Source organism: Aquarana catesbeiana, linkage group LG09 (assembly GCF_042186555.1).
Source record: "Aquarana catesbeiana isolate 2022-GZ linkage group LG09, ASM4218655v1, whole genome shotgun sequence".
NCBI classification, from domain to species: domain Eukaryota; kingdom Metazoa; phylum Chordata; class Amphibia; order Anura; family Ranidae; genus Aquarana; species Aquarana catesbeiana.
In genome coordinates this window covers 97,977,764-98,094,667 of record NC_133332.1, presented here as the reverse complement: position 1 = coordinate 98,094,667, position 116,904 = coordinate 97,977,764, and the positions used below count along the sequence as shown (strand labels likewise).

At 44.1% G+C, this 116,904-nt stretch overlaps 2 protein-coding genes and 2 long non-coding RNA genes across 5 annotated transcripts; 3 read left to right on the top strand and 1 right to left on the bottom strand.

Annotated features, from left to right (window-relative positions):
• Positions 1 to 66,487: 66,487 nt before the first annotated feature.
• LOC141107224 (uncharacterized) lies at positions 66,488 to 71,913 on the bottom strand. The gene is made up of 2 exons (XR_012235825.1): positions 71,811 to 71,913; positions 66,488 to 66,573 (listed from the first exon to the last, which is right to left on the bottom strand). It is a non-coding gene; the product is annotated as an uncharacterized lncRNA (long non-coding RNA).
• On the top strand, positions 66,660 to 67,124 carry NANOS2 (nanos C2HC-type zinc finger 2). Its single transcript, XM_073598027.1, has one exon. The coding sequence runs from the start codon at positions 66,660 to 66,662 to the stop codon at positions 67,122 to 67,124; it is 465 nt and encodes a 154-aa protein (XP_073454128.1).
• An 11,392-nt stretch (positions 71,914 to 83,305) lies between the features above and the next one.
• CCDC61 (coiled-coil domain containing 61) lies at positions 83,306 to 116,688 on the top strand. Of its 2 annotated transcripts, XM_073599038.1 has the most exons (14): positions 83,310 to 83,449; positions 85,361 to 85,516; positions 85,650 to 85,732; positions 91,604 to 91,764; positions 91,843 to 91,995; positions 92,088 to 92,298; positions 99,713 to 99,795; positions 102,571 to 102,758; positions 110,562 to 110,640; positions 111,075 to 111,133; positions 112,872 to 112,947; positions 114,990 to 115,059; positions 115,243 to 115,315; positions 115,569 to 116,688. In XM_073599038.1, exons 2-14 carry the CDS (start codon positions 85,369 to 85,371, stop codon positions 115,661 to 115,663), a joined length of 1,479 nt encoding a protein of 492 aa, XP_073455139.1. In that variant the 5' UTR covers positions 83,310 to 83,449; positions 85,361 to 85,368; the 3' UTR covers positions 115,664 to 116,688. The 2 variants fall into 2 exon arrangements, with proteins under 2 accessions (XP_073455140.1, XP_073455139.1); XM_073599039.1 differs by lacking the exons at positions 85,361 to 85,516; positions 85,650 to 85,732 and having other exon boundaries at positions 83,306 to 83,449.
• Positions 103,803 to 106,387, top strand: LOC141107223 (uncharacterized). The gene is made up of 3 exons (XR_012235824.1): positions 103,803 to 105,274; positions 105,378 to 105,522; positions 105,657 to 106,387. It is a non-coding gene; the product is annotated as an uncharacterized lncRNA (long non-coding RNA).
• Positions 116,689 to 116,904: the final 216 nt, after the last annotated feature.

Sequence of the window (116,904 nt, the reverse complement as noted above, 5' to 3'; positions counted from 1 at the left end):
TCAGGGCATTGGCTCTCCAAGGCCTTCAATGCCAAGCTACAGGGAGGGTCCTCCAACTGGTCCCTTCGCAGGTCTTTGACAGCTTGGGCAGAACTTCATCCCCGACTTGGGTGACATTGCAATAACATCTGGGGACACCAACGGCTGACACTCCAACCTCTTCGGTCCTGGATCCTACTCCAGGTTGATGTTCTGCTCCTTGACATAAGGCTCGTACCCTTCAGGTGTCAGTTGGGCCTATTCTTCTGGAGGGTCTCTGGAACAATGGGGCCTTCTTGACAAAGCATCAGCGTCTTGTTTCCTGACCCCAGTCGATACTTCAGGCTGAAAATAAACCCTGATAGAGCAGCCAACCATCTGTGACCCGTGGTGTCCAACTTGGTGGAAGTGAGGATGTAGGTGAGAGCATTGTTGTCGGTTTTGATCACGAACTCCGCTCCATACAGTTAATCCCTCAGCTTATCCACCCACTTCAAGGCCAGGAACTCAAGTTTGTGCATGGGATAGTTCTTCTCGGCAGGGGCCAAGTTCCGACTCACAACAGGCCGTAGATGGCAGTCATGCTCTTGATATAACACCCCACCTAACCCATCTCGACTGGCGTCAAAGTGTAGCTCGTATGGCTTGGTTGGATTTTCATAGGCCACGACTGGAGCGGTTGTTAGGCTTCACTTCAGCTGCCTAAAACTTCTTCACACTTCAGAGTCAATTGTTCCTGAATTAACTCTCTGGGTTTTCTGGGCCCTCCAGCTGGTCTGACAGGCTTCGCCAGATCAGGGTCAGCGTCTTAGCGAATCCCTTGACAAATCTTCTGTAATAAGAGCAGAATCCCAGAAATGACCTAAGCTCAGTCACGTTGGTAGACCTCGGCCAGGAGGTCAGTGGCCACTTCATCAGCAAACACAGGGGTGACCGAGGGTTGATAAAACTGGCACTTTTCCAGAGACAGCTTCAACCCCCTCACCATGGAGTCTCTTAAGGACCTTCTGCAGAAACTCTTCATGCTCTTCCAGGGTCTTGCTGAAAACGATGATGTCGTCTAAGTACACCATCACCTCGATCAGTTTCATGTCACCTACAGTCTTCTCCATTAGCCTTTGGAAGCTGGCTGGGGCACGAGACAGGCCTTGATGCATACGGTCAAATCCAAGTATCTCCTGCGGGGTAATGAAAATGATCTTCTCCCGATCCTCAGGGTTCATGGGGATTTGGTAATACCCACTCACTTCAAATCCAGCATGCTGAACCACTTCGCTCCTGACAGGCTCTGCAAGGCATCTTATATCCTTGGGGTGGTATACTGGTCGGGAATGGTCCTTCAGTTCAGCGTCCGATAGTCAATACCCAGCCTCAGTGACCCATTCTTCTTCCGTACCACCACTATTGGGGAAGCGTATAGACTCTGGGACTCTTGGATGATACCTGCCCTCTTCAACTCTGCCAGTTGTTCATGCAGATCCTCCAAGTCCCCTAAAGGAATCCATCAAACTCTTTCCCTGAACGGCTTATGCACTCGAAGAGATGGATCTGGTATTGGGCACTTTTTGTACACCCCACATCAAATTCACTCTTGGAGAATGCAGCCTGCCATCTCAGGAGCTGAGTCTTGGCCCTTTCCTTCCATTCAGGCAAAAGGGGAGTATTTATCAGATAGAGCTCCTCCACAGAGATCCCATCCTTTGCTCCCCCCACCAAATCAGACGGCGGGACTGGGGTGGCCAGATTCACTTGTCCCAGCAACATTTGAGCCGGCATCTTCACTGGCGAGGCTGTTATGTTGCGGACACTAACCAAGATCTTCCGTGACTTCTTTGCAAAACCTTTGGTTGAAACCACCTCGGGAATTATCTCCACTCCCATGTCTTCTCTCTGTCCGTCTGATTAAAGGACAATGAAAGGGCCTGCTTGCTTCCAATTTAGCTTGACAGATGCTCATAAATAGGCCACTTTACCAGGCTGTAACACCTTCTCACACTTGCCCAAGCATCAGATTTTTCCCTTCTGTTTTTGTACCAGGTGCTGGTAGGCTTGTCTCAGCATGGGGTGCAAACTTGTAGTTGAAGTGCCCGGCTCCAGAACAAGAGGTGTCAACAGCCTTCTGACAAGATCAGTATTGGTCCCTATGATGAGAGAACTCTTATTGGCCCCTGGTGGGGAGGACAGACCACTGCCTGAGTTTCAAAAGTCTCGGCTTTCCCAGCCATGGAGGGATCGAAGGTCAGCTTGACTGGTAGATAGCCATCATAGGGGAAGTTCTGAGTCACAATGCCCCATATCTGCAACTCTTCCAAATTCTGCAAAGGCAGGTGCTTGAGGTGCCTGTCATAGAAGTCTCTGTAGAGAAGGGTCACTTAAGCTCCAGTATCCCGAAGGGCCTTGGTGTAGACTCCCTTTACTTGGATGGGAACAACAGGAGAAGGTCCCACCAGCTTGTCAGGGAGCATGGAGGAAGTGGTGGCCCTGGCCTGTTCGGTGGTTTGTTTCCGCGCTCCTCTCTGCGAGGTTCTGATTGGGCTTAAGTCTGCGCTAAGTTCTGGGAGTCTGGTGTGCATTGACTCTCCGACACCAGGAAGCATTTGTCAAAAGAAACAGGACACTGGGTTGCTTGGAGGCAACAACGGGGGACCCTCTGCAAGGTTTTGGACTTTCACTGCTGTCTCTTCGTGTCATTGGTTTTGAGCCAGCTACCGCAGATGGGCACCCGGTTGGCTCCTTCACCAGAGCCCTCCGAAGTTTCCCTCTGGCTTCTGGCACTGTGCTTCAGGCTTCACTGGGCTTGGACACACCTGTTGATTAGTGTCCCACATAATTTCAGCATACCTCGGTATGCTCAATGGCACTCCTCACTGGTACACATGAAAATGCTCATCACCGCCTCCAATATAGACACTAGTATGGATATACGTGCATCGCTACCAAATATCCATAATATCCCTGTAATTATGGATAATTAAACATTAAAATCACTTGATCTTATAGCATCTAATGAATATCAATTAGCTGGGGTGATTTTTTGGCCAGAAAATTTGATAAGAGGGGGCCAGCCCCCCTCATTAATCACTTAATAAGTCTCTAATTATGTGAGATCTAATCTCATCCTTATGTACTACCACCTAATATCTCTAACGTTAAAACCACTTGATCTTACCGGATCTAACTAATATCTATTAGCCTAGATGATTTTTGGCCAGAAAATTGCATGTGGGGGGGCTAACCGTCCACATGTACCACCTAATATCTCTATTTTGATGTGGAATATCTCTGAAATGATGTGAGATCTAACGTTAAAACTACTTGATCTTATCGGATCTAATGAATATCTATTAGCCTGAATGATTTTTGGCCAGAAAATTTGATAAGGGGGGGGGGCAGCCCCCCTCATTAATCACTTATTAAGTCTCTAATTATGTGAGATCTAACAGTAAAACCACTTCATCTTACCGGATCTAACGAATATCTATTAGCCTGACTGATTTTTGGCCAGAAAATTTGATAAGGGGGGGCTAACCCATCCATACGTACCACCTAATATCTCTATTTTGATGTGTAATGTCTCTGAAATGATGTGAGATCTAACGTTAAAAACACTTGATCTTACCGGATCTAACGAATATTCATTAGCCTGAATGAGTTTTGGCCAGAAAATTTGATAAGGGGGGGCCAGTCCCCCCCTCATTAATCACTTAATAAGTCTCTAATTATGTGAGATCTAACGTTAAAACCACTAGATCTTACCGGATCTAACCAATATCTAATAGCCTGAATCATTTTTGACCAGAAAATTTGATAATGGGGCTAACTTGTCCATATGTACCACCTAATATCTCTATTTTGATGTGGAATATCTCTGAAATTATGTGAGATCTAACATTAAAACCACTTGATCTTACCAGATCTAACGAATATCTATTAGCCTGAATGATTTTTGGCCAGAAAATTTGATAGGGGGGGGGGGGGCAGCCACCCGTCATTAATTACTTAATAAGTCTCTAAATATGTGAGATCTAACATTAAAACCACTTGATATTACCGAATCTAACGAATATCTATTAGCCTGAATGATTTTTGAACAGAAAATTTGATATGGGGGGGCTAACCCGTCCATATGTACCACCTAATATCTCTATTTTGATGTGGAATATCTCTAAAATGATGTGAGATCTAACGTTAAAACCATTTGATCTTACCGGATCTAACGAAAATCTATTAGCCTGAATGATTTTTGGCCAGAAAATTTTTTAAGGGGGGCCAGCCCCCCCTCATTAATCACTTAATAAGTCTCTAATTATGTGAGATCTAACGTTAAAACCACTTGATCTTACCGGATCTAACAAACTGCTTCCAAAATAGCTAACTGTTTGGTCAATTTTTTGATAAGGGGGGCTGATGACAGGTTAGCCCCCCCAGCAAATAACTGTTAATATTGCTTCTTCTGTGTGAGATCTAACGCAAACAACGGTTGATCTAACCTGATCTAACAAAGATCTAACAAACTGCATAAGATTTTTTCAAAAATTTTGATATGGGGGGCTAACCCGGCAGAGGTTACATATCTTTCCTCTAGGATAATTTAAACAGGGTTAGAATGTGGGTGGGAGCAGGTTTAAGCTTAGTTTGGTTTTGACCAGAATTCTACTTTAAGTGGTCATTTTGGTGGAAGTGTGTGGAGGATTGGGCATCTTTTTTGTGTTTGGAGCACTGATCTAAGGATGAGCATTTGATAAACTCATTTCAAGCTGTGAATCATTGCTGCACTAATCTGCACCTGTGAAATTGTGGAAATGATTGAACGCAATATACAGACTGGACTTTGAACCACTGCTGCACTGGTCTACAATTTACAACTTTGGAAACAATTGAATGCACTATACAAACTGATTTTTTTTAAATTCTTCTGGATAATATCTCACATGCATTTTATATTGGGGAAGTTTCATCTTGATGGTCAAATATTTACATTATTCAAACAGTAATGATAATTTATTCATCATCTACTTTTTAAAAATGATTTGGTGTTACCGCTATTGGTACAGAGGATTTAACACTGAAGTGAGTGTTCGCACATTTTTTATTTATACAGTATATAGTAATATCCACATTTATATTAATTGTAGTAAGGTTGTGATACAGCCGGTAGATACCTACATTATAATGTTTTTAAATAAGACAGTCTAGTCTTTGTTCCTTTGGCCAGGACATAGAAGCAGGCTCTGGCACACTTCTGCAAAAAATTTTATTCAGGCCTTTTCAGTGTTGCATGTATCAGTCACTAATAACATAGCATCGTTTAGCATTGTGGAAATCTTTTAGATACTGATAACATAAATAGTTAAGCCATGCTCAGCTCTAACCAAAATATCCTCAATCATTTGTCCAATCTCTTTTATGTGTCCCACAACCAGTTTTGTCATATAGCAAACCTTTCCTAAGAGACGCATAGTGGCTGCCACTGCCAATCACCTAAAATGCTAGTTTCCTGACTAGTGTACTGACCAACTGGTTTCAATAAGTATTCAGTCTTTGACTTGGAACAAGTACAGTGGGGACGGAAAGTATTCAGACCCCCTTACATTTTTCACTCTTTGTTATATTACAGCCATTTGCTAAAATCATTTAAGTTGATTTTTTTTTTCCTCATTAATGTATACACAGCACCCCATATTGACATAAAAACACAGAATTGTTGACATTTTTGCAGATTTATTAAAAAAGAAAAACTGAAATATTACATGGTCCTAAATATTCAGACCCTTTGCTCAGTATTTAGTAGAAGCACCCTTTTGATCTAATACAGCCACGAGTCTTTTTGGGAAAGATGCAATAAGTTTTTCACACCTGGATTTGGGGATCTTCTACCATTCCTCCTTGCACATCCTCTCCAGTTCTGTCAGGTTGGATGGTAAACGTTGGTGGACAGACATTTTTAGGTCTCTCCAGAGATGCTCAATTGGGTTTAAGTCAGGGCTCTGCTGGGCCATTCAAGAACAGTCACGGAGTTGTTGTGAAGCCACTCCGTCGTTATTTTAGCTGTGTGCTTAGGGTCATTGTCTTGTTGGAAGGTAAACCTTCAGCCCAGTCTGAGGTCCTGAGCATTCTGGAGGTGGTTTTCGTCCAGGATATCCCTGTACTTGGCCGCATTCATCTTTCCCTCGATTGCAACCAGTCGTCCTGTTCCTGCAGCTGAAAAACACCCCCACAACATGATGCTGCCACCACCATGCCTCACTGTTGGGACTGTATTGGACAGGTGATGAGCAGTGCCTGGTTTTCTCCACACATACCGCTTAGAATAAAGGCCAAAAAGTTCTATCTTGGTCTCATAAGACCAGAGAATCTTATTTCTCACCATCTTGGAGTCCTTCAGGTGTTTTTTAGCAAACTCCATGCGGGCTTTCATGTGTCTTGCACTGAGGAGAGGCTTCCGTCGGGCCACTCTGCCATAAAGTCCCAACTGGTGGAGGGCTGCAGTGATGGTTGACTTTCTACAACTTTCTCCCATCTCCCGACTGCATCACCTGAGTTAAATATGAGTGTAACAGCAAAGGGTCTGAATACTTAGGACCATGTGACATTTCAGTTTTTCTTTTTTAATAAATCAGCAAAAATGTCAACAATTCTGTGTTTTTCTGTCAATATGGAGTTCTGTGTGTACATTGAGGAAAAAAAAATGAACTTAAATGATTTTAGCAAATGGCTGCAATATAACAAAGAGTGAAAAATTTAAGGGGGTCTGAATACTTTCCGTCCCCACTATATGTACAGTATATCCATAAAGTCATAGTAGACATCCTTGCTTGTTAAGAGTAAGGGAGTCCACACTTTATTTTTTTAATCGTTTGGGCAATACTGGTGGAAGCAATGCAGCAACTTGATTTTCAAGGAAAAAAGGGAGTCCATACTATTAAAGTAAACTTATCATTACCCAAAATAATTATAAAACAGCATTGTATAGCAGGCACCCAAAGTTTCCTGGAAACCCCCAAGCATTCTAATATGCAAAGATTGAACACCACAAAACTCTGGACTGTTGTTCTGCCCCCAGAGTGCCTTAAACTAATAGGCAGATTCACTGTCCAATAGTGGGGCAGTTAGGAGGGGTGTAACAGAGACTGATTTCTCTGAAGTAAAATTTGTGTAGCCACCATCAGAGGTGTCTAGTAAATGTTACATTCCTGGGTAGTAGTTAGCTCAGGACAATTTGTAGTTTTTCTCATTAGGTTTCTTCCCTAGGTTTAGGATAGCTGCAGTTCCCTATTGCCACTAGGTGTCATTGGCACTCAGGGTAAAAGTTATGGGGGCGGTGACAATCTTTTGATTTTGGGCATTTATGTCCTCTCTGGTGACCACTAGGAGGTTCAGGACAGTGGTGCATGCTGGGAGAGGTTTTAGCTTTGGGAGTGGCCTGGCAAGCTCTCTTCCCCCCAGGCTGTGACTTGGGGAGGTGCTTGCAGAAATGCTTGCGCTATGTAGGCCTGCGACCTATATGGTGCCTAGCACAGAAATCCTTAAGCTTCCCCGTGTGGCTGGAAAGGGCAAAGTGGCAGAGCCCGATGGAAGTCCTGCTGGAGGGGGATTAGTGTTTGCCATCAGATGAACCTGGCACTCCCTTGGATAGAAGAAAATATCTGGCAGCCTGTTGCTACCTCCACCCTAACCCTTTCCCTGCGATTTTGAGCAATAAAATACAGAAAAAGGGCTAAAGTGACTGGCACCCTTTTTTATCAAGATGATCTCCACAATGGCCATGCATGCACCTTGTGGTAATGTCATACTTCTCTCTGCGCTTGAGGTAAGTCAACCCTCTACCATGGCCAGGTGGGGGCACTACATTTGCATCAGCGTATTTTGCATTTTAGGCCTCCGTGGACTCTACAGTGTTTGTAGATGCACAATGCTTGTAAACTAGCCTCTTGGTGTTGCCAATACTACTTGTTAAAGCGGAACTTCAGTCATTTTTTTCATCTTTCCATCTATTAAATCCTCTCCCTTGTTGTTTTAACTTTGGATAGTAAAACATTTTTTTTCTGCCAGTTAATACATTATACAGCCCACTTCCTGTTTCTTTTATGGGAAAAAAGCCTAGGTTTATGACATCATGCATAACTCTCTCACTCTTGTAGGTTTGCCAGAAAGGGAGGGGGGTGAGTCATAAGAGGGCCAAAGAGAGCTGCAGAGCTGGAGGAGTGCCTCTGCGTGTCTGTGTAAATCCAGGAAGTGAACAGACAGCAGCTTCAGCTGCCCACAGTTAAAGTGATTGCAGCCAGACATAGTGGAGGGAGATTTCTGCAGCATATTTGGTAAGTACAGAATCACGGTATGTATAAAATAATATGCAAAGTGGTTGGAGGGAAGCTTCAGGGTGCAGCAATTAAGATCGATCCACAAAGGGGTAAGCAAGGACAGGAAGGCAACAGTGTGGAGAGTGTACACTAGGGGATCACCAACAAAATAGTAAGGTCCAAGCAGTGGTCGTGGCAGGTGTCCGGCAGGTAGTGGTCAGTTCCAGGCAGTGATTGTGGGGAGCAGTATGAAGAGAATGGTAAGGTCCAGACATAGGTGGTGAACTAGCAAAGAAAACAGCAGAATAGTCAGGGCAATCTGAGTCAGCAACAGACAAGTATGAACTGATGCTTAAATACCCTTTGGGTCAGAGGATACGTCCAGTGTTGTTCCAGTGGAAGCACTGGAAGAGATTGTAGAACTCTTGGTGGTCCTGGAGGTACTATAATAGCTGGATTGCTAACAGCAACATATAAAAATACAACAGGGAATTAAATTGCAGTAACACAGCAAGTGTAAATCAGCCTTTTAGGGCTTGTTAACACTTGCAGTTGGGGGGCAGGAAAACAGCAGTTGAACTGTGTTTTTATCTCCCCTTAGCTGCTCCCACTTTAGCTGCAGAGGCAGCATCTGGAGATGTACACATTCCATGGTGTTTTGCTTCGTGACTGCAGCAGAAATTATACCTCCTGTCACACTCAGCAGGCACTACCACCCACTGAGCGGAACCCATTCAAGTGAACAGGGCCGCACTGCAACCAGCCTGCCAACGCACACAGCGCACCTGACAGTCCAGCATTTAAGGGGGTAAAAACCAGCAAAAAGGAGGCAATGCAATGATCCTCTCTGAATGAGGCTCACTCTTCACAGAGAAAGCAGGTGTAAACGAGCCCTTAGGCCCTTTTCACATAGGTTTCACCTTGTATAAAAAAAGAAAAAAAAAATGATGTGTGTACCAGAAGCTTTTACAAAGCAAATATTGTTGAAGCCTTTAACCTTTTCACTACCACCACTGTCACTCTTATGTCGGTGGCAGTAGGAGCTCGTAAAAAAACAATGTTGCTACAGCAGCCAAGCGTTTAATTACATTTTTTACTGTACTGCCAGATTTCTTGTAAAAGTAATTTTTGTACCTAACTTGGTGACGAGTGCCCCACCTGAACCGGGATGTGATGGGGGCTGCTCAGCATGCGCACCAGGCCTTTGAAAAAACTGACGACATTGAGAACCGCCTGAAACGCAACAACGTCCGTATAGTGGGGCTCCCAGAGAAGGTAGAGGGCAGGGACCCCACTGCATTAGTTGAAGGCTGGTTGCAAGAAATATTTGGCAAGGAGGCCTTCTCTCCCCTGTACGCAGTCGAGCGGGCACATCGGGTGCCGCCGAGGCCTCTCCCATCAGGAAACCCCCCTGAAAGCGATGCTGGCCGGGCTCCTGAACTACCGGGATCGTGAAGTTATGCTGCGACTTGCCAGAGAAAAGGAGGCTGTGCAATACAGAATATCCTTCTACCCCCGACTTCTCAGCAGAAGTGCAACACAGAAGATCCAAGTTTGCAGACGTCAAAAAGCGGCTACAACGACTACGGCTGGATCAGAATGAACAAGACCTCTGTCGACGAAGATGTGAAAATGGAGAAGGTTGACGTTGCCTAAATCCTCTATACCAGGCATAAAGGGCGCCCACTTACTACTGCAGCTACCGTATGATCGAAAGAGGACCTTCACTTAATACCTACTATCAGCGAGTGAATTTCCATCTACTATTTGCTTTCTTCAGTTTTTGTTTCTACATTCAGGCGGAATGCAATTATGCACATCACCTGAACCTTGCCTATTGCCATGGTTGATATGGCTCGAGTTTCTGTGCTCTGTTGGCACGATTAGGGCCTATAGAGCCCAAACCCCACACCCTTTGGAAATACCTTGCTCTGCCCTGTTGGTAGGGATCAGGATACAGGCTGAATGCCACCCCCAGACATGCCACCCAGTTCGCTTTGCTGCGCAGGATGTCCTTCCACAGTTTTTTGATGCATCTCCAATGTAAAAGTTGCTTCATCGCTACCTCTCATGTGCTACACTACCTGTTGACCCTCCCGGACTGTACACTGGCCACCTGTTGATGGTATATAGGAACAATACCTAGTCCTGCAGGACTCCCACATAATTACAGGAGATTATATCAATATGTGCTATGTCTTCTACACCCATAGTGTCCTGGAATGTCCGGGATGTGAATGACCCATTGAAAAGTTCTATATCACCTGGTATGCGGAAGTTCCACCTGGCCATAATCGGCCTGCAGGAGACTCAACTGCAGGGTGATACAGTCAGCTTCTTGCAATATGCCTGGGTCGGTAAGGCCTATCACTCCACCTACTACACCTTTTCTCGTGGAGCAAGTGCATTGATACATAAAGCACTAGCATACCAAGAGTTGGACTCCCTGATTGATATATCTGGTAGATTTTTGTTTTTGTATTGTAAACTGTATACAATTACCTTGATTTTAGCCTTTGTGTACATACCCCCGTTCTCCAGAGAGGTGCTGCAATTATTACAGTCCTATCTGGCTAACAAACCGGATACCCCGGTCATAGTAATGGGTGACTTTAATTGTTACTTAGACCCTAAACTAGACAGACACCCACCTATATCGTCCCCTAGGGGCGGTCGAGGCACTGCTCTTAGCCGCCTAATGGCGGAGATGGGATGGATCGACATAAGGCGTATCCGCAATCCAGATAGTAAACAATTTTCATGCTTCTCCAAGACCCACGGCTCACTGTCCCATATTGACCTATGTGTGGGCACCCCAAACATGGTCGGTAACACTTTAAAGTAGAGTACTTCCCACGGGGAGTGTTGGACCACTCCCCACTAGCTCTATGGCTAATCACTCAACCCCCCAGTTCTCTACCCAGGGCCCTATGGAAGCTGAACGCCTTCTGGCTTAAGTTGTTCACTTCACAAGAAAGGATAGCCTCTCAGATTCAGGTCTTTTTCCGGTCTCACCAGCAGCACAGAAATGGGAAACCTTTAAAGCATATCTAAGGGGCATTCATACAAGAAATACAAATGGTTAAGCAGAACTCCTCTGCTCTGTTAGAACAGGCGGGGGACCTGGTTTGACAATTGGAACTAACATATGTAACTAATCCCACTGACTCTGCAGGGGAGGCATGGATGTCAGCCCAGGATTCCTTGGACAGTCTGAGATCCTCCACTGCAGAGCATAAGAGGTTCTTCACAAAGCTGGCGTTTTATGGAGGAGAGGGAAAAGACGGGCCACCTACTTGCTAAAATCGCAAGATCCCAACAACAGTCACCAACTATCGGTGCTATTCACGCTGCAAATGGCGAAGTGGTTAACTCTCCAGAGGACATAATATCCGACCTTCTATGTAGACCTATATAGGTCGAGGGAAGCCAAACTCGGATACAGACCTGACCACATATGTTTCCAATATTGATTTGGCTTTACTGTCCGCTGAGGCTAAACAACAATTAGATGCCCCGATAACTCTCGAGGAGCTTCATATAGCGGCCTGTTCTTTACCTACATGTAAGGCACCTGGAGAGGATTGCTTCTCTATGGAGGTATTTACTCAATATGGGGAACTGATACTTCCAGAATTGTTAAAGGTTTTTAATGCTTGCCTGGAAGAAGGTAAACTCCCTGACTCTATGGCCAGAGCAAATGTAATCTTACTACTTAAGCCAGGGAAGAATCCGGTTGATCCAGGCTCCTACAGGCCTATGTCATTACTTCAAAGTGATGTAAAGATCCTTGCCAAGGTCCTGGCACTTCGGGTCAACGAGATAATATCCTCCATTATTCACCAAGATCAGGCTGGCTTTATGCCACAAAAATCCACGGCTACAAACCTGAGGAGACTGTTCCTAAACATGCAAATACAAGCGGATAATAGGGGTCAAAGGGCTCTTTTGTACCTCGATGCCAACAAGGCATTTGATAACATCAGCTGGAGATACTTATGGGTGGTGCTAGATAAATTTGGTTTCGGGGACCGGTTTGTTGCATGGGTAAAACTGCTATATGCATCCCCTCAGGCTAACATTAGAGTGGTGGATAGAATGTCGCAAGCTTTTGCCCTGGGCAGGGGAACAAGGCAGGGTTGCCCACTGTCCCCCGTTCTTCACAACTGCAATAGAACCACTGGCAGACATGATATGGGACACTACACAGATCAGGGGATTCCAATATGGAGTCCTGCACGAAAAATCTATGTTATATGCAGATGACATGTTACTCTTTCTGGGAGACCCAAGTCACTTACTGCCAGGGGTAATGTCCATAATAAAACAGTTTGGTCACTACTCTGGGTTGACCATAAACTGGTCCAAGTCAGCTCTGATGATGCTTGACGAGGACCGGGAGGTTGAACTTCCCAACTCTTGTCCCATCCCTGTGGTTACCAGTTTCAAGTACCTGGGCATACAAATCACACCCAGACTTGGAGACTATTGCTCCCTAAATATATATCCCTTACTGTCCTGCTTTCGGGATAAGATAAACACATGGAACAACCTTAAGGTGTCAATGGCAGGTAAGGCCAACCTAATCAAAATGATTTTAATGCCCCAGTTGCTATACTTCTTACATAAGTCACAGGTAGTAATACACCTAAAAATTTTCAGAATAGTAAACACCCTCTTTCGGCGACTGTTATGGAATACTAAGCCTCTTAGAATTAGGCTAGAGCAGCTGCAGCACTTTAAGTATAGCGGAGGGCTGGGGGTTCCCAGCCCTTGGCTTTACTATATAGCGGCCCAACTGCAGCACCTGGTCGGTTCTATGTCCCAAGACCTGACGGACTCACCAGCGCAGTTGATGCTGGCTGCCTCTGGAGCTGAGACCATCCCTATGGGCCTAGAGGTACAACTGTTCATGAAATCTAACAAACAGACCCCAACACTTTCACTAGTACAAAAAATTTGGAATAAGGGCAGACAACTCCCAGGGGGTGCAAGGATTCACGGATTTCAGCCCAATATGGGGTAATCGTACATATGTTGAGTTGGGTAAGCTACAACAGGGGCCTAGATGGCACACTTATGGAGTGACTTTGCTATCCCACATATTCCGGGACGGTAAATTACTAACCTTCACAGAACTACAAGCTAAATTCAACCTACCTGACACCATGCTTTACACATATCTTCAGTTACGGCATGCAGTTGCTGCACAGGGGGATGCTGGAGAGTGGACATTGTCACCCACTCTGGTGTTCCATGTGCTACAAACCAGCAATGTAACTAAGGGGATTATATCCCAATGCTATCAAAAGCTACTTGCAAGACACTTGCGGGCTTATCTCCCTGTAAGGCGGTGTTGGTCTAGGAAAGGGACCTTGGTCAAATTACAGGGCATCAAATGGGAAGAGGCTCTACTATCCATAGCCACGTGCTCCCTGAATGTTGCACAAAAAGTCTCCCAATTGTGTATAATATTAAGAGTGCACTACACCACAACAAAACTACATAGGATGGGTAGGGTGTCGGACCCTTTGTGTTGTCGGTGCTGGCAGCACAACGGGGACCTTATTCATCTCCTCTGGCGCTGTCCAAAGCTCCATCGGTACTGGAGCAAGGTAGTTGGTACACTCAATGGGGTGTTTCAGACAAAAGTGCCTACAAACCCTATATGTTGCATATTGGGGGTTCTGGAGGATGTGATCCCGGAGGAATTGACCAGGGTCACGTTCTCCAGGGCACTATTTCAGGCCAGGAAACTTATTCTAGTGGGCTGGATAGCACACATGGGAAAAACCCTTATTATGGAAAGGAACATATACCAACATGGGGGATGCCCGGGCAGGTTTGAACGCATATGGTCACCAGGTTTAAGTCCTAGAGAACTTGTGATGTGTCGACTTCTACAGTTTCCTTAGAAAGGGGAAAATATACTGTATATATAGTATGCAAGAAGCAGGTTGCGATACTGGAGAATGGGAGTGGTGAAATACAACTGTTTGGAGTAATGATCAGTAGTAATGCCAAAAGTAACAAACCTGTATATATGCTAATGAAGAAAAACTTATACATGTACCTGTGCATTGATTGTTGTTGATGGTCATATACATGTTCAATAAAAACCTTTTTGATTAAAAAAAAAAAAAAACTTGGTGACGAGTGCGCACATGTACGAAAAGGTATTGCCACCTACACCAGAGTGAGTGCAATAATTTAAGGACTGTCATTCCTGGTTAACTCCAAACTGCTGACCAGTGAATGCTGTTAAAGCATCACCTAGAGCAGTGTTTCTCAGTGCATAATCTCAAGACACCCCAGTCTAAACTGTAACATTTTACTTATCAGTGGGAAAACTGATTTTGGAACAATGCAAACAACTACCTTGATAAAATTACCTTCATATCAGAAGTCCCCCTTCACCTCAGGATCTCCCTTTATGTCAGAAGCCCCCATCACCACAGAGTCCTATCATCACATCAGAGACCCCACATTCACACAATCCCTCCATTAAAGAGCCCCCAGAGAAATACCCATCACAGATCCTGATCCAGGGCCCCCTGGGGGAATCCAAATGGCACCCTGGTTGAGAAAAATTAACCTAGACACAATTTTGGGTGCTGTGTTTTTTTTTTTTTTTTTGCCACTTCATAGGTGCACCCAATTCAAGGCTTGACATATTTGGTATCCATTTACTTGACCCAACCCTATCTTTCTTTTTTTTTTACCAAAAAAATTAGGACTGTCACTTTATGCAAGCTGCTAGTCGGCTTCAGGCAGCTTGAGCGCTACCTGAAGCCTGTTGAAAGCCTGCAAAACCCTGCTATCATCTTATTTAAATTGACAGTCAACGCACCCATTAATCATACTGAATCTAAAAGTTGTTCCGACATTTTTAAAAGCTTGCTGTACACACTGCTCTCATACAAGCTGAAGTCCGCAATAACAAGGCCTTGGGGCTGAATTCGCCTGTTAAAGTGGAAGTAAACCCATCTATTTAACAGCTTAAAAAAAATAGTTACATTTCCAGCATGTGCCGGGAATGTAACTGTCACACTGGTTGTCCTCTCAACCAACTGTCAAACCATTCAATGGCTGAGGTCATAACTGATCACATGTGCAACATCATGGCAGTTGAAGATTAAACAGAGGCCAAGATGGCAGCTTCCTTGGCTGAAAACAATAGGAGGGATTACTTCCACTTTAAGCAGGGAGGTTGGTAAGCATTTTCTTTTCACTTTCCCCCAAAAAGACCAAAACACATACAATTATAGTACTTTGCACTTTGGCCAAAATATGTAAACTTCCCATCCAAGTCAAGGGTCTTCATGTTCTACATCCAGATCTCATTCACATGGGCATAAATTATAATGTATACAGGAGTTCCAATCAAACATGGCCAATCAGCCTGTACAACTGAATGACCGTCTGACAGAAGCCACTGCACTCCAATAGAACCTGTGGTTGTGAACAGATGTCTGGCCCAGATGCAATCTATCAACCACACTGATCAAAACACATCTGATCCCAGCTGCAAGTATCGACAGTATAGTTGCCACAGAAATCCACAAGAGGGCATTTTTTGCTCATGTAAATGAGGCCATATGCCCTTTCACACTGGTGGAGTCCACCAGCAGATCTGCCCACTCAGCAGGGAATCTCTCTGCTGATCCCCACTAAGCAGGCAGATGCAGGTCAGTGCCCGCTCCGCTAATGCAGAGGGGACACGGACACAAACCGCTGTCCTCTATGGGCTGTTGGGTGGAAACGGACCACCTTTGCATTTCTAACTGTCATCTGATCTGCCAGGTGGATGGGGAACGGATCCCCATTCGTTTTAGTGGATAGGATCGGATGTCGGCAGGTGTCAATGGACACATGTCATGACACATCCACATCTCCATAAAGAGCAATGGTTGGTTTGATCGGGTCTGCCTGAAAAACTGACAGGCGGACCTGATCGGTCGATCTGTATGAAAGGGGCCTAACACTTTATAAAGTACAAAGGAAACTGACAGTTTTTATGGCACAAATTCACTGTGTAGCAAATTAAAATGAAGTTTAGTATGGATAAGGTGGCTTTTATAAGCACATCAGCAAGCACTTCTAGCAACTATTTAGGGCTCTTTTCACACAGGCTTTACGTTCAAGTCTGCCTGTCAGTTTTTCGGAAGCTGACGGGAAGCTTGTCACAAAATCCACCCTTAAAATCCACCCTGTTCTGCTCCGATGTAGCAGGGGATCTGCCCATGGATTCCCTGCTGTATAGAGCAGATTGTCCTTGCATAAATGGTTCCTAACACAGAGTAACTAGTATTTTATGTGTACTGGTCCTTTAAAAATCCAGACAGTTGGTAATTATCCTTTTCATATGTAAAGAAAAGAATACTTCTTTCCTCATCTATGATTTGACTTTGTTGCATTTCAGGATGTAACCTCTTCCTGTTGATTAAGGCTATAAAAACTATCTATTTGCAACAAGCATTGAAATCTGATCAAGACTATAGGGCCCCAGCAGAGGACACCTGCAGGGTCATTAAAAGGTTGAATGATTAATCTTCATTAAAAGCCCTTAAAAATTCTTGCCCTCCATCTAAAACTTACAGCACAATGACTTCTGTAATGGATTAACTTATATTATTAAGGGTTCACTTTGGTCAAACTTAAAATGGAAAAATTCAGGGAGTGTAACGTGTCTGCTCAGGGTGCCTTGTCTGTTTTTTTAAAAATCTAGGCTTAGCTATAGTGCTCAGACTCACCTCCATCGTTTGACCTGATGCACATGAACATTTACACACTTCTTAGACATGAAACTTAAAATGTCCAGTGCTTTCCTGCACCCAGGGAGCCACGGCACCATATACAACCTCCAATACAAGTGAATGGCTGTACGTGGATAGTTGCTTGTAAACGCCTATGGCTTCTGCATTGCCATTTACCCGCACGTGCGCATACGGTGTGTCAGAAGCATGGGGGTTGATTTACTAAAACTGGAGAGTGAAAAATATGGTGCAGCTCTGCACAGAAATCAATCAGCTTCCAGTTTTTAGTTTTTGTCAAAGCCTAAAGTGTTACTAAACCCAGGACCCTGCATTCACTATATCTGGTCTCCCACAGTACACAGAATATGAAAATGCTATTATTTTAGTAAATATAAACTGCTAAATACCTTTTCCTATCAGCAGTATATAGCAGTCTTGTGTCTGGCCAAGCACTGGTTAAAGCTTGTAGGAGGAGTTTTCATTCTCCTATGATTGTCCCATGAGGCTGCAGAACCCCTGACCCTCTGTCTGGACTGTGCCGATCACATGCACCCTCAAAAAAAAAAAAAAACTCTCTAGCAATACACACCAAACTGAGCATGTGTAGAGTGCCCCCAAGGCTCTGTACTATCAGGAAACGGATTAGGGACAGTGGAAGAAGGGGAGGATCAGAGAAGACAGGATCAAACAACCTTTTTACACAATGCGCAGGATTAAACCCTTAGGCCCCATTCACACCTGAGTGTAGCGGTTTTTAGCGTTTTGCCGCACGTTTTTTCGGGCATTTATGCGCGTTTCCATGCAGCATTGTCCAGCGTTTTTGAGCTTTGACGTTTTTTTTATTAGCCAATAGGAAAAATGATCATCTGTTTCCTCATTTGTTGCTATGTTTTTAGATTTTGTCATCTGTTTCCTGTCCCAAAAACGCCCAAATCTGCCCGATTTGCGCAACAAAAAAGGGTCCAGAACTTATTTGAGCTTCAGGCAACTTGGAGTGGAGATGTGAACCATCTCCATAGAGAATAATGGATTTTTTCCCCTCAAGCATTTTGTAGTTTGAGGCTTCAAGCTACAAAACTCTCAGGGGTGAATGGGCTCTTAGGTTCCACAGTGCGTATAACAAGCATGCTTTACTGCATATACAGACTGATTTTATTGTTGTGGGTTTAGTGACACTTTAATTGAACAAGTTGAAGTTATAAGCTGATTGGTTACCATGCACAGCCACTGCTGGCCCATTTAAACATGAACTCCGCACTAGTTCTTTGCTGTATGGATCTTCAGCCTTGTACCTGTGATCCAGTCTCATCCATGATCCTGTTACGGATCCAGCTTCCTTTCTGAACTTGCTCTCGGTTTACCCTTACCTGCTGATGTTTGCTGAATATGCTTCTGCTACCAACCCTGGCCTGGACTACTGACCACAATTCTGCTTAGTGACTCTGTGGGGTTGATTTACTAAAACTGTATAGTGCAAAATCTGGTGCAGCTCTGCATAATAACCAATTAGCTTCCAGGTTTTATTGTCAAAGCCTTAGGCCCCTTTCACACTGGGGCGGTAGGGGGCGTCGGCGATAAAACAGCGCTATATTTAGCGCTGTTTTACCGCGGTATTCGGCCGCTAGCGGTGCGGTTTTAACCCCCCACTGGCAGCCGAAAAAGGGTTAAAACCCCTCGTATAGCGCGGCTATAGCCGCGGTATTACCGCAGTATAGCCGCGCTGTCCCATTGATGTCAATGGGCAGGAGCGGTGAAGGAGCAGTGAATACACTGCTCCTTCACCGCTCCAAAGAAGCAGCTGACAGGAGATTTTTTCTTCTCCTGCCAGCGCACCGCTTCAGTGTGAAAGCCTGAGGGCTTTCACACTGAACAAACAGCGGAGGCTGTTTAGGGGCGGTTTGCAGGCGCTATTTTTAGCGCAATAACGCCTGCAAACCGCCCCAGTGTGAAAGGGGTCTAACTGAACAAGCTAAAGTTAGAAGCTGATAGGCTACCATGTGCAGCTGCAACAGATTCTGAGTTTTAGTAAATCAACCTCTGTATCTCGCTGCCCAATTGTTTCTGATTTCTGCCTGTTCCCAACTCTGATTCTGCTTACATACTGGTGTCCTTCCATCCGGCTCTCACTTAACCAGGTGTGGGACCTGACTCCACCATCAACTGGACTTGGGGTTTCCACAGTGCATGATCAGCTGTACCTATGCTTGCTAGATGCCAGAGCTCCAAGTTCTTAAACTTGTGCCTTTTTTTTCGCCCCTGCAGTCCGTGTCTCAACACCAAGGGATGCTCAGACAGTAAGATGATGACCTCATTATCTCAGGTTCTGTATACAGGTACAGTACATGATACGATATTTTTCTCTAAATACAGATGAAAAATGTCATTAACGTTTACAAGCAACTGGCTGCATACAGCCATTCAATTGTGTTGGTGGCTGTACATGTTATGCTTCAAAACTCAGCAGTGTGTAAATGTCTGTGTGCATGAGACCTTTGTGTCTTGAATCTGGACCCTAGGTTGGAATGCTGCAGCAGGGAGGAGGTAAGGGAGACTGGCAGGGTTATGTATGCCTGGGGTGTCATGGTTATGCAGTAATGTGTGTCTGTCAGCTCACCTTTCCTCCTGTGTTCACCTTTAGAGGCAGCCACCCTCACCTGACTGTTTAAATAATCTTCCCTCAGCATAGCTCCACCCCGGCCTCTAATTAGGAACACTATATTTACCTGTGCATTGCAAGCCAACCTTGCTGATCAACCATTGTGTGTTAGCTTTCGTGTGTACTTGCTGTGTTTCCTACGTCTGATTCCAGTTATCGACCTTGGCCTGTTCTCAACTATCCCTATCTGCTTGTGACCCTGACCTTTGGCCTGTTATGTTTTATCCTTGTCTGCTTGTCACCCCAACATTTGGCTTATCCCTTTACTATCCTTGTTGTTCCAGACTGCTGCCTCCTTCCTCTTCTCCTGTAGTCAACCGTGAGCATAAACTGTGAGACCCTGGGGGCCACAACCTGGAGCCAGACTGCAGAGCAGTCCATCCTCACCACTAGAGGCTCTGGTGAACACCTGCTGGCTCTTAGACTCCGTGCCCTGGGGAATCTTTGCTCTAGCTCTCAGTGGGATCTGTGTCAGTGATCCAGTAGACCTGCTTCCTGAACCTCCCAGGGTTCAATCCGCAGCAGTCAGTCCTAGGGTCCACTACCTTAGCGGTGCACTCCTGGCTCCCACGGAGTGCATCTGTCACCTGGTCTCAGGTAACCTGACATGGGGGTGAAGGCTATGCCCTAAATGGGCTAAGCGACAGTGCCTCTTTGAGGTGCAATGTATTCCCTACAATTCAAATATTTTCTACAATTATTTCCTGACTATGTATTAGGGATACAGAGATCTTGGCACTGTTCAATTCACATGCAAAAGACATTTGATTTCATACTCTCTTGCAGCATTTAATACCCTTTCAAAATCCAAATCATAAAAAAAGTGTCCAAATATTGGTCTGTGGCAGTTTAACACACACACAAGAACTTCAATGTTCTGGGAGTGATAGAAGTATTTTATCAAATTAATTTATAGAATGCTGCCGTTTCATCTATTCATTTAACAAAAATATAAATAGATGAACTGGTGTATTGTGGAAAAGTAAGTATACCCTTAGCGTCAGAAGTTTGTATGGCCTTATTTGGCAGAAATAGCTCCTTTATGTGTTTTGTATGACTGCCCACCAGTCTCAGACCTCGACTCATTGACATTTTTGACGCTTCTTCCAAGCAAATTTACTTCAGTTGCAAGATGTTCCATTGCATAAACTGCCTATTTCAAATCCCCTTTGGCTTGGCCAGCCTATAACTCTCCAAATTTCATTTTTAAGCCACTGTTTGGTGGATTTACTACTTTGTTTCAGATCATTATAATACTGAAAGATCCATTTCTGGTTTAACTTCAGCTTCCCACTACCTCACATCCTCAGCCAGCAGACGTATAGGATGCAGAATTCATAGTTGAATCGATTACTTCTTAGGTCTTGAAGCAACAAAGAAACCCCAAACCATAAAATTTCCACTAACATGTTTTGCAGTTGGTATGACGTTCCCTTCCTGAAATGCTGTCTTTACTTTCTGCCAAACATGTCTACTGTTATTATTGCCAAAGCACTCTTTCATTTATCAGTCCACGGCACATTGTTCCAGAAAGCCTGGTCTTTGCCAATATGTTCAATGGCAAACTGTAGTCTAATGTTCTGTTTGACAAACAAGATATTTGGGGGGCACACCCTAAAAGATGCATTAAAGATGGTGCAGCCATAAGACCATACAACAGAACAAAATATTACAGCGCACACATGCAAAAAAGACATTTACCTCCAGCAAGGCTTATTTAAAACACCTAGGCATTTTCAAAAAACATTATCAAAAAATATGAGGATTTGCTCACACTATATTGCTATATGGTGCTTAAGCCCACTTACTGTGACAAAGTACCCCATGATTAGTGGGTCCTACACTATCCAAAGATTGTGAGATCCTGCTTCTCTGAACCATGGGAGCAATACACTCCTCTATATGGGAGAACTTGAGGTCTACACTAGAACTCCTTAGAGGACCATGCAGTTACTCCAGAGGTATATCAAACTGCACTTTGGAACACATCCTGCTCTGAAAGTTCTTGTAAAAGATAATCAAATATGTTGAAAAGGAGCCTTTACTGCAGAACAAATAATTAATGTCATCCCAAAAGAAGCAGTTATTTTCCAAACTCCCTGCAAAAATATGAGCATGGGTATGAGAAAAGAAATAGTTCACTCCTGAACAAGCGGCTGCTTTAGCAAATAAGACACTTATCATCCAATCTCATTGAACTGGCTGGTAGTAGAGACACTTAAGAATGATAGTATTAGCATGCAGTCTCCTAACATGACTACTCCACCATACCAACAGCTTGCTCCTACAACTTTTTGTTGCCTCACTCATTAACCATCCTTGCACCCATCAGACTCAATATTCTCACAATGACAAATTTTAAAAGCAGAAGCCAAACTCAGGAGTGTTGTTGCTACAGCTCTGGACAGTGTAACCATTTGCAGGCTAAATATCCAGCTACTAGTTGTGACATAGGTCAGTTATATTAGATTTTATAGCCCAACTCTCGGCACAGCAAAAAAATCTTGTAGTGAGCTCTGCGAGCGCTGCAAGGATTAAATGCTCATTAAGTCAAGGGCTAGAATGATGGGCTGTATTACTTTCCTGTCTTCCCACTGGAGTAGGCTCCAGCTCTGTTCTCCCCAAAGCTCCGGGCAGTCCCTCAGCCAAGGGTGGCATAGAAAGGAGGCTGCGGGGGGGTACCAATCAAAAAGATTGAGAGAGCCTTGTGCGAGGAGAAACAAGTAATACAATCCCCTAGACTTAATGAAGTAGTGCGGGAATCTAAAATAGTAAACATACATACTTACTTACCTGCTGCAGCATCAGTCCGATGCTGCAAGCTGTCCCCCACTGGGTCTAAGCCTGAGAACCAAGCAATTGCATGATTTCTGACCGCTCAGTTCTCAGGTCCACTCTTAGCAGAGAGTGATGACCATCAGTCACTGCTCTCTGCTTTGCAGCGCCAACGCTCACTGGAGCGCCAGGCTGTGGAGGAGGTGGGGGTATCTGGCTCAGGTTTGTGTGAGCCAGTTGCCTGTAAGGCATATGGGTGGATCCTGACATTGTTTAGATCTCTACAGAGTCTTGGTGATGTCAGCCGACAGCTTTACCTTTGTGACCTCAGCCAACCTGCTGTCTTCTGGGTCACATGAGAGCAGAACTAAGTGCACTCCTGTGACCCACATAAAAAGTATGACTTAAAGAGCTTTGGCCACACTTCGCTTTTAAGGCGTGTTTAACCTCTGCAGTCTGCAGGGGCCCACTACAAGGTTTTTTTTTTTTTTTTGTGCTTGGAGTTGGGCTTTAAAGTAAAATCAGCAGTCTCTATAAAAACACAGATTATATGCAGGGGCATTGCCAGGATTATAAGAAGATCTGGGGCACACTAAGGATAAACAAACTCTGCGGCTGTGGCACACCTGGGTGTAGCCAGATCAAGCCTGCCAGTGAGAATGGCTTAAAAGAAATAGGTTAAAGAGTCTGAGTGTCAATCTGGTTACTATGCTGATGTGGTCCCTCTAGCTATAGTTCACTATAAAGCATACCCAAGAGATATGGTAGGCATTCTCAAGAAGTGTAGGCCGACAGCAGGTTCACTGTATGTAGAGCAGGACACCAAGGTGCAGATCAAATTTTTTTTTTTAACAGAAAATTTTTATTAAACAAATCAGCATTACTTTACAGAGTGATTTAAGACATTCAAGTATAGAAGGAAATGGCATTAAAATCAACCTTCAACCTGTAATCATCAGATATTCCAATTGTGCAAATATCAGAAGTATCACTTAACAGTACACCTTAATACATTATAATATTATAGCATCGTAGATAAACTTACATAAGTAACCATTTTCAATCCAACCCGATAGGGAGGAGGAAGGGGGGGGGAGGGGAAGGAGGGGGAAAGGGGAGGGGAGGGGGGGAGGGGGGGGGGAGAGGGAGGGGAATAAGAACGAAGGAAAGGCAAGGGGGGGGAAGAGGGAACAGGCAGCGGAAGAGCAGTCAAAGAGACACTAGATTTCCTCCAACCAGTTTCATAGCATAATAATTATGCGAGAGGGGGTTCCGGGGCCCCAGAGGCATCTACCCAAGAGGACCAGATCTTATCAAACTTTCCTGGACATTGCCTACTTTCATATGTCAATCTGTACAGGGGAAGTACCATGTTCACTGACCTTTTCCATGATGCCAAAGTAGGAGGCTCTGCCTTTTTCCATACCATTAATATTTCACGCCTAGCATAATATAATGCGAAGGTAAGACACAGTTTACTATATCTGTCTCCCTCAATATCCTCCAAATGGCTAAGCAATAGTATCTGAGGGTCAACCGGTACATTCAAACCTGTGACATCGCTCAGTGTGGTGGCCACTGCTAACCAAAAGGGTTTGAGTTTGGGACAGGACCAGACCATGTGCCAAAAGGTGCCCACTTCCTGCCTACATCTCTGACAATTGGGGTCCCTTTGATCATAAATGCGTGCCAGTCTCTGTGGGGTGAAATACGCTCTGTGTAGGAACTTAAATTGTATGAACCTATCTTTCGCCGCTATCATGGAAGGAATGTAGGAAATTAAACACTCCTTCCATTCCTCTTCATCCAAGGAAGGGATATCGACCCTCCATTTTTCCCATGTCTTGGTTAGTTTGGTGTCATACTCTACTGTGAGGTATAGATATAACGTTGAAAGTGGCTTCCCCATCACGCTAGAAATCAGGAGCCGTTCAATGGAGTCTGGTTCCAAAATAAGGGGGGCAGGGAACTGAGCCTCAAAAGCGTGCTTTAGCTGCCAGTATCTAAATTGGAAGGAGGAAGGGATAGAAAATGATTGCCTCAGGGCCTGAAAAGTCTTAAGCCTACCATCCTGAACTATATGTTTTAGTGTGAGGATACCCTTTTTTGCCCAGATAGAAGGGTCTGGTATACTATAAAGGTGAGGGAGCATGGGATTGCCCCATAAGGGCATATGAGGTGAGATATGATTGGGTTTCCCATATATCCTCCTGGCCTCCTGCCAGACCCTTACAGTGGTTCGCATCAGAGTTGTCATGGACTGACTAGCCCGAAGTCCACGAAACGGAAGGTTGCTCAGGGCTGCAAAAGAACCCAAAATGGCTGCTTCAAGAATAACAGCAGGATTCTGTGCGGGCTGGGAGAACCACCACCGAACCGTAACAAGAACAGCTGCCCAGTAATAAATTTGAAAGTTCGGTAGTGCCAGTCCCCCCCCGGATAATGGGAGATATAGGATCTGCTTGGCCACTCTGGGTGGCCTCCCAGCCCACACAAAGTGTATCAGCAGACCCTCCAATCTCTGGAAAAAGGCCCTAGGGATATGGATGGGTGTGTTGCGAAAAAAGTATAAGTATTTGGGAAGGTAAATCATTTTTAGCAGATTTACTCTGCCAACCGGGGTCAGTGGGAGGGAACGCCAAGAAGCACACCTAGCCGTTAGTTGTGTCATAAGTGGTCGCAGATTATCGTCTATATAATCCTGGACTTTACCACTAATCTTAATCCCTAGGTACTTGAAGTCCTCTACCCATTTAAGCTGCACGTGTGGGATCCTAGGGGTCGACTGATGGAGCGGGAACAGTATCGACTTATCCCAATTAATACGGATCCCCGAGTACCCGCCGAATCGGTTAATTAGACCTAGTGCAGTCTGCAGGGAGGACGACGCATCCGCCAAATAGAGCAGAGCGTCATCCGCATACAGCGAAATCTTCTCCTCGATTGGGCCCACCTGAAGCCCCCTCACCCCGGGGTCAGCCCGCAGCAGTATAGCCAGGGGCTCCATCGCCAGGGCAAATAAGCCCGGGGAGAGGGGACACCCCTGTCTCGTACCCCGAAACAATTTAAACTTCTCCGATAGACAACCATTGGTGCGTATTCTGGCTGAAGGACTATGATATAGCATGCGGAGCCATTTTGTGAAGCCCGGGCCAAACCCAAAACGCGAGAGCACCTCCCATAAGTAGCCCCACTCGACGGAATCAAAAGCCTTCTCTGCGTCGAGTGAGGCCACCACTCCTCCGGACTCCCCATCCGCCCTGTCTATATGAGTATAAAGACGCCTAATGTTGATGTCAGTACCTCTCCCGGGCATGAAGCCTGTTTGATCTCTGTGGATCAGGGCAGTGATGACAAGGTTAAGCCTATTGGCCAGTACTTTTGCCAGGACCTTTGCGTCCACATTCAGGAGAGATATGGGGCGATACGAGGAGCATAAAGTAGGGTCCTTCCCGGGCTTGGGGATCACCACTATAATCGCTTCACTCATTGTATCCGGGAGTCTCTCGAGGCGCATCGACGCAGAGAAGAGGTCCTGAAGCTTGTCTACTAGTTCTGCAGCGTATTGTTTGTAAAATTCTATAGGGATTCCATCGGGTCCCGGTGTTTTCCCTGTCTGCATTGATTTGAGTGCCCGGAGTATTTCCAAGGATGTAATTGGGGCATCAAGCTTATCACGATATGTTACCGTAAGGGTTGGGACATCAATACTGTCTAAGTATGCCACCAGGTCCTCCTCCCTATAGTCTGCCCTGGACATGTAGAGAGATCTATAGAATTCCGCGAAACAGCTATTGATCTCTTCCGGTGTGTGGACTATCTGTCCCGAAGGGTCTCTGATGTGGGAGATGCTCATCCCCCCCGCCTGCTCCCTGGAGAGCCAGGCCAACAAGCAACCCGCTCGGTGCAGATCAAATTTGGAAGTTGGAACCACGCTGGAAGAAAGGATGGCCCCTCATGAGAGCAGGTGGCATGGGATTCCCCAGGGCATGGAATCTAAATGGAAGTCATTATTCAGCAGAGCTCCTGATGGGATAAATGGGCTTTGCTGCATGCGGAGGCCAGGGCACAACCCCCAGGTTCACCCTACTCCATACCAGAGACTTGGAGACAAGACGTTACCAGCAAGTAGGTCTGAAGCAAGAAGGTACACCCTGATGACAGTCCAGAAGATGAAGCTTGTTGCAAACACAGCAGGGACGGTACAGGTCAGGGGTCAGGTCTGGCAGCAGACTTGGATAACCAGTAGCTAAGCCAAGGGTCAGAGCAGGTTACAGACTTGGCTTCATACCTGGTTATCTAAGGGTCAGGACAGGTAGCAGATTCGGATAACCAGGAAACCAAGAAAGAGAGCGGTACATGGAGATCAGTTAAGAAAAAAATAAAGTTCTTTGATTAAATATACTTTTCACAGAATGTACACAGAGTGCTGATAGTTTGTCTGATCCTACCTAAAAACGTCATAAAAATAATAGAGAACAACCTTGCAACTAGCAACTGTTAAATCGGGTCTTTACCCATAACAACTTAGTAAAAAATAGTTATTTAGCAAGAAACATACATTTCACATTAATAATGATGCTACCAAAATTAGTGTTTGCTATAAATTGCCTCCAGCATTGTTCCTGTTCCTTATTACCAGAGGCTGCCATTGTGCTCAAGCGGAGAGCTCCTGAACAGCAGTAAATCTTTAGACTGTCTTTAGACTGTCAGCACAGTGCCAAAATATAGAGGGCAAATGAGACTATGCAGAGCATTGTGAGACATTGTATTACTGGAGTTTAAACAAAAACCTGAAAAATGGGCCAGCCTGAAGGGATCTAGCAAGACATAATTTGCTGACTAAAGTTTCACTTTAATGCAATCAATAAACAACAATGCATACGTTTAATACAGTGCAGTCATCAGGACTATATGATGCACAAAAAAGGTAGAGTAGAGGAATAGGTAGAGTAGTGTAGAGTGCAGGATTCAGGCCTATGTAATGTACAACACAAAATACAAATTGCACCTGTCAGGACTGTATAATCTACCACATAGTGTGTGTTATACAGTGGTCAAGATTGTATACAGTATATCAGTCAGGACTATGTAATGTAAAACATAGAATAATAAGTACAGAAGTCAGGACTAAGTAATGTACAAAATAGCATATAAAGTACAGGGGTCACAGCTATGCAGTATGAAAAATGCAGCGATCTGGACTATGTAGGGCATACAGAGCAGCAGTCAGGATTATGCAATGTACAAATTGTCAGGGTGCAGGGGTTAGGACTATGTGACTGCACAGCTTGTATATTACAATAGTCAGGAGTGTCTGCTGGTGGTCCGTGTGCACCCTTACATTGGTTGTCAGTGCTCAGTCTGTTCTCTTACATTAGAGGTCAGTGCGCTCTCCTACACTGGTGGCCAGGGCTCAGTATGCCCCCTTATGTTGGTGATCAACAGTGTGTTCCCTTATATTGGTGGTCAGTGTGTAATCTTACATTGGTGGTCAGTGCCCAGGTTCAGAAGCAATCAACAGCAGGAGATTCCTTGTGTAGGTGAGCAAATGGGGAGCAAGTGGGCAGGCAGGTTGACGGTAACAGACTGGCAGTGGGTCCCCGGCTCCAATTTCAGTGGAAGTGCCTATTGTTCCTGGTGACACATACACAAGGCAGCATTGAGAGGAACACTGCCCTCCCCAACAACCCAAGTCTGCCTGGGGAATTGCCTGCAAACAATATGACAGACAAAGGGTGGCAGTTCAGACTGCACTATGTGTGCAGTAAAAAGTAATTCAATTACAGTAAATGATGGGCAGTTCATGCCCTCAGGACCAGGGGCACCAAACATCAAATGTGGGACACATGTGCTGGATGCCCGTTGCTAGCACTGGCAATGGTTACATGAACAACTAGGCATTGTTTAAATCAGCCAGTTGCTTTTCAAGATTGATAAATGGATTCTTGTGGCTGGAGACTTAAAGCAGTTGTATACCCACAAAAAAACCCCCCAAAAAACCCTGTATGGCAAAAACATATTGAGCTAGTATGCATCACAATGAATGAAATACTCACCTTAAAACTTAGCGCCGGCATTACCTCCCAGTCACCGCTGAGGGAGCCGACATGTTCCCTCTGCGTTTCTTCTGGGTTTGCGGCTCTACCGCTGTGAGTGGCTGGAGCCGCGATTACATCACTCCCGCACATGCAAGCGGGAGTCCTCTTTCTGGCAAGGAGCTCTGATTTTTCGGCAGCATCCACCGGACCTTCAGATCGCATGCGCCGCTGACATCAGCAGCTGCATGCAAGGTGAATATCTCCTAAACCTTACAGATTAAGGAGATATTCATTTTACCTTATTATAGGCTTACCTTTAGGTAAAAATGTGAAAGCGGGGTATACAACCGCTTTAACAGGAAGCACAGGATTCACATTTCCAGACACTCTGCTTCAGTAATTTGGGTCCAGGTCTTTTGCTGAATGCGAGAAAAAAAAAAGAACAGTCTTGCACCCAGAGTAAAGAGTCATGCCCCATACACACGATAGGATTTTCAGATAGGAAATGTTGGATGTGAGCTTATTGGCGGTAAGTCTGACCGTGTGTATGCTCCATCGGACTTTTGTTGTCGGATTTCCGCCAGCAAATGTTGGCTAGCAGGTTCTCAAATTTTCCTCCAACAAATGTGTGTTGTCGGACTTTCCTTTTCTGTACACAAGCCCATCGGACAAAAGTCCACAGTACAAACACGCATGCTCGGAAGCAGAAGCGGTCGGTTGTAATGGAGAATTAACATTCGTGACGTGGCAAACTATGAAATCTCCAAATGCAGCGCACAATTCTCTTCTTCTTTAATGGGATAATAATGAAGCTGCTTTGCTGATGATAATGATGGAGTTATTGCAAACACATTTTCAAAGGCTTTTTTTTCTAGTGATATCAAGAATAGTATTATGTTTTTTTGTTTTTTTATTTGTGCAAGTTACCACAACACCATTATCCTGTAGTTTTTAAGATTAAAGATACTACTATGTTGGTGTCCCTTGTCAATTTTACATTGTATTTTTTAAAATGTAACTGCCTACTCCCAAACTGTCATGTGAAGAAAAACACATAGCCAAGTATTATTCTACACAATTTTTTTATTGTGCATTAAAAAAATAAAATTAGACATGCTATCTGCCAATAGAACTTAACCAAAAAGTGCATTCTATGCATCAAAAAATATAGAAAATATACCAAATCAAATCATTATTCAACCAAAAAAATAATGTCAAAGCAATAACTCCAAGGCCAATAATAAATAACACGTTATCTCCTTTGATTCCGTAACATGGCTGGTTGACGAACGCCCGTTCAGAAACTAACTGAAAAGCACGAATCGTCACTTACCAAACTTCTACTAACATGAAATTAGCAGCAGGAGCCCAAAGTGTGGCGATAAAAAGCTGAAAAACCACGTCATACGTCACTATGTTCATAATTGTTGGCCAACATTTGTGTGACCGTGTGTATGCAAGACAAGTTTGAGCCAACACCCCTCGGACAAAATTCCACGGTTTTGTTGGCGGAAAGTCCAATCATGTGTACGAGTCATCAGAGTAAACAGAGCTTAAGCTGGCCATACACTAGTAGATTTATAAACATTCTTCACACAAACATTTGTACGAAAATTATTATCAGTACATTCAATGGCATGACGGATGTCATTTGAAAATAAATCAAAAACCATTTGCTTTTAACATTCGATTTTGGAGTTAATAGATTTTCCTGAATGAAAACCACATTCCCTGTTAAAAATGTGTTCAAGAAAGATGTTCCATCCTACTTCTTTGAATTTTCTCATCACTGCGATTGAAAACAATTGTCAGGTTTACCCCCCCACTAACGATTAGAAAATCAAACAAACGTTCTTAAAAAGAAAGCTTTCAAATGAAATTCTACAAATGTATGGCCAGCTATATTCTTGTAATAAGCATTGCGAAATTTACAGCTGTACAACACAGAGGAACCTCTGAAACAACTTTCCAATCTCAGGGAACCCCTGCTAAAAATGAATATATCTAACTCATGATACATGAATTAGTGTGATGTCAGTGTGAAGAATGCTCCTTATACTTGAGGTCGTTGAAAAGAATAAGGCCCCTTTCACACGATCGGACCGTTCAGGTCCGCCTGTCAGTTTTGACGGCGGACCTGAACGGGCGCTCCATGTTAGCCTATGGAGCGTCGGATGTCAGCGGAGACATGTCCGCTGACATCCGACCCCGTCCGATCCGCTAAAAGCAGACGTATGGCTCTACGTCCAGATCCGTCGCTGGTGGATCGGATCGGGTGAGATCTGACGAAAACGGACACGCTGTCCGTTTTCGTCCGATCCCTCCATAGGCGGCAGCGGCGCCTGACAAGCCCCTCCCCGCTCAGTGAGCAGAGAGGGACCTGTCATCCGCCGGCTCAGCGGAGATCAACGGACAGATCTCCCGCTGAGCCGGGCGGACCGAGGCGGGCTCCGTAGAAACGGAGCCCGCCTCGTGTGAAAGGGGCCTTACCCCCTTCCAGATAGCTAAAAAGATCAAGGGTGTCATTGGAAACTTATCTAAGAGGGATACATTTCTCATTGCTCAAGGAACCCCTAGCAATCTCTGGAGGAACCCTGCTGTAGAGTATCACTTGGAATAATCCAGAAGGAGATTTGAAGAAGCAGCTTAGAACTGCTGGGGCATGTAGTGTTGTTTTGACTGCATACTGCTATCTGGACACAGGAAACCTGACACAAGTGTGATTGTGCTGGCACTGGATCACCAGGTAACACCCCTGGATTCGTATTTTGTGAATTGTTGGAATCCTGACACACACTTGTAATATTTGTCCCCTCCATCCTAGCCCTCTTGCTCTATTGTTTGCCAAAATCCCCTGAAACGTCCTGCATGTTGGGTCCTGTGTGCTTAGCCTCAGTGGGGTTGATTTATTAAAACTGGAGAGTGCAAAATCTGGTGCAGCTGTGCATGGTAGCCAATCAGCTTCTAATGCTGGCCATACACTATACGAAAAATCGGCCGAACCCATTTTCGAAAAAAGAACATTCGGCCGTGAGAGCAAACGATAGTGCCATCATGTAATGACCGATAAATCGTTCAGTGGACATAAATTAATGCATTTTTTGTTTGTTTTTTTTTACATATACCTAGTGCAGACAGTTGAGACAGGAAACACATTAACCTCCTTACCGGTATTCCCGAGTGTGGCTTGGGGTAAATTTTCAGTACCAAAAGCGGTAACCTCCAGCCACATTCCTGATCGCATCGCAGGATCCAGGCAAAGTTACTTACCTTGTCCTCAGGATCCTGCGATGTCTCCCTGCTGTGTGTACGAGCCGTGTCCTCCACCGGATCTATCACAGTGCCGAGCTCCGTTCCCTGCGAGCGTTGCGACGCACGCGAAGGAGCACGACGCCAAATATAAAAAGTTAGAAACACACACAATACATACAGTACACTGTAATCTTACAGATTACATTACTGTATCAAATTATTTCACGCCCCTTTTGTACCTAGTGCTTTGTCCAGTGCCCTGCATGCAATTTTATATTATAAATACTGTTCTTTCTGCCTGGAAACTGGAGATTGTCCATAGCAACCAAAAAAAGTCTTTTTACATCAAAAGCAGTTTTTGACCAGCGATAATAAATTAGAATCACTCGCAGAATTGAGCGATAGTGATTTGTGGGGAAATTCGTCATCAAACACTGAAAGTAATGACAGCGACAATTCTGCAACTGAGCAAATTTCAGTGTTTTTGATTTGATTACATTATTGAATAATTTTTATTATGATATTATTTGTTAGAATTATTTATAGTTGTTTATTATAAGTTATAATTTCATGTTTCAAACTTTGTCATACCCGGGATGTCTACTAGACTCTTGTTTGGACAGATTTAAGTGTATTATTCCTAATGCCCTGTACACACGGTCGGATTTTCCGACAGAAAAAGTGCGATCGGATTGTGTTGTCGGAAATTCCAATCGTGTGTGGGCTCCATCTGACTTTTTCCGTCGGAATTTCCGACACACAAAGTGTGAGAGCAGGCTATAAAATTTTCTGACAACAAAATCTGATCGGTTAAATTCCGACCGTGTGTACACAAATCCGACGCACAAAGTGCCACGCATGCTCAGAATAAATGAAAAGACGAAAGCTATTGGCTACTGCCCCGCTTATAGTCCCGTCATACGTGTTTTACGTCACCGCTTTCAGAACGATCGGATTTTCCTACAACTTTGTGCGACCGTGTGTGTGCAAGACAAGTTTGAGCCAACATCCGTCGGAAAAAATCCATGGATTTTGTTGTCGGAATGTCCGATCAATATCCTATCGTGTGTACAGGGCATTAGAGTTACAGGCCTACGATATAAAAACACCAAACTTCCATGCAAAACATTGTACAGCTTTGAGCATCAAAAATCTGAAATAATCATACCGCCAGGGAGGTTAACCTTTCAATTTATCGTTCGTTAAAGAATGTCCAAACTTGTCCTTCGTTTTTTCGGCTCAAAAACATCCCAACGATTATCGATTTTGTGCCCATTAACTGGCCGAAAAACGAACAAACTGTCTAAATGACCAAATTTCGGCCAATTTTTCGTATAGTGTATGGCCAGCATAACTTGTTCAATTAAGCTTTGACAGAAAAAACCTGGAGGCCAATTGGTTTATATGCAGAGCTGCACCAGATTTTGCACTCTCCGGTTTTAGTAAATCAACCTGTGTTCTTTCTCTGCCTGCTAGTCCATCACAATCATAGTTAAAAAAATAAACATCATTACTTATCTCTTGGAGCTTCTATGAGCTGTCATGTGCATCACCTAAAGTGACAAAATTCAGGCAATAAAAGTGGTTGCCTGTAAAGATCAGAATGTGCCTGCGCATAGCTTTATTCTTCTCCTAATCCCATACCTGAAATATTCAATAAATAGAGCCATTTCCAGCTTCAGTTATAACTCTGGTAGGCCTCCTTGTAGTGCTCACCTTTCAGGGAAGCATGGAGCATTGCTAATACTTGTACATCTAGTGCTCAGGGTGATTTGTGGCCCCTCTGGGTGCCCAGTAAAAAGAAAAGTTTGTGTGCAGGCCAGGCACCTCTCAGTGGTTCTGCTGCCATCATTGGGCTTGCTTTGTATAAGTTCACTTTAACAACCAGAGAAATAATTCTCATAAAATATATCTCAATCAAAATAATGTGGCAAAATCTCATTCAGCTGCGCAAAGAAACAGTTTTTTTTTTTTCCAGATGCCCTTTAAAAGAAAACAACTTTATGCATGTAAAGCAAAAACATTTTCTTTTTTGGATACAATTGGGAAGGTTTAGGACAGTAGCAGTCAATTTACTAAAACTAAGAGCCTCAGAGGATGACAAAATAGCTTGGTTTGTGTAAATCTGCTGTAAGGCTCGGTTCACACCTATGAAGTTTGCTACAGTGCTTTTTTTGCAGTGCATTTTGAGTTTTTGCACACACATTTTTTTGCGCTTTTTTTAAATGCGTTTTTGCATTTTTTTTGGCCAATTTTTTGTTGGGTGGATTAAAAACGCAAATCACCGCAAAAACGCACTACATGCTTTTGTGCAGCTTTTGCATTGAAGTCTATTGAACCCAAAATACACCGTTTTGCTTTTAAAAAAAGTCCCTGAGCGATAGTGTCATTTCCTGTCATCGCGTTTGGAGACTCTACCTCTGAAGCCACTGTGTCCAGCACATGCTGTTTTAATCGTCTTTTCATGTTAGTGCATTACCTTCATTAAAGAGGAAGTAAACCCTCCTGCAAAAAAAACTAAAAAACACACCCTGCAAGATAAAGGCATAATGAGCTAGTATGCATAGCATTATGAATTACTTACCCGAGAACAAAGCCATCCTCGTCTCCCCCTCAGGCGGCGGACATGTCGCCCGGGGCTTGCTTCCGGGTATCACGGCTCCGGCGCTGTGATTGGCCAGAGCCGCAATGCCGTCACTCCCGTGCATGCGCGCTGGAGCCGGCGCGAACGGCACAGTACAACTGAAGCAACGGCACGTACTTGCCATTGCTTCAGTTGGCTTAAGTGCGCATGTGCCGCATGACGTTGGCACATGCAAATACAAGGATATCTCCTAAACCGTGTAGGTTTAGGAGATATCCAGTGCAGCTACAGCAAGCCTAATTATAGGCTTGCCTGTGGTTGTAAAGGGTTTACAACCACTTCAAATCCTGGTAGAAAAGGTTTTATACTATTGTGGCGTTTGTCTCTTATTTGGGGTATATGACCTGATGTCACGGTTGGAATAAAAGAAACCTGATGTTTTCCCCGGTGCTAGCTTGAAGTTTCTGTTGAGCGGACCTCTTTACAGACATGGAGTTTTTCCAGACATACAAGCCTATGTTGACCCCCCCCCCGTAATAGGTGGTCAACGCTCTTTGGTAAAGGCACATTCTATTTTTTTTTTTTTTTGGTGGTGGTCGCACAAGGTGGAGGAAGTTGGTGACACAAAATTCAAACTCTCACTATTGTGTCATGTTTGTGACTCTTCGACTCACTTGTTTATATTATTTATTTACTGTTTATTTCATTTAAGCGCAACATACTTGTTCACCTATTTCATTTTTGTGATAATATCTCTCACTTGATTGTTGCAACTGAAATTTTTGTTTTTGTTTATTTTCAATTTTTTAGTCTGATCTAACTGCCAGCTCTATGGAGCTATTGAGACGAACCCCTTCCTCTGTCCACACGGATGTCAAAGATTTGTGTAATTACCTCTGACTCCACTGATTCTACAGGTTCTACATATAACTATGAAGAGCAGCAGGGAACCCCTAAATTAAATCAGTTTTAGGAATCGTACTGAAATCAATTCAACTGTGGGCCATGGGAATAATGCTCCACACACTGGAAGATAGTAGGAACCAAAAACCCCTACAGCAGTGATCAGAATGCAACCCTCAACAGTGGCCACAAAAAAATAATCGTCACTGGCCAAGTGTCACTGGCTCTGAACCACCCAGGCACCATCCAATGAGCAGCCGATCAGGCACTGTAAGCATGGAGATGCTGCTTTATATCCCTGGTTGAGTATGAAAATAGCTAAGAGATCACCCATACCTGGAGTTGGAATGAACTACTGTAAGGACTATAGAGACTGGAGGATAAAACCGTATAGAATTCCATGATACCTAGACCATAATTTCCCCTGCAACTCCTGATGTGTCCAAATAGCTACTTAAAGCATGGACCAACAAAGAACGTCCTTAACCATCAGTTTAGAAAGGGGTGACCAAGTAGGTGCTCTGATCACAAAAGAAAGAAATACACAGGAATTGCTAGATTGCCAATCAGTTACTACACATATGAGCAATACGTAAGGACAATCATATAGTACATTCTTGTATACACAATATATCTGTCCCTTCATCTGAATGCAAAAGTCAGGTGTTCTTCCTGTGTATTAAGTCTGAGTCTCCCCCCAAGGACTCTGGCGCTAGTTTTGATACCGGCAGTGGTATGAGTAGAGGTGGGTAGATCCCTGCTTAACCGATTCCGAACCAGCCGCTGCAGTTTTACTGCAGCAGGTTAGCTCCCCTACACGAAACCACGTTACTGTACGTGATCTCGCGGGGTCCGGATAGCAGGCGCACGCCAGCTGCACAGCGGTGGTGCTGATGCTCGTGGCCGCCGGTTGCAATGACCGCCGGCCACGAGCGATCGTGACCAGGAGACAAAGAACAGGGACGACTGTGTGTAAACACACACTTCCCTGTTCTGACAGGAGTGACAGATCGCGTGTTCCTATTAGCTAGTAAGGATGAGCTCCGGCGTGTTCGCATGGCGCACGTGCCGAGCCCGCCAGGAAGTCGGCACGGCGCAGCGCTAATCACAGGCAGGGAGACATTTCCCGATCTCTGCAGCCGCACATCGGGAAATGTCTCACTGCTTGTGATTAGCGCTGCCCCGTGCCGACTTCCTGGCGGGCTCGGCACGTGCGCCATGCGAACACGCCGGAGCTCATCCCTATTAGCTAGGAACCACGATCCATCACTTCCTGTAGTTAGTCCCTCCCCCTTCAGTTAGAATCACCTCCCAGGGAACACAGTTAACCCCTTCACCGCCCCCTAGTGTTAACCCCATTCACTGCCAGTGACATTTTTATAGTAATCAATGGATTTTTAATCGCACTGATCGCTGTATTAATGTCAATGGTTCCAAAAATGTGTCAAAATTGTCCGATGTGTCCGCCATAATGTCGCAGTCACAATAAAAATCACAGATCGCCACCATTACTAGTAAAAAAAAATAATAAAAATGCTATAAATCTATCCCCTATTTTGTAGACGCTATAACTTTTGCACAAACCAATCAATATACGCTTATTGCGATTTTTTTTTTTTTACCAAAAATATGTAGAAGAATACATATTGGCCTAAACTGAGGAAAAAATTAGTTTTTTTTATATATTTTTGGGGGATATTTATTATAGCAAAAAGTAAAAAATGATGCGTTTTTTTCAAAACTGTCACTCTTTTTTTGTGTATAGCGCAAAAAATAAAAACCGCAGAGGCAATCAAATAGCACCAAAAGAAAGCTCTATTTGCGGGAAAAAAAAGGACGTCAATTTTGTTTGGGTACAACGTCGCACGACTGCACAATTGTCAGTTAAATCGACGCAGTGCTGAATCGCAAAAAGTGCTCTGGTCAGGAAGGGGGTAAATTCTTCAGGGCTGAAGCCATTAAAGATACTGAGTCTGTAGCAGTAACAGGATAAACCATTCATGTTAACTGTTACACCACTTCTGTTAAAGTGAAACTTTAGTCAGAAAACAAAGTCTTGCTAGATCACTTCAGGCTGGCCCCTTTTGCAGGTATAGCTATGTAAAATGTTTAAAAGTAAGGGTCTATACCATGTAAAATCCAGTAATCCACTGTGTCATCCAGCTCTGCACATGCTCAGTTGCTCTTCATTTTAGGCATTTTTAGGCACTGCCGAATTTGTAAACTGATCTGTTCACAGCTCTAAAGCAGAATTAAACCCTATTATCCTTTACAGCCAAGGAAGCTGCTTCTGTCTGATCTGCAACTGCCATGGTGCTGCACATGCAATCAGTCATGGCACCAGCCAATTGATGGTTTAACATTTTGGTTGAAGCAGCAAGCAAATGCGACAGCAATTCAGGAATGTAACTTTTTAGAAACTTAAAGCGATAGGATTCGTTCCACTTTATGATTCACTTCTGCTCAGGGGCAGTATAAAAAGATACACATTGGCTATATTTGAACATAGTGCCATAACAACCCATGCCTGGTATAAGGTCTGAGTGATAGCAAATAATGATAGGCTGAAACACTGCCTACAAACTTTGCACATAAAATGTGCTGCAGAGTATTATGTGAATGACCTGGCTGCCTCTGCAGCCCTGGTTCGGGATATACCATTGAATAGGACATAGACACTACAATATAATATAGTGGCCCCACGTCCTTTATGTGGGTATGCCCTCTAGTATATTGTGCCAGAACATGAAGACCATCATATGCTTTTGAGAAGATATACCATATTCCCCATATGCTAGAGAACTGGAATCATGTCCTATAAAGCTACCAGTGACCAGATGTCCAGGACCTATTAGCATGGGAATTTTTTAACATGGGTTCCTATGGAACATGTTCACATCAATGCCTTTTTTGTACCTCTGCATTTTTGGAAAGGGTCAGGGACTTTTTTTCATGCAAAATGCAGCATTTTGCATGTAATAGAATTCAATGGACCAGCATCAAAAATGCAAAAACGCTCAAAAGCAACATGCATAGATGTGAATCGAGCATTAGTCTACTTCATGTGCATGTTCATGTCCAAACAATATCATAAATATAGACAAAATAACATATTGAGACATAGCATATTGCAGAACCATCAGAGATGCCTCAGCCACCAAGCCTCCTTGGCCCTCAATGTGCAATTACTATCTGATTATATTTAAAGGGATGCAGTAGAAAGAACTGAACCACCATGTTATTATATAAAACACATAAGTATAAAGTGTTCTGTATAGTGCACTACCACACAGAAACTTCTGGAACTGAGCCCGTATCTAAAAGAAGGCTATTAGAAACATCACATAGATATAGCAATAGTTTATGAAATGCACAGTATCACAGATAGTGATTTTACATGTACAGTGGGGACGGAAAGTATTCAGACCCCCTTAAATTCTTCACTCTTTGTTATATTGCAGCCATTTGCTAAAATCATTTAAGTTCATTTTTTTCCTCATTAATGTACACACAGCACCCCATATTGACAGAAAAACACAGAATTGTTGACATTTTCGCAGATTTATCAAAAAAGAAAAACTGAAATATCACATGGTCCTAAGTATACAGACCCTTTGTTGTGACACTCATATATTTAACTCAGGTCAAGTCTATTTCTTCTGATCATCCTTGAAATGGTTCTACACCTTCATTTGAGTCCAGCTGTGTTTGATTATACTGATTGGACTTGGTTAGGAAAGCCACACACCTGTCTATATAAGACCTTACAGCTCACAGTGCATGTCAGAGCAAATGAGAATCATGAGGTCAAAGGAACTACCTGAAGAGCTCAGAGACAGAATTGTGGCAAGGAAAAGATCTGGCCAAGGTTACAAAAAAATTTCTGCTGCACTCAAGGTTCCTAAGAGCACAGTGGCCTCCATAATCCTTAAATGGAAGATGTTTGGGACGACCAGAACCCTTCCTAGAGCTGGCCGTCTGGCCAAACTGAGCTATCGGGGGGGGGGGAGAAGAGCCTTGGTGAGAGAGGTAAAGAAGAACCCAAAGATCACTGTGGCTGAGCTCCAGAAATGCAGTCAGGAGATGGGAGAAAGTTGTAGAAAGTCAACCATCACTGCAGCCCTCCACCAGTCAGGGCTTTATGGCAGAGTGGCCCGACGGAAGCCTCTTCTCAGTGCAAGGCATATGAAAGCCCGCATGGAGTTTGCTAAAAAACACCTGAAGGACTCCAAGATGGTGAGAAATACGATTCTCTGGTCTGATGAGACCAAGATAGAACTTTTTGGCTTTAATTCTAAGTTGTATGTGTGGAGAAAACCAGGCACTGCTCATCACCTCTCCAATACAGTCCCAACAGTGAAGCATGGTGGTGGCAGCATCATGCTGTGGGGCTGTTTTTCAGGTGCAGGGACAGGACGACTGGTTGCAATCGAGGGAAAGATGAATGCGGCCAAGTACAGGGATATTCTGGACAAAAACCTTCTCCAGAGTGCTCAAGACCTCAGACTGGGCCGAAGGTTTACCTTCCAAAAAGACAATGACCCTAAGCACACAGCTAAAATAACGAAGGAGTGGCTTAACAACAACTCTGTGACTGTTCTTGAATGGCCCAGCCAGAGCCCTGACTTAAACCCAATTGAGCATCTCTGGAGAGACCTAAAAATGGCTGTCCACCAACGTTTACCATCCAACTTGACAGAACTGGAGAGGATCTGCAAGGAGAAATGGCAGAGGATCCCCAAATCCAGGTGTGAAAAACTTGTTGCATCTTTCCCAAAAAGACTCATGGCTGTATTAGATCAAAAGGGTGCTTCTACTGAGCAAAGGGTCTGAATACTTAGGACCATGTGATATTTCAATTTTTCTTTTTTAATAAATCTGCAAAAATGTCAACAATTCTGTGTTTTTCTGTCAATATGGGGTGCTGTGTGTACATTAATGAGGAAAAAAATGAACTTAAATGATTTTAGCAAATGGCTGCAATATAACAAAGAGTGAAAAATGTAAGGGGGTCTGAATACTTTCCGTCCCCACTGTAAATGTTAATTTGCAAACAAAGGAAATCTAGTTGAACTACAGCCACCAGAGATCCTGCCCCCAATGTATCCATTTCATGTGTATCTTTATGACAGACATAAAATACTAGCATACTGCAGAACCCTGGGGTCAGTCAGGGAGTATTCATCTAAGAGATACCCCCTGATCTGTAATGCATACACAATTGATGGTTATGCCATCAAGAAGTTAGCAGAATCCAGGACCTAGGTATAACTTGCTCTGTGACTACCAATGCTTTATAGATGAAGTGGAAGTGCTGGGGGACTTCAGGTAAAAGTAGTGTAAGGTTGAGCACACCAACTGGTGTGTATAGTGGATACTGGTAACTCATAATAGGTACAGCGTCCACTCCTCCCTGACCATAGCCAAATGTCTAGTTGGAATGAGTGAGCCTCATAGAGAAAAGTATCATAAAGCAAACCTGACTATCTCACTCAGGTGAGAAGCAACCAAAGTTTCTCAGTTCCTAAAGGTCTAGACTTGGTAGTAAATTAAAGCTGCTGACATCCTGAGCTTGGAAATGTAGCCAGAGCAGTCAGAACACCTGCCTGTGATAACGAGCAGTCATTAAGTACAGGTTTGTCTATGCAACCCTTGCATAGGGGTCTAGTCCAAGAGCCAGTCAATTATATGTTGCAGGATCCACCCAAAATCAAGCACAAAAAACCTGACTGAGCCCCAGACTGAAGGGAGAGGAAGGTGTCTGACATCTCCTGTACAGTGGAGACCAATCCTTTTGCCACGGGTTTGCTTATGTACTTTTGGCAAAGATTTTTGGCTCAGCTGGCTGCCATTTTGCCCTCACGGGAAGCACAGTGCTTAGGGAGAGAATGCAAGCCGCTGGTCTTAACCTTTAAAAAAAAAAAAAAAAAAAAGATACAAAAATCGCTGCTACCACTAATTAGCATTAGGTGCATAGTGGTTTTGTAAGTACAGAGGTGGCCTCAGTATGCTCTGGTTTACCTTGGAGCGGTCCAGGATGGTGCAACGTCCGGTATGGTCAGCTTCAGGAAAACATCCAACACATGCTCCTTAAGGCTGGGTTCACACTGGTACGACAAACGCTCCGACATTGGGAGCTCATGTGGCATGACGTGTAAAAATCAATGTTTCCCTATGAGAGCCATCTTAACTGGTCCCACACAAGTCGGTCCGACTTTGAAAATGCTCCCTGCACTACTTTGGTCCATTGAATATCACTGAAGTCGGATCAAAGTCGGATCGCCGTCTTAACCTATCCGACTTTGGCACGCGACTTGTGCTCTGATGATCATAAAAGGGGAAACCCATGCCAAATTAAAAAAAAAAACTGCGCGGGGTTCCCCCTCCAAGAGGATACCAGACCCTTCGGTCTGGCATGGATTTTAAGGGTAACCCCCCACGCCGAACAAAACGGCGTAGGGTCCCCCCAAAATCCATACCAGACCCTTATCCAAACACGCAGCCCGGCAGGCCAGGAAAAGGGGTGGGCATGAGCGAGGCCCCCCCCCCTCCTGAACCATATCAGGCCGCATGCCCTCAACAAGGGCCTCTTCCTGACAACCCTTGCCGGTGGTTGTCGGGGTCACACAGTACACAATTTTTTATATAAATTTTATTAAGGCAGCTCCGGCATCTCTTCCAGCTTCTCCCCTGGGTCTCCTCTCTCAGCTGTCTTTTCACTCTTTTGCCGGATCTTCTCCCTATTTTTCTTCCATTGTTGACTCGACGTGATCTCCTGATGTAATGCTGGGTCCGTCGTGTGCAATGACTTATATTGGCATAGGGCGAGGCCACCCGCTGACATCATCCGGAGGCCCCTCCCCCTTGTGGCATCACTGCCCGGGGCATGATGGGGCGGTGATGTCACAAGGGGTGGGGCCTCCGGATGACATCAGCAGGTGGCCCCGTCCCATGCCAATATAAGTCATTGCATACGGCGGACCCAGCATTACATCAGGAGGTCGCGTCGAGTCAACATTGGCAGAAGAACAGAGGGAGAAGACCCGGCAAAAGAGCGAGAAGACAGCGCAGAGAGGAGAAGAACTGGAGAGGGAGGAGATCCAGCAGAGGGAGAAGATTTCGCCAGAAGAGGGGAGAAGAAGTCGGAAGAAAAAGCATCTCCCATTCTTTTACTAGAGTAGGACCCACTAATTCGGGGTACTTTGTCGCAGTAAGTGGGCTTAGCAGTAGTGTGACCAAACCCCAGTATTTTTTGAATATGTTCAGGTATTTTTAACTAGCCTTGCAGGAATTGTCATTCTTGAATGTGTGCGCTGTAAAACATTTTGTACTGTTTGTAGGTCTTATAGCAGCACCATCTTGAATTTAAATGCATTGTAGGGTGTGCCCCCCAAATATGTTTTGTATATTGTAATAGACCTTGACCAGGTTTTTTGGGCTGGAGCACCCCTCCCCCTCCAAATTACCTCTTATTTAGTGGCCACCAGTGCATAGGATGTATCCCCTTCAGTTCTCCCACTAAGAGGAGTTCAGCTCCCATGGTTGAGACAAAGGATCTTCCATTCTATTACTAGAGTAGGACCCACTAATTCGGGGTACTTTGTCGCAGTAAGTGGGCTTAGCACTATATGACCATATAGTGTGACCAAACCCCTGTATTTTTTGAATATGTTTAGGTGTTTTTAGCTAGCCTTGCAGGAAATGTCATTCTTGAATGTGTGCGCTGTAAAATATTTTGTCGGAAGAGACGCTGGAGCTGCCTTAATAAAATAATTTATAAAACCTGTGTACTGTGTTTATTTTTGACAATTTTTTTTTTTTTAGGTGAATGGGCAGGGGTACAATGTACCCCATACTCATTCACATAGGGTGGGGGGGGGGCAGGATTTAGGGGCCCCCTTGTTAAAAGGGGCTTCCAGATTCTGATACTAAAATATGCAAAGACTAGTGCGCAAAAACCACAACCTCCTATATAAAGTATATAGACCTGAGTAAAATAATGAATATAATAGTACCAGATAGTAAGCAGCCAACATAAATGGGTGCACTCAACACCCCAGAACCTAAATGCTAAAACAAAGTAAAATGATATGTGGCGCTGCTCTATCCTCCCGTACCAAACTGCAGGGAAGCAAGGTTGGCACTAATAGATCAATCAACATCCAGGTAAACCTCCTACTTGCAGGTACTAAATATATGACTGAGAGGTCTTAGCCACTGAACCAATATTCCAGGTACTAAATATATAACTGAAAGGTCTGAGCCACTGAACCAATATTCCTAATGGATAGCCTGCATGTCAAAAAAATATATACACAACTAGTGCAATCCCTAGTGCAATAAACCAACCTCCACACTAAAATCAATGGTCAAAAACCTAATAAGTATCCTACATAGCAAAATATGTACATAGATAAATAAATGGTTGCATAAATAAATAAATAAAGTGACTTGTGCACAAATGCAATCCCTAGCCCAGTGACCAATCTCACCCGGTGACCATGCCCCCTAAAACGTCACAGTCCCAGTATGCCCAGGGACTGTGACGGCATAAGGGGGCGGGGTCTCCGCCTATATAAGTCACAGCGGAGCGCTCAGAGACCATTCCAGCCAGAGAGACCGTCGTGTCAACATCTGGAGAAGAGAAGAGGGAAGAAGCCAAGAAGACAAGAAGCCAGAAGTCTGGGCCTCCGCTGGCAAAAGAGTGGCATGAAGACAGCGGATGAGCCGGCAGAAGAACTGGAACACCGGGAGAAGAGGCCAGAGAGAGCGGAGAAGAACCAACCGGACGCTGGGAGAAGAGGAACCAGAGGGACCCCCAAAGTCGGAAGAAGACCCCCCGAAGCTGGAGGAAGAACCCCCCTGGAGCTGTCTAATAAATTATTTTAAAAACCTGTGTAGTGTGTTTTATTATTGACACTTTTTCCCTAGGTGAATTGGTAGGGGTACCATGTACCCCATACTCATTCACATAGGGTGGGGGGCCGGGATCTGGGGGCCCTCTTATTATAGGGGGCTCCCGGATTCCGATAAGCCCCCCGCCCGCAGACCCCGACAACCAATGGCCAGGGTTGTCGGGAAGAGGCCCTTGTCCTCATCAACATGGGGACAAGGTGCTTTGGGGTGGGGGGGCCCCGCAGGGCGCCCCCCTCCCGCAAAGCACCCACCCCCCTATGTTGAGGGCATGCGGCCTGGTACGGTTCAGAAGGGGGGGGCGCTCGCTCGTCCCCACCCCCTTTCCTGACCAGCCGGGCTGCGTGCTCGGATCGGGGTCTGGTATGGATTTTAGGGGGACCCCACTCCGTTTATTCGGCGTAGGGGGTTCCCCTTAAAACCCATACCAGACCTAATGGCCTGGTATGCCCCGCAACGGGGCTCGCAAGGTGTCAATCTCGCCAATAAAAGCGGCGAGATTGACTTCCTTTTCTAGTCCCGTCGTACCCGAGTCATGTTCAAAATGAACGGACTTGTCCATGTGTGGGCAAGTCCGTTCATTCTGAAAGTCCGCCGTAACTCTGGCGAAAGTCTGTCGGAAAGACGGGCGGACTTAGCCTGCCGGAAAGTCTGGTCGTGTGTAGGCAAGTCCGTCCGTTCAGAAAGTCCGGCGGTAGTCCGCCGGAAAGTCCGGCGGGAAGAATGTTGGACCAAGTATGCCATAAAGTCCGATCGTGTGTATGCGGCATTAGACACTTCACAGCTGTTTGCTCGGTAACACATGTTAAAAAGCACATTTTACTGCACGTTGATGCATGCTACAATGTGCATTGTGTTACCATTAATTTAAAATAGCAGCCCAACAGACAATAGCTGCTAACCCGTCTACACTATAGCGCAGTACAATGCACATGCCAGTTTTGTGCATTGAGGAATGCCAATTAACAATAAATGCGCTACCCTAAAGCAGTGTGCCTCAATGCATGAAAATAAATGCGTTAACATGCACGCGTGTGAAGAGGCCCTCAGATCCTAACTCAACTCTTAGGCTGCGTCCACACTTATGCGAATTGGATGCGGGTTATCCCGCATTCAATTCGCATTACAGGAGACTGTGACCGGCTCTCTTTGGAGCTGGTTCACACGTCTCCGGGGCGGCTGCGGAGCAGATTGCACAAGGGTCCCGTGCATCTTTGGCTCCGTTTCAGGTCTGAATTTAGAAAATTTGGGTGTGATTCATCCCTGAAATGGAGAATAGGGATGCAACAGACCCCCTGCTGCGAGCCGCATCTGACTTAATTGTGAACTCAGCCTTAAAGTTAACACTAAGCCTAAACCCTACACTTGACCCCAAAAACCTAAAGTTATAGTAATAAATAAATGCTATCATAAGAAGATAAGATTATCAAGGCTGCTTTCACACTGTGGCGGCGGGTCCGTTAGCGGTAAAGCACCCCTAGTTTTAGCGGCACTTTACCACTGTTTAAGCTGTGCTTTTCGGCCACTAATGGGCGCTTTTAACCACTTCAATACAGGGCTTTTATACACCCTTCCTTCCCAGACCAAATTTTAGCTTTCAGCGCTCTCACACTTTGAATGACAATTACTCAGTCATGCTACACTGTACCCAAACCAAATTTTTATCATTTTTTTCTCACAAACATAGCTTTTTTTTTGGTGGTATTTAATCGCTGCTGTTTTTTTTATTTTTTGCAATATAAGCGAAAAAAGAGAGAAATTTTTGAAAAAAAAACACTTTTTTTTAGTTTCTATTGTAAAATTATGCAAATAAGTAATTTTTCTTCATAAATTTGGGCCAAAATGTATACTGCTACATATCTTTAGTAAAAATAACCCAAATTAGTGTATATTATTTGGTCTCTGTGAAAGTTATAGAGTCTACAAGCTATGGTGCAAATCATTGAAAAATGATCACATCTGATCACACCTGATGTACTGAAGGCCTATCTCATTTCTTGAGGCCCTAACAAGCCAGGAAAGTACAAATACCCCCCAAATCACCCCTTTTTGGAAAGCAGACATCCCAAGGTATTTAGCAAGAGGCATGGTGAGCTTTTTGAAGTTGTAATTTTTTCCCACAATTCTTGGAAATTTTTTTTTTTTCACAAAATTGTCATAATAACAAGTTATTTCTCTCACACAGCACATGCATACTTGCAATGACACCCCAAAATACATTTTGCTACTCCTCCTGAGTATAGTGATACCACATGTGTGAGACTTTTACACAGCCTGGCCACATACAGAGGTCTAACATCCAACTAGCACCGTCAGGCGTTTTACGAGCCTAAATTGCACATCTCATATGATGACAACCTATCACACTTTTGAAGGCCCTGGAGCACCAGGTCAATGGAAACGCCCACAAAATGACCCCATTTTGGAAAGCTAACACCCCAACATATAATCTATGAGGCATAATTAGTCTTTTGAATGGTTCATTTTTTTCCCGACGTTTTTGGAAACTGTGGGAAAAAAATGAAAACGCATTTTTTTTTACACAAAGTTGTCCATTCATAAGATATTTCCAACACATAGCATGTACATAGCAAAAATGACACCCCAAAATACATTCTGCTACTCCTCCTGAGTATGGCGATACCACATGTGTGAGACTTTTACACAGCCTGGCCACATACAGAGACCCAACATTGAAGTAGCAGCTTCAGGCATTCTAGGAGCATAAATTACACATCTCATTTCTCAACCACCTATTACAATTTTGAAGGCCCTGGAGCACCAGGACAATGGAAACGCCCACAAAATGACCCCATTTTGGAAAGCTAACACCCCAACGTATAATCTATGAGGCATAATTAGTCTTTTGGATGGTTCATTTTTTTCCCGAAGTTTTTGGAAACTGTGGAAAAAAAAATGAAAACGCATTTTTTTTACACAAAGTTGTCCATTCATAAGATATTTCCAACACATAGCATGTACATAGCAAAAATGACACCCCAAAATACATTCTGCTGCTCCTCCTGAGTGTGGCGATACCAAATGTGTGAGACTTTTACACAGCCTGGCCACATACAGAGGCCCAACATTGAAGTAGCAGCTCCAGGCATTCTAGGAGCATAAATTACACATCTCATTTCTCAACCACCTATTACAATTTTGAAGGCCCTGGAGCACCAGGACAATGGAAACGCCCACAAAATGACCCCATTTTGGAAAGCTAACACCCCAACATATAATCTATGAGGCATAATTAGTCTTTTGAATGGTTCATTTTTTTCCCAAAGTTTTTGGAAACTGTGGAAAAAAAATGAAAACGCATTTTTTTTACACAAAGTTGTCCATTCATAAGATATTTCCAAAACATAGCATGTACATAGCAAAAATGACACCCCAAAATACATTCTGCTACTCCTCCTGAGTATGGTGATACCACATGTGTGAGACTTTTACATAGTCTGGCCACATACAGAGGCCCAACATCCAAGTAGCACTGTCAGTTGTTCTAGGAGCATACATTACACACAAATTCCTGCCAACCTATCACATTGTTGAAGGCCCTTCATATTTCTAACACATAGCATGTACTGTACATATCAATTACAAACCAAAATACATTCTGCTGAGTAAAGGGTAAAGAAAAGATTACCTGCAGTTTTAGTAGTGCAGTGGTCCACAGAGAAGAGCATCGGTCCAGGCAGCAGGCAGGAACGTGGACAGCGACAGCAAAACAGGCAGCAGGCAGGAATAGTCAGTACAGGTAGAGATGTCAGCACAGCCAAAGCATTAGTCCAGATAGCAGGCAGGGATATGGTCAGCAGCAGCAAAAGGATCAAAGGATCGTCCATGCAGCAGGCAGAAATACTGTCCATAGTTAGTACATGCAGCAGGCAGAGGTATGGTCAGCACAGCCAGAGTATTTGTCCAGGGAGCAGGCAGTACCATCAAGCTTAAGGCATCGGTCAGGAAAGAATGGGGACAGGGGTAGAGGCTTCTCCCACCCAAATTGCTTTGAAGCCTCCGGGCAACCAGACCCTGTTATGGGAACACAGAAAACCAAAAACTGGTTTTATGAACTCCAAACACTATTCTGGAGCACCTCACATATGTGAGACCCCTGTGTAGCAGGGTGAAAGATCAATCCAAGGGGCAGGCAAAAACATGGTCAACAGGCCGAGGTCAGTGCAGGTAAAAGGCAGAAATAGACGGTAGGCAGAGGCATAGTCGATACAGTCCAGGGTCAGTTCACGTGAAAGGCAAAAACATGGCGGAAAAACAGTGCAGACGGTAGGCAGAGGAATAGTCGAGAAACAGGCCAGGGTCGGTTCACATAGAAGGCAATAATATGGTTGGTTGAGGAAGGGAAATATTCAGGACAGAAATTAAAAACGGGGAAATGGCAGTATTAGAAATATGGACTAATATTTTCCAGAGTGTGATATCGCCTGAAGCATTCTCCAATGCAAAGGCCAGGTTGGGAGGGACAGTCGGTACAATGGAAGCTGGTATCTTTCCTAATTCCTCTTTTGGTGCACACCCGACATTTTTTTTGGCGTCGTCTTCCGGATCCTGTTGGTGGAATATGGTCTGGGAAATGGCGCTCATGTAGTCTGCTGACAGAATCGGAGCGAATGCTTTCTGGGGGGGATACTTGCTGATAAATCAGGGCAGTGACAATGTCTTCAATAAACTTTATGAAGGTGGTGGGTGTTTCTGTGGATTTTTGGTAGATTATGAAAGAATTTAAAAGGGCCAAATGAAAAAAGTAAATTGCGACTTTTTTGTACCAGAATAAGGATTTTCTTGTTGAAAGATAGGGCTGCAACAACTGATCATTTAAATCCACACCCCCCCCCCATGTATTTATTGTACTCAGTGATACAGGTAGGCTTGCGAACGGTACCGCGTCTTCTGTGAAGTTCCACCGAGGTGTCATCGTGGATGGTGGACATGATGTACACGTCTTTTCTATCCCTCCACTTCACAGCCAACACTTCTTTCGTTCCTCAAGCTTGTCGATTCCCCCCTTGGAATGTTTGTGGTGACAAGACACTGTGGGAAGCCCTTTCAGGTTTTTTCTAGCTGTACCACAGGCCAAAGTTTGTTTGAGATATAGGTGGCGGAGAAGGGGCAAACTCGTATAATAATTATCCATATAAATATGGTACTCCTTTTGGAGGAGTGGGAATGCCAACTCCCAAACAATTTTCCCACTTATTCCCATGTACGAGGGACACTCAGGGGGCTGGAGCTGGGAATCTTTCCCTTCGTACACGCAGAATGCGTACACATAACCGGTGGCACTTTCACAAAGCTTGTTAAGCTTCAAGCCATACCTCGCCCTCTTACTGGGTATATATTGTTTGATTCCCAGCCAGCCTGTGAAATGCACCAGGGATTCGTCCACAGATATATTTTTTTCAGGGACATAAACTTCGGCAAACTTCTGGGAAAAAAAATGAATTAGGGGGTGAACTTTATATAATTTGTCAAAGTTTGGGTGATTTCGGGGGGGGCACTGTGAGTTGTCATTGAAATGCAAGAAGCGCATTATGATTTCGTATCGGGACCTGGACATGGCTGAAGAAAAAATTGGCATATGTTGGATGGGTTTGGTGGACCAATACTTATGAATTTCATTTTTTTTTGTAAGCCCCATGTTCAGGGTTAGGCTTAAAAACAATTTTAGCTCCACTGCTGTTAGCGGTCTCCACTCAAAGGGGCGGGCATAGCTGGAGCTGGGGTTGGTTGCAATAAATTGTTGGGCAAACAGATTAGTTTGGTCCACGATGCCTTGAATCAATTCATTCGGGAAAAATAAATTTAAAAAATCCATTTGTGAAAATCCTGCAGTGTTGACCTGCACACCCGGCTGTGCTGTAAAAGGGGGGATCGTGGCTGACCCTGTGGTAGAAGGTAGCCACAATGGGTTTGCCAAGGAATCTGGAAGTTGGGTTTGGGCCCTACTTCTTTGGCGTCCACTTGTGCTGGGTCTTTCCTCCTGGGGTCTACCGCCGCTGGCACTGCTGGTAGCTGCCTGGTTTTCAGACCGCCGTCTTTTTGGATGGACTACTTCCTCCTCTGATTCAGATCCCGATGTGCTGCCTTCGGGGGGCTCATATTCCGAATCAGAACCAGAATCTGAACTGAGCGGTGAGAGCTCCCCGTTGCTCTCATCGGTCAGACTCAGTATCTGGTATGCCTCTTCTGGGGTGTACATCTTTCTGGACATAGTGGCTGACTGGCTGTATGTACTCTGGTGGCAAGTGATGAGGTCGCGGGTACTCTGGTGGCAGATGATGAGGTGGCGGGTACTCTGGTGGCAGATGATGAGGTGGCGGGTACTCTGGTGGCAGATGATGAGGTGGCGGGTACTCTGGTGGCAGATGATGAGGTGGCGGGTACTCTGGTGGCAGATGATGAGGTGGCGGGTACTCTGGTGGTAGATGATGAGGTGGCGGGTACTCTGGTGGCAGATGATGAGGTGGCGGGTACTCTGGTGGCAGGTGATGAGGTGGCGGGTACTCTGGTGGCAGGTGATGAGGTGGCGGGTACTCTGGTGGCAGGTGATGAGGTGGCGGGTACTCCTGATAGACAGGTACTCTGAGGTGACAGGTACTCTGAGGTGACAGGTACTTTGAGGTGACAGGTACTCTGAGGTGACAGGTACTCTGAGGTGACAGGTACTTTGAGGTGACAGGTACTCTGAGGTGACAGGTACTCTGAGGTGACAGGTACTCTAAGGTGACAGGTACTCTTTATTTAGGAGGGGCGATCTGGGCACAGTAGTACATGTAATTAGTAACTCACTGTTAGCTGATCTCTTCTCCTCACACTGGATCGGTGTGTGAGGAGAAGAGCCCAGCAACAGCAGTTACTATCTGTTTGTTTACATTAGTGACCGGCTGTGATTGGACACAGCCGGTCATGTGATGCAGAGCCATGTCATTGGCTACAGTGATTGGGGCTGAGCTGTATCCAGGGGAAAAGCCTCAGCCCCGATCACCGCCCTGATCACCGCTATTCCGCCGGAAACCAGGAGAATACACAGCGCTTCCCAATGCCGCTCTGCACCCGCCGTTACTGCCGTTACCGACGCTCCGCCGCCGCCGCCACTTCAGTACCCCCATCAGGGAACGGCTGTGTCCTGAGGGACACAACGGTACCCCGATCGCCGCTCTGCGGGCCCCCGGGGGCCCGCAGTAGCGGCGGAAAGCCGAGGACGTCATATGACGTCCACCCAGGATGGGAGATCCCATCTGTGGATGTCATTTGACTATGGCCGGGTACTGAAGTGGTTAAAACCCACTAGCGGCTGAAGAAGGGGTTAAAAGTGCCCATGTTGCTTTTCCAGTGGGCAAGGGCACTGCAGGAGCGTTGTATACAGCGCTCCTACACCACCCCAAAGATGCTGCTTTTTTTCCTGTCCCGCAAGTGCACCGCCCCAGTGTGAAAGCACTCAGGCTTTCACACTGGGGAGGCAGTTTTCTGGCGCTTTACAGGCACTATTTTTAGCGCTAAAATGCCTGAAAACTGCCTCAGTGTGAAAGGGGTCCAAGTGCACAGATAACATGGCACTTGAGTTCACAGCCTATTAGGTGACTTATAAATACGTTTTAGTGAAGTCTTAAAGTGATTGTAAACGATTGCCTTGTAAAACAATCCATTCAGTTTAAAATAGAAATATAAAGCAAAACATTTGTGTATAGATATAAAAAATAAGAATAAAAAAAAAAATTCTAAATACTTTTTCTCCCTTTTTTATAAGTCACATACCCTCTGTTCCCAACTGCATAAGAGTACACTGAGCTTCCCAGTGAATGGCTGTGCAGCAGGGCTGTGTCAGGACAAGTCTGATCATTGGAGTAGAGCAGGCTGAGTTCCCAGCATAGCTAGAGAACTGACCAAAGTGTGCTCTCCTGCCTAGTGTGGTCAGTTTTTAATAGGAAAGCAGAGGGACTGGCAGGAACACCTGGGATTTCATGTAAAGGAAGCAATACAAAAGACAACAGGATACTTTATCATACAAGTACATGGTACAGCAAGCACATATCAGGAATATGACGTGTTGTAAAGAAAAAAAAACACTTTAAGATTCGTACACACAATGAGAATATTGGACAAATAGGTGTTGTGGGGTTTTTTTTTGCATACTAGTCTCATATCGAAAATGAAGAGGTTACTAAAGTTACAAATATTCTCGTATGATAGAATACAACTTCGGAAGTGATATAATGTATAGTATTGTAATGTATTCTTTTGTTTCCAAGCATGCGCGGTCTTGGTCAATCGTTTTTTTTTTTTTGGTTGAATACTATACTAAATTAAAGCGGAGTTCCACTCCTTTGTAAGTTTATTAAAAGTCAGCAGCTACAAAAAGTGTAGCTGTTGAGTTTTAATAAACAGACACTCACCTGTCCCACAGTCCAGCGATGCGCCCGTCCAAAGCCTCGCTCCTCTCCCCCCGCCCTTCTACAGAGCTGGCATTGTAAGTGTGGGCACCCGGCTGTGACACGGGTGCACACTGCGCTCTTAGTGGCCAGACAATCTTCTGGGACCTGTGACGTGTTCCAGAAGATTGCAGGGAGGGATGGTGAGAAGACTCGTCGCCTAGGGGGAGAGGAGGAGTCGTCTAGGCGGTGGGGAGACAGGAGCAAGAAGTGGGAGCTGGCTACCCAGCTCCCCCCCCCCCCCAAAATAAATTACATGCAAAATGTGGCATATAAGGGGGCAAGGAGTGCTTAAAGCAGAAGTATCACTTTTGGGTGGATGTCCGCTTTAAACAAAAATTGTTCGTTCTGGTATAGTACGAGAATTTTCTTGCTTGTCCCTTTGGATAATATCACACAAACTATTGTGATCAGCTGTCAAAAGCTGTGTACTAATGATCAGATTATTGTATGATCAATTCGAAAGCGGTATTTTTCATCTGATTTTCTCATCATGTATAATAGGCATTACACTATGTTACCTATCAAAGTAAGGTTACAGTAAATTGGTAGGATGTCAGTAAAAAAATGACACTTACCGGGGGCGTGGCTTGACTATGGAGGAGTGAGGACGTACATCTCCTCAGCTCCGTACCCACTGCCGCTATATCACCAGCACAAAGGGGAGCTATCACACCGAGAAGGGCAGAGAACATGTCCCAAGGACAGCGGGCACTCTCCCAACAGTCGAGGCCAGATGGAACACGTCGGGAGCAGCTGGACGCTTTCTTCAGCCGGGCCCGTGGACCGGGACACAAGGCCTCCAAGATTGCGCAGACGCGAAAGCTACTAAGGTTGCACAGTGAGCCGCAGCCCAGCAGCAGCAACTTGTGGAGTCCCGGATCCCCTCTCTGAGGTTGGTGAGTGACTCTGCCCCTCCAGTCTCCCTGGGATCCTCAGCCTCATATGATAGGGCTCTGACATGGTGGACTTCCTAGGGGATGAGGACATTAAACGCCACATCTGGTCCCTCCCCACCCTGGATGACCTAGAGAAATTTACCACCAGGGTTGAGAAGGCCTTTAAGGAAGACATAGCCCAGCTCAAAACTGATAGCAATCAATTGGGGTTTAGGATGGAAAACTTGGAACAGAGACTTGATGAGGCCCTGCCTGTCATCTCTATGCTCCAGGACAGATGCAACACCCAGGATAAGAAAATTGAGAATTTACTGTGTCAGTTGGATGACTTTGAAAACCGCAGCCGGCTGGCAAATATCCGCATTCGCAGCCATCCGGAAGCCACGTCTCCTAAAGATATTGTCCCTACTCTGGAGGACATATTCCGGGAAATCCTGGGGTTGCCTGCTACAGCGCCCATTTAGATTGATTGTGCCCACAGGGCCCTCAGGCCTACTTCCCAGGATGTGGATAACCCTAGAGATGTCATTTGTAAACTTCACAAATATACGCTAAAGGACCAGATTATGCAAAAAATGCATGTAAAACCATACTTTGATTTTGATGGGGCGCATCTTTTCTTTTACCAGGAGATTTCCAGGCGCACCCTCATGCAGTGCAGAGCACTCCGCCCCCTGCTGGAAGCTATTCAAAAAGCAGACCTGCCTTACCGCTGGGGCTTCCCTTTCTACCTTCAGGTGACCAAAGATGGCAGACAAGTTACGCTGTGTAGGTGAGTGAATAAGGGGGCGCTAGTGATTGAATTACCATATTTATCGGCCTATAACACGCGCCGGCGTATAACACGCACCCCAAGTTTAGGAGGGAATTTTAAGGAAAAAAACTTTTAGGAGTAAAGCTTAAGGAAGAAAAACTTACGGTACATTAAAATGCCCATCAATGCAGCCTTATCGTGTCCATCTGCAGCCTTGTCAGTGCAGCCTTGCCCCAGTGTCCATTGCAGCCTTGTCAGTGCAGCTATGCCCCAGTGCAGCCTTGTCAGTGCAGCTTTGCCCCAGTGCAGCCTTGTCAGTGCAGCTTTGCCCCAGTGCAGCCTTGTCAGTGCAGCCTTGCCCCAGTGCAGCCTTGCCCCCAGTGCAGCCTTGCCCCCAGTGCAGCCTTGTGTGATCGCCGCCGACATACACAGCTGTGTGTAAATTTAAATATGGCGCCGAGACTGCAGGGACTCGTCGGAGCCGAGATACACATACCCGAGTGTCCTCGGCTTTTCTCCGCACCGCTCACAGTCCTGCCCAGTCCCGCCCTATGATGGACATAACACAGGTCCAATGGGCGTGCTACTCACGCCAGGTGGAACGCACGCCGAATCTCGAGGTGGTGCGACGGGATCCTGATCCTAACCATACCTAGACAAGCGAGCAGCCCTAGTGCCGGGTAGGCACCCACAAATGTAAGCGGCCATTTGGCTTTTTTTATCTGTTTTCCTATCTTTTTAATAAACAGTTTTACACTGTGGAAGCTATTATTGTTTTTCACATATCCCATGTCTGAACTATCGGGGCCGGAAGGGTTTTTTTGCCTAAAGTACCATCCAAAATCCAGCCGTCCTATGTGAGCAGGCACAACCCTGCACAAAAACTAATGACTCTCTTTTTAAAGGAGTCATTGGTATCTGGTAAGCAGATATCTATTTCCTACCGCAAGGTGCACTTTTTTTCTCTCTTGGTGAAGGAACCTATATTTGTGAACATCAAGAAACTAAACCATTCTGGAAGAAATTCTTTTCCTGTGTTTCACTGTCTATTGAGATAGTCCACTATTGAGATTGTGTCACTGTCACTGATCATTGTGTGTCACCTCTTATTTGATGTTGCTAAATGTTTTTATTATTGGTTTTCATTATTTACTTCTCAATTTTTTGTGAAAGCCCTAGGAAAAAAATTTTTTTAGTACAATTACAATAATTTTTGTTTTTTACTTAATTCAATCACTAGCGCCCCCTTATTCACTCACCTACAATCTGATCACTATATGTGCAAGTTGGGGAGCAGCTTGGTTTGGTCATTTAACCTTTTTAGACAATATTCACTTTATTTGGCGCGGAGTTTGTTTATTTTCTTAAGTTACGCTGTGTACTGAAGATGACCTCCCACATTTCCTGACCACCCTGGGGCTCGAACCAGTTGACTTTCAGGATTGGAGGGGACCGCCGGAATACCCCCTTGTTCAACTCCCTCAGTCCTGGCTTCCAGCCAAACACAAAAGTCGCAAGAGAGACCGCAGGTGTCCGCCCTCTGCCTTTCCCCCAGGCCATGCATCTCCAAGGGACTGAAGAGAGAGAGACTCTCTGGCATTCCTTTACCCATATATGTTTTTGCTCTTCTTAGTTTATTTTTTATTTCCTATTTTCTGCTTTCTGAGAGAGAGAGACCTAGGCCCTCAGAGGCTGCCGCTTGCCTTTGGCCCGGAAATGGACTCCGCCAAGATGTGTGCCTTTGTGTGACTCCCTAGTGGAACACACGATTCTACTAGTTAAATGGACAATGATCTCCCTTGTTGCTTTTTGCAGATGGCCTGAGGCTTCGGTCCCTGTCCATTACACCATTTCGTGGCTGCCCTAGCTTAAAACGGAACCCCTTGGCTTTGCCCAAGTGTTCTCCCCCCCTTGTCAACTGACAAACATCCGAGGGGTGGTAGTGGGCGGGGGTTGAACCTCACGACCTTCCCTCTCATGTTGGTCCACGTTCCCCATGTAGGCCGTACCTTACTAGGTATATTTCCTTTTTGGGATAGGAGGTTGGGTCCCGGGGGCTTCTCGCTAGCGGAGTCGTGCCCGGCACCTGCCTCCAAGGTATTTCAAGATGTGGTATTGTTACCAATGACATGTGATTTTTTTATGTCTGTTGTGATGTTTCTAACCGCTTCTTTTTCTCTCCCCGTCGTTTCCTTTCTCTTGCTCCATACCTCTTTACAGGAACTGCCTCCTGCTCCACCTCTCACGCCATGCCTGCCATCATAGCACCAGACTCACCTATCCCAAGGATCCCCAATGGCGTCTCTTAAAGCTAACTTCCTACAATGTACGTGGTCTCTGTTCTCCATGCAAGCGTAGCAAGTCGTGGTGGGAACTGAAGTGGTTGGGGGCTCAGATGGTTTTCTTGCAGGAGACACACTTCACCCCCCAGTCGATGCCCAAACTGCTTACCCACCTGTAAAACAAGTGGTTCTTGAGCAACCTGTATAACAAGTGGTTCTTGAGCAACTCGCCGGTCGCAAAATCCAGGGGCACAGCTATTGCAATACACAAGTCTTGCCCCTTCCAAGTCATAGGGAACAGGGTGGATCCTCAGGGTCGGTACGTCTTCTTAAAGGGGACTATAGCGGGACAGAAGTTCACACTTGCCACTTTTTACGCCCCCAATACCAACCAACTTACCTTTATTGATAAAACTCTAGATAGCCTAGCGGACTTCAGAGAGGGATCTCCGATTATGGGTGGCAACTTTAACGTTAGCCCAGATCCACTGCTTGACACGTCACACCGGCGCCCCCCCCCCCACTCCCATGCCTTCCTTAAACACTTTTGCAGATCCCTACAGGCTCACTGTCTGATGGACAGCTGGCGAGTGCTTCCCCCCCTCAGACAGGGACTACAGCTACTACTCGAAGGTACATGATGTATATACCCATATAGATCATCTCTGTGTGGACCACCTGACTCTGGAGCTGTTGCAGGCTTTGTCCATCGAAAATATAACTATTTCTGACCATGCCCCAGTGACGGCCACACTAGCTTTGCTGCCGGGTTCCCATAGGGCCTGGTCGTGGCGACTGAATGAAACCCTGTTGTACGATGCGACGGTGGTTTCTGGATTCACGACTGTCCTGACACATTACTTTAAAGAGAATAACAGGGAAGGTATGAGTAAGGGGATCATCTGGGAGAGCCACAAGGCAGTGTTGAGGGACAAACTGATCTCTTTGGGCTCTAAGCTTAAGAAAGCCCGTCAAGCTGATTTCAACAGGGTACTTCGGGCCCTCTAAGAGGCAGAACTTCAGCATAAACATGATGGAGGCCCAGAGGCTCTGACGAATCTGACTGAGTTGAGAGAACTATTCCTACGCCTACTAGATCGACAGGCACGTAAACAATTCTGTTACATGTTGCACAAATATTATGAGCACGGAAATAAATGTGGCTGAATGCTGGCAAAAGCTCTCAGAAAGAAACGTGCGCTGATGTATGTACATAAGTTGTGCCTATCCTCTGATGAGCTCTCAGTAAGGTCCTCTCAAATTGCCTCTGGGTTTCATGACTATTATGCTACCCTTTATAACTTAGGCTCAGACCAGACCCCAGATGCTCAGATGGCGAAACTGACTGCCATTTAAGCTTATATGATAGCCTCTGGCCTTCCCCCGCTGACTGACAAGCAGTGCTCTACCTTGGAGTCCCCCATTACCCCTACTGAGATAGAGTCAACGGTAAAGTTCTTGCCTAATAAGAGCCCTAGCCCTGGCCCTGGCGGGTTCACCAAGGCATGCTACAGGTTATTCCTACCCCTGCTGTCGGAATCGATGCGTGGTTACTTCAACTCTATAGCAGAAGGCACCGCAATCTCCACGGAGGCATTGTTGGCTTATATCTCAGTGATCCCCAAAGACGGGAAGGACCCCACTATGCCCCAAAGTTACCAACCTATATCCCTCCTTAACGTGGATGTTAATGGTTTACATGTTTTATACTTTGCTATATATGACTCGCGCAACAATTGCTTCTTATGCCAATGGCACTGCTCATTGAGATGTAGTGCCGTGTCTTTCACAAATAAGGATTTTACAAAAAAAAAAAAAAAAAAGACACTTGCCAGACTATTAATTTCAACAAAAATATATTTGTAAAAATTATAGGTGCATTTAATGTATTTTATAAGAAAAGGAGACAATCAGCGCAAACTTAAAACTCATAAAATGCAAGCTGAACACTATAGGAAATCACCAAGCCTATATAACTAATGCAGAAACTATATTAGTGCAGCGCATAAATAAAACAGTCCATGTAGAAAAGAGAGAATCCCTCGTGGCAAGAAGAGGAGCAAACAATTCTTCTGTATAAAGTGACGATAACCTCCACCCCAGACACGCAGATGTGCTTACCAGACAAGGTGGACCTCTTATTACAGGAGGTCATAAACGCATGTAATCACTCAAGTGGGTAGGAAGTCCACGACCACTATGGATGTCCAATACAGCCCTGCAGGAGAGCTCTCCAGTGCAGTGGTAGGGGAGATATGTCCACTGGTGTCAGTGGAAAAAACTTGCAGCAATCCCAAAAAAATATAAGGGGAAAAACTCTAAGTGCACTCCGTAAGAATAGGAGAATGTATTCTATACATGTTATTTATATGTTAAAAGCATCCCTTTAGTAACAGACCTGGCCTGACTGGAAGATAATGCTGTGGAAGAACCATAAAGTTTTCAGTGTTGAAAACCATGTTCACTTTGGCCACCACAGGCAATGCATGACTTAACTTTTATAGCACATAATAAGGGTCAGAGGAGGAAAGGCATAAGCCAGACTGAAATCCAAGTCCTGGATCAGGGCATGGATGCCTCAGGACTCTGACACTTGGACAAAGGAAAAGAGTGCTTTACCTTCCTGTTTGTTCTGTTGGCAAATACATTTATTTCTGGTGGACCCCACAGGTCCATTAAGTGTACAAACACTTCCTATTCACCCTGGTTTGAAGATCCATTTACAAAGACTGCGGAGATAGAATAGATTCAGCCCTCACCAGCATCAACCTCAGGAGTGCCAAGGACCAGGTGCCTCCTACTGTGCGTGTGTTGTCGGAAAGGTTCTGTATCTCTCGTCTCTGAATCTCCTTATCAAATGCTAGTAAAGCCTCCACAACCACCAAAAGTTCCCGGAAATTGGAGAATCCCTTGGGCTGGAGCACCCCACCCCCCCGCCATTACCTCTTATTAGAGTCCACCTGTGTTATAGGAGGAGTCCTTTCAGTTTTCCCATAAAGAGGAGTTTGTCTCCCATGGTTGACACGCAGGATCTTTCATTCTCTGAATAGTGTAGGACCCCCTGATAGTGGGGTACTTTGATGCAGCAGTGGGCTTAGCACTGTTTGGCCATATAGTGTGACCAAATCCCCATCTTTTTGAAAACGTTCAGGTGTTTTAAATAGCCTTGCATGATTTAATGTCATTTTTGTATGTGTGTGCTATAATCTATTTTGTTCTGAAATTGGAGGAGGACTGCCTCAGAACTTAAGGCCAAGACCCCTGGGCTTGCAGATCCTCCAGGTGAGCACCCCACCCCCAGGAACTGGCATCTGTGGTCACTTTTACTGGGGCTCACTGAGCCTGCCCTCTGCCAACCTCAGTAGATCCACCAACCAATTCAAGGAGGTCCTTACCATAGAGGGAAATCATATTCAGGGAAATTCTCTTTCAGGTCCAGTTTGAAAGCAGAAATAATTGACGTTCTCTTGAATGTGGCTGGGCCCAGGTAATTGCTGGAATAGTCCAGGTCATGAAACCCAGTGCTCCTCATGAGCCTTGGCTACTAGAGAGACAGTCATATATTAACCTTTCAAATTTTTCCTCTGGAAGAAAGATTTTCTGGGTTCTCAAATCGATCAGGCAACCCAAATAGGTTTTGAACTGAGCAGGCACCAGACAGGACTTCTCTCCTTCCATGATTTTCTCCTTCTAGTTGCATACAGGAGGAGGTCATCTAATTAAGGGATTAACGAGACTCCCTGTAGGTGAAAAAAAAAAAGCACTTTCATCAGGACCTTCGTAAAAATCCTTGGACTGGCTGCTAGGCTAAACAGGCTCTAAATTGCCAATGACAAATTCCTTGTTTAGTCATTATTGCAAACTGGGAAAATCTCTGATGGTCTCGCCAAATAGAAACATTGAGGTAGCCATCCTGCAGAACCAGTGTCACCATAAATACATCCCTCAGGAGATTCATCCTCACGCTGTATATATTTTCCATACGGAACATACAGCGCTAATCACAGGCAGTGAGACATTTCCCGATCTGTGCAGTCGCAGATCGGAAAATGTCTCACTGCCTGTGATTAGCGCTGTGCAGTGTAAGCTTCCTGGCGGGCTCAGGCATGTGGAGCTGTGAACACACCTGAGCCCATCCTTACCCAGGAACATCAGCCGAGTTGGTAAAAAGTAAACAACCCTTTTATTGGTATCTCCGAAACATGTAAACTCAAATAGCTTTCTTCGGTCAAAAGTAAAGCAAAATGCTGTGGAGTCCTGGTACGAAAAAGGAAGCACACCACAGGCTCACCACCTAACTCTTGGTCCTGTACTGGGTTAAGGTTGTTCCTAATAACAGGGTGCCAGACAGGCCGCAGGGGTTCAGCAACCAGCTTCTCAGTTGTCAGAGGGTTTACCTTGCTCAGAACCTGTGATCCACTCTGCCTCATTGACACAGGTGCTCATCCCTTCCTGCTGCCTTTCAAGACTGCATTTGTATAGCCCCTTGGACCAGAGTCCTTGTAATCAGGATTTGAAGGTTCTTAAAAAAGGGACAGCAACTAAAATATTGGAGAAATATACCTGCCGTTCAGGACACATTCCTGGTGTCCTGTATAATAGAGACTGTCAGAGATTTCCTCCCACTGAGACAAAAAAAAAAAAAAAAAGGACAGCCCCCCCACTCTAGAGTCACTTGGGATCTTTGTTACTGGATCCTGGAGGAGTAAAAAGTAATCCTGCTTGTTTTGGCTTTATTGATGGGCCATCTCTTTTTTAAGGCTGTGGATCTTACGCTTCGGTTGAGCCTAGGTGTGGGGGCCATGAAAAAAACGCTTATTACATTCCCCTCCTCTAGTGAACTCATTGTCACTCTCCTCCACCAGGCTCTGTGAAGATGGGAGATTCATTGGACACGATCGCTCCGAGTCTCGTCTTCCACACCCCCTTCTGTGAACACCGCCGATTTGCACGCCCCCTAACTTCACCGAAGTGACGTTCGCAGGTCACAGACTGGAAGTCGGCGTGCTCAGCCTGTATGCCCGCTTACAGACTAGCTTGCATTCCAAAAGCCCTGTCACATGGATACAGGGCTTGTATAGTATCCGATACTGCAGAGAGTTCTACGTGTGTGAGACTACATCCAGTCTTCATAGACTTACATATGTCCAGGAGATTTGTACACGCACATGACCCTCCTTATAGATTCAACGTTTGGTCCCACAGAGACTTTATTCACCATAGTGGCCCTATACACATTCCAGCTTCATTCATCTGGCACTCACGCTGAGACAGCAAGTATCTATTCAATAACATTAGATTATGGGTATGTCTGATGATGTCTAACAAGATTTCGATTTGTGATATTGTAAATATTTGTATCACTGTGGAAGTGTTGGCTGTGGTACGCATCTGTACCGTTGGGTGCAGCTGCATGTGGACGTATGTACCACATGATTCATGCATGCACCCTTGTGGAGACAGGAGATGAATTATCTGTGTTTTATATTATATTAAGCGTATATGTTTGTATTTGCCTGTTGCCCCATTGGCCCTCCCACTGGAAGGAGGTGCACAGATCACATGATCTGATCCATCTGATTGCTACCTCTTTAAAAAACATCCACCATCAGTACAAATTTAGCTCTGAAGAAGAGGGGACACCCTTGAAATGCGTCAGCTCATTTTGGACTTTCATCACCCTACCCTGTGTCCACTGGCCAGCGGATCCTTGTAGGGCGGGACACTGGATGGACTTTTTAAATTTCGTGCTTGATTTTACCATTGTGTTTGTGAGTATAATTCTTATATAATAAATATATTTTATGTTACGAAGGCAGCACAGCCAATGCAGTGGTGTGGTTTGTGAAGAGTCCCCCCACTTCTCAAGTCAAACCCACAGCAACCTTCTAAACGCAGGAGTATTTGTTTCTTGGAAGATGGGAGAGCCTGAGGGAAAAAAATGGCTGAGGAGGGACCACTCCAAGAAGATGGACCCTGTTGTAAGGAAGACCCCTCTCAGATGGAGGGGTCGCCCATGAAGATGATTCCTCCTGTGTGGGATTGACACCCTGCAAGATAGGGGCTAAGGTTCTGGACAAGGTCTCCTTAAAAGACTGAAATATGGCCACCTTTTCAGACTGCATTGTGGATATAAAGTCCTTTATACGGACCAAGGTTTTCTTTCCAGCCAACTTGTAGATGCACTTATAGCAAAAAGGCTTATGCCTCGTACACACGATCTGACTTTCCGCCAACAATTTATTTATTTATTTATTTTAATGCACAATAAAAAAAAAAATTGTGGAATAATACTTGGCTATGTGTTTTACTTCAAATGACAGTTTGGGAGTAGGCAGTTACATTTTAAAAAATACAATGTAAAATTAACAAGGAACACCAACATAGTTGTATCTTTGTTCTTAGAAACTATGGGATAATGGTGTTGTGGTAACTTGCACAAAAAAAAAAAAAACATAATAATGTTATTCTTGATAGAAAAAAAAAAAGCCTTTGAAAATTTGTTTGCAATAACTCCATCAGTATCACCAGCAAAGCAGCTTTATTATTATCCCATTTAAAGAAGAAGAGAATTGTGCGCTGCATTTGGAGATTTCATAATTTGCCACGTCACGAATGTTAATTCTCCTTTACAAACGCTAGTTTACAAGACCGAGCGCTTCTGCTTCCGAGCATGCATGTTTGTACTTTGGATTTTTGTCCGACGGACTTGAGTACACACGATCGGAATATCCGACAACACACATGTGTTGGTGGAAAATCTGAAGACATGCTAGCCAACATTTGTTGGCGGAAAGTCCGACAACAATTGTTCAATGGAGCATACACACGGTCGGATTTTCCACCAACAGCCTGTCATCCAACATTTCCCGTCGGAAAATCCGATCGTGTGTACGGGGCTTTAGAGTGAGTAGCCAGTAACTTTTTGCTACAGTATCTGCAATGCCTACTAATGTGAGTGTAACTGTAGAGGAAGGACAGTTTAGCAGAGGCTTCCTGAGACATCTTGCCTGTACATGAAGACTCTACAAAGGCAAGAATAATAAAAAAAAAAAAAAAAGATTCTAACCATCAGTCAACAGTTAAATTATCCATTCTCAAACTCGTCTGACCCCTGTTCCAAGCCCCAGCTACAAAAAAAGAGAAGCACTCACTCCCTATAGTCTTTACTTGTGCCACAGCCACCAGCACTGCTTTTCAGTTCTCAGAATCCATGAGAAGAGGGTAGTGGTGTTGTATAGAACTCCTAAATATGCTGCATCCTCTGGGAGGAAAAAACTGTGTGTAACATTTTTAGGTGGAGTCCCCAGCCACTCTAGATGAAGCTGCTGCCAGACAAAAGTGCTGTTCTCTTGTGCCAGATATAAGCCAGGTACTGAACCGGAACCACCCCATCATGCTCTAACCAGCCACTCCTGTGGAACACACAGGAAATGTTGTTTCCGACTGGAAGATGTGCTCACACAGAGACTGAGTGTGGCAACCAATCAACTGCATCACCCAGCGGGAAGCTTGGAATGCATGCCTTTTCCGCAAATGCGCTTGCAAAACTGGAAGTGATGTCCAATGCGATCTGGAGCTCTCCTTGCATGCTTGCACCTACTGTTGGTCCTTGCAGCAAAGCCACCCAATGTGCACACCACCCCCTCAGAGACCCCTCATCTCCTACAAGTTTGGCAACTAGGAGCACTTCAGAAGTCAGACCACCACTGGGGTCAAGATGCTGGATCCAAATTGTGATACTGGATCCAAAAGTATAATGGCACAGCTTTGCCTCAGAGAGGGACCTTCCTGCCCAAAGGCTATTAGATCAGTAAAAACAATCAATGATGTGCTACCCCACGGTAAGTGACAAAATCTATACTGAGGGATAAGTGGGTGGGTGGGAGTTTTTTTACTGCCTGGTCTAAATGTGTTTCCTGTCTTCTCTCAGGTTTGCTCTCCTGGAAGATGATTGGAGAAAAAGCCTTCTACATGGGAACTGGTATCATGCACAAATCTGGTCTTTTTCGCCAAAGAAAAGTATTGAAAATCTACTAGTCAAGTAATTTTTTTGGGGAAGTCTGAGCAAAGATCTCATGTCTGTGGGATGAGACGGGATGAGAAACAATTAAAAGCCTTCTAAAATCCCTACTGTTACTCTAAAATTAGTGGTGCAAGGCTTTTTTTTTTTTTGCACTAAATGAAGCTGTCTTCAGAACTAACTGCCCTCTCTGGGTAGCCTTAAGCAGGCCATGCATGGTCGAATTTCGAACGAATTTCCTTTTCAAAATCAGAAAGTTCGTTTTTTTCGTGATCCGATGATGCCACCATTGATTTTCGAAATTCAGCCGATCAAGCCTTCAATTTCACCTCATGTTGCTACAGAAAAGAATTTTCGTGGCCGGGAATCTTCTTTTCTCTCCGTAAATTTTCTTTTCTTATTACATTTCTCGCACGATTCTCCCATCATTGATTAGAAAATCGTTCGTTTTTCAAAAAATTTCCAACATGTCTCATTTCTCAAATTTGTTTGCCGCACGAAAATCGGCCGTTGCTGCACCCCCTAATGGTGCGAAATTCGTACAAAAATTCTTAGATACGATTTTCGAAAGAAAATTCTTTCGAAATTCGAACCTTGTATGGCCGGCATTAGTCTGCTTTTTTTGAAGTAGTTTATTCCATAGAATAACTGCAGAATGAAGAAATCTTGGAAACAAAAAAAGGGGGTGCTAAAGAAAAAAATCATTGTCTTTGTTCCAACCCATACATGTGACATTTGCCATGGCACTGCACCTAGCTGTTATGAAGTTTGAGGATCAGGGTGGCTTTACACGGAGTTCCCACCATAATCAGCTATTCACTGATCATTGTAGTGATAGAACTATCTGCCCCAGATTTCGATATGTTAGACAAATGCAAAGAATTTTTGACATGAATGACCAACGGGCAGTAAAAAGAACACACCTAATTCTGTAGTGATCATACAATCTGACATTCTGTATATAACTGAAACCAGTACAGAACCTAAGTTGAAAGAGCAGACAGCTGCCTGCCAAGAATTCTAGCCCCAGCAGGTTCTGACCTAGGGAAGAGACAGATCCACCTCTGAGGGCTAAGAAATGACGCTCTAACAGGGTCAGAATCTTCTGGGTAAAACTTGTATGACCAAAGGGGTAACTAGAACCTTCAGGGCCCCGGGGCAAGAAATCATGAAAAGCCCCTTTGAACCCCACTCCTACTCCTTCTTATTGGCCCTGGGCCCTTCCCACTGATCCCAGTGCCTTTTACTCCCATTGTGGGGCTCTTAATTAAAACTAAAAACAGGAGCGCAGGATTCCATTTAAAACGAATAGTATTTATTGGCACAAAAATTATAGCACACTTCCATTCAAGCAGCTCTATATCAGCATGGATGGAATGAACCGAGATGTGCAAACAGGCAGGGTGGTATGAAGCAGAAGCAGCTGGCGATCCCGATTCCGGCATAAGGCAGCCCGCTCATTGTAGTGAACAGCGCCTACCTCAAGCAGCATTGCCCGCTGCCGTTGCACCTTGGGTCCTGCAGCGGGACACTTTCACATGTTCTGCAGCGGACCCCCTTCCTGTTGTCTTGGCCCCCCCACGGTGGCAGAACGCCAGGGCACAGTCAAAATGGCGACCTGTGCAACCCTGGTAGTTCTGCCACTGTGCATGACCCATATGCAGTATACTTCATATTTTTATTGTGTTTCAACTGGACGTCACACAAGCTATGGTATATAGTATTGTTTGTAGACCCCGGTTTGTGTGTAATACTTTTGCAGCTTCCTCTGAACCAGATGTTTTTGTTTCCTAAACAAAATATGGGAGGGATAAGAGTTATCAAAAAAGCTCCACCCATCAAATAGAAAAATAAATATAAATCAGGTAAGCAATAGTGGTACAGCTACATCACAATGGAGTTCCAAATGTGGAAAGACTACCTGCAGCTGGCTTCGGTCATCCAGGCCATGGCAAAGGCTGAGATTTCTGAATCACCTCTTCTAAAGGATTTCCTGCCGAGTCCTGCTAAAAGACCAGAGGATGATGCCATTAATGAACAAAATGTTCATGTTCAGCCACACTCCTTCCGTGCATACTCCCCATGTCAGCCCATGGGTTTTTCTCACTATGGGATGAATCATAACTCGCAACCTACCAGTTTCTATCATCAAGTTAATTCACTGCTCCATTCTGATGAGGATCAAGCTACTGCTTTTCAAGCTTCGAAGACCCAACCAAATTCGCTACCAACCTACTGTCATGGGCAACCTAATGCTCATCAAACCAAGACTTCTGTGAAACAGAATTCATTACCTCCACACGAAGAGACTTTAAATGATGGCATGTGCTGCTTTTGCAAACATAACGGCGAGTCGCGCCATATCTACATGGGCCACAAGTTAAAGGATGAGCAGGGCAGAGTTGTTTGTCCTGTCCTAAGAATGTACTCCTGCTCACTATGTGGGGCAACAGGAGACCTATCACACACCAAGAAGTATTGCCCCCTCAACAAGGACAAACACTGTCTGTACAAAAAGAGTGGACGCAACTCCGCTGGGCGCAAGGTGAAACGCTAAAGACAAAAATGCTGCCGGTGAAGGACATTTAACGCTGTTCTGATGCTCTTCTGTGCAAAGCCAAAGATCAAGCTTGTCCTTACTCAGAGGCTAAAGGTTTGGCCTATAACGTAAGCAATCTGCAAAAATCTAGCAGAGGACTGGGACTTTTTTTTTTTCTGTCTTGTTTTAAAATGTTATAGTGAAGAGCTGTATTTGGCTGTTTCTGAGGAGTAGTTATGTTCCGTTCAAATTACTTTTGAGTGTTCTTCACTTCGGCCCTGAAGGTCTGTAAGGACCATTTGTAAATGTTTTTAACTTTTCAATAAATAACATTTTTTTTCTTGACGATTATTGCTCATCATTGTGTAACCATAATGTTCTTATTCTTACCAGTCTATTTCAGATGGATAACACAGGATTAAAACTGGGTGTAACAATGCATTTAAAATGTATTGCTATACTATTTTAACAATTAAGTAGATTTAATAGGTTGAGGTCATTAAACTGGTCAGTTGTGTCCCAATAATTTACTGGAGATATACATGTTATGTGGAAGAAATAAGTGGATCTAAAGCAAATACTTTGTCATGTTTGTATTGCTTTCTGTATCCCTGCTGGGGAGATTCACAATCTCTCTTTCTCCTGGTGACCACTGTTACCTGGACAGAAAGTGACGGCAAATCCAAAATTATACAGTTGTCACAGGAATGCAATAGGTTTGGAGACAGCTACCTAAAATAGGATTTCCCCTCACTTTGGAGAGATCTTACTTTTACTTATTATGCCCCTTGTTTAGGAATAAAAGGAAATCTCCCTAATGGGACACGGGCGGCAAAAAAAACAAAAACAAAAACAAAAAACTGATGGGATAAAGTCAAACTCCTGCCCCCCCCCCCCCTCTTCCTCACATGGAGCACTACCTACACCTTATGCCTAAAATAGAAAAAAAAAAACATGTATACATACCATTTCAGTTTTAAGTCCAGCTGCAGGTTGTGAAGAATCCTATATGATATAGAAAGAAGCACCATATGATATGATATTCTGCTGTGAACGCAGGGTGGATGAATGTTGTACCCCCACGGGTGGGTCCTTGACACCTCCAAGAAATAGGTTTAAAGACATTGCTGCTTTCACCCTGGAAGACATCTAGTGGCAGAAATAAATACTGCACTGCCCAGCAAGTATTGCAGCCTTACATTAAGACCCCTTTCACACTGGGGCGCTTTTCAGGCGCTTTAGCGCTAGAAATAGCCTCTGCAAACCACCTCAAAACCACCTCCCATTCATTCCAGTGTGTCTTTTCACACTGGGGCAGTGCGTTTGCGGGACGTTTTGAAAAGTCCTGCAAGCAGCATCTTTGGGGTGGGTTGGGAGCGTTGTATTTAGTGGTCCCAAAATGCCCAGCCCATTGGAATGAATGGGCAGCACTTTCAGAGTTTTTAACCCTTTTTTTGGGGTTAAAAGCACCCCACTAGCGACCGAAAAGTGGCGCAAAAGCACTGCTTAAACAGCGCTAAAGCGTCGCTAAAACGAGCAGCGATTTAGCACTAACGGTGGGCGCTATCAGTGTGAAAGCAACCCTAATAAAATATTGCTGTGGGTAGGGGCAATATTATTAGTTCAGTACATCTTCAGTCTAGTAAGAAATAAATAAACAGATTCCTCCATCCACACAAAGGAGGTAGATAGAGGAATCCCCCAATACCCTGCACTTCCCAGGGACATTGTATTTTGACAGTGGGACTCTCCACTGTCAGAATACTCTGATCAGTGGCTGCAACCAATCGGCTGGCGATTCATAGTGTGAACCAGGGCTTAGTCTGTGGTCTGCTTAGTCTAGGAGTCCGCTGACTCAAAACAATGTCCCTGTCCTGACAAAATACGCAACTCGGTAGAATATTGAACCACGTCACTTCCGGTTTCTTAAAACACACAGTAATTGCAGATTTTGACGAATTTGTGTCTGGACACAACAGCGGCAACTGAATGCAGTCAGGTAAGGAACATATGGGTGTTTTCACAGCACAGTAGCTAGAGGGGATGAAGCTGTCGCCGCCTCGGAGGCGGGCATTTTGTTGGTTAGTGTTGGAACGGAGTAACAATCTCTGCTCATAATACCGTACACCGGACTGCATTCGGTTGCCGCTCTTGTGTCAAAACACGTATTCCTCATCATGTGAAATTACTTCATAGAAATCTGCAATTAATCATGTTTTAAATAAACTGGAAGTGATGTGGTTCGATATTCTGCCGAGTTTCCTATTTTGTCAGAACCCCCCTGTCAGAATACCTTATTTCAACAGTTGTTAAGAAGGTAGGCAGTGTGACTGCAAAGTCATTGCAAATGTCTGCTCTTTCTACTGGCTAATCTACAAAACCCTGTAGCATAAATGAACTAAAATAAAGAAAAAATGCTAGGAGGTAGCACATTTTTTGCAGAAGATACTTTACCTGTATTTTCTACCAAAAACCTCTTTCTACTTGCTCCTAGCAATTTCTGTACACCTCTGTAAGGCCTACACTGCAAGTTATGCTGAGAATGAAGCCAGGGGCCACCTAGGTGTTCCTCCAGTGCAAAAGCACAGGCGTTACATCATCATTGGTTGTTCAATGGCCAAAGAAAAAAGGCACTGAACTGAGAAGTGGATAGGAAGACAGCAGAGGGTAGGGGGACAAAGCAAAAACAGGGATCACAGAGCTGTCAGCTGCCATAATCTGCGAATTACCAAAATATTTTAAAGCAAGCACGGGGCAGGGATTAGCAGTGACTCAATGTCATAGAAAGAAGAACCCTTCACAACTAAGGACTACATCTTCTGGCAGCTCTTGACAACACTGCTTTAATTTTATCAGCAGCCTGGAAGTGTTGGCAGCCCTCTGCAAAAAAATGAAATGGATGGCAAAGATGACCTGGCAGACATGGATGGCACGTAAAATTAAAGGGAAGGAAAGGGAGGGAAACCATATGACAGAACACACACTATATGAATTGTAGTATTATACTCTAATAACTAAAGATGTAACAGATATAAACAAGATAAAAAAAGATGTTTGCATTAATGGTTTAAAGACTGTGGGGTTGATTTACTAAAACTGGAGAGTACAAAATCTGGTGCAGCTCTGCATAGAAACCAATCAGCTTCCAGGTTTTTTTGTTGTCAAATTGAACAAGCTAAATTTAGAAGCTGATTGGCTACCATGCAGAGCTGCACCAGAATTTGCAGTCTCCAGTTTTAGTAAATCTCTTGTATTGACCTATGAACATAGTTATTATCATACAGGATTTATATAGTGGCAACAGTTTGCGCAGCGCTTTACAATGTAAAGGGTAACAATACACCAACAGTACAATTCAAAACAAGAGGGTTAGAGGAGCCCTGCTCCTGCGAGCTTACAATCTAAGAGGGAGGGGCTGGCGAAACAAAAAGGTAGGGACTGCGAGGGATGAAATGATGAGGGGAGTAGAAGATTTGGTTGTTATCTGGAGGCAGGATGAGCCTCCCTGAAGAGAAGAGTTTTCAGGGATCGCTTAAAAGTGAACAGAAATAATTACCACTGCCCCGGACAAGCCAGGCTGAAATTTCTTTTCCTCCACAGCAAAGAAAAGGAGAGAGCCCCAGGTGCTGGCAATTGCTGGTACAAGTGTAATCCTGTAGAGAGATCTGGACGGCCGCACACCGGGATAGGCAGGTAAAATCTTCTTTATTGAAAACATGGAATAATAAAATACATGACGCCGCTGGAGTGGTACAGCTTAGCCGCTAACGCGTTTCACGCTCATAAGATTTTATTTGCCTATCCCGGTGTGCGGCTGTCCAGATCTCTCTACACGATTACACATAAAAGTGAACAGAGTAGGAGATAACGGACAGATTGGGTTAGTGAATTCCAGAGGATGGTAGAGGCTCTGGAGAAGTCCTGGAGAGGAGCATGGGAGGAGGAGACAAGGGAGCTAGAGAGCAGAAGGTCTTGGGAGGAGCCGAAAGGACGGTTTGGGTGATATTTGGAGATAAGATTGGTGATGTAGCTCGGGGCAGAATTGTAAATGGCTTTGTATGTTATTGTTAGTGTTTTGAATTTTATTCGTTGGGCAATGCCAAGCCAGTGGAGGGATTGGCAGAGAGGAGTGGCGGACATTGAACGGTTGGTAAGGTGGATGAGTCTGGCAGCGGCATTCATGATAGACTGAAGGGGGGATAGCTTGCAGAGAGGTAGGCCAATGAGGAGGGAGTTAAAATAGTCAAGGAAGTTTTAACTACATCTTCTACAGTTTTGCAGTACTACATGGGCTGGGAGTCTTGGCAGTTACAGCTACCCTGTTTCCCCGAAAATAAGACCTAGCGTGATTGTCGGTGATGGCTGCAATATAAGCCCTACCCCCCAAATAAGCCCTACCCTGTTTCCCCGAAAATAAGCCCTACTCTGAAAATAAGACCTACAAGCTCTTTAACTAGGGCTTATTTGGGGGGTAGGGCTTATATTGCAGCCATCACCGACAATCACGCTAGGTCTTATTTTCGGGGAAACAGGGTATTGTAACAGATTCCCTCTTGCCAGTTTTTGATACAGAATTAAAAATGTTCTTTTACCATACCAGTGAAAGTGGTTAACCTAATGACTAGCTTAAAAAACTTTATCAGCAAACACAATAGCAGATTTTGAATGAATGAAAATCCTTTTCTGTTGGGAGCATACTCTTACCTGCAGGCTGTAGTGGAAAGACAGTAACTGGTCGGTGTTCTTCAGAACAGCTTAGGCGATCCGCTCTCATTTGGCACAGCAGGGAGCTTGTCATCACAAACCTACAGAAACAACAAGAAACAATAAACACCACAAGATAATGTTGCATCTATATATATTTTAAAAGCCTAAAATCATTCATAACGTTTTATTTAAGTTTGGATACAGTGGGTGAAGGAGCCACTGTAACCAAGAGTCTTGGTTACATTTTTGAAAAGATTTGATACTTTAACCTAGTTAAAGTACAGATTAGTGGATAACGTTACCTGTGCCAGGACCACCGCTGCACATACTGTCCAATAACGTAAAAAAAAAAAAAATGAAGGTCCAGCATCACGGTACAACTTCCAATAAATTTCATAAAATCTTTATTTCAGTTCCATCAAGACAAAGGGGGAATCCATTACCCAGCAAGGTTGACACGTTTCAGCCCCTTAATGGGCCTCAAGCAGCCCATGCAAAGAGCAAATTTATTTCCTACCACAGGCTTGGAAAGAAATTCGCTCAAATCCCCCCCATCATCACAGACCGTGTTGACAGGGGAATCCCTCCCATCGAGCCATTGCATTCTCCTGGTGGGGGAAGCCGTCTCCGCCTTAAGAAGACAGTGATTGTTGCTAGTGGCTATACTAGCCTCTAGCGGCAATAATCATATGCAAAATTCATCAGGCTGGTTGTACCCAAGTTGATTGATCAATTAACTTGGTACATTCAGCCTGCCCATACATGGTTCAAATCCTACCCGGTTTCTGCTGAACCGATCGAGATTCAAACTGTCTATGGCCAGCCTTAGTTGTACCGTGTTGTTGGCCCTTCACTTTTTCTCTGTTAAATTTTTATTCCTGCCTGTGTCCCTATTGGGGAGATTTCCCTTCACTTCATGTCAAGACAATAGGTGATGAAAAATCTTTCCAACAAAGCAAAAGACAAAAACTCATATTTAGTACAGCGTGGAAGGATTAGATGTAACAATAATTTTATTCCTTTCCTGTTTCCCGATGACAACCGCATAGCTCCCAGCTGTCCCTGATTTTGAGGGACTTCCCTGATTTGGAGCAATGTCCCTCTGTCCCTCGTTCCTCCTCATTTATCCCTCATGTTGGTCTGATCTATATAGTTGTATATAAAATGCACTTTTTAGCTATCAGAGAGTGTTTTCCAGTGCTAAACCTTTCATCTGATTTTTTAATTGCTGCATTTGTAAATTCCAAAAGCCAATATAAAGGAATAGTAGTAGTAAAAAAAGCACTTGTGGGTTTAACCAGTCTTGTTTTTTTGTACAATTCTCCTTTAAGGGGGCGTGGCAAGGGGTGTGTCCTATGCCTGCATACTTTTGCTGATAGATGTCCCTCATTCCCATCTCAAAAAGTTGGGAGGTATGCAACCGCTCCCCTCATTTCTTTTACAGGTCTAATAGGGACAGAAGGTGTGGCAAAATCTCCCCAATAGGGTAACAAACATAAAATTTTAGGTCCCGTTCACATCTCGTGTTCCTGCTCGCAAATTTTTTGCGTGATTTACATGCACTTCCACTTAAATGGGCTGCCCTACGCAAGCAAAAAAGCTCAAGGACCAAATTCTTTTCACACAAAAACCGCAGCAAACTCACTCCACGTTTGAGGTGCCATTTAGAATGAACAACACCTAAATGTGCATCGCACGTTTTACCTTGATTTCAGCAAGATATGGAAATGCGGGCAAATTGCCAGATGTGAACAGGGCTTTATTATTGCTCATGCAGTCACAAAAAAAAGGATTCACGTTTTGCTTGCTGCACTTTTCATTAAAATCAATAGAAATTAAAGTGTTACTAAACCCAGGACCCGGCATTCACTATATCTGGTCTCCCACAGTACACATAACATGGAAACGCAATTATTTTAGTAAATATAAACTGCTAAATATCTTTTCTCAGTCTTGTGCCATCAGTGTCTGGCCGAGTACTGGTTAAAGCTTGTAAGAGGAGTTTTCATTCACCTCCAATTGTCCCATGAGGCTGCAGAACCCCTGACCCTCTCTCTGGACAGTGCTGATTGGCCCTGTGCTGATCACATGCACCCTCCCAAAATAAAAAAAACTCTCTAGCAATACACACCAAACTGAGCATGTGCAGAGTGCCTCCAAGGCTCTGTTCTATCAGCAGGTAGGGACAGTAAAAGAGGAGGATCAGAGAAGACAGCCTTTTTACAAAATGTGGAGGATTAACCCCTTAGGTTCCCCAGGGAGTATAACAAGCATGCTGCATATACAGACTGATTTTACTTTTGTGGGTTTAGGAACACTTTAATATCAACAAATGCATTAAGACGCACATCAATGCTTGTCATGACACACATAGATACATCATGACAGCATGATTGACTTACCTTTCTTTTGCTCCCCCACTTGGTGCCAGAGGCCAAAGAAAACTTCCAGTACTTCAAGGTATAAAAGAGCATACTATTATCTCTATTAGGTAGAGGTATCAGAAAAATGATCAAACAAACTGCAATGTGCAACTTGAAGTTTACTATAAATGCAAGACAAACTGGCAATGCCAATAAAATGGTAATGGTAAAGGGGGATGTAACAAGCATAAAGTATAGCAGGAAGTGCACCTCGCATTGTACAAGGCTGCCTAGGGGTAGTTCCCACAAAGGTCACTAGGTGGTAGCACATTGCACATTAACAATATCTAAAAGAACAGAATATAAGACTGATGAAAATGGTGGGTAAAGAACTGCATGAACCAATCAGCACTTTCACCAAGGGAGTCAATAGTCCTGTGTAAGGTAGAACTCTAGTAATTCATAGCTTACATAGGAGTTTCCTGGTTCACACTTTTCCTGTACAGTAATGCATGCAGGACCCCTTTCTGTCTGACTCACGTAAGAAAACAGCAGCAGAGTGGCTTTCCTGTGCTGGATCATGTACCTAATACGTTCCGACTAGGAATCGCATACGCGCGCTGAAGCTATGCTGTGATTAGACACAGCACAAGCCGGTCAGCGGGTGCCGGCCATTAGTACAGTGACAGTGCGTATTTACAGTGATCACTGTATTAGTGTCACCGATTCCCACAAAGTGGCAACAGTGTTAGTTAGTGTCAGATTGCCCGCCACAATATCGCAGACCCGCTAAAAGTTGCTGATTGCCACCATTACTAGTTTTAAAAAAAAAACTCCAGTATACTGTATAAACCATAGTTTGTAGATGCTTGATACTTACAAACCAATATATGCAATATATTGGGATTTTTTTATTTTTTTTTTTTTTACCAAAAACATGTAGCAGAATACATTTTGCCCTAAATTTATGAAGAAATTAGATTTTTTATATTTTTTTATTGGATATATTTTAAAGCAGATAGTAAAAAAATATATATATTTTTTTTTCAAAATCGTTGGTCTTTTTTTGTTTATAGTGCAAAAAAAAAAAACACACACACACAATTGTATATAATTTTCATTTATGTATGGCGTTGCATGACTGTGAAATTGTCAGTTAAACTAACACAGTGCCAAAAAGCAAAAAAATGGGCTGGTTGTGAAGGAGGGTAAATCCTCCGGAGGGCAAGTAATGCAAGTTAGACCCCTTTCATGCTGAGGCAGTTTTCAGGCGTTTTAGCGCTAGAAATAGCGCCTGTAAAGCGACTGAAAACTGCCTCCCATTCACTTCAATGAGTGCTTTCACACTGGGGCGGTGCGCTCACGGGACGTTAGGAGAAGACCTGAAAGCAGCATATTTGGGGCGGCTTGAGAGCGCTATAAATAGCGCCCCCAAAACGCCCCTGCTCATTGAAATTAAAGCGCCGCAAAACGGATCTTTTTTCATTTTTTTTTTTTTTTTTAAGGTCCCGTTGTCACGAGACCTAAAAAACCGACCCACTCAAAAAGCGCCGCTAAAACCACCCCGGCAAAAACGACCGTCGCTTGAGCGCTATTTTAGCAGCACTTCAGTGTGAAAGTAGCCTTACTCAGTATGTTGTGTTAGGACTCATTTATACCACAATTTCTGTGTTCACTGTGTGTTTCTGCATGAGCATTTGTTCACGTTTTCAGTGCATTTGCATGCATTTACAGTGCATTTTGGGATCATTTTTACTCAGTTATATTTACACTCATTCACATGCATTCATGTGCATTTGGAGTGCGTTTATGTGCATGTTTTCGTTATGTTTTATTGTGGAAAAATGCAGCATTCTGTACTTTTTTTAAATACACATTATTATTTGAATACATTCATTTTTCTTGAATATGGATTTCTACTGCGTTTTTGCTACATTTAAAAATGCAGTTGACTGCATCTGGTGTAAATGAGCCCTTAAAGTTATTAAAGTAACACCAAAGCTTAATTTTTCTAAAATAACAAACATGTACTTACCTGCTCAGTGAAATGGTTTTGCACAGAGAAGCCTCGATCCTCCTCTTCTCGGGTCTCATGCTGGCTCTCCTGGCCCCTCGCTCCTGCCAGCTGCCCCCACGGCAAGCAGCTTGCTCTGGGGGCACCCAAGCAGGCGCGCTCCCGAGCCGTGGCTCGGCCCTGCCCCCTCCATCTAATTGGCTCACTGGTTGTGATTGACAGCAGTGGGAGTCCATGGCTCCCGCTACTGCCAAAAGCCAATTAGGAGTGCGAGTCAGCAGAGAGCCAAGGCTTTCGTGGACATTGTAGGATCGAAAGGGGGCTCAGGTAAGTATTAGAGGGGGCTGCTGCACACAGAAGGTTTTTACCTTCATGCATAGAATGCATGAAGATAAACAAACCTTATGCCTTTACAACCACTTTAAACCCAAAAATGTAGCTTACAGTGCTACTTACCACTATTGATCATGTTTTTCTTTTTGAGCCTTGCTTTGCTTTCCGTCTCTCAAATTCTCTTATCTTGGGTCTAGTTTTTTGGGGGCCCCAACCCCTTACAGGGACCCATGCAGCCAACTTTATGTGCACGCTCCCAGACAGCACCTATGTGCATTCAGAGGGGTTCATTTACTAAAACTGGAGAGTGCAAAATCTGGTGCAGCTCTGCACAGAAACCAATCCGCTTCCAACTTCAGCTTGTTCAATTAAGCTTTGACAAAAAACCTGGAAGCTGATTGGTTTTTATGCAGAGCCACACCAGATTTAGCATTCTCCAATGTTAGTAAATCAACCCCAACCTGTGCTGTTCCCTCTGAACAATGGAAGAGACACACTCAGGGGTGTGCGCTCCCCCATCCAAAAGTTCAGGGAAGTGTACTCTGGGACCCCTAGCCAGTGGTGCTGTTTACTAGGCAATGCAAGATTTTTTGCCAGATATGCAGCAAATTTTGTAAGTTTATGGTCAGGCTAATACATGCTAAGCAACATGGTGATTTAAAAAAAAATGGAGCATTTAATTTGACTTTAAAGCCCAAATCCAGGCACAGAACAAAATGTTCCTGTCCCTCTCCCTCCACCCCCCTCCAACCCATCATGTATGGCTATTTCTTTGTCTTACCTGCTAAAGGAAGAATTACTCACCTAAGTCGGCCATCTGGTCCCTCACCAGTGCCATTTTCTGCTGCTGCAACATTTTCCTTGCTGTCCCAGTACTCTACCATTCCCATGCGATGACGTCACTCCTCTTCTGGTTCCAGAAAGGACCCACCACTGGACATCCAATAAGAAGTTTCCACATCACACAGCCAGTGATGTGGACACCTGAAGAAGGACTTCACCAGAATAACCTGGAGGAGGAAGAAGGATCAGGACCTGAAAGTTTTTTCCCATTCCAGCAATCAGCTAGAACACATATGTGAAGCACAAGGCATGCAGGTCAGATCTTCAAAGAGAGAATGATCTCCCTGCAAGGCACAACGCCTACACAGGGAATAGAGTCGGGTCAGGTAGGAGAGGGAGATGCAAGGAAGCTTGGGGGGGATGTTTGGGGTTGCACAACCTACACTCTGTACACAGCACACACCTGAACTTTGTATGCAACGCACTCCTAAACCCTGCCCTTTGTACACAACACACCCCTAAGCCCTGCCCTCTGTACACAGCACACCCCTAAGCCCTGCCCTCTGTACACAGCACACCCCTAAGCCCTGCCCTCTGTACACACCTGAACCCTGAGCATAACACACTCCTGAACCCTGCACTCTGTACGTACCACACCCCTAAACCCTGTCCTCTGTACACAGCGCACCCCTAAACTCTGCACTTTGTACATATCGCACCCCAGACACAATCGTCCCTTTAAGGGCAACCATACTGCTGATGTGGCAGTGGTGAAATGGAGCTTGACCCCCCTGAGCTAGAAGGTAGTGGGATTGAGTGATGGGAGGTGGTAGTGTTTTACCCAGGGTAGGGCTCTAGGTCACTCATCACAACAAAACTGCCCCTGACCCTTTGGTCCAGGTCACCCCTAAGCACTTGAAGTGCCTTTCCTAAAGCGTCTCAACATTCAACATCAAGATTCCCATTATATTCAATGGTGCCTTTCACACCTGAGCACTGCATTGCTTGAAGCTTGTCGCTCAAAAAAAGTACATGAGCTTCTTTGAGGCAAAGTCCCTGTAGACCTCAGTGGGAGCACCTAAAAAAAAAAAAAGCCTGAACAAGTGTTTTTACATGATTTCTAACTTCTCCTAAGCTACTTTCACACTGATCCACCGCAAAAACGCGCATGCGTTTTACCGTTTTTGTGGTGCTTTTTTAAAGGACACGTGACTCAAAAACTGCGCCAAAAACACACTGTTGGTGCATTATTGATGCATTTTCCATTGATTTCAATAGGGAGGTGCATTTTTGGTGTGTTTTTTTTTTTTTACTGACCAAACATGCACCAAAAATGTGGCAAGCAGGATTTTTTAAACCGCAACAGACTAATGTGAAGTCATTCATAGAATTTAAAAGGAAGCATTTTTCTTCAGCTTTTCTTTTGCTTTTTTTTTACCGCAAAAGCACATCAAAAACTGCTCAGTGTAAAAGCAGCCTAAGGGCCGGTTCACACCAGAACACGGTGCGAGATAGGCACATTCCGTGCACATTTCCCGCACTGTGTTCAAAACATTTTGGGGTTGATTTACTAAAACTGGACAATGCAAAATCTGGTGCAGCTGTGCATGGTAGCCAATCAGCTTCTAACTTCAGCTTGTTCAATTAAGCTTTGACAATAAGCCCTCGTTCACATTGAACACGGCTTTCAAATTGTGTAACTTTATCTGAAGCCGCCTGTCCATGCAACTTGAAAAACATCTGTGCGGCTTTAGGCTGGGATCACCCTGAAACACGCAGTGGCTAGCAGCAGGGGGCCAGTGTGTCTCCATTCACCATTTCAGGTTCGATTTCAGCCTGAATTTTGGGCTAAATTCAGACCTGAAATGGACCAAAAAAACGCACAGGACTCCTGTGCAATTCGTGCTGGAGCCGCTGCGGAGATGTGTGAATCCGGCTCCATAGACAGCCGGTCACAATCTCCTGCTATGCAAATTGGATGCGGGGAAACCTGCATCCAATTTGCATAAGTGTAAACCCAGCCTCATGCATAGAGGTCTATTAATGGCGCACCTGAAAATGGCAAAAATAGTGCAGGAACTACTTTTGCAAATCGGTGTCACACCACACCCATTGGAACGGTGCCATTGCCATTAAATCGCTTCAATGTGAACTAGGGCTAAAACCTGGAAGCTGATTGGTTTCTATGCAGAGCTGCATTCAATTTTGCACTCTCCAGCTTAAGCCTTTGCTCACACTGCTGCGACTTTCAATCCAACATCCCTGCACGACTTTACCGTGGCCTGCATGCAACTTTTTTTAACAGAAGTCAATACAAGTCGTGTTGAAGTTGCAGCAAAAGTAGTGCAGGAACTTTTTTCTAAGTCGGAGCGACTTGAATCGCACCAATTAGAAAGGTTCCAGCGCCGTTAATGGGGGGGGGGCAATTTGTCATGTGACTTTGAATGCTTAAGTCGCGGCAGTGTGAATTGGGGCTTAGTAAATCAACCCCGTTGCAATCTGCTGTGAGTGCCAATACATTGTTACCATCCCCCCCCAGAACTCAGATGCAGTATGTTTTAAGTAGCGCATGAACTACTTTTTGCGCGCTCCAGTGCAATTAGCAGCCCATTCAAATTTAACCACTTCCCCCCTGGGAGGGCGTACATGGACGTCCTCCCGCTTCAGTGGTTATACCGGGATGATGCCTGCACATACAGGCATCAACCCAGTATCAATCTCTTCAGCCGGCAATTCCCTGCACCGTAAGAACAATCATGGCAGCAGTTCAGCCACCTGATTGTTCTTACAGGCCCCCCACCCCCGGTGCTTCTACCGGCTTGCCTGTGCAATCCGCGAGCCGGCAAAGGAATCCACCGGCGCCGGAGTTGACCATAGAGATTTCCGGGGAACAGATGGTCACCCTGTCATCTCTATGACTCTCGGAGGCCCGGCAGTTGCAAATACTGCCATATACTCGGCTGGAAAGCCGAGATCGTCCTGTTTTTTTTTGTTTTTTTGTTTTTTTATTTCAGGCTTTCCAGCCTGAAGGAGAGATGTGAGGTCTTACTGACACCACATCTCTCCATAAAGAGGACCTGTCACACACTATTCCTATTACAAGGATGTTTACATTCCTTGTAATAGGAATAAAAGTGATCAAAACATTTTTTTTTAAAGGGAAAGTGTAAAAATCCAAAAATTTTAATAAAAAATGTACAAAAAGCCCCCCCCCCGTCCCTGCGAGCTTGCGTACAGAAGTGACCACATACGTACGTCACACCCACATATGCAAACGGCATTCAATTCACACATGTGAGGTATCGCCGTAAATGTTAGAGCGAGAGTAATAGTTCTATACCAAGACCCCCTCTGTAACTCTAAACAGGTAACCTGTAAAAAAAAAAATGTAAAGAGTCGCCTATGGAGATTTTTGAGTACTGAAGTTTGGCGCCATTCCACGAGCGTGCTCAATTTTCAAGCGTGTCATGTTAGGTATCTATTTACTCATCATCATCTTGCACATTATACAAAAAAATTGGGCTAACTTTATTGTTTTTTTTTTTTAATTCATGAACAAGTTTTTTTTTTTTTCCAAAAAAAACACGTTTGAAAAATTGCTGCGCAAATACCATGTGACGTAAAAAGTTGCAACGACCACCATTTTATTCCCTAGGGTGTCTGCTAAAAAAACGTATATAATGTTTGGGGGTTCTGAGGAATTTTCTGCCAAAAAAAAAAAAAATGATGATTTTTACATGCAGGATCGAAGTGCCAGAATTAGCCCAGATGGGAAGTGGTTAATGGGCTGCCAAATCCAGGGCCGGTGCTACCACTAGGCAAACTCGGCAGCCGCCTAGGGAGCACTGCTGCCTAGGGCACCCGGCCACTGATGTTCCTACTCTCTTTTCTCTGCAGCAAGCAACTAAGTCTCAGCATCAGCAGGCAGCCACCACTCCGTTCGCACATAGTGTCAGAGGCGCAGCGGCAGCGGAGGAATGTGTCCCGATTCCCAAATGAATGGAAGCAAGCAAACATTTATTGATGGGCGCTGCTAGGTTACATTTGATGGGTGCAGGTAGGCTGCATTGATGGGCACTGGTGAGGCTGCTTTTGATGGGCCCTGGTGAGGCTGCATTGATGGGCGCTGGTGAGGCTGCATTTGATGGGCGCTGGTGACGCTGCATTTGATGGGCGCTGGTGAGGCTGCATTGATGGGCGCTGGTGGACTGCATTTGATGGGCGCTGGTAGGTTGCATTGATGGGCGTGGTAGGTTGCATTGATGGGCGCTGGTAGGCTGCATTGATGGGCGCTGGTGGACTGCATTTGATGGGCGCTGGTAGGCTGCATTGATGGGCACTGGTGAGGCTGCTTTTGATGGGCGCTGGTGAGGCTGCTTTTGATGAGCGCTGGTGAGGCTACTTTTGATGAGCGCTGGTGAGGCTGCATTGATGGGCGCTGGTGAGGTTGCATTGATGGGCGCTGGTGAGGCTGCATTGATGGGCGCTGGTGAGGCTGCATTGATGGGCGCTGGTGGACTGCATTTGATGGGCACTTCATTAAAAATCTGGGGTATACATGGGCAGGTCAAAGGGGGTGGAGCCGACGGGGGCGGGGGCGTGAAACTGAGGTTTCGCCTAGAGTGTCAAAAATCCTTGTACCAGCCCTGGCTCCCGAATGAATGGAAGCAAGCAAACATTTATTGATGGGTGCTGCTAGGCTGCATTTGATGGGTGCTGGTAGACTGCATTGATGGGCACAGGTGAGGCTACTTTTGATGGGCGCTGGTGAGGCTGCTTTTGATGGGCGCTGGTGAGGCTGCATTGATGCTGGTGAGGCTGCATTTGATGGGTGCTGGTAGGCTGCATTTGATGGGTGCTGGTAGGCTGCATTTGATGGGAGCTGGTGAGGCTGCTTTTGATGGGCGCTGGTGAGGCTGCATTGATGCTGGTGAGGCTGCTTTTGATGGGCGCTGGTAGGCTGCTTTTGATGGGAGCTGGTGAGGCTGCTTTTGATGGGCGCTGGTGAGGCTGCTTTTGATGGGCGCTGGTGAGGCTGCTTTTGATGGGCGCTGGTGAGGCTGCTTTTGATGAGCGCTGGTGAGGCTGCATTGACGGGCACTGGTGAGGCCGCATTGATGGGCGCTGGGGAGGCTGCATTGATGGGCGCTGGTAAGGCTGCATTGATGAGCACTGGTGGACTGCATTTGATGGGCACTTCATTAAAAATGTGGGGTATACATGGGCAGGTCAAAGGGGGTGGAGCCGAGGGGGGGCAGCAAAATGAGGTTTCACCTAGGGTGTCAAAAATCCTTGTACCAGCCCCGGCCAAATCGCACCGCAATGGAGCATGTTCTTATGCGATTCTGGTGTTAATGAACCCTTGGTAATTAACTTTTCATTAGTTAAAAGGGAAACACTCAAGCCTTAAAATTCCCCAAAAAAGTGCAATAAAAAGCTTGAAGAAGCTATGACTGAAAGGGAACACAAAGCAGGGTAGTGCACTGTGGCATGCTGCTGGGTAAACTAAATGAGCTGACCACACTGGGCATATGTTCCTTTTATAGAGAAGGGAAGGATCAGAGACCCCAGTCAGGTCTTCATAGCTGTCCCCTCTGGGTAGGTTCTCATCCTCACTAGTTGCCTTGATGACCACCATTATCAGCAAGCCATAAAGCAAATAAAAACATAAACTGATTTAGTTGTCACCTGAACAGGAAGTGAGGGGGGAGTGCGCTAATACACACCCAGAGAATCTCATCTACTGTTCTGTCTCCAAGAAGGAGAGTGAATGGCTACAGGTACTTCCAGCTCTCACCGGGAACACCGCCCTGTATCAGCACCTCTCCGCTAACATTCAGCGTGCACATGTCATTTGCAAGAGGGCGGGGCCTTGCGGTTACCAAGCCAACAATGCTTCGCCAACCAATCCTTAGTATTTCCTACTAAAGCTGTTGTGGAAGCTATGACTGACAGGAACCTTCACCAATGAGGGAGCAGCAGGGACAAAGAGGCAGGAAGTTGGGTGACTTGCGTATAGAAAGACCAATGGAAGGGCGTAAGCTTGGTAGGGTGGCCCAATGGGAATAGAGGGCGGTGTTGTTGGGGATACCGGCGGTTTAACTGACCGAGGGATAGTTGGTACAGGAAGAGGGAGAAAGGAGGTGAGTAATGGGGCTTTGCTGGTCGTCTGTGTAGTCTCTGTTGTAGGGATCTGCTTGTATTAGTCCTTGTCAGGTTCTTCATCTCCCTACAGACAGAACTGTGACTGAATAGACTGGCCTATAAGCCTTCTACAGCCTAAAGAACTACAAATCCCATGCTGACCTATTCATGGCAATGCTGAGGGGAATATGGAGGCTCCCATTACAGATCACGACTTTGTAAACTGTTGGTTGCCTGGCTGTCATTGTGATCCCCTGGCTTCACTACTTCCTGAGACAATGAGGAGAATTTACTAAAAGTGGGTGCAGCTGTGTGTGGCAACCGAAAGGCTTCAAAACGGAAAACTAGACTTGCACCGGTATCTGTGCCGATAGCGAGTATTCACACGTGTGCTCATGGAAATGCTCCGATGCCTTTGCTGTTTGATGTGAGCCCGTGCAAAACGATCGCCTTGGTTCACACAGGAGCAAAGCAGGAATTGCATGCGATTCATACAGGAAATCGCACTGCAATCCTGTTCAAATCTTGCATGCGATTCTTTGTAGTGCAATATGAGCCTATTCATTTTGTACGGGCTAAACCGCTTACCGACCAGCCGCTGTCATTATACTGTGGTAGGTTGGCACGGCTGCGCGAATCGCCGTAGGTGTTATCTCAGCTTGCAGAGCTTGGATTCAATGAATGAATTTACCAAAAATATTGCAGAATATACAGTCGTCTCATGCTACATAACTAAGCTCCATTTCATGCTGAATAAACAAAATTATTAATGTATCTTAACCTCTTGACGTCCGCGCTATAGCCGAATGACGGCCACAGCGCGGACCTGAATTTCCGGGAGGCCGTCATATAACGGCCTTCCCTTGAGCATGTGCGCTGTGATTACTGAGGCCCGGGTGATCACCGATCCGAGTCCCGGCCCCTTATCATGTGATCAGATGACAGCTGATCACATGATGTAAACAAAAGCTCAGTAAACTTTTTTTTTTTTTTTTTATCCTCGCGCCGAAAGCGTGAGGAGAAAAAAAAAGCCGATCACCGGCTCATCTGCACGGGACATTGGTCCCGAAGAGGCAATTATGCCTCATCTGTGCCACCTGCGCCACCTATCAATGCCAATCAGTGCCACCTAGCAGTGCTGCCTATCAGTGTAACCCATCGGTGCCCATCAGTGCCTCATCAGCGTACATCAATGAAGAAGAAATATTACCTGTTTTAAAATTTTTTTATAACAAAACATAAAAAAAAATTTTTTTTTTTTTTTAACAAAAAATAAAAACCGCAAAGGTGATCGAATACCACCAAAAGAAAGCTCTATTTGTGGGAAAAAATGATAAAAATTTCATTTGGGTACAGTGTTATATGACCGCGCAATTGTCATTCAAAGTGCATCAGCGTATGGTATATTTTTATATCAATGATATAAATCAATGATTTATTTATTTTTTTTATGTCGCACAGTATTTGTGCATCGGTTTTTCAAACGCAGTTTTTTGGGAAACAAATACACTTTTTTCCTTTTTTTTTTTTTTTTAAATTTTAATGCAAAAAAAATCCACAATACATAACCCAATTTTTTTTGTCAAATATAAAAGATGGTGTCACGCTAAGTAAATAGATACCAAAATGTCATACTTTAAAATTGCACACACTCGCACAACGGTGACAAACGACATCAATTTTACTATCCATAGGCAATCCTTTAAAGCCCTTACAGGTTACCACTTTAGATGTACAGAGGAGGTCTAGTGCTGGAATTACTGCCCATGATCTGACGTTCGTGGCGATACCTCATGTGTGGAACGATCGTAGTTTGCTCGCCCCCAAGAGTGGTATTTTCCCAGTAGCTATACAGTATACCCTGTTACAGAACAACATTTATGATGAGTATGTGTTGGCATTGTTTTCAGGTTCTAAGATGGATGAGGGTGAAGTAGCTGAAGCACGATGTGTGTTTAGAGGCATAGAGCACATTCTGCGTATCCGAAACACTGATGATCACCTAGAAGTAGAAGTTGAAGATGCTCTCACAACCGACCAGTGGAGGGGCGAGTTTGATGCAGAGTGTGAGTGTTATCGTGTAACAATAATGCATAGGTTCTTGTGTTTTGCATTTGCCTATAGTGTACTTTTTTTTTTTTTTTGTTTTCCACATCCTTTTGGTGTAAATGGGTATCTCTGATCTGCATTTCTTTGCAGTTGTTGAAGATCTTACTCACAAGACCGGAAACTTCAAGCAGTATGCAATATTTTGTAACATGCTGCACTCTGCACTTGTTCAGGTAACATACTTTTATATATAATTTTGTTTTGGCAGTGCATGGTCATTTACCCAGGGCTTGACAAATCCCAGGCGCCAGGTCGCTATTGCGACCAGAAGTTCCAACCTGGCGCCTGGGCTGCCGACTGAATGCTCCCCACATCCTGTGTGCCCCTCCTGCTATGTATCCCGGGCTCCACTTGCCCATCTGCAGGCCCACCATAGCCGGTGCTGCTGGGTAGAGAAGCGTGGAAGGACAGCGGATGCACATCACTCTCCTCCCTTCCTAGATATTGTGAAGTGACATGTGATGCAGTGAACTGTGCATTGCATTACATTCAGTAGAGAACAGGGGAGACACGCACGGTCTTTTAGATCCTGCATGTCTCATTAAAGTAAACCTGTGGGGGAAAAAAAAAAAAATCATCACTTTTAGTCCCTTATGTGATTGTGGGGTTAAGTAAAAAAAAAAATGTAGTTGTAAAAAATTAAAGTTAACCTCTAAGCACATAAAATCCCTTCCCCCTCCAAAAATTTAGACCCCCACCCACACATATACGCAGGTACAAACATAAACGCACATGGCAGGGCACCTACGTTTGAAATCGTTGCTTGCGATATACATATACATATGCATATCGCCGCACCCGGAATGAGAGCAATAATTCTAGCACCAGACCTCCTTCGCAAAGCTAAACTGATGACCTATAGGGGGCTTTTAAAGCGTTGCCTATGGAAAATATGGGGCACTGACATGTTTAAGGTTTGACATGTTTGGTATCTATTTACATGGTGCAACTTTGGCTTTTATATTTTATCAAAAAATTGGGTAATTTATTGCATTTTTGTGCCCCCTAAAATTTACTATTAACCACTTCAGCCCCGGAAGATTTGGCTGCTGAATGACCGGGCCATTGTTTGCGATTCGGCACTGTGTCGCTTTAACTGACAATTGCGCGGTCGTGCGACGCTGTACCCAAACAAAATTAACATCCTTTTTTCACCACAATTAGAACTTTCTCTTGGTGGTATTTAACCGCTTCAGCCCCGAAAGAATTTACCCCCTTCCTGACCAGAGCGTTTTTTTGCGATTCGGCACTGCGTCGCTTTAACTGACAATTGCGCGGTCGTACGACATTGTACAAAAACAAATTTGACATCCTTTTTTTCCCACAAATTTCTTTTGGTGGTATTTGATCGTCTCTGCGGTTTTTATTTTTTGTGCTATAAACAAAAAAAGAGCGACAATTTTGAAAAAAACACAATATTTTGTACTTTTTGCTATAATAAATATCCCCCTTTTTTTTTTTTTTTTTTTTTTTTTAAAAAGCTAATTTTTTCTCAGTTTAGGCTGATGTGTATTCTTCTATATATTTTTGGTAAAAAAAAATTGCTATAAGCGTATATTGATTGGTTTGCGCAAAAGTTATAGCGTCTACAAAATAGGGGATAGTTTTATAGCATTTTTATTTATTTTTTTTTTAACTAGTAATGGCGAACCATTGGCATTTAAAACAGCGATCAGTGCGATTAAAAATGCATTGGTTACTGTAAAAATGTCACTGGCGGCGAAGGGGTTAACTGTGTTCCCTGGGAGGTGATTCTAACTGAAGGGGGAGGGACTAACTACAGGAATTGACAGATTGTGGTTCCTAGCCAATAGGAACACACGATCTGTCACTCCTGTCTGGACAGGGAAGTGTGTGTTTACACACACTCATTCCTGTTCTGTGTCTCCTGGTCATGATCGCTCGTGGCCAACGGTCATCGCTACAGTCGGCCACGAGCATCGGCACCCCCACTATGCCGCGGGCACACGTGTGTTTGCTATCCGGACCCCGCGAGCCAACGTACAGCTACGTAGTGTCGCGCAGGGGAGCCAACCTGCCGCAGTATAACTGCGGCAGCTGGTCCGGAAGCAGTTAATCGCCTCTGCAGTTTTTATTTTTTGTGCTATAAACAAAAAAAGAGCGACTATTTTGAAAAAAACACAATATTTTGTACTTTTTGCTATAATAATTATCCCCATATTTTTTTTTTTTTTTTTTTTTTTTTTTTTTTAAGAAGGAAATTTTTTCTTGGTTTAGGCCGATATGTATTCTTCGACATATTTTTTGTAAAAAAAATCGCAATAAGCGTATATTGATTGGTTTGCACAAAAGTTATAGCTTCTACAAAATAGAGGATAGATTTATAGCATTTTTATTATTATTTTTTTACTGGTAATGGCGGCGATCTGCGACATTATGGCGGACACATCAGACAATTTTGACACATTTTTGGGACCATTGGCATTTATACAGCAATCAGTGCTATAAAAATGCACTGATTACTGTAAAAATGTTACTGGCAGGGAAGGGGTTAACACTAGGGGACGATCAAGGGTTTAACTGTGTTCCCTGTGTGTGTTTCTAACTGTAGGGGGAGGGGACTGACTAGAGGGGATGATAGATCGTGGTTCCTAGCTATTAGGAACTCACGATCTGTCACTCCTCACAGAACAGGGATTTGTGAGTTTACACACACGCGTCCCTATTCTGCCTCTTGTGCCCGCGATCGCTCTGGGTCGGCCACGAGCATTGGCACCCCTGCAGTGCAGCGGGCGCGTGCACACGCCTGCTATCCCGATCCCACGAGCCGACTTATAGCTACGGCGATTCGTGGGATCGTGCCGACCTGCCGCCATATAATGACGGCGTCTGATCGGCAAGCGGTTAGTGTGTGTTGTGTTGGGGTTTTTTTCTTTTTTACTGAAATGTTGTTTTTCCTAGACCTTTGCGGTAACCTTGTGTGACATAAAAAAATTGGAACTATTGCTATTTTATTCTCTAGGGTGTCTGTTTTCAGAAAATATATAATGTCTAGGGGTTTATTTAGTCTTCAGGCATAATTTTTTATTTTTTTTTAAATGTGTGCAAAAAAAGCACAAATGGCTCTGTGTGTGAAAGGGTTAAAATAGAAGTTCACTTTCGGGGACATGTTAAATCTGTAAAATTTGTTAGTTAAAGTGGTTGTAAAGTCAGAAGGTTTTTTTTTTTTTTTTTTATCTGAATGCATTCTATGCATTCAGATAAAAAGCCCTCTGTGTGCAGCAGCCCCCGCCCCTCTAATACTTACCTGAGGTGCCTCGTCCAGCAGTGTTGTAGGAATGTCCCCTCATTGGCTGAGACTGCTTGCTATGGGGCACCCAACAGGAGGGTGGGGCCAGGAGAGTAAGGCTGGATTCACACCTATGCATTTTTAGTGCTTTTTGCATTTTGCAGATTTGCACTACAATCCATTCACCATGGTTTCCTATGGTACACGTTCTGTAGTGCAAATCTGCAAAATGCAAAAAGCATTAAAAAAAAGGTGTGAATCCAGCCTTAAAGAGGGACCCAAGAAGAGGAGGATCCTGGCTGCTCTGTGCAAATTCACTGCACAGAGGAGATGAGTAATTGCCAGACCATTGTTCATAATTTTTACTGATTGGAATGGTACCAGGTGATTAGAGAAAAGCCAATGTAGCACCAATATTTAAAAAGGGCCCAAAATACATCCCTGGGAATTACAGACCAGTTAGCCTAACATCAATAGTATGTAAACTCTTGGAAGGGATAATAAGGGACTATATACAAGATTTTAGTAATGAAAATGGTATCATTAGCAGTAATCAGCATGGATTCATGAAGAATCGTTCTTGCCAAACCAATCTATTAACCTTCTATGAGGAGGTGAGTTGCCATCTAGATAAAGGAAGGCCCGTAGACGTGGTGTATCTGAATTTTGCAAAAGCATTTGACACAGTTCCCCATAAACATTTAGTGTACAAAATAGGGTCCATTGGCATGGACTATAGGGTGACTACATGGATTGAAAACTGGCTACAAGGGCGAGTTCAGAGGGTGGTGATAAATGGGGAGTACTCGGAATGGTCAGGGGTGGGTAGTGGGGTTCCCCAGGGTTCTGTGCTGGGACCAATCCTATTTCATTTGTTCATAAACGATCTGGAGGATGGGATAAACCGTTCAATCTCTGTATTTGCAGACGATACTAAGCTAAGCAGGGCAATAACTTCTCTGCAGGATGTGGAAACCTTGCAAAAAGATCTGAACAAATTCATGGAAAGAAAAATGTAAAATGATGCATTTGGGTGGCAAAAATATGAATGCAATCTATACACTGGGGGGAGAACCTCTGGGGGAATCTAGGATGGAAAAGGACCTGGGGGTCCTAGTAGATGATAGGCTCAGCAATAGCATGCAATGCCAAGCTGCTGCTAACAAAGCGAACAGAATATCGACATGCATTAAAAAGGGGATCAACTCCAGAGATAAAACAATAATTCTCCCGCTCTACAAGACTCTGGTCTGGCCGCACCTGGAGTATGTTGGCCAGTTCTGGGCACCAGTCCTCAGGAAGGATGTACTGGAAATGGAGCGAGTACCAAGAAGGGCAACAAAGCTAATAAAGGGTCTGGAGGATATTGGTCATGAGGAAAGGTTTCGAGCACTGAACTTATTCTCTCTGGAGAAGAGACGCTTGAGAGGGGATATGATTTCAATATACAAATACCATACTGGTCACCCCACAATAGGGATAAAACTTTTTCGCCGAAGGAAGTTTAACAAGACTCGTGGCCATTCATTAAAATTAGAAGAAAAGAGGTTTAACCTTAAACTACGTAGAGGGTTCTTTACTGTAAGAGCAGCAAGGATGTGGAATTCCCTTCCGCAGGCGGTGGTCTCAGCGGGGAGCATCGATAGTTTCAAGAAACTATTAGATAAGCACCTGAACGACCACAACATACAGGGATATACAAGGTAATACTGACATATAATCACACACATGGGTTGGACTTGTGTCTTTTTTCGACCTCACCTATTATGTAACTATGATTATAACATGTTTGTTATTTTTGATTAAAAAAAAAAAAGACTTTACAATCACTTTAAAACTTTTACTCCTGTAACAGCAGAAGTAGTACAGCAAAGGAATATGGCTATGCTATTTGAGGCAGACTTCCTGGGAGCTTTGCTATGCGATTTTTGATGTCATGCGACTGGTGAGAACAAGTCGCACTGAAGTCAGAACAAAGTAGTGCAAAAACCTCTTTTGGAGTCGCTGCGACTTGAGTCACACCAATTAGAATGGGGACCATTGAAATACACGTGTTTTGACTTGTCCTGCGACTTCACATGTGTCAAGTCGCACAACAACTCGCAGTAGTGGAAACAGAGCCTTATGATTTGTTTCACAACCATAGAGTGAGTCCTTGACTAGCAGCTGCATCAAAAAAAAGTTGCAGTGGTATTTCAGAATCCATGATTAGGCATCGCACTCAAATCTCTTGCTTAATGAAACACAGATTAACACTGTAAAGAGTACAATTTAATCTGTCACTTGCCTGAGAATTTGCCACCAACAAGAATGAAAGCCTAATGCCAGGCCTTAGATGGTTCAAATTTCGGCTGGTTCAGCAGAAACCAACTGAGATTCGAACCATGTATGGGCAGGCTGATTGTACCCAAGTTGATCGATTGATCAACTTGGGTAAACCAGCCTGTTGGATTTAACATGCGATTATTGCTAGCAGCTATTATAGCCTCTAGCAGCAATCATAGTGTTTTTTCCTGGCAGGGATGGCTCACCCCACCCCACCGCCGGGAGAACACAGTGGCTCTGCAGGCGGGATTCCCCCATCAACACTGACTGTTGATGGGGGAATTGAGCGGTTTTCTTTGCAGGAAAGAAAAGTTCTCCATCTATGGCCGGCTTTAGACATGAAGGTGTACTAATGACATTACTTTTAGAGTAAGGTTACTACTGATAAGATCCTTCAGCTGCTGCTTAAGAAGTCGTGTATTTTTAAAACTGAATTTTTCCATGCAGATTTTCCATTTGTTTATCCTAGACCAGTGAATCAGTAACACTTGACCTCCTGACCTATGCTGACCTGGAGTTACTACGCCATAGAAAGGCTGGTGGGGCTCAGCGCCAGCCCCCCCCATCCAAAAGCTCAGCACTCAGTTCCAAGCGGTACCTTATACTCATCTACTCCGTAGAGTTTGACAGGTGATTCTTGTTGCCATTTCTGTGTCATTAAGGTTTACTAAAAAAAAATCCTCTTCACTGATTAGTTTATATTTACAGAATACATTATCCTCTACCTCTGCCCTATGTTGGTAAACCAGACCCTGTCTATTTGCGGCAAGTGATTAGAGGGCTCAAGGAGGAGCTGGCTGCTCTAAAACTAGCACCCAGCGAAGGGAACAGAGAGGCTGAAATCCGACATCTGCGTGAAGAGTGAGTACTGCAGTAACTCTGAAGGACATCAGCAGTCTGTTTTACAAGTTTTTTCCTGTTCTCTAATTGTTGGCACTGCCTTTGATCTACAGGCTGCAAAGGGTGATTGAGGAGAAAGGAGAGGCTGAGCTTGCTTTACAGAGACTACAAGACATTGAAATCCCCAATGGAAAGGAAGTCAGCCACACGAGGATCCTAAAGAGGGCAGTACAGACCTTGGAGTCAGAGCTACAAAAAGAGCGAAGCCGGAATCAGCGACTCTCCAATAAGAGGAGGGAGGAATGCCGCCAGCTAACAGAGCAGGTAAAGATCACAGTATTTTTATTTTGCAATAGTAATTTCATTCTGCTCTTAAAAAAATATTTTTTTATTATGAAAATTGTATAAAGATTATTTTCCTGCTCCTACAAGCCACTATTGTGTGTTTTTTTTTTTTTTTTTTTTTTTTTTAATAGTTGCTATAAAACTGTAGGGGTGCTTTCCCCAGAGTCTGCAGATTTTGAGGGCCATTTCTAAATCCTGAAGTTCACAATATTTGCAAGCTGTCAACATAGCTGCTAGATTTCCTGTTTCTGCCTTGAGTTTTCCTTAGCAGCCAGGGGGACCCCTTTTCAAGTACAGTAGTCCAGGGGAATATCTAAGTAAAGCACTGTCTTCAGATTCCACATACAACCTAGAAAGAAAGCAATAAAATAATTTTCTAGTAGTTAGGAAGGGTCAGAGCAGACAACATTTAAAACCTGGTTGGAGTGGGCTTCAATGTGCACAGTATGCCAAGCCAGAAAGATTGGATCAGGTAGGTGTTTTATTATGAGTTCTGTGGATTCGATTTTTTAACCACTTCACGCAAATCGCCGTACCCGTACGTCGGTACTTTGACGCTAAATACTGCTTTAACCCCGTTATTTTCAGGAACGGCGTGCGTTTCCCTTTTAAGGTGAAAGTGGTCTCTGCGTCGGATTCATTGCAAGATCACTTTTATTGGTGGCGGGAGAGGGGCGCCCTCCCGCCGCACTCCGGTCATCTCTGCCGCTTACCGGAGCTGTCGGTAGCGGCGGAGACGATCGCATCCGCTCCCCTCACTGCCTGGATGCCAAGTGAGGGAAAGATGGTCCCTGCTCGGCTTCATAGCACTGGAGGGCGGAAGCGACGTCAAACGTTATTTCCGCCCAATGCTCATAAATAAGAAATTGTTTGGTTTTGTTTTGTTTTGTTTTGTTTTTTTTCTTTTCTTTTTTCATTTTAGTGTAAATTTGAGATCTGAGGTCTTTTTGACCGCAGATCTCACTTTTAAGAGGTCCCGTCATGCTTTTTTTTTTTTCTATTACAAGTGATGTTTACATTCCTTGTAATAGAAATAAAAGTGACCCAAATTTATTTATTTATTTTTTTAACCACTTCAGCCCCGGAAGGATTTACCCCCTTCCTGACCAGAGCACTTTTTACAATTTGGCACTGCGTCGCTTTAACTGCTAATTGCGCGGTCATGCAATGCTGTACCCAAACAAAATTTGCGTCCTTTTCTTCCCACAAATAGAGCTTTCTTTTGATGGTATTTGATCACCTCTGCCGTTTTTATTTTTTGCGCTATACACGGAAAAAGACCGAAAATTTTGAAAAAAAATTATGTACTTTTTGTTCTAAAAAAAATCCAATAAACTCAATTTTAGTCATACATTTAGGCCAAAATGTATTCGGCCACATGTCTTTGGTACAAAAAAATGTCAATAAGTGTATATTTATTGGTTTGCGCAAAAGTTATAGCGCCTACAAACTAGGGTACATTTTCTGGAATTTACACAGCCTTTAATTCATGACTGCCTATGTCGTTTCATGAGGTGCTAAAATGGCAGGGCAGTACAAAACCCCCACAAATGACCCCATTTTGGAAAGTAGACACCCCAAGGAAATTGCTGAGAGGCATGTTGAGCCCATTGAATATTCATTTTTTTTGTCCCAAGTGATTGAATAATGACAAAACAAAAAAAAAAAATTACAAAAAGTTGTCACTAAATGATATATTGCTCACACAGGCCATTTTATTTATTTATTTATTTATTTATTTATTTATTTCAGGTACTTATATAGCGCCGTCAATTTACGCAGCGCTTTACATATATATTATACATTCACATCAGTCCCTACCCTCAAGGAGCTTACAATCTAAGGTCCCTAACTCACATTCATACATACTAGGGACAATTTTGACAGGATCCAATTAACCTACCAGCATGTCTTTGGAGTGTGGGAGGAAACCGGAGTACCCGGAGGAAACCCACGCAGGCACAGGGAGAACATGCAAACTCCAGGCAGGTAGTGTCGTGGTTGGGATTCGAACCAGCGACCCTTCTTACTGCTAGGCGAGAGTGCTACCACCACACCACAGGCCATGGGCATATGTGGAATTGCACCCCAAAATACATTTAGCTGCTTCTCCTGAGTATGGGGATACCACATGTGTGGGACTTTTTGGGAGCCTAGCTGCGTACGGGCCCCGAAAACTAATCACTGCCTTCAGGATTTCTAAGGGCGTAAATTTTTGATTTTACTCCTCACTACCTATCACAGTTTTGAAGGCCATAAAATGCCCAGATGGCATAAAACCCCCCCAAATGACCCCATTTTGGAAAGTAGACACCCCAAGCTATTTGCTTTGAGGCATGTTGAGTCCATGGAATATTTTATATTTTGACACAAGTTGCGGGAAAGTGACAAATTTTTTTTTTTTTTGCACAAAGTTGTCACTAAATGATATATTGCTCACATAGGCCATGGGCGTATGTGGAATTGCACCCCAAAATGCATTTAGCTGCTTCTCCTGAGTATGGGGATACCACATGTGTGGACTCTTTAGGAGCCTAGCCGCGTACGGGGCCCCGAAAACTAATCACCGCCTTCAGGATTTCTAAGGGTGTAAATTTTTGATTTCACTCTTCACTGCCTATCACAGTTTCGGAGGCCATGGAATGCCCAGGTGGCACAAAACCCCCCCAAATTACCCCATTTTGGAAAGTAGACACCCCAAGCTATTTGCTGAGAGGCATGGTGAGTATTTTGCAGCTCTCATTTGTTTTTGAAAATGAAGAAAGACAAGAAAAAACATTTTTTTTTTCTTTTTTCAATTTTCAAAACTTTGTGACAAAAAGTGAGGTCTGCAAAATACTCACTATACCTCTCAGCAAATAGCTTGGGGTGTCTACTTTCCAAAATGGGGTCATTTGGGGGGGGGGGGGGTTTGCCACCTGGGCATTCCATGGCCTCTGAAACTGTGATAGGCAGTGAAGAGTGAAATCAAAAATTTACGCCCTTAGAAAGCCTGAAGGCAGCGGCTAGGCTCCCAAAAAGTCCCACACGTGGTATCCCCATACTCAGGAGAAGCAACAGAATGTATTTTAGGGCGTAATTTCACATATTCCCATGGCATGTTTGAGCAATATATCATTTAGTGACAACTTTGTGCAAAAAAAAAAAAAAAAAATTGTCTCTTTCCTGCAACTTGTGTCACAATATAAAATATTCCATGGGCTCGACATGACTCTCAGCAAATAGCTTGGGGTGTTTACTTTCCAAAATTGGGTCATTTGGGGGGGTTTTGAACTGTCCTGGCATTTTATGCACAACATTTAGAAGCTTATGTCACACATCACCCACTCTTCTAAACACTTGAAGACAAAGCCCTTTCTGACACTTTTTGATTACATGAAAAAATTTTTTTTTTTTTGCAATAAAATTACTTTGAACCCCCACACATTATGTATCTTTTTTAAAGCAAATGCCCTACAGATTAAAATGGTGGGTGTTTCATTTTTTTTTTCCACACAGTATTTACGCAGCGATTTTTTTCAAACGCATTTTTTGGGGAAAAAACACACTTTTTTAAATTTTAATGCACTAAAACACACTATATTGCTCAAATGTTTGGTGAAATAAAAAAGATGATCTTAGGCTGAGTACATGGATACCAAACATGACATGCTTTAAAATTGCGCACAAACGTGCAGTGGCGACAAACTAAATACATTTTTAAAAGCCTTTACAGGTTACCACTTTAGATTTACAGAGGAGGTCTACTGCTAAAATTACTGCCCTCGATCTGACCTTTGTGGTGATACCTCACATGCATGGTGCAATTGCTGTTTACATTTGACGCCAGACCGACGCTTGCGTTCGCCTTAGCGCAAGAGCAGGGGGGACAGGGGTGCTTTATTTTTTTTTTGCTTTTTTAACTTATTTTTAAACTGTTCCTTTCATTTTTTTTTAAATCATTTTTATTGTTATCTCAGGGAATGTAAATATCCCCTATGATAGCAATAGGTAGTAACAGGTACTCTTTTTTTGAAAAAATTGGGGTCTATTAGACCCTAGATTTCTCCTCTGCCCTCAAAGCATCTGACCATACCAAGATCGGTGTGATAAAATGCTTTCCCAATTTCCCAATGGCGCTGTTTACATCCGGCGAAATCTAAGTCATAAAATGCTTGTAGCTTCTGGTTTCTTAGGCTATAGAGATGTTTGGAGCCATTCTGGTCTCTGATCAGCTCTATGGTCAGCTGGCTGAATCATCTGCTGCATTCTCAGGTTCCCTGTTGAGACAGGAGAGCCAGAGAAAAACACGGAAGATGGTGGGGGGGGGGGGCATTCCCTCCCACTGCTTTTAAAAGCAGTCTAGAGGCTAATTAGCCGCTAGGATTACTTTTACATGAAAGCCGACCGCTGGCTGAAAAGAATGATACCAAGATGATACCTAAACCTGCAGGCATCATTCTGGTATAACCACTCAAAGTCGTGAATGGCGTACCTAATGACAAAAAAATGGTTAACAATAAAGCACAGTAAATGGTAAAGTATAAAAAATTGCATACCTGAAAAGCAAACATGATGAAACATAATAACAATAAAACATTGCAGAATGGAATACAGTAAAAAAGAGCAGAACAATAGAGAGAGAATAGAGAGAGAGAGAGAACAATAAAACGACAACTATTTTCTATTTTTTTTTTAATTTTATATTTTTTTTTGTTTTTTTTTTTTTTTTTTTTATACACTTTTTTTTTTTTGGTAACTGTAAGTTTTATAACTGTAACTGGTTCCAGGTTCGGGTCTCTCAAAATGCGATGGCATCTTGGGAGACCCTGTGAAAGTGTGCCTAGTCTGTGCAATGCTGTACCCTACGCTAATACTCAACTAGTGTATGGTAGCGTTCAAAACATTCACCAATGCAAAGACCAGGATTGTCAGGACAGGAGGGACAATAATAGCGGGTGTCACGCCTATATCAGCGCTTGCTGTAGACACAACATCTTTTTTGAGGGGGTTTGTTGGGTAGGGGTACTCGGGAGGACATAAAGAAAATGCCTCTCATGCAGCCGATTGCATTTGGTTGGGGATGTGAATGGGGGAAGTACGGGCGCTGCAGAAGTGGTGGGTTCCCAATTAGGATTGGCGAATGCAGCAGGAAGGGCATTATGGGCACGACGGGCCTGTGTTTGTCTTTTTGGTGGCAGCGGGACACTACTTGTGCTTGCCACCTCACCAGCTTGAACTGCACTTATGGGACTCGCCACGTCACCAAGTGTTACTGCAGTGCTGGTTTAAATACGACCAGGGTGTACTAGGGCGCTGGTGCTTGCCAGTTCACCAAAACGCTACCAAAAAAACTGTTAGCGATCGCAGGGATCAGGCCTGACTCTGCGAACGCTGCAGTTATGCGTTTAGTGTTTTGTAAGTGACAGTGATCGATCGATACTGCACTTGGGTGGGCTGGGCCGGGCCAGGCGGAGGGGCAAAACGCAGGTGCTAGCAGGTATCTGGGCTGATCCCGCTAACACTGCGTTTTTGGGAACCCTAAACTGCTGGGGACGCCAGTATAGATCTGATCGGATCAGATATTGATCCGTTCAGATACTATACCACTAAGGGAGGCGTACGGTGCGTGAGTGGGTGTTAGCGGTACTGGCGCTAATCTGACGCTGCCTGGGGCTGGTGCTTGCCAGTTCAACAAAACGCTACCAAGAAAACTGTTAGCGATCGCAGGGATCAGGCCTGACTCTGCGAACGCTGCAGTTATGCATTTAGTGTTTTGTAAGTGACAGTGATCGATCGATACTGCACTTGGGTGGGCTGGGCTGGGCCGGGCGGAGGGGAAAATGCAGGTGCTAGCAGGTATCTGGGCTGATCCCGCTAACACTGCGTTTTTGGGAACCCTAAACTGCTGGGGACGCTAGTATAGATCTGATCGGATCAGATATTGATGCGTTCAGATACTATACCACTAAGGGAGGTGTATGCTGCGTGTGTGGGTGTTAGCGATACTGGCGCTAATCTGACGATGCCTGGGGCGACGCATATCACCGCCGGGCGATCAGGGGGCTAAACCTTTATTCGGTAATAAACGGCGGGTGCCCTGACACTATAAAAAATAAATGAACTAACCAGCGTCACCCGTAACGGTTATACGGTGATCAGTGTTGAAAGGGTTAACTAGGGGGCAATCAAGGGGTTAAAACATTTATTAGATAGTATATGGGGGTCCCTGTCGCTATAAAACGCTGACGGCGAACCTAAATATTTACGTCCCTAACTAGCGTAGCCAGTGACACTAATACAGCGGTCAGAAAAATGATCGCTTAGTGACACTGGTGACAGGGGGTGATCAAGGGGTTAAAACTTTGTTAGGGGGGTATCCTAGACCTACAGGGGGCTAACAATAACTGCCCTACCACTTCTAACTGTCACAAACTGACACCATGCAGTAATCAGAAAAAAAAAAAAAAAAACTGCTTGGTGTCAGTGTGACGGGGGGGGGGGGATCGGGGGTGTAAAGTGTGCCTGGCATGTTCTACTGTGTGTGTTTGTGTGTTGGTGCTCTCACAAGTCTTCTCTCCTCGGCGCCGGAACGGAAACTGCCGAGCCAAGGAGAGATGACATCACATCCTCTGCCTCTGTGTACTACACAGAGGCAGGGGATGATTGTCATTGGATGGGAGCGATCACGAGGGGGGGGCCACAATCAGATGGCTTCCCCCTCATCTCTAAACGCTCCCAGACCAAAGCCGACCGCCGCTGGCACCGGGGGGGGGGGGGGGTCCGATCGGACCCCCTGCCTACGGGAAGGCAATCGCGTACCAGGTACGTGATTTTGCCTGCCCGTGCCATTGTGTTGACGTATATAGGCGGTCGGCAAGTGGTTAAGGACAGTATAAAAATAAAAGGTAAAATAAATAAGAAAAACAAATTTTTTTAAAGCACCTCGTCCCGCCGAGCTCAGGCACAGAAGCAAACGCATACGTAAGTCGCGCCTGCATATGAAAACAGTGTTCAAACCACACATGTGAGGTATTGCCGCGATTGTTAGAGTGAGAGCAATAATTCTATCTCTAGACCTCCTCTGTAACTCCAAACTGGTAACCTGTAGAAATTTTTAAATGTCGCCAATGTAGATTTTTAAGTGCCAAAGTTTGTCGCCATTCCACAAGCGAGCGCAATTTTGAAGCTTGACATGTTGGGTATCAATTTACTTGGCTTAACATTATCTTTCACAATGTAGGAAAAAATTGGGCTAACTTTTACTGTTATCTTATTTTTTTTTAACTCAAAAAATTGTAGTTTTTTCCCAAACAATTTGTGCTTGTGATGTGTGCAGCTAAGAGAGGAAATATTGCCTTATGAGTTTCTGGCCTCCGCACCTACTGACTATCTGCCTGTGTCCCTGATTTAGCTGGAAGAAGCACGAGCGTTGGAACGGACCCTTCGTTTGAAAGTGAAGAGTCTGACCACGGAGCTAGCTATGTACAAAAGAGGGTGAGGAAACCTATTTGAAAACATTTTAGTTTCTTCTTGTTAGAGGTGCATCGAATTAAAATCTTGCTAACGAAAATAACTTAAAAAAAAAAAAATTATATATATATATATATATATATATATATATATATATATATATATTATAATTTTTTTTTTTCTAATATTTAATTGTATCATATTCAACTTTTTAATTCATATCGTGAATTTAAATTAATATGAATTTATTGTTGGACATTATCGGCACCTTTTTAGAGTAAGAAAAGCTCAAGAAAAATACATCCCTTTAAATTCTATGTATGTCTTCACACTGGTCCATTGCGTTTCCGTTTTGGTATTAAAAATTTTTCTTGCTGCATCTTTGGTCAGTTAAAAAAAAAAGTACACCAAAAACACATTTCCCAGTTGAAATGCATCAGTGTTGCATTTTTGATACGGTTTTTAAGTCACATATCCTATGAAAAACACATCATAGGCACAGTAAAATCACAGAAAAATCATGTGCATTTTCCCCGCCATTAGTGGCACCTTTTTTCTCTATTGGCAAAATGCCGAAAACCCTATTTTCAGGTGCCGAAATTTCGGTGCATCTCTACGTCTTGTTTTTTCCTCAATCATCTTCCTGGATGTCGCGTGCAAGAGGCTCCACCTAAACAGGAAATATCCTCAGTCAATAAAGAGTATTCTCACCCCAGTTATTTCTGTTTCCTCCAGCCTAACAGGAACATCAAAACCATTTGTTATTTTCTCTCAGGCCTGCATTCTAGTTTTAGGGGTCTCATTATCTGCTATCAAGTGAAAAATAATGGGCACGGCGCCAAATAATAAAACGTGGACTCTCACGATCTAATGCTGCTCCTAAAATTTGTATAATACTAATAGACAATATACAGACAGTGAAGGGCGCATCAGTAGTGCAATATCCAAATGATTAAATAATCGTGTTAACTCAATAATGTAGTGCAACAGTGCATAATACAATTAAAAATTAAATCATGTAAATGCCAATTAAAGTGAATACAGTGCAAAAAAAGTTCATAATTTGTCTCGTATTGTTATGAAACAAAAAAACGCAATTTTCTTAAATATACTCCAATCACCACATGATAATAAAGTGCAAATGCTGTACAATTCGTGCTTCACCTGAAGTGATATGTCAAAGCGCTCACCAGACAGTAGTGGCCACAGAGTGACCCTCAGGCATGGAAAAGATCAAGTGGAATATCTCATCAGGGGTTTCTTTCCGGATTTGTGGCATAGAAGATTGCTGTGCAGAGGGACTCCAGTGGCAGGACAACAGGAGTATATATATGTGTGTGTGTGTGTGTGTGTGTGTGTGTGTGTGTGTGTGTGTGTGATGTGTGTGTGTGTGTGTGTGTGTGTGTGTGTGTGTGTGTGTGACTTCTTATACCAGAGCCCTGGTATTTCAACTCCACAACCAAATCTGTAAAAAGTGGCTCCCCATGAAAGCCACAGAAGGCTCAATTAGTGTAAAAACGTCTTTAATCCAAATAAAACTTTACAACCAGATTGGGATGCAAGGTACAGGACGAGAAAACAAACGGGCTGCAGCTATGGAGGATACAGCATCTTGCAAGTCTGTAAGGTTACTCGACATGCGTCTCGGCATGCGCTCCAGCTGATACCAGAAACAGAGGACTTGTGCTGCGTGTCGAGCCTCCCTTTTCAATATATTTCACGCTGTGCGCACGTCATCAGAAAATCCTGTTTTTCCTCCATAGCTGCAGCCCGTTTGTTTTCTCGTCCTGTACCTTGCATCCCAATCTGGTTGTAAAGTTTTATTTGGATTAAAGATGTTTTTACACTAGTTGAGCCTTTTGTGGCTTTCATGGGGAGCCACTTTTTACAGATTTGGTTGTGGAGTTGAAAGAAGTCACACACATATATGTACTCCTGTTGTCCTGTCACTGGAGTCCCTCTGCACAGCAATCTTCTATGCCACAAATCTGGAAAGAAACCCCTGATGAGATATTCCACTTGATCTTTTCCATGCCTGAGGGTCACTCTGTGGCCACTACTGTCTGGTGAGCGCTTTGACATATCACTTCAGGTGAAGCACGAATTGTACAGCATTTGCACTTTATTGTCATGTGGTATATTTAAGAAGATTGTGTTTTTTGGTTTCATAACAATATGAGACAAATTATGAACTTTTTTTGCACTATATTCACTTTAATTGGCATTTACATGATTTAATTTTTTATTGTATTATACACTGTTGCACTTTGTTACATTATTGAGTTAACACGATTATTTAATTATTTGGATATTGCACTACTGATGCGCCCTTCACTGTCTGTATATATTTATCTGCTACCCCATGATTTTGGGAACAGTGGTCCTGGAGAGGTTGCTTATCTGATCTTTTCCCGGCTAGGATTATTTTTATTTTTTAGTATCCTTGTTGTGGGACCTTCCCTCCCCATCACCTTCTCAGTTTTCCCCAAGGTCTCTTCTCGGCCAGAGTTGAAGCAACTATCCCCTTGAGCTCAGAGGCTATAGTGGAGCCCTCCCTTACTCACATTTGGAGGGGCAACAACCTAGGGGGTGTCTGCTAAAGTCTAATTTCATACAATCCGCTACATTTTGCCTATGTATAAATCTACAGCAAGGGAGAAGAGGGTTTAGAGATAAACCTTTTGGCTCCTGAGGCCTGACCAGGGTATCTTTTTTTTTTTTTTTTTTTTTTTGTGTGTGTTGCATTGAAAGAGGCTATGAGAGCTTCATATTTACTTTATTTCTTATGCTATTTTACAGGCGTGTCACACCAACTGGCCCATCACCACAGAGCCGTTCCAGTTCTGCTGGCCGGGGTCCTATTCAACGCAATAACTCTCGTGGAGAGGTTGGCATTCGAAGAGATAGGTCCACATCCCGGGAACGAAGTGCACTGAGCTCCGGAGAAGGAAGGACTAGGCAGCCAAGGTTATCCCCTTCTCCAGTGGGTAAGCGGTGCCTTCCTTTGATTGCCATAAAACTATATGCATTTGGCAGAGATGCAGTCACATCCAATATACTCTGAACTAGGATTTTAGCGGCACATCTAACTCCACTATTTCCTACATATTCCTCCTCCACCTGAACACTACATTTGACCTTTGAATCTATGTGTGGGGAACAAGGCCCAGTTAGACATGCTCTCTCCGTGTTATATGCTCTGCTTATTGGCAGCGATGAGACACAACCCTTGCCATTTCTACAGAAATGGGAAAGGGAATAACAACTGTTCTTCACACAAGAACAGGGAGAATGGATATTATACTTAAAGCATAAATTTTATACTAACATTCAGGAAACTGGTTATAAGTTCCTAAGAAGGTGGTATAGGGTCCTTAACATCCTGCATTCCTTCTCTAGCCAAACACAAGCACCCCCTATCGGAGTGCAATACCTCTAACGGGACTTTATGGCGGGGTCACCTCTGGTAAAGTAGAAAATAGTAGGAAATTTTTAAATTTTGTATAAAAGTATTAAAGTTTATTCATTAAACATTTCTTAAAAAACATTACCATGACCTAACCGTATATACAGTAAAAATGGATGCGTATAATGGGAAGATACAATTGTAAAGGAAAATTGACCAATTACAATGATACAGGTAAATAACCAATAATCATAGAAACCCAACGTTTCGAGGTATGTAAAAAAGTTGACCTCTTCTTCAGGGGTAACGATAATTAGTCAGAGTGGGTGTTTCATCTAAAAAGTTAACAAAAAAGCAGAACAGAAATAAGTGAAAGAAATTCTCAGATATTCATAACAGGAGGCAGTAGAAAGCATTTTGGTTTGCATTACAAGGTTCAGTTCACATTTCAACAGTTGTTAACATCATTGGTAAATTCTAGGCATCTATAAGCAAGAAATTCATACTGACCCCTTGAAAATTATGTAAAACTTCCTAAGGACATTTCCAGCATCCAGTGCGACTTAAACAAATTGCCGTCCGTCACGGCCACACATGTATGTAACTGCTTCTGTTTTTACGTGGGCAAAACTATTCAGCCCTTCTGGCAACGTGCCTATCGACATATCTTATCCATGCAGGCTTGTAACCCAAGCCTCCCTTTGGGTAGACATGCGAGAGATCTACATGAAGGAATCACTCCAAAGATTTCCTTCCTGATCCTAGACAGAATACATCCTGGCATAAGAGGGGGTGACACTAATAAAACATTAATGCAGGCCGAACAAAGGTGGATTTTTCGCTTAAATGCGACCATGCCACCTGGCCTTAATGCTACTACTTCCTTCAGACCCTTCCTGGAGGGATTCTCCTCAGGAGGATCCGAATGGGAGTCCTTATAATAAAATCACCCCCTCAATCAAACTGATGCAGCCCTTTGTCCCACTTGGACCTTTGGTACCCCTCATTCAGAATATAGCAATCGGGTATCTATACGGGACTATCAATATACCCCAGGTTCTTGGGGATAGTCCTTAAAACCAACAGGACACATGAACCACTAGGACTGTATCTTTAATTTGAATATGCTTGTTCCTGTCTGGCCCTTGATGTAACACATTGTTCAATGTATGACACAATAACCTTGTTTTATGATTTTAGGACCTTTCTCTAATTCAGTGGGACTGCCCCTCTCGACTACACAGATAAACTCACCAAGTGTTGGTAATCCTCACAGCATGCACTTTCATTCTTTCTTCTTCTTTCCCTTTTCTCTTCGGTTCTTTTCTTCCTCTCTTTTTTCTTTTCCTCCTCTGCACACACCCTCCCTTTTCCCTTTTCTTTTCTCCTGCACTTACACCAGCTTTTCTCCCTTCTTTTCCTCTGAGTCCCAACTTGTTTCCTTCCTTTTTTCCCCTTTCCCTTTCCTTTGTTCTTTTCACTTACTGTCATCTCTATCTCTCCCTTCATTCCTTCCTTCATGCCTGCACTCTCTAACTGTCGGTCGTTTGCTCCTCCCCCTTCCTACTTTACAATCCATCACCCTCACTCTCCCCTTCAATTCTCCCAGGCTTGGGCTGTGTGTCAGCTCACTCAGCGCACCCGGGGGAGACTGAGATGCGCTCTCTTCTGAGCGCACCCGGCCTCCCCTCTCTCTGGCAGTCTGTGGCATGGGTTTCCATGACAGCGGGCACGCCAGCTTTGCGCTGCGGGACCTTTAGACGTATGGGGGATCTCTCCACGTCGCGCTGGCTCCGCCCCCCGCCGAGCGCTGCGCCTCGGCATTGGTCCATCTCCGCCCTGTTGTGGATGGTTCCACTCCAGGGAGTGCATCGTGGAGATGACGCTGTACGTCGCTCCGCCCGGGGGATGTCCTTTACAGACACGTCCTAGCCTCCCTTCTCTAGACCGCCCCCCACCCCTGGCTCAGCCAATCAGGCTACTGATTGGGCACCAACTCCCACTCCAGCACACACAGATTTAAACCTTGCTGACGCTGCACTCATCAGCTGTTTCCTATACCACACAGACGTGCCTGGAGGAAGCTAAGACAAGCAGGTAAACCTTAGGACTATTTTTGACTGGGATTCTTGCTAACCATGCAGAGGTCTGATTATTGATTTACTTACAACATTTCCCTGTTGTGCCTTTCAATCTGCAGACTTATGCGGGCCTATACCTAACCAGGGAACCTGCAGACCCCTCTGGACCTCGGCCCACTTTAATTTGAGGTTTATCAAAATATCTCCTTTTGGCTCAATACTGGAATCCGTGACCTGATTCCACTCACCTTTATATCTTTTTAGGTATGTGTCTGATATGTACAATTCTGGGTGGTCTGTATCTGCTTACCCCAATATTACCTCTACTTTGGAGATGAATATTGTACTTATACTAGTTTCTTCTCTGAGATCCTCATTGAAGTATATTTTTATTACAGCGGGCTATTACCCCCCACCTTCCATACTCCATCAAGCAGGCTGTTTTTCCAGCCCTCATAGGGGAAAAGGGGAGGACTGTGTCTGTTCCGCCTTTTGGGGGACATCCTTTGTGAAGCAACCTCAGCCCACCCTGGCTTTCACTCCTGCGGTTTACTTGGTCTTTTCTCTATCTGCTTCAACCTTGGTCTTGCGATTTCTGTGTGGCCGTGACGGACGGCAATTTGTTTAAGTCGCACTGGATGCTGGAAATGTCCTTAGGAAGTTTTACATAATTTTCAAGGGGTCAGTATGAATTTCTTGCTTATAGATGCCTAGAATTTACCAATGATGTTAACAACTGTTGAAATGTGAACTGAACCTTGTAATGCAAACCAAAATGCTTTCTACTGCCTCCTGTTATGAATATCTGAGAATTTCTTTCACTTATTTCTGTTCTGCTTTTTTGTTAACTTTTTAGATGAAACACCCACTCTGACTAATTATCGTTACCCCTGAAGAAGAGGTCAACTTTTTTACATACCTCGAAACGTTGGGTTTCTATGATTATTGGTTATTTACCTGTATCATTGTAATTGGTCAATTTTCCTTTACAATTGTATCTTCCCATTATACGCATCCATTTTTACTGTATATACGGTTAGGTCATGGTAATGTTTTTTAAGAAATGTTTAATGAATAAACTTTAATACTTTTATACAAAATTTAAAAATTTCCTACTATTTTCTACTTTACCAGAGGTGACCCCGCCATAAAGTCCCGTTAGAGGTATTGCACTCCGATAGGGGGTGCTTGTGTTTGGCTAGAAATTGGGATGGGGGCCCACCTTTAGAAACTTACAGTGCCTACTGGGATGACACCTCCCTTTCTTTCTGCATTCCTTCTCTACGACATGCTGGCGCTGTGGGTCCTTGTCCCGGGCTTTCTGAGTTCTGGAATGATGTGAAAATCATCACCCAAAAATTCACAAACTTTCATGTCCCTGATGAACCTGCCTTCTACCTACTCTACCACAACAGAAAACACTCCACCAGACCATGTGTCTCAGCACTTTGGGGTAAGCAGGAACCCCCTAGGAGAAGGCAAAATTTTGAGAGGTGGAGGTCTACATGAACAACATGGAAGAGGGGGGGGGGGGGCGTCGCCCTTTTTTTACAAAAAGAACTTAAATTAATTAGCAAGGCCCCAATAAAAAGTAGAGATGGCTAGGTGAAAACTTTAATAAAACTAACGTCACTGTAAAAATATAAACTTGACCTACCTGAAAGGGGACCTTCAGTAATTATTTTCAGCTTTCCATTTATTAAAATGTCTGCCCTTGTTTTAATTTTGGATAGTAAAACATATTTTTTTTCTGCCAGTAAATGCCTTATACAGCCCACTTTCTGTTTCTTGTCTGGTAAAAAGCCTAGGCTTATGACATCCTGCACAGCGCTCCCTCTCTCACTCTTATGAGAGTTTGCCAGGAAGGGAGGGGGATGAGTCATAAGAGGGCCAATGAGAGCTGGAGGTGTGTCTTTGTGTAAATCCAGGAAGTGAACAGGCAGCAGCTTCGGCTGCCCACAGTTAAAATGGATGCAGCCAGACTTAGTGGAGGGAGAGTTATGCAGCATATTTGGCAAGTACAGAATCACAGTATATATAAAATAATATGCAAAGTGGTTGGAGGGAAACTTCAGAATGGCAAAGATGTTTTTATTACAAATTATGTGAGCAGACTGCAGTTCCTCCTTTAAAAGTTAGCTTTAGTGAGAAACTTTTCATTCACATTTTGTTTCATGTCTGGATAGTAATTGGTCACCTCAAGTCTGAGTCCATCATGTACAGAGGTCAGTAGGATGATGAAGGGCAGTGTACAGAGGTCTTGTAGCATATAGGGGTCATTAGTATGTAGGGAAGATTATAGGAGACAGCAGGGTGGAGGACAGTAGTGTAATTGTACAGTGCTCAGCAGAGCGGAGAACATTAGGGCAGTGTACAGGGCTTGGCAAGGGAATGTCTCCACTCCCTGTGATTGGCTTTGACAGCTTCCCACCTGAGCTCATCCCTGAGATCTACCTGTCACTTATTGGTTCACACATCATAGTGAAATGAAACTTATGGAGGGCCTCTCCTTTTTACTGTTCAGGGCACAAAAGAAGTTTTTGTGTCTGAGATGGTTCTACTGGAACATCAACAGCAGAGTGCACAGTGAGGCTGTAACAACTCCCCGCCCCCCCTTCCAATCACTCATTCCCCTCATGACTTCTCTGTTACCTCTCTCCCTTCAACAAACCCAAATGTCAAGTTTTCATGAATGATCCCATCTATGACTACTGTTCCCCTTTTTGACCTTACATATTTCTAGTTCATATCCATGTTAAGAACCAGCTTTTGTTCCAACCGGGAAGACATTGTCAAGGAAGCCTGCTACCTTAGTACCTGGGAGTACCTTAGTGCCTCTACTACCTGGGAGTAACATTTAGTACCTGGGAGTACCTCTAGAGACTAGAGTACCTTTTGGTACCTGAGAATACCGTTAGTACCAGGGAGCATCTTTAGTAAATGGGAGTGCCTGTAGTACCTGGGTGTAACCGAGTAGACCTTTAGTACCTGGGAGTGCTGAGAGTACCTGGAGTAACAGAGTACCTCAATATCCTTACTTCCTAGGAGGTAAAGTGACACTGAGTGTGGCGTGGGGTGCTGTGAGGTAATTGGAGTAGCTGTAGTAACAGGGGAGAGTAGAGTACCAATAGCAAGTCCTTAATTATTATCCCAATTAGAATAGAGGGAAATGTCCAACAGGATTGGTGATGCCACTCAGTGCACATCCTGCTCCATGTATGCCTTCCTTGATGAACCAATTGAGGGTGAAATACTGCTGTGCAAGATGTCAGCTAGTTGTTTCTCTGGAAGCTCAGATCATGGATCTAGAAAACATGGTTGCAACACTGCGCAGCATCAACAACCTAGAAAGGAATTTGGACATTACCCAGCAGGTGCTGGTGGGGGCCAGCGCAGAGGAGTTTGGAGGCACAGGAGCCAGAAGTAGGTAGCTGGGTGACATCTAGAAAGGGGGGAAGAGTGCTAGGGAGGCTTGTCCTGAGTTGGTACACCCCAAAAAATGTGCCAAGTTGCATGATGCCGGGGATATAAGCTCAGGGGTGGCTGCGCTAGAGCAGGCACTCTCCCCTAGCTGCCAGGGGAGAGACAGTTCCGGTAAGGAGGGGGGAAAGGTTAGACAGGTACTGGTAGTAGGGGGACTCAATTATTAGGACGACAGAGAGGGCAATCTGTCAAAAAGACCATGGTCGACAAACAGTATGTTGTTTACCGGGCGCTCGGGTTTGGCACATCGCGGATCGAGCAGACAGATTATTGGGTGTGGTTGGGGAGGACCCAGCTGTCATGGTACACGTTGGCACCAATGACAAAATGAGAAGAAGGTGGAGAGTCCTTAAAAATTATTTCAGGGACCTAGGGAATAAATTGAGAGGGACCTCCAAAGTGGTTTTCTTGGAAATACTACCTGTTCTTCGAGCCACACCAGAGAGGTAGCAGGAGATTTGGGAACTGAACAAATGGCTGAGGAACTGGTGTAGGAAAGAGGGGTTCAGGTTCCTGGAGAACTGGGCTGACTTTGCAGTTGGTTACTGGCTCTTTAGTAAGGATGGGCTGCACCTTAATGGGAATGGTACAGCTCTATTGGGAAGAAAGATGTCCACAAAGTTGGAGGGGTGTTGGGGGGGGGGGGGGGGGAGTTTAGAGGTAGCAATAACCAGCAGTGAGCATAGGACAGAGGGGAATAGTGGAGACACTAGTGATGATATATCCATAACATCTAACCCTGGGATTTATGGGTTACCAAATCAAAAACTAGGTCTGAGAAACCATATGGAAAAAAAAATATGCACCAATACAAAATTCAGGGGAATGTTCACAAATGCCAGGAGCCTAGTCAAAAAAATGGAGCAACGGGACGTGCTACTACACGAGGAGGCTGTGGACTTGATGGGAATAACAGAAACTTGGTTTGACAGCTCACATGACTGACTGGCAAACATCCAGGGGTATTCCTTGTATCAGAGGGACAGGGAGGGTAGGAGAAGGGGAGGGGTGTGTCTATATATCAAGAATGATTTAAGGGTAGAAGAGCAGAATGACCTCAGTGATGGGGCATGGGGGGGAGGTGGAGTCCGTATTGGTGGAACTCCAAAGGGTGGAAGTGAGCCGGAAATTACTAGTGCGGGTATGTTACAGGCCCCCTAACCTGAGGGATAAGGTGGAGTTGGAGCTCCTTTCACAATTTTGAAATGGCAGCTAGACAGGCAAATGTCATCATAATGGGGGACTTCAACTATCCCAACATTGACTGGGCGGAAGAGACAGACCACTCATTAAAGGCCCGCCATTTCTTAAATGTTCTACAGGACAGCTTCATGTCCCAATTGGTGGGGCTGCTGCATCACAGGAGGTTTTTCACCTTAATGCATAGAATGCATTAAGGTGAAAAAACTTAAGGGTTTTACAACCCTTTTAAGCTGCGTAAGGAATTTTTCACTGTCGGGGCGGTAAGGATGTGGAATCCTCTTCCACAATCAGTGGTGTCGGCAGGAAGTATGGATAGTTTTAAGACTCTTGAACGTGCATCTTGGCGAAAACAATATACGGGGATATAGGAAATGATTTTCCCAAACACACACACACCTACACACACAGGTTGAACTGGATGGACTGTTGTCTTTATTCAACCTTACCAACTATGTTACTATGATATTGTATTGACACTGTACCATGACTAGAGCATTAGTCCAAAGGAAAACTTGCATACTTCTTGCTGTCTACTTTAAATTTAAAGCATTTATGAAAAATATATAGACTCTGTTCAAGTATTTAATCTACATTTCTTAATTTGTGCTATCCTTTAGCTATCCGCCCTCCACGGTTTGACCCTACAGCTTACATCCGAGACAGAGACCGTAAACAGAAGGATGTTAGCCTAAAGAAGTGAGTAACTACACTTCCAATTGTTCGTCTACCTTTTGGGCCTTGTTCACACAGGTGTTGTGTGTCCTTATGCCTGTCTGAATTTGGGGTGGCTCTTTATAGAGCTATTTAACTCGGCACTTACCAGTGCTCATCTTTTGTGGTATATATTTACCTATTAAATTTAAATAAATGGAGCCCACGTGGAAAGAACTTGAAAGTGTTGTGCAAATTTTCTCAGTCACACAAGCGTATGCTTCACTTCTGCATCCAAGTCCTACTAAAATGAATCGGACAGCTTTACCCCTACTTCCCTTGTAATTATGTCCCTTTTAAGTTTTTACTGATATTTTCAGTGGGTATAAGTGTGTAGCAAAATACATGTGTATTACAAATATCAAAAATATCAATAAAGGGTTCAGTAGGCTTCTAAACTGTTTAAACACTTATTGCAGAGGTCGACGAGCATTGGCATCCCCATCTAGTATGAGAGGACAGAGGCGCAGTTCGTCAGGTGGGTCACCTTTTACATCTTAATACTTTTTTTTCTTTTTGTATGCTTTTGTTTAGAGCAGCCTTTTTCAACCAAGGGTGCCTTGGCAAAATGCCTAAAAATGTATCAAAAATTGTATACAACAGAACTCCGCTCACCCCACCATATATCCAATCCCCGTTAGGAGATCACACACGGTCCACTACAGTACGCCCTCTAGGAGTCCCCCGCCCTCCCCAGCAGTCGCAGCGCCCCCCTCCCCTCCCACCTGTGCACCTCGCTCTGAGCCACCAGTAGATCCCATCCTCCAGGGGCAGCAGTGAGCACTCTCCAATCTCGGAGCACTCTGTACTGCTCTCTCTGTTAGGACAGTCAATAAGCACTCTATACTGCACTCTCAAGTCTGAGCACTCTCTCTCGCTATATTGCCCTCTTAATAGAACTCTATTCTGCTCTCCCCAGCAGGAATAGCTTGATCCTTTCTCGTCTCTCCCAGCGCTCTGTCCATCTCTGGTGCAGCTCTGACAGTACATATTTAGATTGTCATGGTCTGACTCCCCGGGCACATGTCTCCCTGTCCTTCTCCTCCTCTTGGTATAGAATTTCCCATTGGTCCCGGCGCTCACCTCTGACAGTTCATTTTTCAGCCCTTGTCCTATCAGGGTGTCTCTCACTCCCCTACTCCGGCCCCAACCTTTACCTTCTCCATTAGTCTCCAGTCACTCCAGCGGCCCCTTCTTGACTCTTTCCCTGCAGTTGAGAGTCCTCTGCAGAGGATCAGCCATTCCTCCCCAGTGTCCTTAGCACTCGCAGCGGCTGCCAAGGTGGCGGAGGGCTCCATGCTGCAGTCGGTGCTCCGAACTACGGGTATCCTCTCCCCGCTGTACATACTTGGAATATTTCTGAGGTGATAGACCACCTCCTCCCATCTGTGAGGCGGGCTCTACCCTACTGCGATACTGCTCTATCAGTGGCTGTCTCAGCGGACCAATCACAGGCGGCCCGGCTAGAGGTCATGTGACCCAGGTAGCAATCCGGCGACATACCTCCCACAAAGAGGGCTCTGCGTGCCAGCTGACATAGACCATCTTCCGCACCGCCAGCTCTAACCGCTGTCAGTCTGCAATGACCGGGAAGACTTCCCTGCAGTAGAGCGATCTGAAAGCGAGGCTTGAAGAGCGCAGCGTGGAAGGGATGATGTTGATGGTGGTGCAGAGGATGGTCTATGTGGACAGCTTTACCCCAGATTCCTGCATACTTAGATGTGCCTGTTTTAATCATCAACCATGTGAGTTGCTAAATGTAACTTCATTAAATGTACCCATATTGCTACACTTAGAGGCGCCGCTTCTCTTTTATACTCAGTTGTGACATGAAGCTACTTGCATATCAAGACATCGCTTGTTTATCAAGTCAAAATTTATATAAAGAATTTTTCTTGTCTTGCAAAACGCTCTCAATCCAAGGTTTTACTGTTTTTACTTTGGAAGAATAAATTGCCTGTAACGTTGGGTGTCCTACGTGTGGATGTTGCTGCATTGTGTAAAACTATTAGAATTGTTTTTTTCCATTTTAGAATGGGGTGCCTTGAGACTGTCCATAACTTTTAAAGGGTGTCTTGACTGGAAAAAAAAGGTTGAGGAACACTGGTTTAGAGTTTCATTATACTATGTGTCTAGATAAGTAGCACGTGACCTTATTAATGCTGTTTTATATAAGCGTGACTTTGTTACCTATATATGTTTTATTTCTAAAATAGCTGAGAGTCTTCAAAGTCATCGATCCTATCAAAGCTCTGGAGATGAAATGGAGTATGTCAATCCATTACCCAGCAGGTAAAGTTATATACTGGGCCTATAGTTCAGTAAGCAGTTAAAGGGGGCCTAATGAATTAAATCTACCTGTACAGTGCAGTATTAAAATATTGTGAAATAAAAACTAAAGCTCGTATTTAGTGAGTATGCAACTCTACTTCTCCTGCCTGGGCCAAGATTAAAGTTTCTTTCTTAAAGTGACTCAGACAAGAAGGCTTTGATGTGGGGAGGCGAAAGAACCCTAATGGCCCGCACACACGGTCCGAAAATCGTACGAAAAATACTGCTTTCGAAGCAATCGTATGCTAATTTGATCATTTAGTACACAGCTTTCGATAGCCAATCAGGACAGTTCATCCGCTATTATCCCATCGGAGCAGCAGGACATTTTTTCTCGTACGATACCAGATCTTACGATTTTCCGTTAATCAGTACAGTTGTCCAAAATTACAATACAAATACACTATAACACAGTACATTACTTCTGAATTTTTATTCTGTCTTCTGAGAATTTTTGCAACTTTAGTAACCTATTCAATTTCTACTTGTGACTAGCAAGCGAAAAAATTTGGACGATCGGACCGTGTGTACAGGGCATAAGACTTTACTTATTGATTCATTGTATATGTAAATAATGTTTTGGTTTTTTGGGGGTATTTTAGTCCAGCTTTGCATGTGTACTGACAAGTCAAACAAATAATGTTTTGATCTGTTTGTAAACCTGAGAGGGCTGATAATTTGCAAATTAGTTGGTACAAGACCAGACATCTATGCAGGGCAAAGCAACATATTTTAATTAAATATCCCCCCCCCCCACTAAAAAAAAATCTCAAGCTTTGAACATTTCACGGAGCACTGTTCAATCCATCATCCGAAAATGGAAAGAGTATGGCATAACTGCAAACTTACCAAGACATGGCCGTCCACCTAAACTGACAGGCCGGACAAGGAGAGCATTAATCAGAGAAGCAGCCAAGAGGCCTATGGTAACTCTGGAGGAGACGCAGAGATCCACAGCTCAGGTGGGAGAATCTGTCCACAAGACAACTATTAGTCATGCACTCCACAAATCTGGCCTTTATGGAAGAGTGGCAAGAAGAAAGCCATTGTTTGGGGGGAAAAAAAGCCATAAGGAGTCTTGTTTGTAAGAAGCCACGTGGGGGACACAGCAAATGTGGAAGAAGGTGCTCTGGTCAGATGAGACCAAATTGAACTTTTTGGCCTAAAAGCAGAACACTATGTGTGGCCGAAAACGAACACTGCACCTCACCCTGAACACACCAGCCCCACCGTGAAACATGGTGGTGGCAGAGTTATGTTGTGGGGATGCCTTTCTTCAGCAGAAACGGGGAAGCAGGTCAGAGTTAATGGGAAGATGGATGGAGCCAAATACAGGGCAATCTGTTAGAGTCTGCAAAAGACTTGAGACTGGGGTAGGGGTTCACCTTTCAACAGGACAACGACCCTAAACATACAGCCAGAGCTACAATGGAATGGCTCAGCTCAAAGCATATTCATCTGCTAAATTGTCAAAGTCCAGACCTAAATCCAATTGAGAATCTGTGGCAAGACTTCAAAATTGCTGTTCACAGACGCTCTCCATCCAATCTGACAGAGCTTGAGCTATTTTGCGAAGAAGAATGGGCAAAAATGTCACTCTCCAGATGAGCAAAGCTGATAGAGACACCCCCAAAAAGACTTGCAGCTGTAATTGCAGCGAAAGGCGGTTCTACAAACTATTGACTCAGGGGGGCTGAATACAAATGCACGCCACACTTTTCAGATATTTATTTGTAAAAAAAATGTAAAAACCATTTATCATTTTCCTTCCCTCCACAATTATGTGCCACTTTTGTGTTGGTCTATCACATTCAATCCCAATAAAATACATTCACGTTTTTGATTGGAACATGGCAAAATGTGGAAAATTTCAAGGGGTATGAATACTTTTTCAAGGCACTGCATGTAAATGACTTGATATAATTGCCTTCTTGTACCATCTGTAGTTTTGTGTATGTCAACTTTGTGCACACTACTCACAATGTGCTCTAACCATATTATAGTGGTGAAAGAAAACAGGCCACACGTGGCAGGAAACCCTTTGCCCCTTCATCATGGAATAGCAGGAATAGTGTAAGTTGTCCTTTTTAAATTCTATGCTGCTTTCTTGCTGATTCCCTGTTTCTCAGCATGAAATATTATTTAGTACATTGGCTGCCACTTAGTTTGTGCCGGTAGGAGAATTTTTTTTATTTTTTTTTGTTTGTTTTTTTATTTTACTTCTTTATTTTCGTTTTTTTTCCTCTGGATCTGCAGGGGAAGAGAGACCGATCATCCGGGAAAAAGAGGCTTTCCAGCACACCAAACTATGACCGGAAAATTGAGAAAGGTAGCTAAATTTGTATCATTTCAAGTTTTATATGTAGACTAGCGTAAAAGTGGTATCATTGTTCATAGTTCCCTGTCAATGTTCCTTTTTTTTTTTTTTTTTTTTTCAAAGGTAAGAAGGCATCTGGTTGTTATGTGCCACATTCATGAATCTGCACCACAGAATTTAAAATGTAGTTTTCTTTAAAACAAGTTGGGGTTTATACTTCTGTGTATATATCAAATCTAATCACATTTTCTTGCACCCAATGCAGAAAACCACTTTGACCCAGTCTCTGACCTATCAGACATTGATGCTCGACTGCAGGCCCTGCAAGATTATATGAAGAACTTAGATACACGCACCTAAACTGGACTCTCAGACATTTATCTTGTATGATGGTGTTTTAGTCTAGGACTGTGCTGATTCATACATGGACAATCCGAAAGTTTTAATTCTAGACCAAATAGTCCCAAATTGAAAATGCAGAAAATAATCCCTCGGGACAATATACGCTATGAGCCTTGCCAATTTCATGCCGTTTCTTGGTTGAATGATGCTATGGAATCTGCAGTTAACATCAGAGGTTCCCAAGAAATCACCAATACTGAATCGCAGAGTGCAGAAGTGTGGCAAGGACCTGAACTTTTTTTATTGAAAACTTACCTTTTCAAGATATGACATCATTTACAAGAGGGTTTTACTGGGGATGCACTAAGTCAGTGGACCACAAATTCCATTTCTCAGAATTGGATCTAATTTTACTTACTTGAACCAGAAAGCAAAATGTTTTTTCAATGCAAACGAAGAGTCCGATTTATACCTACTACATGATTGATTGTATGCTATGTTGAGATTGTATGATTTCTCTGTAAATGTATTCCATTAATTATTTTTGGAATTTTCTGGATGGGTTAACAGCTTTTTAACCGTGAGAATTATTATTTATTTACATTGTATTTTATTACATTTTAAGGCTAACTCCAGCCGGAACTTTATATTTTGTTTTGTACAGAAGGAGGAAGGGTTAAAATCTTTGGGAGATTTACCCTCAATTCATGTCCAGGTGACAGTGTCACAAGGACAGGAAGTGATGGGATAGGTATATTAGCAAATTTATTTAGAAAGGGATTGTTTTTAGAACATCTATTGGCCTTGTATTGCTCTTTATTTCCCTGCCCTGCTGTCAGTTGTGCTCCTTCATATTTCTTGTCCTGGTGTCTCTGTAGAAGTGAGAGGAAATCTCCCCAGTGCAGACACGGGCAGCAAATAAAACTTTACAGAGGTTCTGACTATTACCTGCTCTATTAAAAAATTAAATTAAACCTTTGGCTGGAGTTGGGCTTTGTTTTAAAACTTTTTTGTTTTTAAATATATTTTTATTTGAGGTAAAATATTGTGTGGTCATTGTCATGTTCAAAAAATTAGTTTTTATTGAAGTTAAGAACAAAGACAAGAGTAATGTTACAGACTCAAAAAAGCCAGTTGTTTAGCCCAGGTGACCATTCAGTAACAGAAAGCATTATTGTACCATTAAATCAGTCATTTACCATCATACAGGTAACTAGGTAATACTTGCATGTGAAAATTAAATGTCAAGCTGTATAGGT

Bases quoted from the DNA above. Each gene is read 5' to 3' on its own strand.
- CCDC61 (XM_073599038.1), top strand. From the start codon at position 85,369: ATGGATGAGGGTGAAGTAGCTGAAGCACGATGTGTGTTTAGAGGCATA. The intron at 91,996-92,087 runs GTGAGTACTGCA...TTTGATCTACAG, and splicing joins ATCCGACATCTGCGTGAAGA to GCTGCAAAGGGTGATTGAGG. The intron at 99,796-102,570 runs GTGAGGAAACCT...GCTATTTTACAG, and splicing joins CTAGCTATGTACAAAAGAGG to GCGTGTCACACCAACTGGCC.
- NANOS2 (XM_073598027.1), top strand. From the start codon at position 66,660: ATGGGTTTTTCTCACTATGGGATGAATCATAACTCGCAACCTACCAGT.